General features: G+C 40.0%; 1 protein-coding gene and 1 long non-coding RNA gene across 3 annotated transcripts; one reads left to right on the forward strand and one right to left on the reverse strand.

Moving 5' to 3' along the window:
• Positions 1-30,422: 30,422 nt before the first annotated feature.
• RAB11FIP2 (RAB11 family interacting protein 2) lies at positions 30,423-74,229 on the reverse strand. 2 transcript variants are annotated; one of them, XM_061403616.1, is made up of 5 exons: positions 73,265-74,229; positions 67,271-67,713; positions 66,095-66,560; positions 41,057-41,102; positions 30,423-34,802 (listed from the first exon to the last, which is right to left on the reverse strand). In XM_061403616.1, exons 1-5 carry the CDS (start codon positions 73,615-73,617, stop codon positions 34,575-34,577), a joined length of 1,536 nt encoding a protein of 511 aa, XP_061259600.1. In that variant the 5' UTR covers positions 73,618-74,229; the 3' UTR covers positions 30,423-34,574. The 2 variants fall into 2 exon arrangements, with proteins under 2 accessions (XP_061259600.1, XP_061259602.1); XM_061403618.1 differs by lacking the exon at positions 41,057-41,102 and having other exon boundaries at positions 34,661-34,802.
• Positions 74,230-80,483: 6,254 nt separating this feature from the next.
• Positions 80,484-94,611, forward strand: LOC133239462 (uncharacterized). The gene is made up of 3 exons (XR_009733843.1): positions 80,484-80,603; positions 89,987-90,094; positions 90,890-94,611. It is a non-coding gene; the product is annotated as an uncharacterized LOC133239462 (long non-coding RNA).
• The last annotated feature ends 49,568 nt before the right edge of the window (positions 94,612-144,179 follow it).

Genomic DNA, 144,179 nt, shown 5'->3' on the forward strand with positions numbered 1-144,179 from the left:
AAACATTTTAAGGTTTCTTTTGCACAGATAACTTTGTCATTGCAAGAATATAAATACGCTCCTACAGTATGGAAACTTTCAAGACTGGCTTCTGTCATTCAGTATAACTATATGGAGATTTGTTCAGGTTATTGAGTGTTATCAGTCCATTCTTTTCATTGCTGAGCAGTGGGCCAGCATACGGATGTTCTAGCATTTTTTAACCATTCACCTGTTAAAGGACATCAGGTTGTTTCCAGTTTTGAAAATTACAAATAAAGTTGCTATGTACATTTACAGGTTTTCACGTAAATATACACTTTTATTTCCCTTATTTATTTATTCTAGAACCAAAAACTTGAGATTACCTAATTGAACCAGCTTGGGTCTTCTTCAGAACCAGTCATAAGAGGGAGAGTAGGAGATGAAAATAGGTGTGACTGACTGATGCAAAGAACTGACTCATTTGAAAACACCCTGATGCGGGGAAAGATTGCAGGCAGCAGGAGAAAGGGATGACAGAGGATGAGATGGTTGGATGGCATCACTGACTCAATGAACATGTTTGAGTAAACTCCGGGAGTTGGTGATAGACAAGGAGGACTGGCGGGCTGCAGTCCTTGGGGTCACAAAGAGTCAGACACAACTGAACTGAATTGACTTCACCTATGTCATGAGCTCCACCTTGGGGTAGGAAATTGGGATCAGCTTCCCTAGAATCATAGAAAACCTCAGACAGAAAATGGATGGTCAAGAAGGCAGCAACACGCAGAACTGACCAAGGTAGCATCTCGCAGTAAGGATTCTATGCTGAGAGTGGTTTGCTCTCCTGGTGAAGGTCTAACCTCAACGTCAGCCTTTTCTCCAGATGTATGCATGTGAAATTTGAGACCCTATGGCCACCAGTCCCTTCCTGTTCCCCTTCTCTTACTTGTTACATCTACCACCCTCAACACATACTAAAAGGTCCTTGATCCTTGGTTCCTGCTCCATGCCTTGTGTCCGGTGGTCCACGGGGGATGAACCTGCTCCCTCCCTGTCTCTTCCTGCTTCTCACCCCAGACACTTTACCCCTTTCTCCTCTGCATGGCTGCACACTCCATCATCTGCAGGGGCAGACTGCTCCAGAGGGCTGCCAGTCTCTGCCTCGTGGCTCTCAAGGTAAATTTCACTGTATGTAATTTAAGAATTTTAGAGAAGAAAGGAGCAAGAAGGAATGGGAAGAACCAAACCATCACCATTAGAAACTCTAACAAGTGTCCTGCCCATAGGATGGGCAACAGCCCATCCTGTCTTACTCTGATATGCTCTTCACGCCCCCTGCCTCCCATCAACTGTGTCCCACCCACACCAGTAGCTGACATTTACAAAGACTGCATCTCAGGCCCTCTTCAAAGTGTATCACATATATTTCATTCTCACAATGACTAATTGCTCCATTTTAAAGATGAGGAAACTGAAGCTGTGAGAAACTCAGTGACTGCTCAAGGTCTCACAGCTTAATAACCATCAGAGTCAGGAATCAAATCCATGCTGTCTAGCTAGCCCACTGTGCTGGCTTCTCCAACATTCAGAATTTCCATGGCTCATCACTTTCACTTGAATTTTGGGGGAACTACCCAACTTCCCTCAGTAATTCAATTAATGATAAAAGAAGATAATAAAGGCCGGCAGTCATGGGACACAGACTCTGTGCTAGGCTCTAAACTAAGCACATTAACTGTAAAGGTGCTCACATCACACAGAAACACTGGAGAAACAAGGTGTAGACAATGTAAGTAACAAGTTCAAGGTCATTCAACTAGTTAGTAGGGGAGTCTGGGCTTGAACCCAGGTCTTTTGATGCCAGACTCCATAACCACTGGCCGCTGGCCTGTAGTGTTGTTGCACTTCAGTCCTTTGGGCAGCCTTAGGTCCAGGGGAATCAGTTTCTCTCCCAGGAGACTCCTCATTACTCACACCCTCAGGAATTCATGACACCATAGCAGGGCACCATGTGCTCAACACTTCCCCAAATGCACACAAGTAGCTGATTTATTTGAAGTCCAGTGTGTACATGGCACCACCAAACAGACTGAATCAATTCTGAGCTAAGCTCCTTAGGAGCTTGAAAGTGAGAGTGAAAGTCACTCAGTCGTGTCCGACTCTTTGCAACCCTATGGACTATACAGTCTATGGAATTCTCCAGGCCAGAAAACTGGAGTGGGTAGCCTTACCCTTCTCCAGGGGATCTTCCCAACCCAGGGATCAAACCCAGGTCTCCCGCATTGCAGGTGGATTCTTTACCAGCTGAGCCATAAGGGAAGCCCAAGAACACTAGAGTGGGTAGCCTATCCCTTCTCCGACCCAGGGTCTCCTGCATTGCAGGTGGATTCTTTACCAACTGAACTATTAGGGAAGCACTATTCTCATTATTCATTATTTTATATTTTTATTTATTAGTTTATGCTCAATAATTACCACAGTGCCTAGCATATAATAGCAGCTCAATAAATATTCAACGGATGAATAAATGAGTATTATTTTAGCTGAAGGGTTAGCATTGCCTTTAAAAACTTCTACCCAGGTAATTCCTAGAATGTTGATGTTCACTCTTGTCATCTCCTGTTTGACCACTTCCAATTTTGGGGCTCCAAAATCACTGCAGATGGTGATCGCAGCCATGAAATTAAAAGACGCTTACTCTTTGGAAGGAAAGTTATGACCAACCTAGATAGCAGAGCATTACTTTGCCAACAAAGGTCTGTCTAGTCAAGGCTATGGTTTTTCCAGTCGTCATGTATGGATGTGAGATTTGGACTGTGAAGAAAGCTGAGCACTGAAGAATTGATGCTTTTGAACTGTGGTGTTGGAGAAGACTCTTGAGAGTCCTTTGGACTGCAAAGAGATCCAACCAGTCCATTCTAAAGGAGATCAGTCCTCGGTGTTCTTTGGAAGGAATGATGCTAAAGTTGAAACTCCAGTACTTTGGCCCCCTCATGCAAAGAGTTGACTCATTGGAAAAGACTCTGATGCTGGGAGGGATTGGGGGCAGGAGGAGAAGGGGACGACAGAGGATGAGATGGCTGGATGGCATCGCCAACTCTATGGACGTGAGTTTGAGTGAACTCCAGGAGTTGGTGATGGACAGGCAGGCCTGGCGTGCTGCAATTCATGGGGTCGCAAAGAGTTGGACATGACTGAGTGACTGAACTGAACTGAACTGAACTGAACTGAATTTGCCTTGATTCATGGACCTAACATTCCAGGTTCTTATGCAATATTGCTCTTTACAGCATCGAACCTTGCTTCTATCATCATTCCCATTCACAACTGGGTGTTGTTTTTGCTTTGGCTCCATCCCTTCATTCTTTCAGGAGTTATTTCTCCACTGATCTCCAGTAGCATATTGGGCACCTACCGACCTGGGGAGTTCATCTTTCAGTGTCCCATTATATCTACTATGGTGGGAAGGAATCCCTTAGAAGAAATGGAGTAGCCATCATAGTCAACGAGTCAGAAATGCAGTACTTGGATGCAATCTCAAAAGTGACAGAATGATCTCTGTTCGTTGCCAAGGCAAACCATTCAATATCACAGTAATCCAAGTCTATGCCCCGACCAGTAATGCTGAAGAAGCTGAAGTTGAATGGTTCTATGAAGATCTATAAGATCTTCTAGAACTAACACCCAAAAAAGATGTCCTTTTCATTATAGGGGACTGGAATGCAAAAGTAGGAAGTCAAGAAACACCTGGAGTAACAAGCAAATTTGGCCTTGGAGTACAGAATGAAGCAGGGCAAAGACTAATAGAGTTCTGCCAAGAGAACGTACTGGCAAACACCCTCTTCCAACAACACAAGAGAAGACTCTACACATGGACATCACCAGATGGTCGACACTGAAATCAGATTGATTATATTCTTTGCAGCCAAAGATGGAGAAGCTCTATACAGTCAGCAAAAACAAGACCAGGAGCTGACTGTGGCTCAGATCATGAACTCCTTATTGCCAAATTCAGACCGAAATTGAAGAAAGTGGAGAAAACCACTAGACCATTCAGGTACGATCTAAATAAAATCCCTTATGACTATACAGTGGAAGTGAGAAATAGATGTAAGGGACTAGATCTAATAGACAGAGTGCCTGACGAACTATGGATGGAGGTTCCTGACGTTGTACAGAAGACAGGAATCAAGATGATCCCCAAGAAAAAGAAATGAAAAAAAGCAAAATCGCTGTCTGGGGAGGCCTTACGAATAGCTGTGAAAAGAAGGGAAGCAAAAAGCAAAGGAGAAAAGGAAAGATATACTCATTTGAATGCAGAGTTCCAAAGAATAGCAAGGAGAGATAAGAAAGACTTCCTCAGTGATAAGTGCAAAGAAATAGAGGAAAACAATAGAATGGGAAAGACTAGAGATCTCTTCAAGAAAGTTAGAGATACCAAGGGAACATCTCATGCAAAGATGGGCTCAATAAAGGACAGAAATGATATGGACCTAACAGAAGCAGAAAATATTAAGAAGAGGTGGCAAGAATACACAGAAGAACTGTACAAAAAAGATCTTCATGACCCAGATAAGCATGATGGTGTGATCACTCACCTAGAGCCAGACATCCTGGAATGTGAAGTCAAGTGGATCTTTGAAAGCATCACTACGAACAAAGCTAGTGGAGGTGATGGAATTCCAGTTGAGCTATTTCAAATCCTGGAAGATGATGCTGTGAAAGTGCTGCACTCAATAAGCCAGCAAATTTGGAAAACTCAGCAGTGGCCACAGGACTGGAAAAGCTCAGTTTTCCAATCGCAAAGAAAGGCAATACCAAAGAATGCTCAAACTACCGCACAATTGCACTCATCTCACACACTAGTAAAGTAATGCTTAAAATTCTCCAAGCCAGCCTTCAGCAATAGGTGAACTTCCTGATGTTCAAGCTGGTTTTAGAAAAGGCAGAGGAACCAGAGATCAAATTGCCAATATTCGCTGGATCATCAAAAAAGCAAGAGAGTTCCAGAAAAACATCTATTTCTGCTTTATTGACTATGCCAAAGCCTTTGACTGTGTGCATCACAACAAACTGGAAAATTCTGAAAGAGATGGGAATACCAGACCACCTGACCTGCCTCTTGAGAAACCTGTATGCAAGTCAGGAAGGAACAGTTAGAACTGGACATGGAACAATAGACTGGTTCCAAATAGCAAAAGGAGTACGTCAAGGCTATATATTGTCACCCTGCTTATTTAACTTATATGCAGAGTACATCATGAGAAATGCTGGGCTGGAAGAAGCACAAGCTGGAATCAAGATTGCCGGGAGAAATATCAATAACCTCAGATATGCAGATGACACCACCCTTATGGCAGAAAGTGAAGAAGAACTAAAGAGGCTCTTGATGAAAGTGAAAGAGGAGAGTGAAAAATTTGGCTTAAAGCTCAACATTCAGAAAACTAAGATCATGGCATCCAGTCCCATCACTTCATGGCAAATAGATGGGGAAACAGTGGAAACAGTGGCTGACTTTATTTTTGGGGGCTCCAAAATCACTGCAGATGGTGATTGCAGCCATGAAATTAAAAGACGCTTACTCCTTGGAAGGAAAGTTATGACCAACCTAGACAGCATATTCAAAAGCAGAGACATTACTTTGCCATCAGAGATCCGTCTAGTCAAGGCTATGGTTTTGCCAGTGGTCATGTATGGATGTGAGAGTTGGACTATAAAGAAAGCTAAGTGCTGAAGGATTGATGCTTTTGAACTGTGGTGTTGGAGAAGACTCTTGAGAGTCCCTTGGACTGCAAGGAGATCCAACCAGTCCATCCTAAAGGAGATCAGTCCTTGGTGTTCATTGGAAGGACTGATGTTGAAGCTGAAACGCCAATACTTTGGCCACCTGATGGGAAGAGCTGACTCATTTGAAAAGACCCTGATGCTGGGAAAGATTGAGGGCAGGAGGAGAAGGGGACGACAGAGGATGAAATGGTTGGATGGCATCACTGACTCGATGGACATGGGTTTGGGTGGACTCTAGGAGTTGGTGATGGACAGGGAGACCTGGCGTGCTACAGTTCATGGGGTCACAAAGAGTCGGACATGACTGAGAGACTGAACTGAACTGAACTGAACTGAACCCAGTTAATATGGCAGGGTTTCACTTTGCTGAAAATACAGGTCATAGACCAAAGCAGGAGAGTGTGGAATCATAATCATTTCACTCAGTATTAGACCTTGCACGCTAAGTCACTTCAGTCGTGTCCAACTCTTTTCGACCCTATGGACTGTAGCCTACAGGTTCCTCTGTCCATGGGGGTTCTCCAGAATACCAGAGTGGTTGCCATGCCCTCCTCCAGGGGATCTTGCCAAACCAGGGAATGAACCCATGTCTCCCACATTGCAGGCAGATTCTTAGACTTGATGTTGACTAATGCTAGCACAGCCTTGATGCTTTTCCAAACAGTGAAACTGCCGAGAAAAATAAAATGAGAGGAAAACAAAGGAGAAGGAGATGCACAAAGGAAAACCCACAAGAGCAGAAAATTCAGGTCAGAAGTTCAAGAGGAAAGAGAAGTAAAGACTGATCTCAAAAAATAGAAAACACGGAGTAATCCCAGGCAAGGGGAATGAGAAGGAAGCTTGCAATGCTGGGGCCAAAGAAAAGATTACAGAGAAACTTTGGAAAAGTAGAGAGTCAGAAGAAAAGCAAAAGTCAAATAAATAATAAAACCTGCGTGAATAAAAGCCCCACTGAGACCCTGATAAATGTAACTCATCACATCCGAAGGAAAGTTCAGCAAAGGAGGGTGCTGAGAGATAAAAGAGAGAACCTGGGGAAGAGTTTTGCTTTCAGGATTTGATTTGCTTACTTATTTTTAAAAGGAAGGTGAGCACAGCTGTTCAATGACATCAATTTCCCAGGGGTGGCTGGCGCCTGTTTGCATACCTACAAATAAAAATAAAGAAAACTCGCTAAATTCCTGGCCCATTTTACTGTGGCTTTTAAGACAGAGCAAAAGATAGGCTTTCACTGGGTACTGACACCTTAGAATTTCCTATCAAATTCTTTGACATTTGTCTCTGAAATGTTCTTATCTGTTGCTGATAGATGTGAGGTTGTCAGGGTTGTCTCTGTGGTCTAGTAATGGGTTCTGTGAAACCCACCCAGGGGCCTTGCTAATGTGCACTGACGACAACTTATCTTTAAGGAGGAATTTGCCCAAGGTCACTTGGAAGGAAGGGTTCATTGCAAGATGTGGCCAGTCTTGCCCACCACCAAACAGGTTGGCAGAATCAAACCTCATGTCTTCATGGCCTTTGATGAGCCTTTGGGGTTACTTTGCTTCACTGAATAGCAACCAACAGCAGTATATTGCAGCACCATCTAAAAAAAGCATCTCTCATTTTAGGAGTGATTTTTCAAAGCAGGTGTTCCCTAGGAGGGCTTCCCTGGTGGCTCAGTGGTAAAGAATCCACCTGCCAATGCAGGACAGTCGGGTTCCATCCCTGGGTCAGGAAGGTCCCCTGGAGGAGGAAATGGCAACCCATAACAGTATTGTTGCCTGGGAAATCCCATGGACAGAGGAGCCTGGTGGGCTGCAGTCAGATGGTAGCAAAAGAGTTGGACACGACTTAGTGATTAAACAACAACAGTTCCCTAGAAAGGCATGGGGCCAAGACAAATCCACTGTCCCCTCAAACCATACCTTTCCCCTCTTCCTGCTGGGATTACCCCAATGAGATCCAGGCATGAGAAGATCAAGAATGACTTTGCGTGACAAATGCAGTAGCTGTCTTTATGAGTCTCAACCAATTGCCTTCACCCCACCCAAAGCACTGAATAAAAGGACTTGTCAAATTCTTTTTATGCCCTGAGACTTTGCATGTGCTGTTCCGTCTGCCCTTCTCCCATCAATGGCTGTCTTCCACCTTTAGGACCCACATAGAGGTCACCACCCCCAAGGGAGCCGTTCCAGATTTCTGGTCTTAAGTAGATTCTCTGACTTTATTGACTTACAGAGGTTCATTCTTTTCCTTTCCAAATGTTCTACAGCTTATAACCACGTACCCAGTTATCTGATTGTTTGCTCAATGCCAGACCCCACAGCCCCACCCTGGAAGCCCCATGAGAACAAGGACTTTGCTCTCATCTCTAGCAGTAAAACCTCAAAGTCCAATAGCATGCCTGGTCCACATAGTGGGTCTACAGACATTTGCTTCACAAATGATTGTACGATCCTAGAAATGGCTCTACTCACAAATATGGGTGGCTCTATGAAGCATTAATAAAGCTGACAAAGCAAAGTAGCTTTTGACTAAGAAAATAATAAGGTCAAAAATGTAGAAAATTATGAGCTCATTACAAAGAACAGATTCATCAAGGATTTACTCTCAAGGATCTATGACAATATTGTATGCAACCATTTCATACTTGTTTTAAAGTACTTGTAATAATTCTACAGGAAGTTCTTCAAGAGAAATGGACATATTAGAAGGAAAGTTGGGTCCTCAGGAAGAAACACAAAGCATTAAAAGTAGTAAAATTATTTTTTCTCTTCATTTCCTTAAAATACATATGAATTTAAAAAGCAGAATATAATATTGCAGTTTATAATGTATATAAATGTAAAACATGAAAATTATAGCTTGCAGGTTGGCAGTAGGAGAAACTAACAGATAAAGTCCTCTGTAAGTAAGATTTCCATATTTTATATGTAACCGCACAATAGTACGCTCAGTAGACTGTAAAAAATAAAAAAAGGATTTTGTAAGCTTTAAAGCAATCATTTAAACAATGCAGAGTTATAGCTAGAACTAATAGACTATAGTTATATAACTATACACTAGTTAATGAAAGGGAATTCTCAAAAATATTTAAGTAAATCAGAAGAAGGCAGGGAGAAACTGAAGTAAAAAAGGGGGAGGTGACAATTAGAGAACAAATAAAGGAGAAAATAGACCTAATTTCAAGCATACTGCTATTTACATTAAACTTTAATGTTTGTTTAAATATTATTTTTGTGGTTTGGTTTGCTTATTTTATTTATTTATTTATTTGTGCTGGGTCTTCACAGCTGCAAGGGATTTTCTCTAGTTGTGGCAAGTGGGGGCTGCTCTCTGGTTTCGGCACGTGGGCTTCTCATTGCAGTAGTGTCCCCTGCTGTGGAGCACAGGCTCTAGGGTGTGCAGGCTCAGTAGCTTTGGCTCGGAGGCTCTAGGGCACAGGCTCAGTAGTTGTGGTACTGGGGCTTAGTTGCTCCAAGTCACTTGGGATCTTCCCAGATCAAGGATCAAATCCATGTCTATTTCATTGGCAGGTGGGTTCTTCACCACTGAACCACCAGGGAAGCACCTAAATGTTAATGCTGTAAACATTCCACTTAAAAGAGAGACTGTCAAAACGAGACTATCAAACCGAGTTAAAAAAAGAAAGAGCCAACCATGTCCTATGCGCTTTACATGTGCTAACTCACTCAAGTCTTCTTATAACTATCAGGCTCTATGAGGCTGTGAAAGATGAAATATGCTACTGCCCAGCTCACACAGCCACTGAGGGGCAGAACTGGTTTTGAACCCAGAAGTGTGGCTCCAGGACCCACTAATCTAAAATTTACAGAATAATCCTAACTAAAACATTCAATCAGGATTTAACCTAAAATTGTGGTATACTTGTATTTTGAAGATAGGTGGAAGGGAGGGAGGAGAATGGGAGTAAGTATGAGATAATCTCATCTTGCACAGGAGAAAACTAATAGAAAAATGCCTAAAAATCATGATCCAATGGAATGCACTATATGTTTAAGGGACAGACATGGAGATACATTTCAGAAGAAAGAAATAGAAGAGGCCTCTAGCCAAAGGAGAGTTCCGCAGTGTGCAAGAAGGGCATGGAACTATTATTTTTCTTTTGTTTGGCCTGCTGCATACAGGATCTTAGTTCCCTGATCAGGGATCCAACCCATGTCCCCAGAAGTGGAAGAACCAGGGAAGTCCTGAAATTATTATTTTTAACTTTTTCCCTTATAGCTAGCAACTTTTGACATTTTAAAATTATTTGTGTTTATTTGGTCTGATTGAACCAAGCTTCTGAGAGGGCGTGGCAGGAGAGTGGACGGGGTGGGCAGCTGACGGGTGTGTCAGTCAGCACCAACTCACGGCCCCGGGCTCGAAACACAGTGGGAGCAGCAGCTGGTTTAGCACAAAACGCCAGGTAAGTGCGAGCTGAGCCTCATCCTGTCAGAGACGGGGTGGGATGAGGGCTGTGCATGCTTATTTAGATGGCGCAGCTGCCAGGCACAGCTGGGTGTTGAGACCTTCAGCCCAAGCTGGCTAGGTCTTCTAAAAGTAGTTGAAAAGCTGGATTTTTAAATCTTGACAACTAATTCAAACCATTTTGCACGTATTGCATAGGCCAAACAAAATATAACTGAGGGCCTGATTTGACCCATCTGTCACCAGCTTGCAATCGTGTGTGTGTGTGTGTGTGTGTGCGTGCATGTGTGTGTGTGCATGCGCACTATAGTTAGGGGAAGGCCAATACTTGAAATGCAATGATCTGAGTTCATCACTCTCGGTTAATAGTACACCACTACACCATACCTTATTTATTGTTCCATGCGTGACCCCTTATTTCTATTTTTAAATTACATTGTTTATTCTTTATTCCCTGCTCCCACTGTCCACCACTACGACATCCAGTCCCTCCAACTGACTCAGAAACTTTCGTTTGTACATGTTCTTGTAAAATGCATACTGTTTTGCATGTAAATACTGCTGATTTAAATAAATAGTGCTATTATATAGATCTTCCTCTGTGCCTTGCTTTTTATCAGGATGATGTTTTTCAAGTCCAGCCATGTTCCAGGGCAGACATCTGTTCTGTTATTCCCAACTACTGCATGGCATCTGTGGTCCTCCCACCCCCGTACCCCCTTTTCCCAGTTGCTTCATAGTTCCACTATGAGAAACAATGCTGCAATAAATGTCCTTGTACCAGTCTCGTGAGAAACCTGTGTGAGCATCTGCTTGGAACATACCCTGAAAGGCAGAATTGCTGAGTCATAACTAAAAAGCCTCCTGTTGAGGGTGAAAGAAGAGAGTGGAAAAGCTGGCTTAAAACTCAACATTCAAAAAACTAAGATCATGGCATCCGGTCCCATTATTTCATGGCAAATAGAAAGGGACAAAGTGGAAGCAGTGACAGATTTTATTTTCTTGGGCTCCAAAATCACTGCTGACAGTGCTTGCAGCCGTGAAATTAAAAGATGTGTGCTCCTTGGAAGGAAAGCTATGACAAACCTAGGCAGTGTATCAAAAAGCAAAGACATCACTTTGCCGACAGGGTCTGTATAGTCAAAGCTATGGTTTCCCAGTAGTCATGTACGAGAGATGGACTCTTAAGAAGGCTGAGAGCCGAAGAATCGATGCTTTCAAATTGTGGTGCTGGAGAAGACTCTTAAGAGTCCCTTGGACAGCGAGGAGATCAAATCAGTCAATCCTAAAGGAAATTAACCTTGAATATTCATTGGAAGGACTGACGCTGAAGCTGAAGCTCCAATACTTTGGCCACCTGTTGCAAAGAGATGACTCATTGGAAAAGACTCTGATGCTGGGAAAGATTGAAGGCAAAAGGAGAAGAGGGTGGCAGAAAATAAGATGACTAGAAAGCATCATCAACTCAATGGACATGAATTTGAGCAAACTCCAGGAGACAGTGAACGACAGGGAAGCCTGGTGTGTTATAGTCTATGGGGTCGCAGAGTTGGACACGATTTAGTGACTGAACAAGAACAAGATATGCAGGCTTACCATGCACTGTCCTGCCTTCCAGTCTCACAGGCAGGGTAGGAAGGTGCATGTATTCCTACATCCTCACCAACACTTGGCATCATCCAACTTTCTTCTTTCCAGCCTAATGGAAAATGAAACTTCATTGCTCTGAGTCCAGTGGGTACTTCCAGAATGAACGCAAACAATTTATCTTGGGGACCTCAACAGACTTTAAAACTCTGTGTTCATCCTCAGACCCAAAAGGTAGGTGACTCTCCCCCACTTTATAGTTGACTCACTACACAACAAAAGGCAAAGTCAAAATCTGACTGTACCTCTGCAACTGTGAATTCCACCTATGCCAAGGAGGGATGGATGAGAACTGCCTTTCTAACCATTGTATTCCCCCATCTATTCAGTTCTGTATTCCAATCACGAGAATGTACTTCTTGGGTGGGAATAAATAAGACATACTTTCTACTATGATGTTTTGTCAAATTCAAAGAATAATCAAAGTTAGATAAGTAGAAGTCCAAAGCATAGTCTCTAAAATGAACTTTTTCAAGGGACTTAAAAAAAAGTCACAGTCGCAATTTGAGATGAAATGCACTATAGTCACAGAGAAGTTACTCTAATAAGAGCATATTATTATTATCTAGTCCAGAGTCTTGACTGATGCTGTTTTGTCATTATAGAAGTTGCTTTTTTTCCCCTCCTTTTTGTGCAGCATAATATATCCCCCAAAAGTTTGGTACTTAAAAGCATTTTTCCCTAAAGCAGCAGGAGTGATTATCATGGATGATAAGTAAATTTGTCAGCATTAGCACAGCAAAGTAACTTTCATCAACCTACACGAGACTTGTCTGAAGGCTCGAGGGCTGTTGCTGACTCACAGGCTGTCAGTTCTGGAGCTGGGCTTTCGGGTGTATGCTGTGTTTTGTTTTCCATTCTGCCGTTGTGAGAATATTGTGGGTAATTTAATATTTTCTAAAATACTGAAAGTCCTTTTAATTGAATAAATTTACTGAAAAACTTAATAGATTTAAATGGTCTTATGAGTCATTTTTGAGGAAAGATTGATTTCTTTAAGAGGATCCAGCTGTAACTTGCCTGAAGCATTGTACAAATTCTTCAGGAGAACTGATGACTTTTTCCTTGTCAGCCTAGTTGAAAATGATACTCAATAGTTCTATTTATCAGTGGGGAAAACGTGTTTAAACACATTCAGAATGCTGCCCCTGTTTTTATTAAATCTAATCCTTCTGTTTTCCTTGTTAAGAAGGTTTAAATATAAACACAATCAAATTTGTTCTATGTGAGCTGTTAAAACCCAACAGTAATACAAAGAGGACCAAAATAGCTGAATCATAATTCACATTAGAAACACAACTGCCATTTACTTATTTATAGGACAGAATGATAACACCCAAAGAGATTAAAAAAAAAAAAAAGAATGAGGAAAGAACCTGGCCGCAGTTAAAACTAGTGAAATTGACTTTGGTAATCCTAGACTCTAGATTTCTCAGGACAGAGACCAAGACAGCCTTCTTTATAGACTCAGTTCCTGGAAATGAGCCTGTCTACCAGGAGGTAACTTACTGAAATTGCAGCCACCACAATAAATAACATCTTCTTCCTACCTGAGATGCACAGAAGAGTCAGACAGCTGGAGACAAAAATACCAGCTCTGTTCAAGATAAAGCTAAATTAGAGGGCATGGCAGCATTGTGAATACAGAGTGGACTTCTGAATCCTTCACCCTGAATTAGATGGAGTTGGCCACTCAGCTCCGGGCAACTGGAGGTCTCCCTACAACTGGGAGCCTGAAAGTTCACTGCCCCCTAGAAAGTCGCTGGAGCTGAGGAGGTGCGGCTCCTTTCCCAAACCCGCAATCAGGTAAGCCACATCCATTTTTTGGCAGGGGATTGGGTGGAGAGAAGCTGGAAGTTTTCCAAAGGCCTTTATCCTTCTGGAAGCAGAGTGGGAATTGTTACCCCTCTACAGAGACATACAGGCTTTCCTGGTGGCTCAGTGGTAAGGAATCGATCTGCCAAAGCAGGTGACTCAGGTTTGATCCCTGGGTCAGGAAGATCCCCTGGAGAAGAAAATGGCAACCCACTCCAGTATTCTTGCCTGGGAAATCTCATGGACGGAGGGACCTGGAGGGCTGCAGTCCATGGGGTCTCAAAAAGAGTCAAACACGACTTGGTGACTAAACAACAAATAGAGACATGCCCTGTGGAAGTGAATGCCTCGTTGTTGTTTAGTAGCTAAAGACCAGCTCTTTTTGAGACCCCACAGACCAGACCGCAGCCACGGGGATTTGTGGTTTTAAAACTATATGGGCTTCACTACTCAACTCTATTCTTGTTGTGGTAACTGGAATATGTGTTAGCAAATACCCCTCCAAATTTAAAATTCATCTCATTCTTTAGATCCATTTTTTAAATCTGCCTTCTATTTAGATTGAATCATGTTATTCAAAGGAATTGCTTGGTCATACTTTCATTTATATATTTTCATTTTACTTCGGTTCTGTATTATGACTTATTCTACTCTTTCTCTAAGCTGTTGCTAGGGAAACTCGGGAATTCTAAGCATAGCTACTTGAATCAGGACAATGTTCTTAATGACCTTAATTGGCTAGGAAGAACAATCCTTGTTATAGTGTTTTCTATTCTGTTTTGGGTTTTAGAATTTCCGGATTGTGACAAATATTAAACAAACGATCACTTTGATTTGGGATTTCCGGCTCAGATCAAAGTCACCATTGTCAAACACTTAAAGAGAGGTGATGACACCAGGGAGGGCTCTGTGGTATAGAATGCAGACATGCAGGCATGGGCATCCAAGGGCATTTTTTGCAGAGTGGCTCCCCTGAGGTTCAGATCAGTACGGAAGACACCTGGGTGTCAATGCTCTGCAGGTGTCTCCCCTACACTATGGTCTTTAATTTTCACACAGTTCCTTTTGTATCATCTTAGCCCTGGGTTCAGATCAGGATGGATTGCTCAAAACTGAGCTACTCGAATTACATCCAGCTACTCCTCTGGATGTTTAGAAGGCATTTTGTAAAAAATAGAGGCGAAGAATGTAAAACTTTAGATGTGCAGTTTTAGAGCTGGGGGATCATCAAACGTACTAGCCCTCCAACCCACATCCTCGATTTATGAAATGAGGAAACAGAAGCAATCAAGGTTAGGAACTTGAACAAAATTACGAAGCTCATCAGTGACCAGGTCAGAGCTAGAACTCAGTTTTTCAGATCCTCTGTCCATCTTTCATCATCTCTGCTTCTCAACTGTAGGGAACTTCCAGGAAGAATAGGCCAAGAGTCAAGAGAAGAAGGCAGTGTGACTGCTACCTTGTTACCTGATTCTGTGTTTAGTGCTGAAGTATTTCACCAGGGTCAGCAGTTAAGTTGTAGATTGCACATTCTGGCTGCACATTGACAGCATGGCTGTCTCTTGGTCCTCACATTTTTCAGCTTTTATTTCTCTTCACAATACACTTTATACTAAAATCCAAGCCCACTCAGAGAAGGCAATGGCACCCCACTCCAGTACCTTTGCCTGGAAAATCCCATGGATGGAGGAGCCTGGTGGGCGGCAGTCCATGGAGTCTCGAAGAGTCGGACACGACTGAGCGACTTCACTTTCACTTTTCCCTTTCATGCATTGGAGAAGGAAATGGCAACCCACTCTAGTGTTCTTGCCTGGAGAATCCCAGGGACAGGGGAGCCTGATGGGCTTCCGTTTACGGGGTCGCATAGAGTTGGACATGACTGAAGCGACTTAGCAGCAGCAGCAGCCAACCCCACTGGCCAGATCAGAACACAAATCTGTGAAATACAGGTAAGAGGTGATCCCTAAGTGTGCTTCCTTGCTTTAATGGGCCCAGAATGTAAGTCATTAAATTAGCCTTGACTATTTAAGGTTTATTTGTTTGGGGTGTTGTTTGGGGGATCCTGGGGATTCCAGCAGAATGATAGAAAAGTTTTGGTATTAAATTTCAAAGTGTGAAAGTGATAAGGTCAACACCAAGGTGAGAAAGGGTGGGAGGGCCCCCAGGGAAGAAGAGGCAAAGACACCATTTACACACACACACACACACACACACACACACACACACACACACACGTGTGCCCCAGGGATCAGACTGATTACAAACATCCACCCGGCACTCCTGTTTGAAATCTGTCTGGAAAGGCACAGGGCAGTCCCAATCGGGTCCTTCTGATTTCTGAAAAGGCCATCAGCACATTCCATCGCAGCTAAGAACTGGACACCTTGGCACAGCCACAGAGCCAACTCAGGGCAAAGGAGGGTGGGAAAGGCCAAGGATTCTGACAAGAAATTCATGACAGCCCCCGAGGGGGAAAAAGGAAAAACCCACCCAAAGAGGCCCAGGAAGGAAGGCTTGACCAGGTGGCACCGCTTCAGTTAAATTAGACAAAGGGAGGGGGAGAGGGAGGGGGAGAGGGAGGGGTCTGAAAGCAGAGACACCTGGGGAGCCAAGGGGGGTGGGGCAAAGGTTGAGAAAAACAAGCCACCTGGGACCCTGATGGAAACACTCTCCAGCGGGATGAGGTGTAAAAGAGGCAGGTCAAGGAGGCTGGCGGAAACCAGAGGGCAGAAATGGAGGACGCAGAGGGGTTGGCACTGCCCATCAGGCAGTCTGCTGTCAGTCAAGAGAGGTCAAAGGAACTAGGAAGGACAGGGATATTACTAAGAGAATGTCCTTACCTGGGAATAAGAAGGGATAAATGTCAGGTCAGGAGATGGCACAAAGTACAGGAGTCTAACCTAAAAATGTCTTTTTTCTTCTTTTTTCTCTCTCTCTCTCTTTTTTTTTTTGGCTATAACTGTTTACAAACAGTATGATTTTTTAAGAATTGAGGTATCATTCATTTACAATGTATACATTTCTACTGTACAGCAAAATGATTTAGTTTTGTATATGTAGTCGCTAAGAGTCAGGGATGACTGAGCGACTTCATTTTCACTTTTCACTTTCATGCATTGGAGAAGGAAATGGCAACCCACTCCAGTATTCTTGCCTGGAGAATCCCAGGGACAGAGGAGCCTAGTGGGCTGCTGTCTATGGGGTCGCACAGAGTCAGACATGACTGAAGTGACTTAGCAGCAGCAGCATACATATGAAAAACACTGGACTGGAAGAAGCACAAGCTGGAATCAAGATTGCCGGGAGAAATATCAATAACCTCAGATATGCAGATGACACCACCCTTATGGCAGAAAGTGAAGAGGAACTAAAAAGCCTCTTGATGAAAGTGAAAGTGGAGAGTGAAAAAGTGGGCTTAAAGCTCAACATTCAGAAAACGAAGATCATGGCATCCGGTCCCATCACTTCATGGGAAATAGATGCAGAAACAGTGGAAACAGTGTCAGACTTTATTTTTGGGGGCTCCAAAATCACTGCAGATGGTGACTGCAGCCATGAAATTAAAAGACGCTTACTCTTTGGAAGGAAAGTTATGACCAACCTAGATAGCATATTCAAAAGCAGAGACATTACTTTGCCAACAAAGGTTTGTCTAGTCAAGGCTATGGTTTTTCCTGTGGTCATGTATGAATGTGAGAGTTGGACTATGAAGAAGGCTGAGCGCTGAAGAATTGATGCTTTTGAACTGTGGTGTTGGAGAAGACTCTTGAGAGTCCCTTGGACTGCAAGGAGATCCAACCAGTCCATTCTGAAGGTGATCAGCCCTGGGATTTCTTTGGAAGGACTGATGCTGAAGCTGAAACTCCAGTACTTTGGCCACCTCATGTGAAGAGTTGACTTGTTGGAAAAGACTCTGATGCTGGGAGGGATTGGGGGCAGGAGGAGAAGGGGATGACAGAGGATGAGATGGCTGGATGGCATCACTGACTCGATGGACGTGAGTCTGGGTGAACTCCGGGAGTTGGTGATGGACAGGGAGGCTTGGTGTGCTGCGATTCATGGGTCGCAAAGAGTCGGACACGACTGAGCGACTGAACTGAACTGAACTGATACATATACATTCTTTTATGTTCTTTTCCATTATGACTTATCAAGGGATAGATTGAACACAGTTCCCTGTACTATACAGCAGGACTTTGTTGTTTATTCATTCTATATATATAATAGCTTGCATCTGCTAACCCCAAACTCGCATTCTATCCCCTCTCCTCCTGCCCTCTGCCTTGACAAACACTAGTCTGTTCTTTATGTCTGTGAATGTTTCTCATACAGTATAATTTTATGAAAGTCAAATTAGATTTTTTTTGTCTCCATTTTTTTTTTCATTGAAAAATTTCAAACTCTCTCTGAAGAGTTGAAAGAAAAATGCACTTTTTACTCATATATCCTTCACCTGGATTTACAATTGTCAGCATCTTACTACATTTACTTTTAGCTGTCTAACTGTAACCTTTTCCCTGTCATTTGAAAATAAGTTGCAAACACCAAAATGCTTCATTTTCAAATTTTGTAACATGCGTCTCCTAATAATAGGTCATAACCATCAATATACCTGGGAAAATTAACATTATTTAATATCTAGTTCATATTTAATTTTCTCAATTGTCCCTCAAATATCTTCTTTTTGGCCATTCTTTCCTAATCCAGAATCTAATATTTGGGCAGTAATATTGTCCAATACATTTAGGTTTTATTTCAGGAGCAAGTTTGTTGTTGTTGTCAGTTGTTTTCGTAACACTGAGGTTTTAAAAGATAACTGAGTAGAATAAACTATGTTGTGGATTTGTCTGACTGCTTTATCATGATCAGATTAAAATTAAATTATCTTTGGCAAGAATTCTATGCAGGAGATACTGTCTTTCCTTGAAGGAAAACACACCTTAAAAGTTTCATCTCACCATTTCTTTACAAATTACATTGATGTCGTGGTTTCACCAAAAAAACGATTTTCAATAGTTATCTTAGTCACAAGCAGATCTTTAAAGTAGTTGTTAAAAAGCCGGCTATGAATGGAACACTGATTTTGATGCTAAAATTCCAGGCAAAGAAAGCAACATGGTAAAGAAAGGCAATTCTAGAACTTCACAGTCCAACTCCTACAGAAAATTAAAAAAGAGATTCCTGGACTGAATTCTACCAGAAATGTATCATAAGAAGCATGATGAGCAGCATCTTCCTGTGGTTCTCCAGTAGAAGCAGCATCAATCTTCACGGAGAGCCAGGTCACAGGGATTCTGTGCTTTGACAGGAAGGGCCCCATGTGTTCTGGATGCCAGATGTGAGTGAGAAAGCTGGTGGCTTGGCAACTGGAGGAGTCTGACTCCTCTTCTTGACCAGATGGTGAACCACTCACTTCAGCAGGGCAGTGGTTTATCTGGGGCTCTGATACAGACTCCCAAATTATATAAGGGTGGCTAAAGTCTACAATCAGGCTAATAGTCAAATATTCCTAAATTAATCAAAAGATGTATCTTATTTAATTCTGAAAATGGCACATGCATAGAAAACTAAAACCAAAAAGGATTTGTGAGAAACTAATCTGTCTCCTATGCAAACCCAATTGTATTCTTCAGAAGTAACCACCATCTCAATATTCTTCCAGAAATGTTCGTACATATGCGTACATACCCATACGTATTTTAAAATGCAGATTACTAGTGCTCTCTATACTTTTCTGTTGCTTTTTTCTTACCACTTCACAAAGTAATCGGGTATTTTGGCACACCAGCTTATGCAAGGATCTCATGCTTTTTACTTGCTGCATAGTATTCCATTAGACACCATCATGTGTTTGACTAGCAGCCAATTTCTAGTATTTTGTCATTATCAAGAGTGTTGCAGTCAACATCCTGAAAAATTCATGTTGGTATACACTTTCAAGGATATTTGTAAGATAAATTCCTGGAATAAAATTGCTGGACATCAAAAGGGATGTGCATTTAAGATACTCATAGATATGATAAAATTGCCCTTCAAAGAGTTTGTTTCAAGTTACACCTCAAATAACCCCTTCTCTTGGCAAGCCTGTGCTTTAACACAGCTGAGTCACCTGACAGGTGAAACATGGCATCTCCCTTGTCTTTTCTAATTTGCAGATGTTCATAAGGCTATTTGGATTTTCCTTCTGCTTGCCTGCCAAGTATTTTCCGAATGGTCTTTTTCTTATGGGTATATGAAGGCTTTTTATATTATAGAAAAATCAAAACTTGTCTGTCATTTGTGCTGCCATGTATTCCCCGCCTTTTTTGCCTTCTGATTTTGTTTGTTGGATTTTTTGGTGGTGTTCAAATGTTTCAAAAGTCATCTGTGGTCAAATATATCTATCTTTTCCTTTATAGCTTTAGATATTGTGACATGAAGAGAGAGGCCATCTCCACTGTAAACCAAACAAGATAGAAAAAAATTCTCACACTGTTTTGATACATCTCATATTTTATGTTTAAAATTTTAATCCATATAGAATTAATTTTGGTATAAAGAATGAGGTATGGATTTGAGCTTGCATTTTTTTCCCAAATGGAATTCAGTTGCCTTAAGTCTATTTACTGACTGACCCACCTCTTTCCCATTACTTTGATGTCTGTTTTTCATCTTTTGAAGGTAATTATTCTCAATTAAAAGGCTAGATCAGACTCATTAGATCCTGGGTATGAAAATTTTTCAGTTAGTTTATTCAATTTAGAAGCTACTGGCAAAAAAATTCCTTTTATATACAATTCTAAATCCATTCAGCAGATGGTACTTATTTTTTCTCCAAACCAAAAATTCATGTGTCATAAATGTTGATGAAGTGTTCTTAAATGAAATTTACTCCCATTCATCTTTCATTTCTTAGCAATAAGGCTGCAGTCCAAGTGGAGAAGGAAAATGAATTCTCTGCAGTGCAGAAAAGGATAACAGACTATTTGCATCATTACCTTTAATTACACAAGAATTGGTCCGTTACTGGAGATTATGCTGTGTTTTTTTGTTTGTTCCAGTCTTGCTTGGGATACCTTCCAGGTCTCAACTACATTAAAAAAAGTTAATCTCATGGGTTAACAAAGAGAGTCATGGAAAAACTGCACGTGAGTTTATCATTAGTTCTTTATGTTACCAGATACGTCTACTGTTAACTCACTTCTAGGATCTGTATTTGTCAGATGACTTGATTTCTACCCTCACAAGAAGGTAATATTCAAGTGCAATCAGTTGGTGCTGCTAAAATAAACTTGAGAATACTTTGCAGGCTGCTTCAACTTGACTAGTCCTTAAAAAGATTCAAAAATGCTCCTTAAAAAATGGGGGCGGGGAGGGCATATGGACTTCATGAGCCCTAAGCAGACATCATTGATGGAACAGAATCCTATTTCCACTTGTCCATTTTGTTCACCTCTATGTTACCATTTAGAACAGTCCTTTGCACATAGCAGATATTCAGTTGGTTGAGTGGAAGGATGGAAGGAAGGATGGATCAATGGGTGGATGGGAGAGTCCAGATGTAGGACTCACCAACTTCCTTGACACAGCAGCAACTGTTGATGGAGCAATTAAACACTCAAGATGAAATCTATTTTCCGTACTACACTGAGGTTTTATTCTTGACTCATTTTTCCTGACTATTCAATGAAAGACATGTATGTTAAAGAAAGCACTTCAATCAGAAAAGCCTATCTTGCTTGGTGTTCTCATCGAAATGCATCATGCTCATTTTTGCATCATGATATAATAAGAAAACTGTTTTTATATCTCGAGTTTCCATAAGTCTCCTAAACAGAAGTGGATCCATGTACTCCCTGTTTCCATTAGGGACCACTCAAGGTTTCTTTCTCTCTCATTAATTACAAATATAAGCCAAATGAGAATGGGAGCTCCTCCTTTCATCAAGGACAATGGAAAGTGTTTTTATAATAGCCATGGTTGCAGTATTTTAAAGTACAGATAATTAAAATCTCAGCATGCTGCCATCCAAATCATATACAACAAAAAAGTAAAATCTTCTTACACCATATTTCAAAGCACCAGCCACTTGGCTCCGTCCTCCCCTTCCTCCTCTAACAGGCTCTTCTTACTCGGGACCTGGAGTGTGACACATGGCCTGTAAGAGGGAGCCGGCACCAAAGGTGAGCAGCCATTTGGTTCTGTTGGGCTTGCATACAGATAAGCAGGGAGTGTACACAAGCAAACAAACAGCGAGAGTGGCTGATGACAAGCTCTTACTAAAGTCAGGGAAGGACTGAAGAAGTTGCTTCTTACATTTTGGTAGACTGCCTGTAATTTAAAATGAACATTTATTTCTGCCTGTTCCCAGTTTACACTGTCAAGGTTTTGGTAGTAATCATTTCTCCTCTAGATTCAACTTCCACTGCTTGTTAAAAACCCTTGCTTTTATTCATTTCAAAGGAGTTGGCTTCCTCAGGAGATAACATCACTGTTTATAACAGATATTCATAACAACCATATGGACCTTAAAAAATCATCTGATCACTCACTCAAAAAATATTTATTGAGTACCAACTAAACACCAGGCACTGTGCTACATCAATGTCAGGGCTACAAGGGCTAGAGAGGCTATATATTCTTTGTATATATTTTTTAAATTACTAGTAGACTTAAAAACATAGACAAATAAATGCACAAGACTGCGGATTGCTGGAGGTCAGCAAAGCTCAGATAGAGCACTTTGCATGCAGTAGAAGAAATGCCAGAAAAAAAAAATCATTCATATAATGTCTCATCCCACAAGAGGTTTGAGGTGATTTACAAAGATATATGAGCTTCCCTCCTAGCTCAGCTGGTAAAGAATCCACCTGCAATGAAAAAGACCCCAGTTCGATTCCTCAGTTGGGAAGATCCCCTGGAGAAGGGGTAGACTACCCATTCCAGTGTTCTTGGGCTTCCCTGGTGGTTCAGGCAGGAAAGAATCCGCCTGCAATGCGGGAGACCTGGGTTTGATCCCTGGGATGAGAAGACCCCCTGGAGGAAGGCACGGCAACCCACTTCAGTATTCTTGCCTGGAGAATCCCCATGGACAGAGGAGCCTGGTGGGCTGCAGCCCACAGGGTTAAAAGAGTTGGACACAACTGAGCAACTAAGCACAGCACAGAGATACATACAATTCAAAACGATGAAATAAATGAGTCAGTGCAAAGTAATATGGATATTAAAATAATAAAGGTGGGAATAAATTTACCATTTAGATACACTTTCTGAAATTCATTTAGTTACTCAGGAAAGCCAACCACTAGTGATTGCAAAATGGAAGAGAAATGTAGGTGAAGCCTATTTAACATGATTTCTTCTGCAAATAGGAAGAATTTAACGCACAGACAAATAAAAGGCATTTGTAAGATGATTGACTGTACTACATAATGGTCATGCTCAGCGAGAACACATGGAAAAGGTATTGTTATTGAAAGAACTGAAAATTATGCTCTTGTAAAGAAACACTCTTTTATGTGTGAACAGTTGTATTTTCTACTGCAGGACACAACATGCTTTTTAATTAAAGCATGCATCAAACTAAAAAAAATAAATTAAATGATTAGCCAGTCTGTGGAAATCAACAGAAGGGATAGTCCCAACCTACTTTAGATGGATAATAAATAATAAATACCTAGGTGTCTGAAATCATGTTGAAAAGAGTAAGGATCAGACAAAAGGTGGAAATAAGCTAGTATCTAAAAACAGTGAGTTCTATGCCATAGTTAATCAGAAATTAAGATGTGGTTGATTGCTGTGGTCTTCTTAAGGCTTTGACAATTGTGTCTGGGGGACACCCACGAGTGAGGTCACTCCTACTACTGTGACACCAAAAGATAACAGTCACTAAACAAAGAGAAGGTTTAATTTTGAGGACATCTGGTTTAGACATTAGAACACAAGAGTTGAAAGCAGAGAAGGCAGGGCTGAAGGGTGAGCACCAGGATTAAGATTTACCATTGGCAAGGCACTCCTGTGGCCTGGGGTGGGGGACTAAATTTTGTCCCATATAGATATCATTCTAGCACATTTTTGAGGCAAGCAGCAGCATGACAGGTGTCTAGGCTAGACAGTTCATCAGGTGGTGTGACCCTTAAATAACAAGCCTCCTGGAGTGAGCGAACCTCCTTAGAACCACTCCCGGCTAACAGGTGGGTTGACTAAGAATCCAGGTATCTACAGGCAGCTGAGTGGCTGAGAAAAGCTATCAATTTTTCACAAGCTCCCTTGCTCTGGGGAGACCCACCCATGGTGCCAACCTGCCCCCATCCTTCACCAATTCAGAGGAAAGAAACAAATAGCTTCAACCGGATTAAAGTTCCCTCCAGCACCCAGCTCACTGTTTCCAAGACTACCAAATTTAACCTGATGCTCCTCCCAAACCTGTCCTCCAGGGATGACCCCAAGACACCCAGGTTGTCCTCGTCATGGTTTCCCTCTCTGGTCCACTTCACAGAGCAGCCTGCTTGTCCTGGTTCCCACACGGCTGCCGCTGGTACTCTGCAGTAACTTCTCACACTTAGTGAAGGAAGCACAGAAGCACAATTCTAATCAGTACTAATGCCAATATTTTTATTTAAAATCTATTCACTTAAAGTCGAAGTGACATCTTAATGCCATTCAGCACTGATGAAAATGCCACTCAGCATTGATTCACTTGATGAAAGTGAAAGACGAGAGTGAAAAAGCTGGCTTAAAACTCAACATTCAGAAAACTAAGATCATGCCATCCGGTCCCATCACTTCATGGCAAATAGATGGGGAAACAGTGGAAACAGAGACAGACTTTATTTTCTTGGGCTTCAAAATCACTGCAGATGGTGACTGCAGTCATGAAATTAAAACATGCTTGCTCTTTGGAAGAAAAGCTATGACCAGGCTAGACAGCATATTAAAAAGCAGAGACATGGCCAACAAAGGTCCATCTAGTTAAAGCTATGGTTTTTCCAGTAGTCATGTATGGATGTGAGAGTTGGACTATAAACAAAGCTGAGCACTGAAGAATTGATGCTTTTGAACTGTGGTGTTGGAGAAGACTCTTGAGAGTGCCTTGGATTGCAAGGAGATCCAACCAGTCAATCCTGAAGGAAATCAGTCCTGAATATTCATTAGAAGGACTGATGCTGAAGCTGAAGCTCCAATACTTTGGCCACCTGATGAAAAGAACTGACTCATTGGAAAAGCAGAGAAGGCAATGGCACCCCACTCCAGTACTCTTGCCTGGAAAATCCCATGGATGGAGGAGCCTGGTAGGCTGCAGTCTATGGGGTCGCTAGGAGTCGGACATGACTGAGCGACTTCACTTTCGCTTTTCACTTTCATGCATTGGAGAAGGAAATGGCAACCCACTCCAGTGTTCTTGCCTGGAGAATCCCAGGGATGGGAGAGCCTGGTGGGCTGTCGTCTATGGGGTCGCACAGAGTCGGACACAACTGAAGCAACTTAGCGCAGCAGCACTGGAAAAGACTGTAATGCTGGGAAAGACTGAAGGCGGGAGGAGGGGATGACAGAGAATGAGATGGTTGGATTGCATTACTGACTCGATGGACATGAGTTTGAGCAAGCTCCAGGAGTTGCTGATGGACAGGAAAGCCTGGCATCCTGCAGTCCATGGGGTCGCAAAGAGTCAGACACAACCAAGCGACTGAACTGAGAACTGAGAATGCCAGTCAGCAAAGTAATTTGCCCAGAATAAGAAAAGAGCTTCATTTTTGTAAAGACTTACTGCTAAATTTCCGACATTTTTTTAAATTAAAATACAAGGATTGTCCTCACAAACTCTTCCTGAATATTTCATGTGTTTTCTGCTTTATTTGCTGTGCATATCTTCACAGTGTGTGTATTTTTAAGTACTCCTAACAGATGGCTTCAAGTGCTACATATTATATAGCATTAAGTGAAGAGCTTGGTAAACAAATGAGTCAAGGATTAAAATATTTTACAGCTTACAAATCATGAAAGATGTTCAATAACAGTATATTAATAAAAAAAATCTTTAAATGTAAACATAAAACATTCAATACCGCTATTAGATCGGTCAACTGTTTATGACGAATTATTTCTTAAAAGTGCTAGTCCTATACAGTTTCAGATTATAACCTAAATTAACCTGAGGTTGGCAACTAGTTTTCCTATGAGCCTGGCCTACTCCTGCTTTCTCCATCCAATTCCCCAAGCTTCTCTGCCATTTCCCCCTCATTAATGCCTCCTTCCTAACTGCTGCTGCTGCTGCTGCTGCTAAGTTGCTTCAGTCGTGTCTGACTCTGTGCGACCCCATAGATGGCAGCCCACCAGGCTCCCCCATCCCTGGGATTCTCCAGGCAAGAACACTGGAGTGGGTTGCCATTTCCTTCTCCAATGCATGAAAGTGAAAAGTGAAGTCGCTCAGTCGTGTCCGACTCTTCGCGACCCCATGGACTGCAGCCCACCAGACTCCTCCATCCATGGGATTTTCCAGGCAAGAGTACTGGAGTGGGGTGCCATCGCCTTCTCCGAACTAGGAAAGGAAATGAAATTCGTAAGTCAATTTGTAACCATTTGCCCAACTTTAGCAAAATTTTGCTGAAAGAAGTTGAAAGCGCAGGTTTAAGTTGAGAATTGAGAATAATCAGCTGTGATTTTAATGGCCTATGCTCTGTAGCTCCTTTTCTGCAAGAGACTAATCTAGTGGTTGGCACTAGTTTCCACTGAGGGTTTGTGTGATGATTGAAACAAAGACCAAAAAACCAGGTAACTTTTGCCAGTGTACAGATGTCTTTGAATCCATTTTACACTCTTAACTTTCTAGCCATTATTCCATCGAGGGATAAAAACCAATGAAATATTCTGCTACTGAATGTTTCTCTCTCGTGTGAAAGAAAGTGTTAGTCGCTCAGTCTTGTCCTACTTTTGAGACCTGGTTAACTGTAGCTCCCCCCAGGCTCCTCTGTCCATGAAATTCTCCAAGCAGGAATACTGAAGTGGGTAGATATTCCCTTCTCCAGGGGATCTTCCTGACCCAAGGATGAACCTGGGTCTCCAGCATTGCTGAAGCGACTTAGCAGCAGCAGCAGCAGCTCCAGCATTGCAGGCAGATTTACCACTGAGCCACCTGGGAAGCCCTCCTCTCTCACACTACCCTTATTTTAAATTGTTATTTTCAACCTAGTACGTAATGGTCTTTTCCTAATCATCCAACGTTTTCAGAATCTGATGCAAGATCTAACAAGACTCTTACATTTCATTCTCGATTTCCGCAGACATGAGAACTCGACTCAGTTTTGATTGTGAAAAGAATGTAAGCTTTTTATGAACGATTTGACAAAATGATTATAACTAGCAAAGTTACAAAGTGCCTGTTAAATAAAACCTCTCACCTTCAGGTCACAAGTTGGCTTCACTTGCATCAAGGTTCACTGCCCAATTTCATACATACCTTCAAAAACGTTATTCTACTGCACTCCATATGTGGCTGCGTTCTGTTTCCTTTCTATGCTAATATTTTATACCTCACTTTTCCAGACGTCTGTGGGGCTGAGAAGGATGCCCTCCTGAATCAGCTTGGCCACCACATCAGAACAAAGGCAGGCACTCTGGCAGTTTCACATTAAGGCCTGTGTGCATTTTTGCCTTCCCCATCACAACAGCAAATCTTACTGCACAACAATCACTTAGAAGCATCAGCAGTATGAACTATGTATTCTGCATAATGTATTGTGCATATCTTATAAGCAGGCTATCTATGTTGTTTCGTCAGACAAGTTTCTTTAAAACACAAAATATTCACATCATCAAAAAACTAGGAAAAAAAAAACAGAAAACCAACCAAAACATGTTCATAAATAAATTCAGGACTGGCAAGGAAAGTTGCTTAAAGTTTCAAAAAAAAAAAAAATCTCTAAAATATATTAAGGAAAAAGGGAGTGGGTCTCTATCTCCGTGGTACTCAGATTTGAATATGCATTGAACCACCTGCAGTTCTTGTTAATAGAGCTTTCTGGGTCCTGTCCCCAGAGTTTCTAATGAAGTGGGTCTGGAATTGGGCCTGAGACTCTACATTCTTCCAAGTTCCCAGGTGCTGCTGCCATTGCTGCTCTGGGAACTTTGAGAACTAGTGATCTCACCAACCACCTTTCCAGATCTGGTTGGCCAACTCCTTTAAAAGTACAGTAGAATTTTAAACGGCTGATGTACAAAATCAAAGAGACTATGGAATCAAGGACCACTGTATTTCAACAGAAAAATGTGTTTTACATCCCCAAATCACATCACACACACCACACTGACTTTAGACGACTGGAAGCTGTCACATACCATATGTGGTATGACCTTAACACAGGGCAGTATTATGTGCTAAACTGACCACTGGGATACTTACAGTTTTTACCAAAAGGCAAGACCATCATAAATGACACTGAAGAGTCATAGATACCACAAAGGGGCCTGTGTCAGCTCCTAGGTTAACATTCTGGAAGGCTCTAATCACCAAAGCAGCAGTCCGTGGACTGTCAGTCAGATTACCTGTACTGCCAGGCTCAAGGGCAGGTGTACCTAAGAAAGGCTTTTTCTTTATTGCTGTAAGAACATCTCACATGAGCTCTACCCTCTTAACAGATTCTACGTGCACAATACAGTATTGTTAACTGTAGGCACCATGCTCCACAGTGGATCTCTAGAACTGACTCATCTTACGTAACTGAAACTTGACAGTCCCTGCAAGCTACCTCCCGCCTCCCGCCCAAGTCTTGAGCTGTGGTTGCACATCACACGGGCCCCGCATGCCCCTTGGCCAAGTCAGGTTTTGATTAAACACAAGATCATCTGTGCGTGAAGTAAACAAGTACACTCTGCACTGTTCTGATGATTATGATAGTGGTACATCAGAAATAGGGATGCATTGGACTTCCCCAGAGATCCAGTGGTTTAGACTCTGTGCTTCTAATGCAGGGGGCACCAGTTCAATTCCAGGTAGGGGAACTAAGATTTCACTTGTGCTGGTGCAGTTAGAAATACTTCTTAATTAAAAAATAGAGATTCACTTACGAAGAGACTGTACTAGTGGCCTGCAGTTTTTTTTTAAGAACCAGTTACTAACATTTGGACATCATATTTCACATAAGAATGTGTATTGTCAGTCACTGAGACCATCAGGTTTAGCAACCCTGGCCTCACGTTCATTTCTGTCTGGCCACCATGAGCTGGGGCTGAGCAGTTCAGTTCTCCCACACCGCCACTATTCCCAGTAACACCCCCTTCTCCTGCCCCTGGCCTGCCTTCTCCTCCACCACATCTATCCGGCTCTATAAACATTTCAGTTTACCAGCCCTGCACCAAGGTTGTGGTATAAATGAAAAAGTTTGCTGGGAACTGTAAATAACCATAATCTCTGTCTCATGCACTTTTCTGTCATTCACCAGAGCATGAGAGAATGTGACATTGTAATAGTGACCATCTTTACTCCCCTCCAGTTTTTTTTTAATCATTTCCAAACTTTGGTTCTATTATTAAAAAAGTGGACCATATCTCACACTTAACAACACACCACTGAATACCTCTGAGACAGAATTAGATTTCATGCTTCCTAGTGACTTTTTAGTATGTCTAACAGATGATGAAACCCTTGAAATTTCAAGAATAAAATTTTAGGGGTATAAGAACAGAATCAAGCACTTCTAGTTCATGTAATTATAGGTATATAAGAATGTGGCTTGTAAACATTTGTACAATCATAAAAATGTGAAAATATGACTTCTGTGTTATCATGTAAAATCATTTAGGGGGAAATGTAGAATGCTGGGCATCCTACAAGCTTATTAGTTGAAAAGCTGAACAAAAACATTTCTGAGAGGCACTGCAATAGAGCAAACCTACATGGAAAATAACCACTTCAACAGAATAACAACTCTCTACTCCCAAATTACCCCAAATATCTGTCTCAGAAGACTAAGGAAAATAAATGTGAGTGCTAGGGACAGGCAGAAAGGGGAATGACCTGGAGAAATACTAGAGGAGGTGATGAGATATATTAAATGGACCTCTAAAACTGAGGACAGCTAGGGGTGAGGAAGGTATTCTGTCTGCAGAGAACCCCCTATTCCTTACCTTCACAACGACGACGTGTGGATCACGTCTCATCTAGAATACAACCACTCAACATACTGCCACACCCAGCATCATCCCACGCCCTTCGATTCCTGCTGCCCTTGGATGGCATTCCTGCTGCCTGGGATGGACAGGTGTCGTATACCTGCACTGCAGGCTGAGAAGGCTGGAAGTGGGCAGGAGTTAGTGGTCTTTACCAGGACCTAGACTAAAAACTGGTGAGAAATGCTACGGGACGGCCAACTGTAGTCTACTGTTGCGTTCCAGAAGTAGATATTGTTAATCATCTTCGATTTCCTCTGAAAGCTTGTACAGTCCTTACCTTAGAAGGCTGTTGTGAAGAATAATGAGATAATGCATAAAGAGAAGGCACTCCGTACAGGTCTCAGATTCTATACAAACACTCAAGATGTAATTTTCCACCAAATTGTTAAGTTCTGTCCCTGTGAGGGGATGATGTATTTATCTATGAAGGGCTGCTGAACAGTGTCCACGCTGAGGTATAAGCCACTCTCTCAATGACTTTCCAAAACCATTTTCATAGTGAAACGAGTCTGCAGGTATTATAGAATCCTTGCTGCGACACATCAAATGATAAGACATCCAAGTACTGCATTTTTAGAAGACAAGGAGGTCTCATGGACAAATGCATATTCATGCTGTTCTATCTACAATAAGAAATTATGACAACCAGATCAAGATTAAACACTTTTAATCAACTATAATAAACCAGTAATCATATATATTATATAAAAGTTCTGATTCATGCATCAGATTACATAAATTACACAACTGTCACATTATGTAATGTTTACATACTTTTCAGTTTGTACCTGCAAAAATGTATACAAGTTATTAGAGCATTTTCCTTAGTAATTGTAATACTCCTCAGTTATAAATAATGCTAGTATCTTTCAAATACCTGCTAAATATATACATTTCTAGATCTGCAGCATTTTTTTGTACCTCAAAATACAAACCACCTAGAAGAGTTAAGATTATAAGCCCAATGTATCATTTGTTACAGACTTCAGTTCCATTATAAGAGTGGATTTTTTGACATGGAAAATAAATGAAATAAAATGTCAACTCTAGTTTAATGCTTGAAGAGCTTCTACACTTCTTATTAAATACATCAGAAAACCCTTCATATGCAGATTAATTAGTTAAGGTGCTACCTATTGCATATTAAATACTTCCAATGAGTGCATCTGGATTATTAAAGTTATAAATCTGTGAAAATGGGGGCTTTCGGTGTGGGCTGACAGACCCTTCCATCTACAATCATGAGCCAGCAGCACTGCGATCCTTCTCCTTTCACTTCAAAGAGATCGAGGAAATGAGCATGCTTCAAATTTCACTTACACACGCGAGGGACACCAACCGTATCTATAAGACATATGAGCACACAGACATCACAAAGTTTCACCTTGTTTTGCAAATCCAGGGTAGGCTGCTTTTTCTAAAAAGCTACAGAAGAAAATAAAAGCTCGAGGGTAACAATTAATAGATATATTAAAGGCAGCAATTTTTTTCTTTTTTTTTTTTTGAGCTCTCTTTGCTGAAGAACAAGCACTCTTACGAGGGTGGAGGAGTTGGTGAAGGATGAGAAGAAAGCAAGTCTGTGACTAACGAGCTGAGTTTTACTTTAGGTTTCCATTCATGAAACCCCTTTAAATACAGGGCAACATTTTCACAGCTGGAAAATTACAACAAAATCTTCATTTGCTGTTAAAAGCAACAGACATAGTTATGTATAATCTATGGATATACATGAATACGTGTATTCATTCATGGGAGGATGGCAGAACTAGGCTCGATGCAGAATACAGCAGCAAAAAGCAATACTTAAAATTGAGTTGTGAATGGGGGACACATTATTTTATATACAATTCTAAGATTTACTCCCTGGTATTCAATAAATGAACTTGAAGCCTAAGTGGTAGGAGTGTATGTTCAATACTTTGAAGCTGAACTTTAGAATTTGGAAGGGAGCTGGTTGTATAACTACACTATTTAAAAAATATTAGCAGAGGCATTTTTAATTACATTAACAGAACTGTGTTAGCTTAAGACAGGTTTGAGACTATTACAAACACTGCAATTAAAAAAAGAATCCTCTTTTTTGTGGAATATTTTTGAGCATGTCTTTTTTAAGCATAAAAGCAGAAGTAATCTCTGTCTATAAGTCTATTGTGCTGTGCATTAATGAGTATATATGTTTTATTTCCATGTCTAAGTTACTAAAAAAACATACCATTTTAATACTTAAAAGTTACAGTTTGGAAAAATTAACCAATGTGATCTTTTGGCCTTTTTTCTACAATGCTAGAAATTAATACTACTCCACTTGCACTTCCACTCACAAACACAGGAAACACTGGCATGTTTACTCAGGAACTCATTTTTACTTTTCGTTTTTAGTTCATTATATTGACGAATTGATTATGAAAATACAGAGTAAGTCTGACTCTAGGTCATGAATGAAAGAAAGTTCATAAACATCAGAAAAGAATATTTCAGGCAGTGATAAATGCAGATTCAGTTTTCAATACAGTTCTTGTCTCAGAAAAAAAGATAAAAATATTGCAGTTATAGCCAAATCATTCACCAAGGATAAGTCTAATCCTTAACAGTTTTCACACAGGCCAAGATTCTCTCCTTAAAAATGAATTTCCTCATTAAAAAAATAGTAGTCCCTGAATCATACTTTTTCATGAGCTTTGTTTACATAAAACATATCCCCAGTACAACATTGGTATCGTGGGTCGTTCTATAGAAAGTAAATTTGGCCAAAGCATATTAAAATATCTGCAGATAATGTCATAATACTGAAAACACATGGATTCTAATACTTTTAAAAGTGTAAGAAGAGCCTCAATTATACTAAAACTAAGAATTGTGCAACATTTAACAAATGTTAACTAAAAATGGCACCATGTTAAAAAATAAGAACTACTAAGACCTCAAATGAGAAAATAAAATTTTACACCAGACCGTGAGGTTTACTACAGAAATTTAGAAGTGAAGGAAAAAGTTGGAAAGAGCTATTTTTCCTTCTCTTTTTCCTATTAAAAATTATTTTTTGTATTAACATTTGGGATTTTTTTTTTCAGAATTTCAAAATTTGTGCTCTCATAGGAAAACTAAAGCAATTCAGAAAAATACAAATAATAAGGAATTTTAGCTTATGAATATAAACCTGGCCAAGTATTATCTGATTCAAAATATTAAAACTGAGCAACAATTACATGTGCTTTGTTATTTAACTCTCAATGAAGTCTTAGTAGAGACAAATATTAGACAAAAATGTATTTGGTAAAAGATTGGGGAATACATGTCTCCGTGTATACAGGTGAACTTTTCATTGTAAATTTCCTTTAGAAGAAACAGATTTCAGTATTACACAGTATGTATTTCAGACTTTTAAAGTTAAAAAATGAGCAGCAGATGATTAGTAAAATTTTTATATCACTGTTTTTCACTTTAAAGACTAATTTTGTACAAATATATAAAGAAAATTCATGAAAGCGGTCAACATTTTGGGGGAGCAGACTTTAAAAAAAGTTGACATACAGTTTTGTGAAACTGATTTATTTTTAAAGGGTTTTAAGTATGTGGAACAGTATAAATTGTCATCCTAGTAAAGATCTGTTCTAAGAACTCACCCCTCCTTTAGTAAATCTTACTGTGGTTCAGAACCCAAATGCAACCATCTGTTCCATTATTTATGTAACTTGAAACCAAGCCTAATTCATCATTCCTAGAATTTGCTCATTGCTCTGGGTTATCAGGCATCAGAATGATCACCTACTCCCCCCCGAATTATCTTCAGATACAACTTCCTAATATTTCCTTTGATAGTATTTTAAAGACATTCAAAATCTCAACAAAACAAATCACATTTGCTTATCTTCTGCTTAAGGCTTAAACAAAGCTCAGATATTAAGACAAAAAACTAATTAAAAAAACTCATGCTGTTGTGAAGTTAATGAAGTTTCCTAAAATACATCATTCTTTAAAAAGGGACTTTGGGTCATTACTTTGGAAAAAGAGAAAGGATCTGATGGTAGAATAATATATAGTAGCAGCTTATTTTGAAACCAAGGTTCATATAGTCAAGAGTGATTTGAAGCAGCTTCTCTATAACAAACCATTTAGAGTATTAATAGCAATGCTGATTTGTTTTGCATCGACAGAGCACACATATATTTCCAGATTAAGAAACCCTAATTGGTATCCTATAATTTTAGAGGCAACCAGTTGTTTTTAAATGTTCTAAAAACACACGTATATATGAGGTATATGCACGTATTTTACATACAAAGATACATGAACATCTAGATATTCATGTACACATATGTGTATATAAAATATGAAACCTTTTTTTTTAGTAGTGTTTATAATGATCAGTACTCCTGCAGCTAAATGTCTATAAATTGACTTCTGAGAAACCAACCACAGTTTCAATTTTGCTTTACGAGAAACCTGTTCCTGAGGAATACGTCATGTACTTCTGAAGATACTTCTAGGTCTAAGAGAGATTAGTGGGCCAGCACCAGCACCTAAGTGAATCCTAAGGAACGGCTTATTCACGAGAATCTGGCCCATTTTCACTTTAAAGGTTTAAATTATTGAGCTCACTTCAAAGGTCACTCTTGATAGTCCCTGCTAATATTTACAGGTGAAATCATTTTTCACAATGAAGGAGAGTACATAATGAAACCTGATAGCGTGGTCTCTTTTTCAGTACCAAGCTTTTCTATTTTTCGTCCTCTTTCTTCCTTCCTTTCTCCTTCCCTCCTCCCGCCCCTGCCCCCGATTATAAATGCAGTACCACTGGCTTGTTAAGTATTGGAGAATTTGCCAGCTTTCCTGGACGGCTCGTAGGGCACTCTGAGAATACTGGGCGTCTCCTCCATCACCCTGACCAGGAGGTTGTCGATGTAGTCCTCCAGCTCCCGGATGTGCGAGTCCTTCCTCCTCAGGAGCTCCTTGTGTTTCACCAGCTCCTGCAGTACCTCCTCGTAGGTCAGACTTCGATAGCCTGCAGTGGCGTCAAAGGGGTTGCTCTCCTAGAACAGGATGAAGACGGTCACTTCAACAGAGTATCAGGGGCAGATGATGAACTATTTTGAACTTCAACTTTTTTCAAACCCTCGTCCCTATCCTTGGCAAGAACCCGTGTGACAGTTCACAGCGTGTCTAGCCAGTTCTCCGGAGAAGGCAATGGTACCCACTCCAGGACTCTTGACTGGGAAATCCCATGGACGGAGGAGCCTGGTAGGTTGCAGTCCATGGGGTCTCGAAGAGTCAGACACGACTGAGCAACTTCACTTTCACTTTTCACTTTCATACACTGGGGAAGGAAATGGCAACCCACTCCAGTGTTCTTGCCTGGAGAATCCCAGGGACGGGGGAGCCTGGTGCGCTGCCGTCTATGGGGTCGCACAGAGTCGAACACGACCGAAGCGACTTATTAGCAGCCAGTTCTCAGGAAAGGACTAGAGCAGATGTACCCACGCCTTGATTACAACTCTAAATTCTTCTAAAACCATTTTTTACACTGTGTACAAATATCCTAGTGTTAATAAATGACCATATAATTTAAGATTAGATTAACAAATAAAATGTTCTATAATAAATATAATTTAAGAAGACGAAACCAAAAGATCTGTAGGAACCAACTGTAGGAAATATAAGAGGCTATTGAAAACTAGACCTTTGGACACTTAGTTCTCATGGAATTGCTTCCACCCAACTAGAGTTTAATGCTATGCCTTTGCCTCTTTATTGAAGATGGTTGTAAGAAACAGCATTATCAACTCTGCTTCAGATATTGGTTATGAAATGTGGCTGGTGTTCAGAACTACTATATACTATTATATAATGATATTATTATGTAATAATAGTATATAATAATAAATCCATGGGCAACCCTTGCAAGAAGCTCCATGGGATAACTACTATTTTAACTTATAGGCAAATAGACCTTTTCCTCCTCTGAGAAACTAGTTTATTTTTCTCCTCCCAGTACTAAAACCTGTATAATTTATTTCCCTTTTTGCCCTGGTTGTCAGGAAACTCAGAGTTCCACCCCTATCATGCTAACAAGATTAGTATATCTGCACTGTCTGCCACTTCACTTATTTTGTTTAATCTTATTCTGTTGGTGAAAATTCTTTTAACACAAAGGTAAAACATAAGCCAAAAAGGCACTGATTAATGTTTATTATAAAGCATCCTAATATTAATAGAAAGTATTTCTCAGGAATTTCATCCAAAAAGCACTGTATCATCATCTATTTAAAGTGTGTAATACTGAGATTTTTCATTATGCAAAATGTAAAGTAGCAATCTTTATGGCATTTTATATATACTTCTATCACTACATTCAATGACTGGAATTGGTGTTCATCACTTTCTTTCCAAACATTTCCTTTTGGCTTTAAAGAAAATACACTAAAATCCTGAGGAAATGGACCTTGCTCTTAAGGACTAACAGTATCTAATCTATTCAGTAGAGGACTGAGAACCAGGACCGATAAATATAGATAGGTCTTTTTTTTGTGTGTGGTCATAGAAATTAAATTTGTATTCATTTTTTAGGCTCTATTTTAATTTGCTATGCATCCAAGAGTTTTCATCAGTAAAGTCAAAGTGTAACTTTTCATCCCCTTCTCCCCCAGCCCTGTGAGTGTGCTGCACCAAAGGCATAAGCAAGAGCACAGGTGCCAGTATGTTTGTGTTAGCCAAGCACACTCCCTTCTCTAGCTAGGATAAAAGCAAAAAAATATTCTGGGCTGAAAACTTCTCCAAGCCACAAAATCCCTAAGGTGTTTTAGAGAAGACACAGCTTGCACTAGACCTTCAAAGATTCTGGAAGGTACAAATGCATATGGCAATCTCAAGCAGTGGGCTCTGCTTGTTCAAAGGAGGAAACAAAGCTCAAGGCCCAGGGGTCAATAAAGGTGATCAGCAGAGTACGGCTGGGAAAGAAGGTTCAGGGCAGGGCACAGAGACAGACAGAGGTTGAAATGGTGGGTTCCAAACAGGCCATCAAGGATGTCTAATGCTACCAGACTTAGTGCTATGGGAAACAGAGCCTACTAAAGGTTGTGGAAGAGAGGAAAGATGAGTAAAGCTAAATTCTAGCAAAATGGTATAGCAGTGGGTAAGACCATTTGGAGGGACCATGATTAGTTACAAAGTTATTTAACAGTATGTGGTACAGGCATCCTCACTTGTGTCTGATTCTTTGTGACCCCATGGACTGTAGCCCACCAGGCTCTCTGTCCATGGAATATTCCAGGTAAGAATACTGGAGTGGGTTGCCATTTTCCTAGCCCAGGGGATCTTCCCAAGCCAGGGATCAAACTCGAGTCCCCTGCATTGGCAGGTGGATAACACTGTGCCACCTAAGAAGTCCCCACTTAATAGTACAGACACAAGTTAGTAAGAGTCTCTACTAGATTAACAGAATAGAAAGGATGCTAAAAGGAAGTAAGTTTAAATTCTGTTAAACATATTAAAAACAGTGTATTTTACCATTAGAAACTGGTACAGATACAACTTTATGAGTTGTACTATTTTTGTCCCCCAAACATTTCAAAATATTGTTTTACTACAACTAAAGGACAATTCTGGAGATATGCTGGTTTACTTTGTAGTTTCTTCTCTTTCAAAGCAATTAACCTTTTGTTAGAGTAAGTACACACACATATTTATAAGTTTATCTAATTGGTCATAAGTAGTCTAGAGATATAAAAGTTATAATTTTCTAAACACATTCTTATTGACATTTATTACACTACGCATGTTTCTGAAAAAAAAAAAAAGGTAAGAAATACTGTAGAGGTAAGTATATTTAAAACATTAATTGAAAATAAGCTACTCTCTTACTTTAACCAAAGTAATTCTGTACAAATTTGAGACAGAAACCCACATAGGTCTCACTTTTCCTTCTCTCATAAATGAGACGTTCTCCAAGTTCCCTTTCAACTCTAACATCTCCTGGTCTACAAAGTGATTTTTCTGAACTGCATTAAAAAAAAAAAATAATGTCCAACTAATGTGATTTCATTTTTCTAATACAACATTTACTGAAAAATAGCAGTTCTGAGAACTGCAGGGATTAATGAAATTAAACTAAATGAGATTCATTATCAATTGATTATTTTACTTTTTTTCTTAATTTAACATAGTAATAGTGTCAGATTGAGCCTCTCTTAATCAAATTATACATTTATGAACTGATTTCTCCAAATTAATTAAGTGATAATATACACTTAGAAAATCATTTATATTGTTATATTTAACACTATACCAGCACTACCAGAGAATGTAGCTAAATTTCTCTAAAATGGGGATTAAAAATATCAGCAAATTCTTTTATTTTGACATAAGTAGCTTAAATCATGCCACGATGCAAGTCAATCTAAAATTTAATCTCTCAAAATAATCAATTATTATCCCACAATATTGTTTAATACTTTATAGCCATAATCTGAAATATACAAATCCACTAACTGGCTTATTTTTCTCTTCACAATCATCTTGGAAATACACTTCTGAGCTTTTCAATAAATTTTCCATTTGTCCTTTTATGTGAAAATTTTACCCCAAATTTCTTTATCAAGTTTCTATGCCAAAAAAACAAAAATCTTAGAAACACATGTACTATAAACTATGTTCTGGAAAATAATATAAAATAATTAAAAAGTTTTATGCCTAGCTCCAGATTTATCTTGTATTTGAAAATCATGTAAACCTAATTTTAAGCATAAGATTCTTAATTGACTAAATATACTCAATAAATACAACTATCTTTCTGTTTTTTATATAATTCCAAATAAAATAAAGATAAATGCATACAATAGGAAATAAAAAATATTTTCTAGTTTCAAAAATTATTTTGCTTAAGAACTCTCAGGCAAATATAAAAATAAATTATTTTTTCAAAAGATACCTTCAATACTATTTTTGGAAAAGCTAAAATTGAGAAATCTCCAAACTGGTAAAGACTCAAATAACTTAACACAGGCCTCCTAAGTACTCAATATTTTTCCTCTAGCACTCCATATAGATGGCACATATGTTTTTAAGATGTCTTCTTATATTGAAATTTAATGTAAATTTTTCTCCTCTATTCCTCTTTCATAACCAATCTTTTTTATTACTACCTTACCTCTGTTAAAAATTTCCATACGCAGATATAAGAAAATAGGTATTGGGTGAGAGAAAAGAATTACTACATGAAGCTTTTTAACTGGAATTTTAAATAACTGTTGTGCAAACGACTTTGAGAATTACTAGTGATCTATTTTTACTTTACTCATAGTCTAGCCTCTTAAACTAGGAAATGTATATTTTTTACAATATTTAAATTTCAACAAAAGCAAATTATCAAGACTCAAAATAACTGAAGATTTAAAGAAAGGTTGTCCTGGTAACCAAATATTGGTGGGGTACTAACTGACATCCGAAGCAACTAGAGGAGAGAGAGAGAGATAAGATGAAGGCTTGGCATTCTCTGATCATCTCATTATTGTTCTAATGAGGAACTTTGCTCTGGGAATATCATCTCAGCTACTTTCACATCTTTTGTCCTACTCCCTTCATCTCCCTTTCAGTTCTTAATTAGGCCTTAAAGAGCTCACACTGCCCTTTCAACTGGCTACTGCTCCTGTTTAAACACTGCGCTTTCACAGACAGGTGTTGGCACCAGCATGTAAGACATACAAACTTAATTACAAAATACTACGTCCAGAAGGGGGAAAAAATATAACTTAGTGCATGGCTATTATTGGAGAACTTAATGTAAATTACTTCAAACATCTTATAATCTTCAACATAAAACTTGTTCAAATACTTTTTTTCAACAACGATCAGTAGGAGGATGAGCTTTCTCCTCTTAATTGTATCTTGCAGTAAATTAACAACACCTAGTAATCCTTTAACTGTCATTTAGAATAGTTAGTATTCCAGAGAAAAATAATCACACATCAAGGATTCTTTTATCACCTTTAAATCCCTTAACTAAAACAATTTTCACATTTTATTTCTTTAAAGAATTCTAAGGATGCTTTTGCAGCAATAAATTACAAGATTTGGAAAAGTACATTTACAAGCACACAGAAGTTGTAATTAAGGTTACTTAATAAACAATAGCTGCACATTCAATCGATTTTTTGATGTTGCATTTTGTTTGAGATTAAGTAACTGCCTGATAGAATTCATTTTACTATCTGATCAAAGGCTGACTTCATATATTCTGACGTTTCTTGCCAGAGTGCCATAATATAAAGACTTGAGTATTTATGAAACATCAAAACGTACAAATCATTTACATAAAACAGTGAAAACACAGTACAAAGTCCTCTGCTTCTATAATGTTTCCTACCATTTTAAAGACAACTATGTTTAGAGTGGTTTACACAACACTATGGTTTCTTCTAGGCCTATCACATCACAGAAAATTGTGATATGTTACTGCTTTGAAAAATTCTTATTATACATCTGGATCACACACGTTAAGGACAGATGGTTCAAACAGCAACCACCAGCCGCTTGGAATAAAGGCTCTATTTCTGTTACTCAGTGAGAATGTAGTTTCCTACCAAGACATGTGCCCATATTTTAGAAAGTAACTTATTCTCTAGGTTTAATATAGTATTTAGAATTGACTGAACATGTTACTGAACCTCTGAACAGAGATGGAAAACTGAACTTGAAATAACAATGAAATGAACTTAAAATATCTGAATAATCCTTGCAAAATATGCGAGTTAATTTAGCAGGTCGATACCAAGTCTGTTAACATATTTGGTTTCATTCTGACTTAGAAGGTAAATGTCCTACAGGTTCTTTCAAACACACTTTCCTGGTTAAATGGATCTCTTGCCAGGAAGCTTTCCCTATTGTTAAATATTAACAAGCAGTTTTATTTTTCCTTCAATCTTAGTCACAACAATAACAACAAAATGCTAGTTTTCTCCACATGCTCTTATTTCATAACTATTATAATGCTGACTTTGACATATAGCTTTCTTATTCATATTTAAAGAGCCTGCAAACAAAATCTGTATATTCTAAATGAACTTCAATTTTAACTAAAACTGTTTGCTTATACTTCCATAGATCATACCTAAGTCATACCCTATGGTATATTTTGTGTTTCTTCTTTCTCTGCAGATTATTACGCTAAACCATAATCTGTAGGTAACGGAGGGATTCACGGAGATGGAGGCCTTTTTAAGAATGTGCCGCAGACAGCCAGCCAGCGTGTGGCTTGGTTTTTGGTAATTCTTAAACCCTCGACACAACTTACCGGAATCTTCCTGAGGTCCTCATGACTTGTCGGATTCACATGAAAACTGAGCAATAAAAGACAAGCATAAATGTTAAAAGCTTATCACAGTCCATGTGGGAGGAAACATGAAAGCAGAACATTTCAACCAGCACCGCAACAACAATTTCTAAACTCCTACACCACCTGGGTGACTGACATTTAATCCAGGATGTAAAAGAAAAACAAGATTTACGCAACATACTATACTTTTAAACTTTGAGGGAAAACCCTTCAGTTAATACTAGAATTGAAGAACTGTATCTTTAAATACGTAGTTTCTAAACATGTTTAAATATAAGCAAATTTACCTAGTCAGCTACTTTATAAAATTAAAGTTTGTAATATTATTATTCATTTAATACACATGCACATACCTTAGGCCTTCTGAGATAAAACTAAGGAGACTTAAATAAATTTAGGGTGGGAAGCATGTAGAATGAAAAGAGTTGAAGCCATCTTTTAAAACAATTATTCCTATAGGTGTTAGAAAAATTAACCTTTAAACATTTTCCTATCAAGGAGAGAATGAATTCAGAGCTGTGTGAACCATTTCTGTCATTAATGGATTTCTAAGTAGCTGGTCTTCAAAATTTAAATACCCAAATGGACCAAAACAAAATGGATTTCTTCCATGCAGAGGATGAAAACATCACAGCTGAATGTTATAATCATTTTCCTCTTTAACACGTGTCCATTAGGAAGGGGACTGCAACCAAAAAGAAGCTAAACTTCAAAGCCATCTGCTGAGTAAATATTTCATCGTTGCTATTCAAGTTTAATTTTTACCCAGCACTTAATGACTATTAGCCATCAGAACCTCTACAAAGCATTAATGTCCTAGGAACGTTTTTAATCCCCACAGCCCCCACAAAAAGACTTCACTGTAAAAAGTATATATATATATATTTATTTATTTATTTATTTATTTTTTCATTATCTGTGCAAGTAACTGGAATCCTTTGAAGAAACTCACTTTGAAAACTTTTGACTGCATGCATGAAAAGTCTGGGCACAGAAAAATATCTATTTTCACACGGAAAAATATCTATTTTCACAAGTATATGTCCCAAGCTGTAAATCCACAGGGCATGTGTGCATGTATGACCACCTTGAGAGAGTTTCTCATATATCCAAGGTTTCATTTGTTATGACTAAAGGTTTGTGGTAGTAGCTACCAGAACTGGTTGCTGACCTCTTCTGCCTAGAACTCCTGTGGATAAATTTGGCATCTCAGTAGAGCCTGGTGACATGGTAGGGAAGATTGAGACATGTTTTAAATACCAACGATGCACCATTTACAGGCCAGTTTGGCTGACACATTTTCTCATTCCCAGTACTTCACTATCTTTATGGTGTTCTGTGTGGTCCCAGACTGGAGTCCCTGTACCGGCAAAGCCTCAAAAGTCTGACAAAAAAGTGGCTTAGAAGAAAACAAAAACAAATCCAAAATACATCATCATGTGTACCCCTAGGCCCACAGTGGCTCGGGAGCAGCTGATAACACATGTGGTTCCCATCCTCCCCGGTTTCTGGGCCAAGGAGGTCAACATCAGGGACCTCAGGACTCTCTCTTCTTGCCCATTATCTCAGTGTGCTGTTCTCTGATATGTCAAGAAACGCATTCTGCGGTGGCTTTCTCCATTCGACTGTGATACTCTGGAGGACAAACTGATGGGCTGACAGCACACCACAGTGGTTACAGGCAGAGAGGTGGTGGTGTGAACTCAAATCCTGCTTTTTCCCTTTACACACTTGCCTTTGAGTGTGTCTGGGTTCCCTCATCTGTAAAATGGGAATGCTAACAGGAGGAATGCAACAGTCCCATGTAGGACTCTTGGGAAGATCAAATGAGATGATCCCAGGTAAAACACTCAGCACCGTGGCTAGCAGACAGCACATGTTCAGTAAATTAATTTATTGAATGAATATTTACATATCGCTTATACTGTGCCAGACATTGTGTTTAATAATAAGCACTTTAACCAAAATTAACTCATTTCATCTTCATAACCCTTAAGGTAGGTATGATCTTCATTTTCAAAAGAAGGAAATGAGTCACAGAGAGGTTAGGCAGCTTCTGGGAGGTGGTACAGGAGGTGAGTGGTGGAAGTGACACAGGCCTAGCCCTGTTTTCTGCTCATGGATCCACTTAGTGAGCACCGGCTACACCGGTGAAGCCCTGAACACACAGGGCTTGAAGCATGAGACACACAATGTTTTGAGTAAGCACACAGGAGATGTGCCCCTGCAGGCGGAAGAGAGCACTCCTGAGTTAAATTCCTGGACCCCCTAGAGGAAGGAGGCATTCTAGTGCAGCAAATTAGCCAAGGAGCATCTAAGTCCAGGAAAAAGTAGGACTTAACACTGCATGAAAGATAGGCTTGGCAAGCCAGAGAAAGAGCACAGGGAGGCCCTGTATTGTCTGCTACTGCAGGACACCAAGGAGACCAGCACACAGGCAGCAGGATGGGAGGGAGCCCGTGAAGGGTAGTCATGTAGGGGATGAGGCCCCTGGAGCTGATCCACAGAGCAGCAGGTCACTTCTGACGAATTTCATCTTTCATAAATGCTACTAGATGTTTCATAGGGGTTTCCCTGGTGGCTCAGATGTTAAACAGTCTGCCTACAATGCAGGAGACCAGGATTCGATCCCTGGGTTGGGAAGATCCCCTGGAGAAAAGAATGGCAACCCACTCCAGTATTCTTGCCTGGAGAATTCCACGGAGAGAGGAGCCTGGCGGAATACGTCGATCCCATCACATCCTTAAAGAATAAACAGTATTACAGCTGTATATATCTCATTACATGTCTCAGGAATGCATTATTAGACTAAGAAATAGAAATGCTCATATTATACTTATTGTAATAAAAGTTTTAAAGGAACAAGACATTTAGGACAAAAATTTTACCAAAATCACAAAGCTAATAGTATGTACAATCCAATGGCACTAGCCTATGGGATGAAAGTGAAACTCAGAGACAACCTGCAAATGGTCTGTGAATTGTCAAGAATGGTCACAACTGGAAGGGAAGGAGGTGTGGAGTGCAGAGAGCCCTGGTCTTCGCCATTGTACCTGTGTGTAACCTGAGCGTGCCCACACTCGCGGCCCAGGCAGCCATCTGAGGCCAGAGCTCTGGGACTTGAGGCCAAAGCTCTGGGACTGGCCATTGTCTGAAATCCAAAGGCAGAACCTGTCCCCTGTGGTCGGCTTTATATTCACAAACTGACGTGTCAAACACACGACCAACCCAGTCATTCACAGCTGCCTTTTTTGATCTGTCCTTAAGAGGGGAAAAAGAGTTAACTGAACTGGATTGAATTAGCCTGGGGAGAAATAAAATGTCTCTATTTATCGACTTGTGGCGCCGATTTGTGATACCTTTCCCCTTGCACTGCTATCCTCGTGTCAGACAAGACACTGAGGAATATAGGCTGGCTGCTCAACTGAGTTGTTGACAGGTTAAGGAAAAGGTTTTTTAAATCAGGTGTTAAAATAAACAGACATGCTCATACTGAAAAGGTCTTACACAAATTTAAACTTCACAATTCAAAAAAAATTATTTTTCAAAATCAGGACTATTAAGGTGGCAGCAGGAGATTTTAAAGTACCTTTAGACCGATAAAAACGTGTTTAAATTCATAGTTTAAAAAATGTTTTAAACTAATAAAATGCTTTACGTTAACATTCTGAGGTTTTTAAGTTTAATAAAAGCTTATTTTTTTATCTTGTGGTATTCCCAAATTTTAAAGAATTTTTAATTCACAGTACTCAAATATATTTCAAGGGATCACTACTGTCTCTTCAATAACGTCACAAAAATTTACTTTGAAGTTAGGATAAATACGGAGTAAGTAAATTAGTGAAACTTAAAACTGTCCTTCAATTTCTGCTATGGACTAGCTTCCCACAGATAAGCCAGAAAAGCAAACCAACGTTTATAAAGTGATAAAACTACAGAAATCACTAAGGCATTTGGCAGTGACCTGAGTTTTTTTCTTTATCATTCCTTTTCTCTTTTTAAAACTCCTTTTGTTGTCTTTTGGAGTGAGAATACCTAAGAAAGGGCAGATACAGTTAACAGTGAAAAAGTTTATCAAGACAAAAACAAAACAAAACCAAACCCACAGAACAAAGATCTATTAAAACTGATTAACTAGCTGCCTTGTCAGTGTAAGACAATACAAACTGTGGAAATCCCGGCTCTAGAATTTTATATCTTTCAAGGAGAAGTCATATAACAACACTTGAAGCTCTTCTGAAGGCATTTAAAAACAAGTATTATTACATCTTCCACAATACATCTTTCCAAGATGTGTTTCTCTGGAGTTACAAAGCTAAGTCCATTTTAGCCTACAACTTGACCCATTTTGTATTTAAGAAGTGAATTCAACTTATCTGCAAAATTCAGGAGGTGTCCTGCTTGTCTGGGAGGGAGGGTCAAAGAGAGGAAGGGGAGTAGAGGAGTAACTTTCTTAAAAACGCCATTTAATTCCTGACACTGTACAGGAAGTAAGTACCACTTTACTGCAGAACCCCTGACAAGAATTCTCTTCAAGGGAGGGTACCCTAATATTGATCTTCCTGTTTAGTTGAGAGAGGGGGCTCTGCAGACCTGGAGCTTCATTTGCGGGAGAGATGTAGTTCTGGGGGAGGGGTGTAAACTGAGAATTATAATACAAACCCTTTGATGAGTGTGAAAAGAGGAAAAGTAAAGTATGCCCTTTACAGAGAAGCAAGGGCAGGAAGTAATGGCACTGGTCAAGCCACAACTGGGATCACTGGACTTTAACCATGATACCAGGTACCTTGGAGAGCACGTTACACGCTACCCCACTTAATCCCTGAACATTACGGAAGAGGAAACAGGCACGGCAAAGGTAACAACAATGCTCAAGGTAACACGGTTACTAAGGGGCAGAGTCAGGATTCAGAGAAAAACAGCCAAAGGTCACCATCCGAGCTCTTAGTCACAAACTGCACCTCCCACACAGGGTTCCACTGGGAGCTGAGAGAGGCGGGTCTCAAGGCAGCCAGCACAATTCCTGAGCATTCTTCCAATCAGAATGACTGAGAAAAGTGCAAGACCCAGACATTCTTACAGACAGAACAAAGGCTGCAAATTAACAGGTACTGAACTTCTTTGTCTGTCCCCTCTGAACTCCCCCGCTCCATTCTGCCCATCTCTGCACCCAAGATGGCTGATCGCTGGAAAGTTCGTCACCTGGGCCCCTCGCCCACTGGTTTCCAGCTGTGCTTGACCACTGGGAGATACTTGCAAGAGACTGGAGGACAGAAAGAAGGGGTCTCAGCCCCATGGCACCACAGCTCTGCCAGTAGCTTCTGTACAAACAGCCACAGCTGTCCCTTCACACTGTGTGTGGCAGTCCCTTCCAGACACGGCAGGTCCCTAGTGCTACAATAGCCTTCCTTGGTGTCCCAACCCCAGCCAGCCCTCCATACGCGGTCTCTTCATTCAACTTTCTTCAATTACTCACTTTGAGTGTGTCATCTGTTTCCTGCTAGGAATTTAACTGATGTAAGAATACACAATAAACGCCATACACTGTTCACTCAATAATTTAAAATAAAAAAGAAAGAAAACCAAACTGCAGTTCTGAAATGGTATAACTGAAGTGACTGGGATTTGACTACTACTACTATACTTTATTATGGCGCCTCCCAATATATAACACATTTTCATGAACAGAACTCCTTTAAACATGTTTCCCAAGGAACAGGAATCCACACACTGGAATACAGTCTCCCACAGTAAGATCTCATAGGCGAAATCCCATCTGATCATCGCACCTTCGGATTCTCCCGCTCCCTTGCTCCTATCGGACCCGCTCTGTGGACCCCCAACATCCCAGGTGTTTCCTAATCCGTCTGCATTTACTCACCCCTCTCACCAGAGCATACTTAGCCCATCATCCCTCAGATGTTTCCTCACTTTCATTTTGCCAATCTCTAACTCCTCCCAAGCCCCTCCTGCCGTCTTTGTTACTTCACTGACTCACCTTTGTAACTAACCTGAAACACATCCTCACCACCGCTTTTATGAAGGTTAACAACAAATCACTTTTATTTACAGCAACAGCCTCATTCTCTTTAACCTCTCAGTTCTCTTTGAAGAGTATTCTCTCTTTCTAAGATCTGTGATCTGTGATGGCCTAAATTTTCTCCTATGTTTCTGATTACCTGTCATCTTCCTCATTCTGCCCTAGGTGGAAGACACTAGCTATTTCTAAAGGTTCTGCTTTCAAACTTCTTTTTCCACTCTACCTTGGTGATTTCGTATCTTCCCTCTACTTCAGCTGCCACCACTATGTGGACTGATGACGGCTGCATCTTTAATCTTCAACCACAACTGCTGTATCCTTTGTAACAATACCTCCTTTACAAAAGTCTGTTCAGTCTCAGACTGGGTATATTACTTGCGCCTCAAAGTTGTCCCTAGCCCATCATCACCTTGACTCTTCTATCAGTTCTGTCTGACTTTCCTCTTCTGGTACAAAAAGGTGAAGTCTTGCCTCAGAGGCACCCCTGACTCCAGCCTTCAGCTTGCATGCCTCATCAGCAGGCAGCCAGCTTCTCCCCACTCAGCTTCTGGACGTGGATCTCTCATTGTTTCCTTGCTACTCATTTCCAATGTTGGTTACCCTTCTGCTCATGAGACCACATGACAACCTACACTAAAACAGCCTGGACCACAGTAACAGCTTCCTCTCAGGCTCTACCACCCTCCTTCCATCCCATCTAGCTATGCAACAGGCGTGGGTAGGATATTCTAAAGCTCAAGTCTAACCTCGTCATCCTTCTTTCAAAGAACTGGCCTCCCACGTCCTCCAGGACAATAACAAAATTTCTTAGCCTGGCTTTCAAAGCCTATTGTGCTTAATTATATCTTTTCAAACTTACTGCCCACCACTCAGCACCCAGGTACAACCTATTAAATTGCTCTACATTTCGTATATAATTTATTCTTAATTAGGAAACAAAAATTTCATTACCTATTTCAAAAAATTAGGATTAAAAGAGATTTAAAATGGAACATTTTTTTAAATGACAAAGTGCTAAATCCAATGTAAAGTGTATGATCCTAGATACAGACCTTACATCCTTCATAAAAATTAACTCAAAATCAATCACAGACCCAAATGTAAAGGACAAAATTACAAAACTCCTAAAAGATAACACAAAGAAAATGTAGATGATCTTGGGTATGGTAATCATTTTTCAGATATTACACTAAAGGCATGATCCATGAAGAAAGAAAAAATTTACAAGTTGAACTTAATTAAAATTAAAAACTTCTGCTGTACAAAAAAAAAAAAAAAACTGTTAATAGAATGAAAACTCAAGTCACAGACTGCGGGAAGATATATGAAAAAGATATCTGATATAAAGGACTGTTATCAAAATATACAAAGAACTCTTAAAAGTCAACAATAATAATCCGATTTAAAAACAGGCCAAAGATTCCAAGAGATCTCATCAAAGAAGACATACAGATGGCATTAGGCATAAAAAGATGTCCAACATAAGCTACCGAGGAAAAACAGACGCAAACAACGAGATACCACCACACACCTACCGGAAAGGCCAAAACCCGCCACAGCAACAGCACTAAGGCGGACGCAGGTGTGGGGCGGCGGGAGCACTGACCACACAGGCCAGCCCCTGCGCCCGGTGTCCACCCAGAGGAGCCGAAAATCACGTCCACACAAAAGCCTGCACGCAAATGCCTGCAGAAACTTCATTCCTAACTGCCAAAACTTGGAGGCACTCAAGATGTCCTCCAGTAGCTACGTGGATAAACTGGTACGTCCAGACAGTGGAATACTACCCAGTGCTAAGAAATGAACAGATAAGCTCTCAGGTCAGGAAAAGAACGTGGAGGAACCTTAAGTGCACGTCACTAGGTGAAAGGAGCCAAGCTGAAAAGTCTACACAGACTGTACGATTCTGACTATGTGACCTTCTGGAAAAGGCAAAAACTATAGAAAGAGTAAAAAGATCAGTAGTTTCCAGGGGTCGGGGAGGAGGGACCAGTCAATAGGCAGAGCACAGAAGATTTGTACAGCAGTGGAAATACTCCATATGATACTATAAAGATGGAGGCATGTCATTACACATTTGTCAAAAGCCACAGAATATAGCACACCAAGAATGAACCCTAATGTAAACCACAGACTGTATAGTTCTGATGTGTCAATGTAGGTCCCTCAGCTTTAACAAACATTTACCACTCTAGTGGGGAATGTTCATAATGGAAGAAGCTGTATCTGTGTGATTGTAGGATGATACGGGAAATCTCTGTACCTTCTGCTCAATTCTGCTGTGATCTCAAACTGCTCTATAAACAATTGTTTTTTAAGTCTGCATTTTGGGTATTTATCTTAATCCCTGAACTCTCTATTCCTTTCTACCACAGGCTCCTTGAAGAAAGGGAACAATATCTCAATCTTTTCAGTCCAAACATCTGACACAGTACCTAGGGTATGGCAGATGCTTAACAAACGTATGTTGAATAAATTAATAGCCAGTGCTTAATAAAAATTGAGCTAATAATTGACTGAATAAATAGGTGATCAATAAAGGCTTCAACAGGAAATAATCAAGTCCCCAAAGAGCAGAGGAAATCAGTTTTCTCAATAATGAAGATCACTTTGATCTAGACCTGAGAGCGTATTACTCGGGGGGCGGTTCATTCTTTTTAAGATATAATTACTCTGATACTTAAAACTGTCAATATGAATTGAAATAAGTTTCAAACTGGTGACTTCTAATAAAATCCATTCCACTAGCCAGTTTACCAACCAGGTCTACCACTTTGGGTATTTGATCACAATACAGATTAAATTGAAAATTCTCTGGTAAATCCTGAAAACAATTTATAGAGGTTCAATGTTAAAGGAGTTCAAAGAATGTTAACAATTCCTTTTATAAAAGCCTTTAAAAATGAAGTGCTGGTAGAGAGATTCCACTAAAAAACAAAACCTTCGGCACATTTCAATTATGTCTATTACACATGCAAATAGGGCTTAAGAGTCAAGGTGCAACTCAATACTGCTTTTTTCCTTTCTTTTGAAGGGGGAGTTGGGGGAAGTGAGTACCAAATCAAATTAATGTTACTAGAGATTAAAATACTCCATTCTCTCTCCTGGGACTGGGCATGCACACTGATACCTGGATGGCAAAACAGAACCTAACACATAAATGTCCGTGGGGATTAACAGTAATTTACTTATTATTATTCTCACAGGGTATCTTTTATGAGATCTCGTAGGCAAGATAATTAAGAAATTGTGGTCAGTGACACCACAGATCATGGACAGCAAACTCAGACCTAGCTGCTTCTCTATCATGGTATAGAAATCTCTATGTTATAAACAAAGTCCTAAAACATTGAGGACTGAAGGATATCCATGAAATTAAGGCATGTTTCATCAAGAATATTATGTTTGATCAAGTTTAACTTATGGTTTTTTCCTGGTGAAAAAAGAATTAGTTATAAATAAAATGTAGTTAAACTGAATAGCAGACAACAAAATAAAAAAACAGTCGATCAATTTACGAATTTCCAAACACAAGCCCTATGAATTCTGAGAGTTTGCCATTTCTTTAAAACTAAGCTTCTCAAACTCTGTTCTCGTTAGTATTCTGCCTGATGCATGAGAATAAATGTGACAACAAGCATAGATTGCCTTGACATCTAAAATTTAACTTAAAAATTCAGGTAGATTTTTACATTTTATTCCACACCATAATCATGTTTGTCTTAACACAAAAAAATCTTTTCTCCTTAAATTTTGAGGAACCTTGTCAGTCTGGGAAATTGTGTTGTGATTATCCTGTTGCTCTGAGTAGACCGTGGCCCACTGTCTGCCATATATTCACTGGAGTCTTTTTGAGGGTATCGGGAACGGGTAGGAAGCAAGTTCTGTTTACTCTGGAAGCCCAACAGTGAAACTGGGCAGGAGTGATGAGAACAAGGCACCAGGGCCCTTCACAGGGCCAGACCCAGCACAGGCTCTCTCTGTGATCAAGACCAACCCAGCCTTGATCAGCCTTTTCCTGACAGGCTGAAGACAATCTAGGCAGCGGTAACTCTTCCATGAAAGAGGGGACAAAAGCAAGTTGGCGCACAGTGCCCCTGGCCAAAAGTACCACAAGCTGGCTCTGCACCCACGACAAAGCCAAAAACAAAGTCCAAGTATTAGCTGCTCAGTGTGACTCTTCAACTCTATGGACTGTAGCCCACCAGGATCCTCTGTCTATGGGATTACTCAAGCAAGAATACTAGAGTGGGTTGCCATTTCCTTCTCCAGGGATCAAACCTGGGGTCTCCTGCATTGCAGGCAGATTCTTGACCGTCTGAGCCACCAGGAAGCCCAAGTTCTGGAAAAGAAGCCTTGGCACCCTCTGGTCACCAGGATGGCCTCCAATGTTCAAGAACATCCTGCAAGGGGTTGTGGCCAGAAAGCACCTGCTTCCTTAAACCATCATCTCTGCAGAGCTTTCAAGACGAGGTACACGAGGCCACTGGACTTCCTGGGGCCTCTCCACAGGGTGACACAAACCCCAGGCTCGGTGTACGTATCCTCCTTGGAAGCAGAGCTGCTAGGGTGACTGGGAGATTCCTGGCTATGCTACACCTTAGGCTGAAAAGCCCAGCCTTAAGAAGTCTTGGCAAGTTAAGAGCTGGTTTTCTAGGACTCTAACATTGTGTAATTTTGCCAGAAAAAAAATTATTGTTCCATGTAAAAATACTTTCTAGCCTCTTCTTCCCAACAAGAACTTTTAAAAGAAAATAACATTTATAAGACAAGTACCCACTTACTTGGTTAGAAGGGATATACTACTACCTGTGTGAATTTCCTAAGGCAGGGAAGCCTTTTCCCAAAGCAGACTCAAAACTTTGAGGAGTTTTCCATAAGCAGCAGTTATCCTTCTTACTCTGATAGCTTTGAACAATTTAATTTGAACTCAGTCATGTGAGTTTAGAAAAACTCATCAAGCTTTAAGGTTAAGCCACAGCTTAGATATTTACCCTGCACTGTTCTTATTAGTGTTATGTAATAATTTCTGAACACGGGATTATACACTGCCTTCAAAGTCATAAATTTTCTACTTAAATAGGGAATATTTTTACTTAATTTCAATGTGGTACACAGTTTATTTCATCAAAGATTATTACTGAACATACACATTGAAAAGAATTTTTATGTCTATTTCTTTTTACCAAATGTATGTTCTTTATCAGTCAGCGAAAAATATGAACTCCTAAGTTCTTTTATGATTTATGATTTTTAAAGCTGAGAATATAGTTACTTGTAAATAATTTAACTTATTTAAAGCAATCGTTACTAGATTCTATAGATGCTTTGTAGTAAGACCACAGCAAGAGCTACCATTTCCAGCTTTACCACGTGGCAAACCTACCTTTAGCACTTTATGGTGCCTAACATCACGTAATTTCTTCCATAGCACCAAGGCTGTTATCCCATTTTACAATGAGGCTTAGAAAGGCTAAGTAAGGTCAGACAGCTATTCAAGAGACTCAAATCCAGACCTGAGTCCTAAACCTGAATTCTTGATACCTATCCTATACTTGCTTTAGGATATTCTACTATGACTATATTTATACTTTTACATAACACTGAAAAGTCCTCTGGTAGAAGTAGTTAATCAAATATATCTTATGACTCAAACATGAAGTTATATCTGGTATGATCTCCATTTTTAATTTATTTGGGAAACTTAATTTCTTTGAAAGTGAAAAAATCTACGTGAAACAATATATTGTACACCTCAAGTAAACAAAACATGTGATTAACCTGAATATCCCCATTCCCACACCAGGCTCCATAACAAAGAGGCTGTTATTCTTAACGCAGAGCTGCTGCAGGGCACTCACTAATTGGCTCCTGGTAGCCTAAAGGAGCAAACACACTTCCTCAGGAACCTACCAGGCAGGGAACGACAGACTGAGACGAGACTCCAACTAGAAAAGCAATGGTAAAATTACTAGGTAGTTAGCAGACAACTAAAGATAAAACAGTATATAGTCACTGTTATAAAACATTCTTTCAAAATGCATCTCTCAATTTTTAAAATAAGCTTCCTTGCTATGTACTAAAAACTACTCTGTCTACTCATTCCCCAAGTTGAAAAATCTCGTTCAGTGGTCAAGAACAAAAGTTCAAAGGCCTCTTCCTTGAAGAAGCACTTCCCAATCTCTAGCAAGCTCTTCCTCCCTTCTCATAACAAACCGTATTCTACACAGTTCACTCGGCCTGGATTACTGGTCACTGCTTACACGTCCCACTCCCTAGCTTAGGAGGCTACTTGTAACCTATGAATCTCATCTTCACTCATCCACCTCCAGCCCCCGTAGAGTTTTACAAACATGTTTGTTGAAATGACCTTTAAAAATTGGCAATTTGAATTAAGTTTTATTCTGGGTAAACTGACCCATGTAATTGCTATTAAGTAGTATTAGCACTTTGTCAGAAAGATATCTAAGCTTAAAATAAATATATAAAATACATAAAACATTTTTATTTGTTGTACACTATATTTAAAGTAGTTACATAATACTGTACTTTAATATTTATATTGATTTGAATACATTTACATTATAATTATTATCTGTTATATGATGTGTGTGCATGTGCGCACGCTCAGTTCACTAAGTCATGCTGGGATCTTTGCGATCCCATGGACTGCAGCCCGCCAAGCTCCTCTGTCCATGTAATTGTCCAGGCAAGAATACTAAAGTCAGTTGCCATTTCCTCCTCCAGGGGAATCTTCCCCACCCAGGATCGAACCAGCATTTCCTACATCTCCTGCATTGTCAGGCAGATTGTTTTCCATTCAGTCACCTGGGAAGCTTCTGTTATATAATACTGAATTGTATTAGTATATCAAATCAAAGATAATTTATATTTAAAATATAAGTTCAAGGAGACAAATGTCAAATGTCTGAATCCTAATATTCTTAGAAACTAGCTAAATGCATATAAGGAAGATGATTTCCAAATCAAATTAATTGCTTCCTATCAATTCCAAATCAAATTAATTAATTTCTATCACCAGCAGCTATTTAAAACACTCTGGCCACAGGTAACACTACCACCACATGTTAAATATATAGAAATAGCACCTGTATTTAAAAAATTAAAGCTTTATTGTTATGAAGGGTAACCACAGGTGATGTGGACACAGCAGTCCAAAAAGAAATGCTCTAAACATCGAAGCAGGAGGCCTACAAAAGCGGTGCACAAACAAGGGAAAAGCATAAAAGAAAGAAAAGTTATTCTTAGTGAGAAACTGACAAAAGGGATCCCAAGGGGCACGACTTGGTAAAGCCAAAGCCACTGGAGAGAAATGCATGGAGTAATAACAGTGTTAAGGTGAATACACTTTAAATGCATTAAGTCCATAAGCAGTTATAGAAATGTGCATTCCTGAGTTCAAAGAACCTGAAGTATTTTCCAGGTTTCAAAAACAAACTCTCATGAACTGTTATTAGGTTGATACTAACTTCCTTGTCTCCAATAACTCAAAATATGTAAGTCCTATTCTCTAAAAACAAAATTCTAAAATAAACAGCATCACATTAAAAACACAAAAAACTCAAACCTCTTCATCAAGACTGGAATGCCAAGTTTGATTCAAAGACTAAAGATCTGACATTGCTACAATACAGTTCTTACAGTACTGTGATTCATCAAATTTAAGACATTGATTAAAGACATATCACTTAAATGATCCTCCTCATTTTTTCTCCTTTACCAGTCCCCCAACATCCCTCCCCTACACACACACACAGGCAGAATGGTCAAATCCCATCTATGTTAGTCCAGAAATGTATCTCAGAGATGTTCCCTTCTTTCCATCCTCACTGCCAAGTGACCTCAATCAAACTCTCACCTCAACAATCATGGTAACTTCTTAACTTGTTCTCTTGCTCCAAGGCCTCCTCCCTGTTGCCACTCCTGGCCCCAGGAAATCCCCATGCTACAGAATACTGAAGATATTACTCTGATGGTATCACAACCCAATGTAAAAATCTTTCATAGTACCCCAATGCCGATACAATGCCAGTCCTTAGCATGGAATTTAGACCTAATTTTTATGTGCCTGTTTTGATGAGCTCTTAGAGCAGGATTTGTATCTTAATAACCTCTGCTATCCTTATATATAGCAAATACGAAAGTGAAAGTGTAGTTGCTCAGTCATGTCCGACTCTTTGCAACCCCATGGACTGTAGCCCGCCAGGCTCCTCCTATATTCCAGCACAAGACCTAGTTCTAGCTTATTCATCCAAAAATAATGAAAACTGAAAACATCATTTGATTATGAGATCTGAAATTCAGAAAAAGTCATTCTGATGGACTTGAGCAGACAACACAGAGGAAGCAATGGAATGAATTAGAAGACCTGCAAGGGCTTTCTTCATATTCTTAACCTTTAGAGTATAGCATGTTTTAATAAAGGCTTACAGACTGGGAGTTTTCTGAACCAGATCTCAACTCATACCCCAACAATTTCAAATTTACATAGGAAATAATTAGACCAAGTATCTGAAATTGAGACCATCTAATCTCAGACTTAAAGGTACCCTAAGAATATACGGGAGGGACCCTTACAGTATTTTGGTCACCTCATGCAAAGAGTTGACTCATTGGAAAAGACTCTGATGCTGGGAGGGATTGGGGGCAGGAGGAGAAGGGGACGACAGAGGATGAGATGGCTGGATGGCATCACTGACTCGATGGATGTGAGTCTGAGTGAACTCCGGGAGTTGGTGATGGACAGGGAGGCCTGGCGTGCTGCAATTCATGGGGTCGCAAAGAGTCGGACACGACTGAGTGACTGATCTGATCTGATCTGATCTTGCGTATTACGTAAAAGCTAAACTGATGGAAGACAGTCCTCTCTGGCCTAGATCCTGACTAATTTAAAGCTCAAAGAAAGTGGACTGCCCATTTGGAACAGGCAGTTTTAATCAACAGCCCATAGGTGAAAAATAAACAGAATAGTCTAAATTTAGAGCCTGGGGGGTTACAGTCCAGGGGGTCGCAAAAAGTCGGACACGAATGAGCGACTACGCACAGCGCAGTCTGAATCACAGAAGTTACGTCCTTCCAATGTATTGTTCTCAAAGTTCATTAATGGCAATTAATGAAGATTATTAATCTATATGTAACAAGCTTCCTTGTTTGATTTTACAAAGAAATAATTATCTCAAATTCTATCTTAAAGCAAAAAATTTACATATTGATTTATAAAAATTAGTGCATTAAGGTCACTAGAATATAATCTTGTATTTTCCTATCAGAAACTTCAAGAACACTTACATTCTACATCTTGTATTTGATCATAACAACCTGTTCTCTTTAAGTATTGGACTCGCTATGTGTTATCCTGTGTCCAGTGCCTAAGAGCTCGTTAATTACCTAAACTATATCTCCATAGGTCTTGTTAATTACCCGTCTCCTGTCTCAGAGGACCTTGTTAATAACTTGTACAGTCTCTCTAAAGAGGTCCTAACAACACATTAAAATTAAAGATGCTTTTCTTTTAGCACCTGTCAAGTGCTGTAAATTGAGAAATTTTCACATCAGTTTATTAGCCTACAGTAGTTTTTATGGATTTTTTTTTTTTTGGCTTGTTTTCTTTTCTCAACAGATTCTCTGTGTATCTCAATCTCTCAGCTCAAAATAATAACTTAGCAAAGTTTGTCCTTTTCTGTTAGGGCTTTTTTTGTTTTCAATTTTGAAGTCTATAAATATCAATTTGCAATAGTAAGTTAGCAAAAGGATAGCATGGTTGGTATCTTCAAATTAACCCACTGGGAGTTGTACCAATTAATGAGAGCTATTATAATGAGTATTAGGATGACAAAGGGTAAAAAAGTTTCAAGTCGTATCTGGGGAGTTAAGCATAAAAGTTCTAGTTAGTGTTAAGGGAACTAATCACATCACATATTTCAGGCTCCCAGTCATCCTTTCATTAGATACATTCTGTAAATCCCTGGGCACTAATGGATTAATGGCTCTAAAAATCATCTCAAAAGTTTTTGTTTTCTGTCTCATAAATGAAGCTACAAATTGTCAGCTGTGTAAAAAAGATTTATAGGCTGCCATGAATAACAGGCAGATTATCTTTAACATTAGACAAATATGGACAAAAAGTAAACACTGCTATTAAAATAAACCTTATGTGGGGTGAGGTTTATTAAACCAAAGACTGTGTTTTAAATTTAAATAGGAAAAAAAATGTAAGGAACATTATAAAAATGATGGCTTTAAAACTATGAATAAGGTCTTTTCTTTAGGATGATTTGTTTACTATAACCCTGAAAAATAAACACATGTCTATTTTTTAATGGACGTACTATACAACTTCATAGTCATTGTCACATGCTCAAAAGCCTGTGGTGATTTTCGCTGTGAAAATTAGAAACATATTTAAATATATACTCTAGGTAACTTTTTTTTTTTTTTTGCAGTCTAAGAAAGGCATGTGACAATCATCAAAGATACTGGAAAAGACCCTGATGCTGGGAAAGACTGAAGGCAGGAGGAGAAGGGGACAACAGAGGATGAGATGGTTGGATGGCATCACCGACTCAATGGACATGAATCTGAGTCAACTCCAGGAGTCGGTGATGGACAAGGAGGCCTGGCATGCTGCAGTCCATGGGGTTGCAAAGAGTTGGACACGACTGAGTGACTGAACTGAACTGATACTATTATGCAAAATTGTAAAGTACATATGATAAATATGAGATCTTGATCTCAGACACTATGCACTGACCTAAAAAATAACTGGCTTAAGTTCAGAGCTAAGATGTGGACAGATTCTTCCACAGCAAATACTGCAAAGGGAAACACAGGCATATACACTCTAATAAAGTCAAGGATACTAGGAATGGAATTATACAATATACCATTAAGTTTTCATAGCCCAACTAAGAGTTTGTTTACATGGTTTTCACAACTACAACAAGGCAGAAAATAATGAAAGGAAAGCAGGTTCTTTGTGCAGGTCTTAAAGAGGATGTTCCCAAAACAAAATTCTCTGGTAAAAATACCTCCCCATAAGGTCTTGCTCTTCAATGAGCTGCCTCTAACCTCAAACAGCATTAGCTCATCCTACAGAGTAGGCTTATGTTCTCGACTATATATATTTTTTTAAATTTCAGAATAAGACACACTACAAATTTTTTCCTTGTATGAATGACTTCCCTTAAGCAGGAGAAGTTCTTCAGTCCTAAACTGGAACCTCAGAAGAATACACATCACAAATTCGAGGTTCTCTTCAATTTCTTACAGGTAGCGTACAAACACAAGCATGTTTTTTAAATGCTGTTCATCACGACTGATGCCTAGGTGTCACCTGAATCCTAAAAAACAATCCATCCACAGATGCCATAAATACTCAACAGTCAGACATTTCTGCTTGATCTTCAATGCCGACTATAATTTAGTTGTTTCTTAGCCATTCGACCAATAAATACTCCTCTCCACATCCCTGTTTTAGTCAAGCCGATCTCCTCACTGATCCCTCTACTTACTTAGGGCCCTGCGGACAAAGCTAATATGACTGTCTCTTCAACTATGAGTTTACCAGCACAACTCCTGATTCTTGTTCATATATAAGTACTTACTGAACTTTTATGAAATAGATGATGTAATTCAGATCAGTAACTATTAAGCCTGAGAATCAGCAGGAAGTCTTTTTTTTTAACACTGACTTTTATTTCCGGGCTTACCCACTGAAGATTCTAATTTAACCTTGCAGTAGGACTCAACTAAGATTTAAGCAAAACGAAACAAAAAACCCAGGTGCCCCTGACGGTCAGCACTGAGGATGAGCAGTGATCTGGGTGCTGCGCGCACGTGCTCAGTCGTATCTGACTCTTTGCCCGCGGGCTCCTCCGTCCCTGGGGTTTTCCAGGCAAGAACACTGGAGTGGGTTACCATTTCCTTCTCCAGGGCATCTTCCCGATCCAGGGATCAAACCTGCCTCTCCTGCACTGGCAGGCGGATTCTGTACCACTGAGCCATCTGGGAAGCCCCTGGGTGCTGCAGGCACCCACAAAAGAAGATACAGCACAACTGTTCAACAGTTTACACAGGTTAGTTGGGAAAACTAAAACCGAGACAGAATAAACATTGTTCGGCAATTACGTTCTATATCAGCAGAATTCCACAGGAGGGAACACTATGTTATCAATCAAGACAGGATTAAAGAGTTTTCAACATGAAGGATAGTCTGAGGACACTCAGACGAGTAAAGAGTGCATTCCACAGCTGAGCCAAGGAACGGAACTGGCCAGGCTTAGAGACCTCAGGGTAGAGAGGTGCAATAAGGAAATGAACCCACCTGGAACAGAAAGGTGAAGTTCAGTAAAAGAAAAACTCAATAGTTAAGAAAAGCCTAAAACACAATAATCCTTGACAATCAGAAACAGAAGTTTGGATCTGGTGTTGCAAACCAGTAACGCTGAAAGTGTTTTGAATTAGGCTTCCTTAAACAGAACAAGAGGCATTATGACCTAAACTCTAAATAACGATGCTATGTGCTATAATACATAAATGCAAACATCACAGTAATTTTACATTCTGAAAATTTATTATTCACAACAAGGTTCAGCAGTTGTTGTTATGAGGTGGCCTTTCACATGCATTCAGGGATTCTATCTATGGCTCTCCAAAGACCTCCATCTAGTTAGTACAGGTTCAACAGATTAGTTAGTACAGGTTCAGCAGATTATCTGTGTAAAAGGTCAAGTAATAAATATTTTTGACTTTGTGGGTCATACAGTCTCTTTCATAACTACTCAACTCTACTATTACAGCACAAAAGCATCCATAAACAAATGGGCAAGTTGCATTTCAGTAAGACCTTATTTCCAAAAACCAGGCAGCAAGCCAGATTTGGCCTACAAGCCTAGTTTGCCAACCTTCTGTCCAGGGTATGGTGGAAGCAAGGAATATGGAGGGCTGTATAGGAGGTTTTCATGGACTAGCCCTAAAACTGGTATACATCGCCCACTGGTATCTGTAGGGTATTGGTTCTAAGACCCCAGATTACTCAACTCTCTAGATGTTTAAGCCCCTTGTATAAAAAAACCTAGTATTTGCATGTAACCTACACACATCCTTCCTGTATACTTTAAATCATCTCTAGATTACTTATAACACTCAACACAATGTAAGTGCTATATGAATAGTGGTAAATACTGTGTAAATGGCTGCCAGCAAGCAGCAAGTTCAAGTTTTACTTTCTGGAACTTTCTAGAAATTTTTCCCCCAAATATTTTTGACCCAAGATTGCTCGATTCCATGGATGCAAAGAACCCAGGGATATGGAGGACAGACCATTCTTCTCTTCCACTAAGCCTTCAGTAAGCCAGAACTTGGTCACCTGTCCCCACCTAAGAGAACAGTCTAGCTGTGACTCTCTTCTTAAAAAAAAAAAAAGCAAATCTGCTTTGGTGAACATACCTACCTATTTCCACTTTCCAGAGGGAAAATAGCCCAGTGTTGAAGAATTAATCATGAACAAATTATTGAAAATGGTATAACAAACATTCAGGAATATTGGTTTTGGGAAAGTTAAATATTGCTCATGTAAAAAAATCACTATTTTTTTTTAAATTATTTAACTGTAGGGTTAATCACGTAACATTAGCTGATACTGATGCTGCTAAATTACCTGTGATTTGTAATTAAAAACAGGAGCAGCAGCAATTTTAAAACACAAACAACTCAACACCAATAGTTAACTGATAAAACATTCTTCTGAAAACTCTAAGAATTCCAGCTACGCTTTCACATACACGTGCAGCAGGACTTCTACAGCATACCAAGTGTTAGAATGTTATCCAGACTTCTTAGAGCTGGCATCCAGGACACACACCACTGTGCACTCAAAGCCAGTGCTCTTCTCTGGGTCTGCAGCTAAACCATGCTTCCTAACTGGCTGCACTCAGGCTAGGACACGACTGAACACTGCCCAACGGAACACCGGCAGAACAAGGAATGGGTACCACTGCCAGGCCTGGCACATGAAGACATCCGCATGATCCTCCACTCTTTTTCTCTGCTGCGCAGCCTTGGGGGATGCACATTAAACAACAGTATTACAAGGAGCCTGGTTCCTGAGCAACCGTGTGGAGCCAAGAAACAGCATGGAACAAAGCACTCACGTGTCATGATAAGGAGGGATAAACTTTTACTGGAACAAGCCAATAAGATCTAAGGTTGTTTACTGCAGCTGGTAATCTATCCTATTATAATACAGAATTCTTAACAAACTTCAGAAATGTGCCAGTCAGAATGAGTATTACATTTTAGTAGTCCTTTAAGACTCATTTAGATTTCTAACCATCTTTTGTTGTTGTCGTTTAGTCACTAAGTCGTGTCTGATTCTTTTGCAACCCCATGGACTGTAGCCCACCAGGCTCCTATGTCCATGAGATGTCCCAAGCAAGAATACTGGAGTGGAATCATGTTTAGTTGTAAATAAAAATACACACATCTGCCTTTATGGATCTGTTTCTGGTCTATCAGAAAGACCTTCACAGCCCACACTGAGCTGGAAGCAGGGGGCTAAGGGAATGAGGGGATAATACTAGTATTTTAGGAAATCCATCTGCTATACCATATTCATTTATTCAAAACCTGCTTTCCAATACCTGCTACCTACCATTACGCTGGAGATTAAGGGTTAAAAGATGAATGAAAAGGAGGCTCTGTCCTCACGTTGTTCATGGAGGTGACAGGGGTAAAGTAGTCAGGTTACTGAACCGCAGGATGCCCACAGAAAGGCAGGCCTAGGGAGACCAGGCTGCAGCACAAGGAACAGTTACTTCTGTTCAGAGAAGTGGGGGTAGGTAAGAGGAAAGAGACTGAGAATTAGCAATTGCGGGGAAAGGGATTTCAAAGAGCCCTACTCTATGTTGAAGTAACCCAACAAAAACGCTAGCTCATTTCCTCTCTCAGTTTTACGTATGACTATGGGATCTATTCCAAGAACAGAAGCAAAATGCAGTAACTTTTGTGATTATAGGTGATTTCTTCAGCTCGACTTTACTTACAAACAAATAAAATCTCTAACTTTCAAGAAAGTGTTCCTTTTTTTGGCATAAGGAAAATTCTCCAGTTGTGATCACACACACTATTCAGCCAGAGAGTAACAATATGGTTCCCACGTATCTGAGATCACAGGGAACCAGTTTACTCAAAGAACAAAATTCAGTTCCACACCTACATATTTCAGCCTTCACTTTGTTCATCTTTCTCACAGACATCAGTCACAGGAGTCCCGAGGACTCTGTAAAGAGATCTATTTAGCGTTACTGGAAAAAAAATAATTCACAGCATGTGTCCTAGTGATGCAAGTCTATAGTTTCAAAAGTGCATTTGGTTTAGATGTTAAGGTAAGAAATCTAAAGTGTCCCATATAACTGAGGAATGCTACTGGAAGGAAAAATATGAACAGACCAAACTATCTTAACTATATCCTTTCTAACTCCACTTGAGACAAAGTTCTTTTCAAAAATTCAAACTGCACTATCTTCCTAGATCTATTTATAGTCAATCCTTCTATTAATTTATCTCTAAAAGATGCTTGCTCCTTGGATGACAAGCTATGACAAACCTACAGTGTATTTACAAAGAGACATCACTTTGCTGACAAAGGTCCGTACAGTCAAAACTGATTTTTCCAGTTTTGTACAGTCATGTACAATGTGACAGTTGGTCCATAAAGATGGCTGAGTGCTGAAGAATTGATGCTTTTGAATTGTGGTGCTGGAGAAGACTCTTTAGAGTCCCTTGAACTGCAAGGAGATCCAACCAGTCCACCCTAAAGGAAATCAGTCCTGAATATTCTTTGGAAGGACTGATGCTGAAGCTCCAACACTTTGGCCACCTGATGCAAAGAGCTGACTCATTGGAAAAGACCCTGATGCTGGCAAAGTTTATTGAAGCAAAAGAAGGGGGCGGCAGAGGGTGAGATGATTAGATAGCATCACCGACCCAAAGGACATGAATTTGAGTAAACTCCAGGAGTTAGCAGAGGACAGAGGAGCGTGGTGGGCTACAGTCCATGGGGTCACAAAGAACTGGAAACGACTTAGTGACGAAACAACAACAAACCCCTTTACCGCAAATGTTTTCCATTTACCACAAAGATGGTTTGTGATATAAAAAGGAAGAGTAACTTCGAAGGAATCTACAGATGTTTTTGTCTTCATAGTTGGCATCTCGTTGAGTATGAAGAAGAGAAAATTTTAAAATGAAAAAACCTATTGTTTTTTCACTACTTGCAATCATTTGATGCATATATCATCTTGCTGTCGTTCAGTTACCAGTTGTGTCCGACTCTCGCAATCCCACGGACTGCAGCATAACAGGCTTCCCCGTCCTTAACTATCTCTCAGAGTTTGTCCACTGAGTCCATGATGCCATTGAACCATCTCATCCTCTATTGCCCCTTCTTCTCCTACCCTCAATCTTTCCCAGCATCTGAGTCTTTTCCAATGAGACAGCTCTTCACATCAGGTGGCCAACGTATTGGAGGTTCCGCATCAGTCCTTATTCAGGGTTGATTTCCTTTAGGATTACAACTCTAATTTTGATAGACACAGCATTAATACTGAAGTAACCCAAAACAAAGCCTCAATTTGGCAAAACGCCACACTCACTTTTAAAACATTGATTTTTAAGTTCATGTAAATAGTCACATATAAGGCAATTAAAAATTCGAGGACACCTATTTTTCCACATACTGCCATAATTTAAAAATCATTTTCCTACCACATCCCACTGTTTTCACTTTTCTTTGACTCTACTGCTGCTAAGTCACTTCAGTCGTGTCCAACTCTATGCGACCCCATAGATGGCAGCCCACCAGGCTTCCCCGTCCCTGGGATTCTCCAGGCAAGAACACTGGAGTGGGTTGCCATTTCCTTCTCCAATGCGTGAAAGTGAAAAGTGAAAGTGAAGTCGCTCAGTCGTGTCTGACTCTTCGTGACCCCATGGACTGCAGCCCACCAGGCTCCTCCGTCCATGGGATTTTCCAGGCAAGGGTACTGGAGTGGGGTGCCATTACCTTCTCCCAGTCTCTAAGTTATCTCAGATAGTTCTTGGCAATAACTTGGTCCAAAAAAAGCTCAGTTAAGGGAAAAAAGCAACTACATGTCTATTTACCTGTGTAGCTTCTTAAGGCAATATGTGAAGTGCAGTATGTAAAATAACAAAGTGAAATATTTGGGAATAGCATATCAAAACCATGGCCTTCTCAATAAAATATTAATACCATATGATAAAAACATATTTCTTTGAAGTATAGTCTATAAAGAAAACTGAACAATACTTTCCAAAGCTACAGTGAATACCCATTTATTTTGGTAAAAGAAGACAAAAGAAATACTAGCTTTCCCCGGAAAACTCTAAATTCATGTTTTAAGAGATCAGAAGACAGGCAGGAGATCACAAGCCTAAAAGGGCAATTATTAGCACTATTTTCTGTTTATAGCGGGACAAAACAAAGCAACGTTCTTGACCAAAATATGACACGGCACTACATAAAACGTAAAAATATGTAAAACGTAAAAATATGACACGGCACTACATAAAACTAACAGCAACCGCTGTTACGGGTGCCCTATCTGGGGCCTGGGTTTACGCCACGCACTTTATCATTTATCGTCCCCCAATCCTACTGAGAACGTCTCCTTTTCCTTATTTCAAAGACAGAGATGCGGAAGTTGAGAGAGGTCACAGAGCCACTGAGGTTTCTCACTGGGGTCTGACCACCATACGTTCTTGCCCCGGGAAAGAACGTTTATGTTTCACGGCAAACAGTCTACCATGCTCCTCCATGATAGCTGCACAAGATTCCAATAGATTCATCTTATTTTTTGCTTGAGGTTTCCTTAATCAGCTATTCCACCATTCACTTCTGCAAAATGCATCATCTTACTTAAGCCATACAATTCCAACCTGTACTAAGGAACTAGAAAAGTACTATTAACTTAACTGAAAACTCCAGGATTTTGACAATCTAAACCTTATCATGATAGATTATTTCTGTAAGTCATCATTACAGATGCTCTGTGATGTATTTATAGCACTCCCAAGGTTCACTGGATTCCAATAAACATTACTCCAAACAGCCATTTAATAAGGATGTATGTATGTGCATGCTAAGTCGCTTCAGTCATGTTCAACTCTTTGTGACCCTATTGGCAGTAGCCTGCCAGGCTCCTCTGTTCATGGAATTTTCCAGGCAAGAAAGCGTGAGTGGGCTGCCCCGCCCTCCTCCAGGGTGTCTTCCAGACCCAGGGACTGAACCCACGTCTCTTCAGTCTCCTGCACTGGCAGGTGCATTCTTTACCACTAGTGCCACCGGGAAGCCCTTAGTAAGGATAGTCAACACCTGTAAAGAAAACCATGGCTTCCAAGGATACAGAAACATGACAGACTTCAAGTCCATGGAGTCACGAAAAGTTAGACATGACTGAGCAACTAACACTTTCACAAAAAACATTAATACTTAACTTAAGCCAGTATTTCTTAAAGAATAGTCCATACGCTGCTACTGGTTCACAACCAATCAATGAAAAATAGTAACATCTAGAAACCCAACTCATCACTTAGATTTCTGGCTTGAATTAGCACCCACTGGTGATTCCCTCTCACCACACCTCATCAAAAGCTACATAGTTTTCTCCCTAAGTTTCTGAGAGTTTCTGGCCAGCATTAAGTAGAAAGAAATATAATGCGGTGGGGATTAAGAATCTTTTATCCTTCTAAGATAAAAAGTTCAGTTCCAAAGATGTACACACTGCCTGGCTCCAAAATTAATTATAAAAACAAGATTAGCATTTTTCTCAAATCAAGTGAAAGGAATTTAAAAAGGATATTTGATACTTTCAAGTATAATATTTTCCAAAATAGCACAACTTCCCCACGTTTAAGCTTACCTTGAAGATGGCATTATATTTGAAGCCCTGAATTTTGTTGTAAACGGATTAGTTGACTCATAATCAAAATAGTCCTGCCGATGTTCACTAAACGCATTAGGTGATTTCAAGTCACAAGGGCTATCGGCTCCCCCGTTGTTAAGTTTATCCGATCGTCTATCTTTTTTTCCAGTCACTCTTTCAAAGAGGCTGACTTTCTCCCTTTTTTCTCTCTTGTTTTCTTTTCTTACTTCAATTGATTTTGAAAATAAATTCACGCTGCTGTCCCATGATTCACTGCTTTCTTCAAATGGATTTTTCTTCCTTGGCAGTGTTGCAAATTTTTGGGGTAATGAAGCAGTCACATTTGTAAATGGGTCATTTTGTCTTCCGAAAGCCGATTCACCTGCATCCACACTGCTGTCAGGTTGGTTCATTTTAGAAGTATCAAAGCTCAGTGTTCTTCTGTGTGGAGACTTGAGACTTCCTGCAAACAATTTTGTAGTTAGTACATAATCAGTGACACATTATATCACACTATTTGACACATCCTGTGTGCATACTGCTGCTTTTAGAATGAGAGCAATTAGCTATTTAAAGATATTAACCTTTTAAAATAATCAAGGAAAACAATCTTAAAATGCTAAGGTACAGCAGTATTGCAGGCTAATAACAATTAGTATCTTGCTAGACAATTAGTAATTTACTCAGCTCAGAATGAAACAATCACACAAATTATAATGTCAAAACTAAAGGTTCTGCTCAGCACTATAGTGCTGTATAAATTCCCACTGTTCTTTCATCAGTAGTATCAAATTCACTTTCTTACTTCTGAACAGTAAGATTCTTTTCTAGGAAAATTCTGATGAAATGGAATATTCATTTATGTTTCAGGCTTCTGAGACAGGAGAAATAAGAGTTAAAAAAAAGAAAAAGAAACCAGGCCATGAAGAGAGACCAAGACTCATTTCTATTATCTAATTCTATAAATACAGGATTGAATTCAAACCAGCTCTGTCTTTAAATTTACCAATTTTGAGTATAGTAGGTACTCAATAAATATCTGAGGACTAATTTAGAAAATGCTAGCAAGAAACCTCAATTTTTATTCTCTAACTTTAGAAGTCAAAGTTTAAAAATTAGGAAGGTAGTTCAGATCACACGGGATCAACTATAAAGAATGCATACATCACTTACCACTTTCCGGAACTGCTCCAAAGGAATCTATCTGGCGGCCAAGAAGATGCGTTTGAGCAACGGCGCCAGACTTCAGCTTCTCCGAGCATACGTGGGCCCCAGTTAAATCAGACATTGAATGCGCTGAAGAGAGTCGCTGAGGACCCAAAAGGAAAGGCTTTTTTGGTTTAGATTTCATCTGTATTTCACTACTTGAAAATTCAGTATGGGCATCAGGCATGTGAGAACTTGGAATGATTGCAGAAGATGTATCAGAAAACGTCCCATCAGTTTTTCTACCTTTCATCTTATCTTTTAATTTTGCAAAAGGAGATCTTGTTTTGTCCTTCATTGATAAGTCAAACATACTTGCTGTCATATTGTTCCTCATAAATTGAATATTGACCTTTATCTCACCCCTGTTTTTGGCTCTTTTTCCTTGTTTGGATTCTAATCTAAACCACCTTAAAGAGAAGGAAAAACTGGGTTGTAATATGTAATGAAGAGAGGATTACCGAGCTCTGTTGTATACAAATTGCTTTTTAGGTAAAGTTACTCTACATCAAGGCAATCTAAGCATTGAAGGAGAAACTGTCAGCCAGAGTGCTTCTGGTTTTATTCATGGCTTCATTTAAAAAAACAGGGAGGTCTCTGCCATGTATCACATGCAGAAGGAATCAGTCTTTTTTGAAAAGCTATTTAGACACCTTTTTCTTTCATAATTTGAAAATCACGCATCAAAATTTCTTACCAATAATAGCTATTATGTTTCCATCTAGTCCAAGTGTGGCTCATGGCTGAAGAATATTTTTTAGCATTAAAAGACACTGAGGTACAGACCCTGAAATAATTCATCAATACATACTATTTTTGGGCACCATAAAATAATAACCAAACTTTTAATAAAATATTCAGCCTCTGAGCCAAAATAGTTCTTCTGTAAAAGCTATTAAAATAATTTTGTTAACATGGGAGACTACCCCATACAGTTTGTTCATCATGAAAATTGCTTACGATGTAAATTGTGTGTGTGTGTGTGTGCGCTAAGTCACTTCAGTCATGTCCGACTCTTTGCCACGCTATGGACTGTTGCCCGACAGGCTCATCTGTCCATGGAATTCTCCAGGCAAGAATACTGGAGTGGCTTGCCATGCCCTCCTCCAGAGGATCTTCCCCACTCAGGGATCGAACCTGTGTCTCCTGCAGCTTCTACATGGCAGGTGGATTCTTTACCGCTGAACCAATGGGGAAGCCCACAATGTAATTCAGATTTATATGAAATGGGTCAAAGCCTCTTCCTGAATAAAATATGCAAAATAAGTAAAGTGCAAGAAGTGACAAATGGTAATAAATCTTGTAAAGCATTTTTAAAGAAAAAAAGAAAGCTTAAGTGCTCCCTCTTAGAATCTGTTTCAATAACTTGCTACTGTGACAATGCCAAATAAAATTTATTTTAACTGGACCCAAATCTTATGCTTTTAGTCACTTGAGTGAATTACACTGCCCATTTTCAAATGATGTGTAAAATGCAAATTTTATTTTGGTTTATTTACAGTATTTTTATCCATGAAAACTTTTCCAGTTGGTGTCATAAATGGTCAGTCTACAGGGCAAACAGCCAAAAAAACTACAAACTCCAGCAGAGATGAGAGTTCCTACAATGTTTTCACATTACTTAAACAATGAAGAATAATATCCATTTCTGCAGACAGGTCATTATTTAAATACAGCTCTGCAAGTGTTAAATTTTCTTAAATAACTCAGATCTAATTTTACAGAATACACCAGAAGAAGCTAGCATTTACTATCAAGTGGAACACTAGTTTCAAAGATCTTTCCAGGCAAAAGAAAACTGGCACATAATATGTATGTATGTATGTATGTATGTATGTGTGTGTATATACACACCAGCTACATCTTAGAAAGTAACATGCAAGTGAAATATTTTCAATTTAATCAGTTAAGATCTAGCTGCATCAAAACAAGCAATTTTTAAAAAAAACAGAAAGTCTTAAAACAGAAAGCATTAACCTGAGAGCCTAAATAGAGAAAACCCTTTATTTGAGGCAAATGGTGAAATGTGAAAACTCAGAGACTAGAAACAAAAAATGACAGCAATAAACTCTGTGGAATAGAGAACCTTCAACAACACAAAGTTGAACACTCACAAAGCCTGAAAACAAAGTAAGGTTATATACCCAATTATTAACTCACAGTTTTGGAAAACAGAGCATTTTCGGGGGCGGGGCGGGGCATGGAATTCTTCTGATGGATGACCCATAAGAAATGCTCTGTTAATATTGCAGGTTATTCAGAAAATAGGTGAGTACACTTTGCAAGAAAATGTGCCCCCCCACCCGTCAAATCCCCAAACAAAATAGAAGCAAACAAAAACACCAAGTATGTCAGATCTGTGTATGTAACACAGCATAGCAAATCTGAGGGGAAAAAAAATCAAAAACAGAATTTTAGAAATGAGACCAAATAAATCATTTAGTCCAAAATCCTTATTTCACAGTAAAGGAAACTCAGGAACAGAGAATAAGTAGCTTCTTAATGTCAGACTGGAGTCAACAAGGAAAACAGACAAAGCTGACCAGTAACAGCTGCATGAAAATAGTAGTTCTTTTGTATTTAATGACCCACATATATGTTAATTAGGTTAAACGCATACCAGCTTGTATATCACAGGACGCTGTATTTAATCAGGAGACTCAATCACAAGGGCAACACAGGTTTTGTCTTGCTGGAGTGTAAGCTTCTTGAAGGCAATTTTCCTTGCACTAAATAAATGTTTACTGAATTTTCATTTCTAGAGCTATATTCTTAAAACAACGACACTACAACTCTCTGTATGTCTGCGTGTATGTTGCACCATTTTGTTCTCTGGTGAAGAGAACTGAAGCTTAGGTAAGCTTTAATGGATAAAAGCAAGTCAGTGTTTGAATATAAACTCTAAATACAGTCTTTTCCATCCTTCTTGACCAAAAAAAGTAAAACACACACACAAAAAAACCCAAAGACCCAACTGCAAAGAACTTTAACAAATATACCAACTTAAAATATAGGCATGACAAATAACTCGAGCTGCTTTGTTTGGAAAGTGATGTAACAGGGAAGTCTTAACGAGACCTTCAAGAATCATTCCAGAGACAGCACTTGTTTTCCCTGGCTTCTAAAAAGATAAAAGGAAGACACAGCATTTGAGGCTTAGTGGAGTAATGTTGATTTTATTTTTTCACCTCTGGAGTGCTAGATTTAAACTGTATATGGCCTCTGTTCAATTTTTGAGTGGGCACAGGTCCATGTTCAAAAACCATCACACATGTGGGAACTATTCCCAAGCAATTGGTGCTGTGTGGTCAGAAATGGGACAAGATTGGCAGGAAGGGTGCCAGAGGCCAGGACGCAGGTGCACCGCAGAGCGGCACACACAAGTCCTAAAACCTGCATGTGCTTGAGTCATACCTAACCTAGGCACTCGGATGGCTATTACTGTTCATGAGCATTAAAAACAAACAAAAACATCAACATCGCTCACTTCTGCTGTTAAAAAAAGAAAAATCAATCGATACAACATAATAGCATAAATTACAATTTTACCATTCTATTTTTAAGTACTGTATTGTTTTCTTAAATCTTGTGCCCGAACCAACCCAGACGCCCATTAAAACGGGAGATACAGAAAACTTCTCTTTCCAGGTCCCACTCATGAAAGTGTTCTGGCTCAGGCCCTTTATCCCTCTCCTTGAAAGAAGGAAAAAAGCTTTTAATTTCAAGGTATAAAAATAAATCAAATGATACTTTTAGCTACCACACTTCTTTGCTTATCATGGAAGACAAGCTGTAAATCCTTGTCTTGAGTGTCAAGAGTAGAAAGTGTCACACCCAGCAGTTGCATGGGACTTCCAAATCAGCTGGTCACCTTCATCACCCATACCCATTTTCTAAAAAGCACTTGGGAATATGCTGACAAGGCTCAGCAATGTGCAGAATATTAAATATCTTTCTTGCAATACGCCAGTGGCTCAGGTCTGTCTCTTACTGGGCCAAATGTATAGTTGTGCTGCAAAAGGAAGCTATTAACTATATTAAAAAACTAGAAATATTACGAATAAAGAGGGCTCATCAAATATGTGGTCTCCATTTATCCACAAAGAAAATCTTAGGGATTTAATAACCTGAAAATCACTTTGAATGCAATAACATCACGAGCACTGTTGATAACATTTAAATGCATTTTCCTCCCCAAAAGTCCTAATCCGTTTTTTTTAGTAGCCAACAGAGAATTTCTGTAGGGAGACGACGATATTAAGAGTATTGCTTACAGCCAAATTTATTGTAACTGTGATGCTGCCAAAGATAAGGAGTAAAACAAGAAGAAACTTTAAAAGTGTATTCCATCTTCAGAATCCCTGGGTTCACAGTCGGGCCTACTTTCATTTGGAACATTTATATTTCAGAGAAGGCCTGTAGTATATCATTCATTAACATTAAAGTACTGTAAGTGCAGTATCAAATTTGAAGATGCAATAAACTTAAAAAGTTTACATTCAAAACACTTCTAATATTATTTAGTAAGGTCATCCAAAATTGGCAATTTGCAATAAATTAGTCAGTGATTATCTATTTTTCAGTTTAAATTTGATGAAGAACTCCTCAGAGATAACTGAATGCTACTTCATAGGTATCAACCAGTATTATTAAAATCACTCATATATATTCAACTTTACACTTTATTTAAACCATTTTCTCTCCTTCTAAAATATTTTCATCTCTTCAGTTTCCTGTGGCATTCCTAGTATTACTTATCTCTCTACCCTTTTACCTTACATATATTAAACCTTTAGGTCCTTAGGTAAAGACCTGATTAAAAAACATTTTTTCAATGAAAGTAAAAATTTCAATCAAGAGAAATCTGCAGGAACGTAGGTATACAAAAAACATGACATGGTTGTTTTAAAATATAAGAAAATAAGATCATCAAGAAAGTTTTTAAAAGCGTAAATAAATATCAGTTATAACAGCAAAGCTATTTTTGCAATGTGACACCCCCTTATAAATTCAACCTATATTTTTCTCCCATTAATTCCATCCAGTTTAAACATTCTTTCAGACTAGAGTAATAATAAGTTTAAGAAAGGGGTATCACTATCTCAGAAAACATACTATTTTTCAATTTAAGACATAATATCCTAGTTTTAACTTATATTATGGTTTTTTAAATTAGAATATATCTAACCTAAGTTTGGAAGTCTTATTAAAAAGCTCATGTTTTTACTGTATATGTCATTTGATCACAAGAATTTAATCATTGTTTCCAATCTGATAGCATTTAATCGGTCTAAACACACTGGCTTTGCAGAACTAACTTTGAAGTAACCATGTTCAAGAATGAGGATGTCTGTACATACTTTTAAAACTTTTTTCTTTTAATAGCTTTAGACTCCACCACGATGTACTACTGACCCTGAAATCAGAGCTAAAATAAAAGCCAACTGTGTTTACAATGCTGAAATAAAATATTGAGTTCTAAATTTGGTAATTCACCACTTGACAGCTTCAGAGTTCAGCTACAAAATAAATTAAAAAAAAAAAAAATATATATATATAGAAGAAGGCATATTGGCAGATTTACTTTTCTAATGTTCCATTTTCTGAAAATTGTAATGTTTAAAGATTGTAATAATTTAAATTGATCAACACTACGGCCCAGTCCTCTTATAAGTAGTGAAACAATGTTAATTTACTTAAAATCCTGAGCAAAATATTCAATTATTTACGAGGTTTACCTCAAACGAGAGTAATGGATCATTAAAGACTCCACTTTAAAAAAAAATGTGTCTTCACAAGGGCTATTTTTACTTCAGATTTATGCAAATATGGTGCTTAAAACTGGGTCATATTTCAGTCCAAAAACCAATGCCCCAAGTAGACAAATAATTTCCAAGAACAGAAATCCATTCAGATAATAGCTAAGCTCCCCCCCAATTCAAAATAAATTACATAACTTACTCTGTTTTCCTTCTTTGTTTGTCCTCAAAGATGTCATTGAGATTGATGGCCACCTGCCCTAAAAACTTATCCAGACCCACCAGGGACCTGTGCATAACTATGAGGAAAAGGATGTATTTCTCTGGATTCCCCTGCATTAGCAGCCCAGGTAGCTCAAAAGAGGCCTCTTCCTTCCAGACTGGCTCAAGGGTTTTCTCAGCTACAGAGGTGGAGTACTTTTCCTTTCCCAGCTGAATTATAGTGTATGTGTCATTGGTGCCACTTTTGCCTTTTGGCTTAAGATCTTTGGCTTGGAGCACGGTGACCTGCACGTGGGTCGGAAACCACTTTTGGGCTTGCTCGGAGAGCATCATTCTGTCCTTTTTCTCTGCACCAAGTTCACCAGCGCAGGAAGAGCCCCTCCCGCAGGGAGAGCCTGATGCCTTGATCACTGCATCCTAAGGGCACTTAACGGAGGCAGGCAAACTCACAGCTGCCCGACTCCCTCTAGGGCTGAGGTCCAAACGCCTGGCTGGGGCAGCCCGGGGGCACGGCTGTTCTGTGGTGCCGGTGGTGGGAAGGGGTCCCCTTTCCTCTGGAGAAGCACAGGGGCCCAGCATCACCTGGCCGCGCCGTCCAGGCCTCGCGTCCGCACCTACACGCTCCGCCGCCCCCCCGCCTCGCCCCGGGACGGGCCCTCGGCACCGGCGAGCGGCTCCCGGGCCTGCCGGGCACCGCAGGCCCGGCCGCCAAGGCCCCGGCGGAGGGCGGCGGAGGAAAGGAGTGCGCCCCCACGCCCTAATTCTCAGCCCCTGGCCTCCCGCCGGCCTCCTCGCAACCGGGCCGCCCCCCTCCCGCCTCCTCCGCGCCTCCCGCTCGCCCTGCGCTAATCCGCGCGGGCCCAGCCGGGCTCCTCCTCCCGACCCCGGTAATACGAACCGCCGCCGGCTCGCGCGGCCTCGCTCCCTCTAGCAAACCTCTCCCTCCTCCTCCCCCGCGCCTCGGCTCCTCCTCTCGGGCGGGCGTGGGGGCGGGGGCCGATCGCCCGGGGCGGGGTGTGGTGGCGGGGGCGGGAGTGGAGTGAGACCTGGGGAGGGGGGCCCCGGCTGCCTCGGCGCGAGAGGACCGCGGGGCGGCGGGCTGCGGGCGCGCGGCTCGACCTCGCCGGGCCGGCGGCTCCTAGCACCGAGCGGGCGGCGACAGCACTTCCGGGTTCGCCTTCTCCATGTTGGTCTCGAGAATGCGACGGGGCGGGGCCGGGCGGGGCCGGGCGGGGCCCCGGGGTCAAGGGTCAGCAACTCCCCGGTTGCCTTGGTGACTGGGGGCGTGCCTCGCGGGAGCCCGGGAGAGCTCAGCGCAGATACGAGCGTTCGTCCTGCTGGTTCGCGCCAGCTTGGGGTTTGGCATTGCGCTGGGTGCTGGGGACGTGGGAACCTGCAGGAGCTGGCAGTTGTGGGGCGGGGGAGGGGTGGCGGGCCTCCGGGAGACCAATCTGAGAGGAGGCAGCCAAGGCCCGGAGCCTGCCTTGGGAGAGACCCATTTTCGATCTTTGGAAGCCGTCTTTGCTGTACCCTGGATGCCCAGTATCTGGCACCGAGTGGGCATTGGATGAATGATGGTGAAATGAATCAGTCACCTTAATAGGCCGAAAACATACTTTTTCCCACCCGCCCCCCCTTATCCACTTTTCTCTTTTTGAAGAGAGAAGGCTGTTGATTGGAATGACATCCCCAACTCAAATGACGGTAGAGGCAAGCAGATAAAAGATTCCAAATTAATTCGGGGGTTAATTATACCCTGGGAGGCACTGGGCTGGAGGCCGGAGACCTGGTTCTAGTCCCATGTCTGCCACCATCAGACTGTATGACCCTGGTCAGGTCATTTCCCCTGCCTGAACCTTGGTTTCTGCACAAGCAAAACACGTCTCCATCGTCCCTGAGACTCTAAGGACTCAACGTCCAAGAACTTCCTGGGCACTCAATCTGGTAGTCTGTCTAACTTCCGAAGCCAAACCCAGAGGTGATTCTGGTCGCATTCAACGAAGTCAGCTAAGAAAAGCAAACAACCTCCTTCACCAAGGGGGGATGACAATTTCCTTACCTGCCCTGAGGGCAAGGCCTGATGGACACCAGTACAGTGTTAAGAGGGAAAAAAAAAAAAATGGAGATGTGCTAATACTGCATTTTTTCCAAAACCATTCTGACTTCGCGGGAGAAGGGCAGGTAATGACTGATGAGTCAGGAGCCTTGTTTGATGTCCTGATTGCCAGAAATTCCTGTCCAGAGCTCACGATGAGCACTTAGCTTCCTGAGACAAAGAACTTAGATTCTGGGAGCCTGGATTTCCTGGTCCATAAATTGTCCAGAAGATTGCTACTACAGAGTTAGGAGGGTATTAAGAGATAATTCATGGACATTTCCTGGCATAGTATGGAACATAATTCTCAGCTTGCCTTTGTCCCTCTATTTCTCTATTGCAGGAGATATTTATATACTACACTTATTGTATTCTTCCCTGGTGGCTCAAACAGTAAAGAATCTGCCTGCAATGCAGGAGACCCGGGTTTGGTCCCTGAGTCAAGAAGAGCCTCTGGAGAAAGGCATGGCTAACCCACTCCAGTATTCTTGCCTAGAGAATTCTGTGGACAGAGGAGCCTGGCAGGCTACAATTTATTGTATTCACTTCTATTTATGTCTTATCTTCCCAAGGAAAGTCGAATTTCTTTGGATTGCCCTGTGTATTGAGGATCATCCCTTCAGAGTGCTTAGCAGGCAATAGACCTTTGTTGAATAACCCAGTGCCTTTCTCCATTTACAAGACTAATTTGGAGAGTAAAACAGTATGCTAGAGGTGCATACATATTTCCAACTAAATGACTACAAAAGTGTAAAGTATTACGTTTATCATTTTCAGGTGAGGTTTAAAACATTCCCACTTGAGAACATTGTGTTCTCCATGTTTTTTTTTTTTTTCCCCTCAGTGACCCCATGGATAATAGCTGCAGAACTTAAAACTCTTTAAGAAACAAGGTCTTTTCATTAAATATTTTTTAAGTGGAGATTTGGGAGAGTCCGATATATTTGTGTCAGAAGAACAACCATACAGTTGAAAAACCTTCGGGGGAGAGGGGATAACATTATATATTATTTAAATCTTGCAGAAAGAAGGTATTTGCTTGAGCCTAAAGAAAGTGAAAGTGAAGTGAAAGTCACTCAGTCATGTCCCACTCTTTGTGACCCCATGGACTTTACAGTCCATGGAATTCTCCAGGTCAGAATACTAGAGAGGGTAACCTTTCCCTTCTCCAGGGGATCCTCCCAACCCAGGGATTGAACCCAGGTCTCTGGCATTGCAGGTGGATTCTTTACCAACTGAGCCACCAGGGAAGCCCTGAGCCTAAAGAACAGCACCACAAATCTCAAAGCCTATTCATGTTCTAGCACATTCTTTCAGGGACCCACTGACACTTGCTGACATCTATAGATTTCATTTATCGGAAACCATGGTTTTTTTCGGTACTGCTTATGTGCAGTGACTGGTGTGAGTTCTCCATGAAGTAGGCAATCTAAAAAGAGAGATTAATTTGTTGGTGTTTAGTCGCTAAGTTTTGTCTGACTCTTTGCAAACTCATGACCTGTGGGCTGCCAGCCTCTGCCTATGTGATTTTCCAGGCAAGAATACTTGATTGGGTTGCCATTTCCTTCTCGAGGGGATCTTCCTGACCTAAGGATCAAACCCCTGTCTCCTGCACTGGCAGGCGAATTCTTTACCACTGAGCCACCAGAGCAGCCCTAGATTAATTTACCACCAAGATATTCAGGGACCCAAACTACAGATAAATCTTGAATCATCTTGAGTCATCTAGGATGAAAAGACCTGGTATCAGGTCATTCTGCTGAAAGTTAAAATCTAAAAAAGAGGCAGAATTTTTCATCTCTGAGAGACAGTCTATGAAAAAGCCATGTGTGGAAAGCAGAACAAAATCATCATACTGTAAATATTGCATCTGGATTCGGAGTGGGCAGTTGTTAGCCTTAAAGAAAAATATTCTGAGGAATTTTTAAAGAGTGCATTGGAATAATCAAGGGTGGAATTTCAACCAGGTTGTCCAGGGAGAAATCAATTGACACCTGAAACTTACAAAAGCAAAACAAACATCATAAAAATAAATTTAAATTTAGAATTGTTATGAATTGCATTTTTAAAAGTCTTCCTCTCTATTAAAAGCTGTAATTAGGTAAGCAATAGGCAACTGATTATAATAGTGAATGTGTGTTTCTGAAGAGCTTAAATTGTTTGGTAAGCTTTATGAATGATTACAAACTTGTTTACAAATATTTCATTCATCTGAAATATAGCCATCTCTAGGGTGGAAGTTGGAGAAGGCAATGGCACCCCACTCCAGTACTCTTGCCTGGAAAATCCCATGGACGGAGGAGCCTGGTGGGCTGCTGTCTCTGGGGTCGCACAGAGTCGGACACGACTGAAGCAACTTAGCAGCAGCAGCAGGGTGGAAGTTGGCAGTTATGGTTCACAGCAATGCAGTAACACACTCTAACACAATTCAGGGAATACTCTAAAGGCAACAGCTGAACAACTGGAATTACTAACATCTCTTCCTGTTGCACCTAAGTTTCTTTTGAGTTTTCCCAAAACTTGGCCAGAGCCAAAATTGTTCAGTTTTACTGTCTGGCAAGTTCACAAATTATGACTTAATGTTCTGAGCCATAATAAGAAAATAGTTTATTTTTGCCCCAGAGGAAGCAAATAAACAAGCAAATCAAAATGAACTAGAAAGAGTCTTTAATTGCATTTGTAAAAGTGGTTTCCCATAAGAAAGATTTTTTTCTTTTTTGATTATTTGTACTAAGAGTAAAAACATGTCAGTCGGGTCAAATATATGGTTGGCTCATTGTGAAATATAATGGTAATTATGCAAGATCTGAGATAAAAGTGGTTCTACAAAAATGTTTATTATCTTACAGTTTAAAGGTTCTTTTTACTAATTGAAAAATATACATGAACCAAAGTTTAGACAGGGAAAAAGGATTGCATATGTTGTAAGGACAACATACCTTACGAATGGACGAGAGTCACTTTTTAAAGTTATCCTATGACTGATGATATGTCCTGAAATGTTTGGTGAAATTCCAAAATTAAGGGTTTGGGAAAATAACATATCATAAAAGAGGAAAACGCTGAAATTTCTAACTTAACAATACTGCTGCAATGAATAAGAACTATTTGTTCAGGAGGTACAAATAATACTCTCCAGTAGTGGAGGATTTCACAGATGAAAATATTTACTAATGCTGCAGCTTTAATAAAATCCCACAAGGAGACTTACGCTAAACTTCATCGTGAAAGATCCCTACCCCTTCTTTGGGCATCAATATCTTTAAAATTGAGACTTAAATATCTATTGTAGGACAATAATAGTGCTCTTAGTTTTTAAATAGCCCATTGTATTAATAATGGCTATAAATAGCCATTATATTAAATAGCAAATATACATTGCATAACATATACATTATGTAACAGATATTGTTTTTCATATGGAGGTTCAGAGACACAGGGCCACAAGAAGCTTTCCTGATGTATCATTATAGTCTTCAGATATATGCACATACACACATGCTGCAAATATATATAAAATTTATACACATACGAGTGCATGCTAAGTCACTTCGGTTGTATCCCACTCTTTGTGACCCTATGGACTGTAGCCTGCCAGGTTCCTCTGTCCATGGGATTCTCCAGGCAAGAACACTAGAGTGGGCTGCCATGCCCTTCTCCAAGGGATCTTCCTGACCCAGGGTTTGAACCCACTTCTCTCATGTCTCCTGTACTGGCGAGTGGGTTCTTTACCACTAGTGCCAGACATTACTTTGCTGACAAAGGTCCGTCTAGTCAAGGCTATAGTTTTTCCAGTGGTCATGTATGGATGTGAGAGTTGGACTATGAAGAAAGCTGAGTGCCGAAGAATTGATGCTTTTGAACTGTGGTGTTGGAGAAGACTCTTCAGAGTCCCTTGGACTGCAAGGAGATCCAACCAGTCCATTCTAAAGGAGATCAGTCCTGGGTGTTCATTGGAAGGACAGATGCTGAAGCTGAAACTCCAATACTTTGGCCACCTCATGGGAAGAGTTGACTCATTGGAAAAGACTTTGATGCTGGGAGGGATTGGGGGTCAGGAGGAGAAGGGGACAACAGAGGATGAGATGGCTGGATGGCATCACAGACTTGATGGACATGAGTTTGGGTGAACTCTGGGAGTTGGCGATGGACAGGGGGCCCTGGCGTGCTGCAGTTCATGGGGTCGCAAAGAGTCAGACAAGACTGAGCGACTGAACTGAACTGAACTGAGTGCCACTTGGGAAGCCCTTGTACACACACATAATACGGCAAAACTCAGAATTATGTTAGAGATTCGTACGTAGATAATCTCCACATAATCAGTTGAAAAATAACTTGCAAAACTGATTTGAAATTATAATTGTTATAAACTAGTATTGGAGTTTTTGGTGATTGTCTTGTTTTCATCACTGATTAATTTGTCTCTGGGATTGGGCAGTGTAGGACACAGTTTGTGATGCAGGAGAAGCAGTGTGGTGTGTAGTTGAAAGTGCTCTAGTCAACAGCCTGGGTCTTAATCCCAGGGCTGCCTATTACAAGTTTCATATCTTTAGGGAAGTCATTTTCCTTCTTTGGACCTCTGTTTATTCATTTGTAAAGTAAGAGTCTTTAACAGGAACCACTTAAAGCATTCTCTATCATTTAATAATTCTAAGTAGTCCATCCAGAACACAAGGAAGCAAATTGCATTATCATTGTCTAATTGAATTTGCTTGGTATACTAATGCAGATTCCCCTTTTTATGTAATTTATTAATAAAGGATCTTCTAATGCAGCAGAAAAAGATCTCTCTCTCTCCCAAATGAAAATGATTATTACAGAAAGGAAGTAAATATAACTTGTGTTTATAGACCCTGCATGAGGAAATTGACACTAACAACTCAAAATTTGAAAGAAATTACATAAAGGTGTAAGGGATTTTGAAAAGCCTTAAACTTTTCATTTATAATAATAAATAGAACTTCTATTCATAATGTGTTGGGAAGGGTAAGAATTTGTGGACCAGGATACATATTTGTATGTAAAAATGTTTTATATGGATATTTTTTAAAAATTTCCCCTTCGTAGTATCATACTATTATGTTATGCAATTTTTGTTCCCTCAACAGAGTCAACTGAGTGACACCTTCCGGTTTCCCTGGCGGCTCAAATGGTTAAGAATCAGCCTGCAACATAGGAGACCCAGGTCGGATGCATGAGTTGGGAAGAGTTTGCAAATACACAGGTATTTGTCTTCAAGTTGTGATTATCTCATTGTCATGAGCCTTGCTGAAATCTTCCAGAACACGGTTACTCTTCTGGATTTATGTGGAGGTTAACAAGGACTGGATCATATTGATTATTGCTGAAAGAAATGTTTATCAGACTAACATAAACTCATCATCCTTGTATTTTGTAAACAGCTGATGATATTTTTTTATGACCAGTTAAAATCGAAGATGGAGGACTTTAAAAAGGAAATAAAGGATTAGAATGACAATATTTCTGAAACTAACATATATGTTCCTTTGGAGAGCATTAAACAGGTGAGCAGCTGGCAAAAGCATTTGGTGGGATAATTTTCTCCCCCTGCATAAGACCCAGCGAGCACCCTTTCTCCCTTTCTACTAATTTAATCCACACAAAACAAAATAGAGGACTTTAAAAGTAGTGTTATATTTTGTGTGTTTGATATAAAACCAGTTGAAAAGTATTGCATTTTGAGGCACAGACCCAGTGCTTCTTGACCCAAGGTCAGATTTCAAACTATTTCTGCTAAGCAGTTTTCAATCAGCCTGAACAATATTTTAGTCCATCTGAATGTCTGATAATAAAGGTAGTTTGGGCTTAGAACCGGGTGCTTATCTTTTACATGGTCTGGATTAGGTCACCTTCCAAGCACTTACAGTCTATGATTCAGGGACACACGATTTTGACCCTGTATTATTTCATTTTCTCATCATTGAAATGATCACTGGTGATCTATGTAGCCAAAATTAAGCATCAGACTTAGTTTGACAGGGCTTCCCTGGTGGCTCAGACGGTAAAGAGTGAGCGAGTGAGTGAGTGAAGTCGCTCAGCCGTGTCCGACTCTTTTCGACCCCCTTGGATTATAGCCTATCAGGCTCCTCCGTCCATGGGATTCTCCAGGCAAGAATACTGGAGTGGGTTGCCATTTCCTTCTCCAGGACAGTAAAGAATCTGCCTGCAAGCCAGGAGAATTGGGTTTGATCCCTGGGTTGGATCCCCAAGATCCCCTGGAGGAGGGTCATAGCAATCCACTCCAGTGTTCTTGCCTGGGGAATCCCCATAGACAGAGGAGAGTCCACGGGTTCGCAAAGAGTCAGACACGACTAAACACAGGACAAGGTTAGTTTGGCAAAGTAGACTTGAAAGCAGTATTTGCTTCCAGAAAGTGAGGCGATAATGGAACGGGCACTGAATGAAGAGGGGCCACCTGACTCAGCCAACCAATGGTGCGTATGACCTTAAGCAACATAAATTCTTCTTTAGTAAAACGGCAGCCTGTAAGTTTCTTCTACTTCCAAACTTGGATCTCAGATTATCTAGAACTGCTTCCGATAGACTCACATCAACCTTTTGCTGTGGTTGTTGATCAGGCTTATCGAGAAGGATAAGGTATTTAGATTGTGGAATTTGTACCGATAACTATGCTCTTGTAACCTGAGGTCTTAATAAAAATTAAGGACATTTATCGGAGAAGGCAATGGCACCGCACTCCAGTACTCTTGCCTGGAAAATCCCATGGATGGAGGAGCCTGGTGGGCCGCAGTCCATGGGGTCGCTAAGAGTCAGACACGACTGAGCAACTTCACTTTCACTTTCATGCATTGGAGAAGGAAATGGCAACCCACTCCAGTGTTCTTGCCTGGAGAATCCCAGGGACGGGGGAGCCTCATGGGCTGCCGTCTATGGGGTCGCACAGAGTCGGACACGACTGAAGTGACAGCAGCAGCAGCAGCATTGAGAGAGTAGCATCGAAACATATGCATTACCATATGTAAAACAGATAGCCAATAGGAATTTGCTGTATGAGGCAAGGAGCTCAATCCAGATCTCTGTGACAACCCAGAGGAGTGGAATGGGGTGAGAGATGGGAAGGAGGTTCTAGAGGGAGGGGCCGTATATATATACCCATGGCTGATTCATGTTGATGTATGGCAGAAACCAACACAATATTGTAAAGCAGTTATCCTCCAATTAAAAATAAATTTTAAAAATAAATTAAGGAAGTTTAAAAAAAGAAACAACTCCTGTCCAAACTGTGAAGTACATTGTTTGAATTTCTAAGCTCAAGTTTTGACTAAATCATCGTGTAATTTCAAGGGTTTTTATTTCTCTTTGCTTATATACATTTGAACACAGGAAAGGAATGGGACAAACCAGCTTTGTAAACATGAAGTCTGGAGCATGAGACAGCTCAGAAATCAAGGGCTGCAACATTTTGTAAAGCAAGATTAACTCCAAAGTTCCTGGCACTCACTCAGATAGAAACATTCACTCAGCTTTCATTGAGTGCCCATCCCAGGAAAGGTTTTGTCCCCTGGAAGCTAACTACCAGTGTGACCTTTGGAAAATTATGTAAACTCTCTAAATTTAGCCTTCCTCATCTGCAAAAGAAATTGTTGGGAGGATGAAATAAGGGGTCAAGTAAAGTTCAGGGAGGAACTGGCACACAGGAAGTGCTCAAAAGATGTTCATTGCTGTTGGGTTGGTGGTATAATTCCACTTCTCTTTGAAACAATTTTCCTCATATCTGAAGGCAACAGTCAGCAGCACAGTTGTTCTGGACTATTCTTCACCAAGGAGTTAAGTATCTGGAGCAGCAGCTGGTGGCAGCCCACCAGCTGGCTCAGCGGTAAAGAATCCTCCTGCAATTCAGGAGTCTCAGGAGATGTGGGTTCGATCCCTGGGTTGGAAGATCCCCTGGAGGAGGGCATGGCAACCCACTCCAGCATTCTTGCCTGGAGAATCCCATGGACAGAGGAGCCTGGCGGGCTACAGTCCATAGGGTCTCAAAGAGTCGGACACCACTGAAGCGACTTAGCACACATACACACAGCTGCAGCGGGTGCCTCACTAGCTCAGTGGATGAGAGTCAACCAGTGGAGACTCTGAGTTACTTTAGTTTCAAGCCAAAACCAATGTTATCAGACACTTTTTCCAAATAAAAATAAAATAACTCCTTAATATTCAGACCTTCATTTAATATTGAACATTAACTTTTAAAAGTATCATTTTAACAACTTAATTAGATTTTGAGTTCCAGAAAAATAATCAAGACTCTCTAAATTATATAACTTCTTTCTCTACAAGCAGCTGAATTAGAAACTTAATAAATTATATACCAGATAGTATTTTAAAATATTAGATTTTTACTTAGAATTGTGATAAATTTAAAAACAGAAGCATCACATCCTTTGGTACACCTAGTAAGATAAACATTCAGTGACTGATCAGTGTTTTCAAACTTCCACACAGCACTCTAATTTTAAGCATGTTATCTCTATATTAGGGCCTCCTCAGTGGCCCATCAGTAAAGATTCTGCCTGTAATGTAGGAGATGCAGGTTCAACCCCTAGGTCAGGAAGATCCCCTGGAAAAAGAAATGGCAACCCACTCCAGTATTCTTGCCTGGAGAATCCCACGGACAGAGGAGCCTGGAGGGCTACAGTCCATGGAGTCACAAAAGAGTCAGACATGACTAAGTGACTAACACTTTCAATTTCTAATATTCTTGCCTAGAGAATCCCATGGGCAGAGAAACCTGGTGGGCTGAAGTCCATAGCGTTGCAAAGAGTTGGACATGACTGTGTGACTGAGCGCTCTTGGATCTCTATATTAATAATAATAATAGCCACTATTTCTGATTGCTTCAGTTCAGTTCCGTTCAGTTGCTCAGTCGTGTCTGACTCTTTGCGACCCCATGAATTGCAGCACGCCAGGCCTCCCTGCTTACCTTATGCTAAGTTCTTTAACGTCACATACTCATTTAATTTGAAAGAGATAAAGCTACAACCAACATAAACATCAATCACCATTGTTTTTTCATATCCCATCACAAAAAAGAAGGAAGGTTGGAAGGGAGATTGTCCTCTCAGGCACTGCTCACATCAGGATGACAAAGAACACTTGGAAACCAAATTCTTCATATCCTTAGAACAACTCTTGTACTTCAGTTGGCTTTAAGCATTATCATAGCATCCTTGACACAATCCCAGAGCCTAACACTGCATTAGTGAAACCTCAGAGGCAAGCAAAAGAGAATCAATCTATTTTGCAACACCTGGCATACTCTCTGAAGCAACAGCCTTTACTGTGGTGTTTGGCATCCATAAACTGCAGGAGATGAGATTGCCCTGGCAGTCCAGTGGTTAAGACTCTGCCCTTCTACTGCAGGGGATGTGGGTTTGATCTCTGATCTAGGGACTAAGATCTCCACAGCCCTTTCGGCATAGCCAAATTAAAAAAAAAAAAATGCTATGCATAAACTGCAGAGGGATTGACATGTATCAGTGAACCCATCCATTGGGGGAAAAAGTCACTTTTGACATCATTTATGCTTTCGTAACCCAATGATGGGAAATTGTTGGGTTTTCATTCAGAAAACCAAGGTTCACATACCACTTTAATCTACTAATTCTGTTTATTAGACATTTGCCAGAAAGTAAACTGCAATAGTGTATGGAAAAAGCATGCTGTAAATCATTGCAGATGGTGACTGCAGCCATGAAATTAAAAGAGGCTTACTCCTTGGAAGAAAAGTTATGACCAACCTAGACAGCATATTGAAAAGCAGAGACATTACCTTGCCAACAAAGGTCCGTCTAGTCAAGGCTATAGTTTTTCCAGTGGTCATGTATGGATGTGAGAGTTGGACTATGAAGAAAGCTGAGCACCGAAGAATTGATGCTTTTGAACTGTGGTGTTGGAGAAGACTCTTGAGAGTCCCTAGGACTCCAAGGAGATCCAACCAGTCCATTCTAAAAGAGATCAGTCCTGGGTTTTCTTTGGAAGCAATGATGCTAAAGCTGAAGCTCCAGTACTTTGGCCACCTCATGCGAAGAGTTGACTCATTGGAAAAGACTGATGCTGGGAGGGATTGGGGGCAGGAGGAAAAGGGGATGACAGAGGATGAGATGGCTGGATGGCATCACTGACTCAATGGACGTGAGTTTGAGTGAACTCCAGGAGTTGGTGATGGACAGGGAGGCCTGGCGTGCTGCGATTCATGGGGTCGCAAAGAGTCGGAAACGACTGAGCGACTGAACTGAACTGAAACTGTAAAGAATTTTATAAATATGAAATTTTATATTGGGTACCTACTAGCATTTTAGCATCAATAGTTAGATGACTTGGACAGATTGAAAAGCAAGAAATTCTACCTTACCATCATTCAAATTAAGTTCAACTCAATTTAATTTATAAAGTAATGAATAAATAATAACTTAGCTACGTAGATAAATGTATGTGATGGGTCAAATATATTGACAGAATATACTGTGTTTGGACAGACTAAATATAAATGTATTGTGGAATGAAAACCCCCATACGCTCTTGGAAAAATACACCTTAATAGACCCTTGTGGCTGTAGGGTTGATAATACATTGATAACATCTTCCATGCTTCTCATTCTTAGTTATACAGAGTCCCCTTGAGACTTTCCTCCTAGTCTGAGGCAGTAGCTAGAAGAGCCAGGCGTACAATGCCAAGGTCCAGCATCAACTTAGCCATGTCAAAGTAACCAGTAAGGGAAGAGGTAACAAAAGCCATGGTTTATGCAGTAAATAAAAAATGTTGGAAGAACGCAATTGGTGAAAGAATTAGACTGGACAAAGATTTTACTGGTCAGGGAGAAGGGGAAAAAATAAGAATACTTTCACAGAGGGTCAAGCTTGTTGGATATTTTTTAATGTCTCTGTGACATTTCTCTTCTCTCCCTTGTTGAGCATGAGTATTGGGCATATCGTTCATAAAACTTCCAGACCAAAAGTAGTTATTACTTGTATCCTGTTTTCCAGGAAGTTCCTTGAAAATGAGCCAGGTACTAGAGGCTCCCCAATCCCTTGCACCATGCTGCCTTGGAGCAGCAGCACAGCAGGAGAACATCAGGTCAGGGGAACTCTAGACAGAGAAGATCCGAGGTAATCCCCTTAGCCTCTTGTTATCAGAGAGGCACCAGAAAAATCTCTTGAGACTTTCATCTTCTCTAGAGAGGTGAGAAAATGACTAAGAAACCACTGGTAGACCTAAATGATCATCCAAGTTATGATTGGAAAGGTTTGGAGCACATGGACCAAAGACCAGGAACCGACAATGATGGTGTGCTCGGTTGCTCAGTTGTGTCCAACTCTTTGGGACCTTATGGACCGTAGCCTGTTGGGTTCCTCTGTCCATGGGATTCTCCAGGCAAGAATACTGGAGTGGGTTGCCATTTCCTCCTCCAAGGGATCGTCCCAACCCAGAGATTGAAGGGGTTGCATCTCGCCCCTTGTCTTCTCAAGGTTTTGCATCTTCCATTATTCTTTCTCCCTCCTGCATCCTCAGCTGTTTTCTTCTCTACTGGATCAAAGTCTTGGCAGTATGCATATTCTCTAATACCGCTCATATTAAAACCACAATGGCTCAGAAAGTATATTGGTATACACCAGGGGCTGGGGTGGGAGGGGGACTGGGGACAGGACAGAGTTTCAGTTTAGGAAAGTGAAAAATTCAGGAGATGGATGATGACAGTGACAAAACAATGTGAATGTACTTAGTGCCACTGAACTATACAGTTACTATGGTTAAAAGAGTATGTTTTATATTATGTGACTTTTACCACAATAAAAAACATTCGAAAAAACAACAACAAAAAAAATGAAACCACAACAATGGCTCATTTGACCTTGTGTCCCCTCCAGCTACTACCCCACTTATCTATTTCTTTTTGGAGAAAAACTTCCTGAAAGCCTTGTCACAGCTTGCTCTCTCTTTCTCCTATCTTCTTTTAAACTGTGTTCCAATCAGATTTTTGTCTTTCCCACTCCACAAGTACATGTTGCCAGGGTCAGTTTTCAGTGCTCATCTTAGGCTAATTAGTAACATTTGATACAGTTAATCACTTATAGCTTTCCTTCATTAGATAAAATTCAATGTTCAAATTTAGGAAACAAAGACATCTTAAAGGAAGACCAAGGTTCAGAACAATGGCTTACTCTGTTGTAATATTGGGTGTATTACAGGTTAATGTCATTGTGCCATACAATGATTAGTAATGAAAATATAAACCAAGTCTAATTTCCAGGACTCATTTAGTATATTTTTCATTTATATTTAAAATATATTTTATATCCACCCACAGCTCCGACCACAAAAGTTGTTAAATAGCCTTATACTAGGTGTGTCTCTGAAAAGCATGATTAGTAAGAGAACTCTTATTTGGTAGCTCTAATAGCCTGCCTCTAGAGAAACCTATATGCAGGTCAGGAAGCAACAGTTAGAACCGGACATGGAACAACAGACTGGTTCCAAATAGGAAAAGGAGTACATCAAGGCTGTATATTCACCCTGCTTATTTAACTTCTATGCAGAGTACATCATGAGAAACGCTGGGCTGGAAGAAGCACAAGCTGGGATCAAGATTGCTGGGAGAAATATCAATAACCTCAGATATGCAGATGACACCACCCTTATGGCAGAAAGTGAAGAGGAACTAAAAAGCCTCTTGATGAAAGTGAAAGAGGAGCGTGAAAAAGTTGGCTTAAAGCTCAACATTCAGAAAACTAAGATCATGGCATCTGGTCTCATCATTTCATGGGAAATAGATGGGGAAACAGTGGAAACAGTAGAAGATTTTATTTTGGGGGGCTCCAAAATTTACTGCAGATGGTGATTGCAGCCATGAAATTAAAAGACGCTTACTCCTTGGAAGCAAAGTTATGACCAACCTAGACAGCATATTGAAAAGCAGAGACGTTACTTTTCCAATAAAGGTCCGTCTAGTCAAGGCTATGGTTTTTCCAGTGGTCATGTATGGATGTGAGTGTTGGACTGTGAAGAAGGCTGAGTGCTGAAGAATTGATGCTTTTGAACTGTGGTGTTGGAGAAGACTCTTGAGAGTCCCTAGGACTCCAAGGAGATCCAACCAGTCCATTCTAAAGGAGATCAGCCCTGGGATTTGTTTGCAAGGAATGATGCTAAAGCTGAAGCTCCAGTACTTTGGCCACCTCATGGGAAGAGTTGACTCATTGGTAAAGACTCTGATGCTGGGAGGGTTTGGGGGCAGGAGGAAAAGGGGATGACAGAGGATGAGATGGCTGGATGGCATCACTGACTCGATGGATGTGAGTTTGAGTGAACTCCGGGAGTTGGTGATGGACAAGGAGGCCTGGTGTGCTGCGATTCATGGGGTCGCAAAGAATCGGACACAACTGAGCGACTGAATTGAACTGAATGGGGGACTTGGAGCTTGGACTTCAGGGATGAATATCTGTGTATGTGTGTGTGTGACTCAGTCGTGTCCATCTCTTTGGGACTCTTTGCCCGCCAGGCTCTTCTGTCCATGGAATTCTCCAGCCAAGAATACTAGAGTTGGTGGCCATTTCCTTCTCCAGGGGATCTTCCTGACCCAGGGATCAAACCCTGGTCTCATGCGTTGCAGGCAGATTCTTTACCATCTGAGCCACATGAATTATCTATATCCTTGCACTTTCTCTAGTTTGGTGATGTTAAGTGTCTCATAGACCCAAGTCAACTTTTCTTGAGGCAGGTCATATCAGAGTAGCTCTGACTCTGTCCCTGTGGCTGTGGCTTGGTGGAAGGAGAGAGCTGGTGGGCCCCACAGTCTGCATAGGATTTCCACTTTATTAGGGATAGAGGCAGAGCCAGTCCTCTTGGACTAGGCTGTTGTAGGCAGCTACAGTGAATGACATAGAAAACATTAAAATACAGACTTTAAAGACTTTTGGTGTGGTTCAAATTTCAGGGTCAAGCTTCATTTAGGAACAAAAATCATTTTACCTCTCAGTTTAAATGAAATAAAGTGTTCAAAATCACTAAATATATGCTCTTGTCATGTCAATGTTGTATGATCGAAGTACATATTATTCCAAGTATTTATTTCTATATTCTATTAATGTTTGTAGATTTTTTCTTTCAATTGTTAAAATAATAATGACTACAAATTATAATTGCTAATATTCTCTACAGTAGAAAGCTTTCAAATCACCTCCCAGCATTAATACCTTTAAAAAAAAAACTGAGTTGCATTTGGAATTTCCTGGATTCTTCTATTTGTCATGCAAATATTCAGTTCTGCTCTTTTTATGATAATATGAAATAAAGTAGTTTCTCATAGTAACATTGTAAATCATTTGCTTTCTATTACATACAGCTGGTTTTGTTACTGTAATGATTTTCTATGAGTGCACATTGCAGAATGCATAAGATGCAATGTGATATTCTTTTATTCAGAATTTATACATAATTATTATTTGCCCAGAAATAATGAGACAATTTGGAAATATAGTAATTTATTGTAATGCATTTCTTTTTAATACGTATCTATAATGAGGAAAAAAAAAACTTAATTTCTGAAAATGAGATGCCATCTCTTTTTGTTGTAGAGACCAGAGTTTTCATCTCACTGAAAATTCAGAATCAAAATCAAAAACAGCTGAGGTAGTTACTCGGGTGCCTTCCTTCAGCTTATTCAAAAGAATATAGGATGAACGGTAAGAATTAAGTAAACCACAAATTATTTTGGAGTGTCTGGTTTGCATTATAAATAAATTTTTCACTGCTGGTTGTTTTTTCAAAAATATCGCCTGTATTTTTGATATTCATTCCTGTGATCTAATGTAAACTATGTCCTACCAGTTTAATGTATTGTTTGTTCATGATTACATTTTTTATTACACTCATATGCTATAAATATTTTTCACTCTGCTCTTTTGGCTCTTCCCCAAATACCAATAGTCTTTAAGACATGTTGGGAAAAGTGTTATTAAGAGAGCTATCCTCCTTTTGTGTTGGCACATACTGATTTCACACCTTGAACAGAGTCTAACCACATCAACAAAAAAGTATTGATTTTTAAGACATGGAATTAAAGATTATTTATTAAAAGGAAACAGCAACAAAAAGTCAAAATAGAGTCACTCTGGCATAAGTCAAAATAGAGTATCAATCTGGGATCAGAATTTTCTTCCTTATTGATCTGGACAAAAATTTTTAAATACTTGATGGTAAATTTGCATTAGTTTGTACTTTGAGAAAATCAAGGTAGGTTAGTTTTTGGTTTTGAAGTCTAAATGCTTGTGAACCTTTTCTTATATACTTGAAAATGGTAAATTTATATAATATTCTCATATTTCATTCTTAATTACAAAAGTAGTATCACCCTTCACAATGCATCACATATGATAAGGAAGAAAGAAGACTTCTAGTCATTGTCTGCAGGCCACATATTTTTAAATTGTGTTTAATTTTCACTACAACGTTCTGTTTCATTCTCATTTTCTTGGTAGTTTGTGGCTCCACATGAAGAAGCAGAAAGTTTATGAGAGGGGGCAGTACACCAAGAAAGATTTTGGGAGGCAGGTACGATGGAGAAGATTGCCTTCGTGGAGAAGGACATCAGTGACGGACGGGTCAGCATGAAGTAGACTGTGCCCAGAGAAAGCCACAAGCACCATCTGCATGGGGGCCACCCTGTTGGTGGACGTAGGGACACTTGGGACCAGCCAGAGCAGCAATATGAGAAGAACCTCTCCATGCAACCAGCTAGTGACCAGATAGTCACCTTCCTCCTCCCAGCGATGTTAGTCCTTTCAAGGCAGAAGGGTCATCTGAAGCCATGTCCCCTCCCTTTCTTGCCTCACTCCCATTTAAACAGAAGAACATTAAGTAGAGTTCCCTGTGCTATATGGTAGTTTCTCATTAGATATCTATTTTATGCAAAGTATCCATAGTGTATGTGTGGCAGTCCTAATCTCCCAGTTCCTCCCCACCCCCGACCCTTTCCCCTTGGTGTCCACAAGTTTATTCTCTGTATCTGTGTCTCTATCTCAGCTTTGCAAATAAGATCATCTAAAGGAAGGCCAACCCACCTCTCACTCCCAGGTTCCTTAAGCCATGCAGCTGGGTGAGGGAAGGTTGGGTGAGTGCTTTGAAGAAGATATAAATTGGACTTTATAAACTAGATCAGATAGGCTTGTGTTTTAATTCCAGAATGGGCAGAATATTATGAGAGCTGCTGAAGTTATTCTGAAGGGATGTGCTGGCCATTAATTTCTTTAAAAGCCACCAGAAAACCTATTGATCAAGCCAAGAGAAGTTTATTAAATCTACTGCAATAAAAGAACAGACAAGAGTACTGGAGTGAGTTGCTCCAGGGGAATCTTCCCAAGCCAGGGATCGAACCTGGGTCTCCCACATTGCAGGCAGATTCTTTACTGTCTGAGCCACCAGGGAAGCCCAAGAGACAACACCACCTTGACTCAAAGGGGTGCCTCAAAGTGGGGCAGTTGGGAAAGGGCCTAAGAGTCTGGGCTGGTAACACTGGGGCAGGTGCTGCAAGGCAGGAGTAGGGCTCACTGGGTAAGGGCAGGTTGTTTGTGACATATCAGCTTTGGCTAAGGGCAAATAAAGGCTCCCGTCTTGGAATGAACCTTGTTCATAGCTAGTAGCTAGTTTTGATCAGTAAACTGTTTTGTTTACTCTTGTTTTTCAGAATAGGTTTATGGTGTTATCTTCCAAAACAAGTCTTTTCTGGACCAAACAGCCGAGTGATTTTGCTTGATCTCAATAATATTTAACACAGGGACTGGACATTTTCCCTGGCTTATTAAAGGGATAAGAAATTACAAGCTTTCCAATGAGGAAAAGAAACTTTCCCAAAGTAATGTTAAAAGCAGTGGTTGGGTTAGCATAAATCCATTTCATGTGTATGCCCTATGCCATTGAGACTTTGAAATAAATCGGTTATACTTTATCATCATCCTCATTTGCAATTATAATCTAAACTTGTCCAAGATCACAAAATGAAACACTGGAAGAGTCAGGATTCAAATCCAGGTCTGTGTAAGAACCCTCTGGCTGAGATATTTGTCCCCTCCCCTCCCACCCCCACTGATTACCTGGATTGGTACTCTGACCTTAAAAGTCTTTCTTCCCCGCCCCCCTGCCCCCCACTGTACCGTACTATCTCTAATGAAGATAAGGCTAAGTCATTTTTCTTAGCAGAGCTACATTATAACTTTTTTTTTTCCTCTAGTGCTTAAAAGAAGAATATGTCCTTGGCAGGTCACATGTTGCAACGTCCTTATATGCTCTCTTGCATAGCCCCTTATTTCTGTCTTTTCTCTTTAAAAATATTGCAGAAAGCTGAAGCTGCTTCTTTACTTCTTTGATATCTTCCAGCACTTATAGGGTGCTGAGCATAAATTGGGCTTACCAGGTGGCACTGGTGATAAAAAACCCACCTGCCAATGCAGGAGACAAAAGATACGTGAGTTCAATCCCTGAATTGGGATGATTCCCTGGAGGAGGGCATGGCAACCCACTCCAGTGTTCTTGCCTGGAGAATCCCATGGACAGAGGAGCCTGGTGGGCTATAGTCCATAGGGTCGCAAAGAGTCCAACATGACTGAAGTGACTTACCATGCACGCAAGCATAGACTAGGAACACAATGCTACGCTGAATGGACTTGAAATGTTTACCACTCCTTGGGTAATCATATCTTCACTACAAGGTTGTAGCTACTATTTAAAACACAGTTGCTCTGCCAAATATTTGTTGTGAAGAATAAGCAAATATTTCCCAAAATGTTCAGGCAAGCACATTACCACTGTAAACAGATTTTTCACTGGGAAGTTTTTCTCTTACATTCAAAATATTAAAAAAAAAAAAAAAAGTAAGACCAGAGACTATAAAACTCCTAGAGGAGAACATAGGCAAAACACTCTCCGACATACATCACAGCAGGATCCTCTATGACCCACCTCCCAGAATATTGGAAATAAAAGCACAAATAAACAAATGGGACCTAATTAACCTTAAAAGCTTCTGCACATCAAAGGAAACTATTAGCAAGGTGAAAAGACAGCCTTCAGAATGGGAGAAAATAATAGCAAATGAAGCAACGGACAAACAACTAATCTCAAAAATACACAAGCAACTCCTACAGCTCAACTCCAGAAAAATAAATGACCCAATCAAAAAATGGGCCAAAGAACTAAATAGACATTTCTCCAAAGAAGACATACAGATGGCTAACAAACACATGAAAAGATGCTCAACATCACTCATTATCAGAGAAATGCAAATCAAAACCACTATGAGGTACCATTTCACGCCAGTCAGAATGGCTGCGATCCAAAAGTCTACAAGCAGTAAATGCTGGAGAGGGTGTGGAGAAAAGGGAACTCTCTTACACTGTTGGTGGGAATGCAAACTAGTACAACCACTATGGAGAACAGTGTGGAGATTCCTTAAAAAACTGGAAATAGAACTGCCTTATGATCCAGCAATCCCACTGCTGGGCATACACACTGAGGAAACCAGAAGGGAAAGAGACACGTGTACCCCAATGTTCATCGCAGCACTGTTTATAATAGCCAGGACATGGAAGCAACCTAGATGTCCATCAGCAGATGAATGGATAAGAAAGCTGTGGTACATATAACACAATGGAGTATTACTCAGCCATTAAAAAGAACACATTTGAATCAGTTCTAATGAGGTGGATGAAACTGGAACCTATTATACAGAGTGAAGTAAGCCAGAAAGAAAAGCACCAATACAGTATACTAACACATATATATGGAATTTAGAAAGATGGTAACAATAACCCTGTGTACGAGACAGCAAAAGAGACACTGATGTATAGATCAGTCTTATGGACTCTGTGGGAGAGGGAGAGGGTGGGGAGATTTGGGAGAATAGCATTGAAACATGTATAATATCATGTATGAAACGAGTCACCAGTCCAGGTTCGATGCACGATACTGGATGCTTGGGGCTGGTGCACTGGGACAACCCAGCGGGATGGTATGGGGAGGGAGGAGGGAGGAGGGTTCAGGATGGGGAACACAGGTATACCTGTGGCGGATTCATTTCGATATTTGGCAAAACTAATACAATATTGTAAAGTTTAAAAATAAAATAAAATTTAAAAAAAAAAGTCATGGTGTCTCATCTACATCAGAAATAGATAAAACTACAGACGCATTTGTAAAACAAAGACCAACTGGCATTTCGGCTCCGAAACACAGGGTGGATTTTGTTTGCATATGTTAATCAAATACAGTCGCTTCAGCCCCTGCCCTGTGGGGCCAAGGCAGCAACTCTTGAGATGGTGGAGGTTGTCCCCCAAATATGCTAAACAAAACAAGCAAAATAAACCTTGTTATAGGACTGATGTTGAAGCTGAAACTCCAATACTTTGGCCACCTGATACGAAGAGCTGACTCATTTGAAAAGACCCTGATGCTGGGAAAGACTGAAGGGGGGAGGAGAAGGGGACGACAGAGGATGAGATGGTTGGATGGCATCACCGACTCAACGGACATGAGTTTGGGTGGACTCCAGGAGTTGGTGATGGACAGGGAGGCCTGGCATGCTGCAGTTCATGGGGTCGCAAAGAGTCGGACACGACTGAGAGACTGAACTGAACTGAACTGATAGGAAGTGGAGTGAGGATGGAAAAATGTGTGTGTGTGTGTGTGCTGGGGTGGGTGGTGATGATGGAGGTACTTCTTTCCCTAAGAACATTCTTCGGAAGCTGTAGCCTTTCAATGCTCCTCACCTGCCCTTTCTCACCTCCACAGACTACCTTCAGACCGGGCTGAGCTTCTACTGTTTAGGGTTGCCACAAAGATTCATATCAGTTGATTTTTTTTTTACCTGAATTAAAAAACATGCAATCTGGGACCTTATGCTATGTTGTTTCTGGAGGGTCACTGTCATCTAGGGGCAGCCGGAGGTCAACCATTTTCATGAAAAGCATTTGCTTTCTGTAAGATTTTGAATTGTTAAAAGATGAAGGAAACCAGCACATGAGTGCCAGAGGTCACTGAGTGCTTTTCACGGTTTATTTTGAAGTTTAGTGACACAGATTTTCCTGTCAGCATTTTAATGATGCTCACTCACTGCTTCTTCTCTGAGGAGGCAGCGAGGTAGTTAGAAGTGGTCCTTAACCTCGAGGAATGGATAGTGCGTCCACCCAGTTAAAAACTTCAAAACAAAGGGGCCATGTGCATTTCAGACTCTGAGAAACCATTTGTTCTGTTTCCAGTGAAGATCAACCAGCAGAGCAGAATGGAAAACCAGGCAATCCTTTCAGATCCAAAAGCTTTGATTTCAAATTACCTAGAAAATATATGGATTGCATTTTTGTGGCAGTGTCAACACTGAAGCAATTGTTGGAGTCATTTAGCAAACAGCTTTAATGATCTATTTTGTTAAGTGATCAGACTTAGCAACAAACATGCAGGGAATTCAGAAAAAAAAAAATCCATTCTTCCATGATGGTAATTTGATGCAGAAATAGGCTGTTTTTATCTGACAGGTGAAACATACTCCCCTGTTTTAGACAGAAAACACATTCACCCTCTCTCTCCCTGCTTCTTACTTCTTGTCTCTTCTTTGGTTTTTACATCTCTCCACCTACCCTCTACTTCCTGTACAAACTCATTGTTTTACTGCTCTGAGTTCAAAATGCTTGGAGTTATATAGACAAAACATTTCACGGTTTGATAAAGAAATTGCCCTTTTTAGACAAGGCCACGTTCAAGTTACTGCCTACAGTGTCATTATGGTTTCTTCCACATTTCCCTCTTTGGAGCCTCTCATTTCAAACGATATCCTTTTAACAAAAAAAAGAAACAAAAATGACTTGTTCTGGGTGGGCTTTGAGTAAGGGCCTTTTCTCACAAGACCCTCCATGAGGTCACATGGATGTCATAAAGGCTTTTCAGATAAGGGGACTGACACTGTCTAGATACAGAAGCTCTGCAGAGAAATTTTTCTCAAAGCATTTGTGGGCTAGGAGGGAACGAACACCTCGATCCTGAAGAATGTCACCTGTTCCCTAGCTTTTATCTCTGTTTGGTTTTCAGGGAGTTGGCCTCCGACTTGGTAACAGGTCCCACGCTTGTCCTGTGACCAGACCTTCTTGTACCTGATCCCCGTGTTTTGCCTTCTCATTGCCCACCCTCTCCTTTGTCTCCTTGCTCTGACCTTGGTTAATTAACCTCATTAGCTCAGGCCACACACACCTCTAGCAGAGGCCAGCTGTACCCTTCAGGCACACGGCTGCCCGCTCCCGATGTGGCCGCTGGGAGCCTGGGCCCAGCTAACCCAGAACAGACACCTTCGCTTGGTTAGTGTCTTCCCTCAGGGAGCCAGAGTTGAGTTCAAGCAGGTTAAAGCCTTACATTTGTAAATTTGTAAAGGATCAAGTTGTGAGAAGGAGGGCAATCTTGTTCTTTGAGACTTTATTAGCCAGTAAATGCAATATGATACATTTATAGGAGCGAAGACCCAGCTTTTCTGAACTTCACTGAGCCAGAAAGATGTGTTTTATTTCATAGAGTTTATGGAAGAACTGCAGCCCAGGTATGTTTTTACAAGAAAAGACACTGACTTGAGGTAATCATAGAGTAAAAATGGAAAATGACTACCTTCAGGTCTAAGTATAATTTATATACAAATTCACCCGATCAAGTGCAAAGACCCCAAACCAGATGTTTTTAATTTTTGCTTTAATTTTTAAGCTCTTTAGTTGCTTTCTTGATGTAAAATAAGCTGCATTAACCTTTATAAAATTATTGCTTACAAGCTGGTATCATAGTAGAATGCACTGATTATGGCAACAAACATGCATATCAGTAAAAAGTGGCATGAGGTCATGGGACAAAATAGATCAGAACACTTCACAGCTTTTTTTCATTTTGCTAAGAAAACAGAGCTACTGAACCTTCTAGATGGAGAAGCTGAACATTGGCAAGAATAGCTTTACAGATGATCCCAAACTTCTAGAGCTATGTGAGTGACACAGGTCTTTAATATTGTTATTTTTGTGTATTCTTGCTATTTTCCAATACTATTTTAGTCTTTTCATGGCTTTCGAAAACTAAATGTTCTCAGGGGGTTGTTGTTGTTCAGTCACCAAGTCATGTCTGACTCTTTGTGACCCCAAGGACTGTAGCACACCAGGCTCCCTTGTCCTTCACTATCTCCTGGAGTTTTCTTAGTTTCATGTCCATTGAATCAGTGATATTATTTAACCTTCTCATCCTCTGCTGCCTTTTTCTCCTTTTGCCTTCAGTCTTTCCCAGCATCAAGGTCTTTTCCAGTGAGTCAGTTCTTCGCATCAGGTGGCCAAAGTAGTGGAGCTTCAGCTTCAGCAACAGTCATTCCAATGAATATTCAGGGTTGATTTCCTTTAGGATTGGCTGATTTTATCTCCTTGCCATCCAAGGGACTCTCAAGAGACTTTTCAGGGGGAAAACTTACAAATTTTAGGATCAGCATATGCTAAGTTGCTCAGTCATGTCCAACTCTTTGTGATCCTATGGACTGTAGCCTACCAGCCTCCACTGTCCATGAGATTCTCCAGACAAGAATATTGGAGTGGGTTGCCATTTCATCCTCCAGGGGATCTTCCTGACCCATGGATCGAACCCGTGTCTCCTGTTGTTCCTGCCTTGCAAGCTGATTTTTTACAGTTGAGCCACTGGGGAAGTCCAGATAGATAGATGGTTACCCTTAATTTCAGATCTCTTATTTATCATTTATATGCTGGAAAATTAGCTGACTCAGCAAGAAGTTTGTAAGGAAGGGCATAAACTTAGGTACTTAGCTTAAAATGTTTAGTTATTAAAGTGCTTTTTCCGTTAAGAATGTGGTAGCACTTCATTTATTTCTTCTTTTATTGTGCATTCATAGTGCACAGGGAATAAATCAAGTGACACAAAACAAACCATGAGAGTCTCTGATCACCCCCGTACTCAAGTCCCATTCATCAAGAGTTGGATGTATGTTCCTTCAGTCCCCTTCTATGTGTTTCGTACATATATGTACATATCTCTCTATATATATATCTTGTTTATATACAAAAGATCAATACATATGACAAACTTGGAGTATTAAAAAGCAAATACATCACTTTGCCGTATAGTCCATATAGTCAAAGCTATGGTTTTTCCAGTAGTCATGTATGGATGTGAAAGTTTGTTCATAAAGAAGGCTGAGTGCTAAAGAAATGATGCTTTCAAATTGTGGTGCTGGAGAAGACTCTTGAAAGTCTTCTGGACTGCAAGGAGATCAAACCAATCCATCCTAAAAGAAATCCACCCTGAATTTTCTTTGGAATGACTGTTGCTGAAGCTGAAGCTCCAATAATTTGGCCACCTGATGCAAAGAGCCAACTCATTGGAAAAGACCCTGATGCTGGGAAATATTGAAGACAAAAAGAAAGAGGAGGCAGAGAATTAGATGGTTAGATAGCATTACTGACTCAATGGACATGAATTTGAGCAAACTCTGGAAGACAGTGAAGGAAAGGGGAGCCTGGCGTGCTACAGTCCATGGGGTGGCAAAGAGTCAGACATGACTTAGTGACTAAATAACAACAAAATATATACAAAATACCTCAGTTTTTTTTTTTTTAAATCCATATGTCATGGAGCTCTTTTTAGGCAAGTACACATAAGTCAAATTTTATAATTTTATTGGTCTCATAGGATTTCATAGTATGAATCTAGCATGAATCAGTTCTCTATTATAACATATTATTGTTATTTTCAGTATTTTACTGTTATAAAATTCTACGATGAATATCCTTGTGAATTGCTTTTGAAAAAGTGGGAGTATTTCTTTAGGAGAGTTTCCCAGAAATGAAATTGCTGGGTCAAATAGTAAGCCTTTTTAAAATTTTATAGGTTTTCTAAACAGCCTTCCAAAACCCTTATCTTTTCAATAAAATGTATGAGTGTCTGTTTTCTCACCTCCTTAAAAGCCCTTTTTTTTGTTTTTGTTTTTATCTTGCCAATTGCGTGAATGAACATTTATATTTTGTTACTGTTTTGATAATCTACTTAATTATAAGGGCAATTTAGCATTTATTTATTTATTATATGTCTTTGTGAATTGCTTATTTGTATTTTGTCCATCTTTCTTTGGGATTTTTTACTTTTCTGCAGAGATTCGTTGAAGTTTTTATGTATTTTGTATTTAATCTTCTCTCTGTTAAATTTGTTGCAAATATTTTTTACTAATATATTGCTTTTCTTTTTTTTTTTTTACTTTATTTCTGGACACTGTTGGAGCATGTACAACTATTGCTAATACTTAAACATTTCAAGATCCAGTTCCACATTAGTTATTAGTTAAATAATTTTTAAAACTTGAATTTTATTTTTCATATTCTGAGTGTGTTAAGAGTGCCTTTTAAAGTTTTTCTCTTGACCTTAACTTTTTCCCTATTAAAGACACTGTTCTGTATTATCATTTTCACCTTTTAAGGTGCTGTGCTGTGCTTAGTTGCTCAGTTGTGTCCAACTCTTTGTGGCCCCATGGACTATAGTCCACCAGGCTCCTCTGTCCATGAGGATTCTCCAGGCAAGAATACTGGAGTGGGTTGCCATGCCCTCCTCCAGGGGTTCTTCCCTACCCAGGGATCAAACTCAGGTCTCCCACATTGCAGGTAGATTCTTTACCAGGTGAGCTACCAGGGAAGCCCACCTTTTAAGGTATGTCAATGTAAAAATATGTCAAAATATGAAAAGCTTAGTTTAGCACCTGTGGCAGACAAACCCTAAGGTGACCCCCAGTGAACCCTGCCATCTGATGCTCACATTCTCGTATAATTCTCTGCCTTTGAGTGTGGGTAGGACCTGTGACTTCTAACAGAATATGGCAGGATAACAGGATGTGTTTGGATGTGGCTTCTATTGCATTGCATTATATGACTGTCTCTCTAGCTCTCAGTCTCATGCCACTCTTGAAGAATTAAGCTTCCATGTTGTGAAGCGTATAGAGTTCATGTGGCAGGTGGCATGGACAGCCTCTAGCAACTAAGGGCTTCAGTCGTACAGCACCAAGAAATGAGTTCTGTCACGCACCAGAATGAACATGGAAACAGGTTCTTCCTCTGTTGAGTCTCCAGATGAGATCACAACCTACCAGTACTTGGATTGTAGCCTTATTACACTCTTAGCAGAGGATCCAACTATGCTATGCCAGACTTCTGAACCACAGAAACTTTAAAATAACAAACATATATTTCTTTAAGTTGCTGGGTGTGTAGTAGTTTGTTGCACAGCACTAGCTAGCTCATATAGCACCCACATTTGAAATACAGCCAGATATCTTTAGGGAAAACAAGTAGTAAGGACTAGAGAATTGAATTTTCAGTTCTTTGGCACTATACATAATCATTTTAGAAAGTTATGTGGTAAAGTATAATCCTTAATGAAAGAAAATGGTTGTGTTTTCCTAGCCCTTATACTATAGTTTCAAAATTGTAATATACTGTTAATATACTAGAGGAAGCCCAGAAACTAGGGGAAACTGTTAGACTAAGTTTTAAAATTCCTGGAAATAAGTTGAATAAATTGGGTAAAATTAATGATGAGTCTGATTAGTGATAGTTTAGCTGCGTGCATGCTCAGTTGCTTCAGTTGGGTCCAACACTCTGTGACCACATGGACTGTAGCCTGCCAGGCTCCTCTGTCCATGGGATTTTCAGGCAAGAATACTGGAGTAGGTTGCCATTTCCTCCTCCAGGGGATTTTCCCAACCCAGGGATCAAACCCACGACTCCTGCATTGCAGGCAGATTCTATAACAATTGAGCCACCTGAGAAGCCCAATAGTTCACCTATGTAGACATTAAAGCCACCGCACTGGAGCTTTCAGATTCACAGATATTTATATGTTTCATGAACAAAGCTGTAAGTGACAATAAGAAGTAAGAAAACAAAACCTTGTGTTCAGTGGAGGAATTTCTAACTCTCCTCCATCGCCAGCCTTCCTCTGCTTCCTCACCAGCCCTCTCTGCTTCCTCACCAGCCCCCTACTGCTCACAGTGGTAACTTTCCTGATTTGTCTTTCCTTTCACATTTTCCTTTTCTTTCTTGCTTTTTTTCTCTACTTTCCTCATCATGTATATAAGTCCATATATTGAGATACTGTCTTTCTTTTTTAGTTTACTAGCTTTAAGGATTTAGCTTTAAAAAAAATCTAATATCAAATGATTCTGTGGTCAGACTCAATTTATTTTCAGATTTGTTGTTGTTCAGGTGCTCAGTGATGTCTGGCTCTTTGCAACCCCATGGACTGCAGCATGCCAGGCTTCCCTGTTCTTCACCATCTCCTGGAGCTTGCTCAAATTATGCCCATTGATTCATTGATGCCATCCAATCATCTCATCCTCTGTCATTTCCTTCTCCTCCTGTCTTCAATCTTTCCCAGCATCAGAGTCCTTTCCAATGACTCAGCTCTCCAAGTCAAGTGACCAAAATATTGGAACTTTAACTTCAGCATCAGTCCTTCCAGTGAATATTCAGGATTGATTTCCTTTAGGATTGACTGATGTGATCTCCTTGCAGTCCAAGGAGACTTCAGATTCAGTGTCGAAGTCTCTAAAAAAAGTGTCATTGCTAAACTGCTTCGTGTCGTGAAGTCACTCAGTCGTGTCCGACTCTTTGTGACCCCATGGACTGCAGCCCACCAGGCTCCTCCATCCATGGAATTTTCTAGGCAAGAGTACTGGAGTGGGTTGCCATTTCCTTCTCCAAAGAAGTTCCTAAGCTAAACTGCTTAAGGTACAGAAATAAATGACTTTATTTCCTTTGTGCTAGGAGGGCTCCCCTAAGACACATGTTCTGGTTCATGTCTGAGCCCCTTTAAACTTGCTCTAGTGTAGTGCATGTTTATTTCAAGTTTAACAGCCTTGCCTTTCTCCAGCCTTCACTCTTGTCAATCTTGATATGAGGCTCCCTTTCTGCCCAAAAGGTCTAGCCAACAAATTTTATGCCACTTGACATTTCAGGTCTCACCATTTTCCGCTTTGCCTGTGTTTATAGGTGTCAGAATAAACTTCCAGCTCATTTTCAAACTTTGCACAGCACTTTCGAGTTTCCACCTTGCATTATTATTATTAATATTATTATTTCTGCACCTATCTTGTCTTTGGTTTCTGAAGAACAGAATCCCATAATTCCTGTAATGATGCTTTGACAATAATAGGCAAAATAAATGACTAAGTGTATGAGTACCAATTAAATATTAAAGATACTTTAAACACATTTAATCCAGTAGTTCTTGGATGTGCGGTTTTTACAGATTGGAGAAATTAGAAGCTGGGTGACAGAATTGCCAGTTTTTATTTTGCCAAGGAGTATAAAACAATTATCTTCTATTACCATTTCATAAAACACAGTATAAAAACAAAATGGGGTTTATTAGTAATGTTCAGCAAGCACAAACAAAATTCAAAGGATAAAAGATTGGTCGTCCTCCCAAGGGGATATGTCAGCTTTAAAATGACTTGTGTACTTTACTCTCCTTGGTTTTCTCATTCAGCACCAGACAGCTGAAATTCTCATGTTGTACTAGCACGGTCTGGGTATTTTGAAATCACTGAGCTATTCTAACCTTCCACTCAATGAAAGCATCTTCTTTAAACAACTTTGGATAAGATCTGCTCATTGCACATCAGCCTTCAGATAGTTTCTTGACCCTTGATTGTGATTAGGTAGAGAAGAGGATCACATCAGGAGGTCTCCCCCAAACCTGCAGTCTACCTTAGAGAAAGTCAGACGTGTAAAAGAAATCCAGGCTTTTTATTCTGCATTGGAATATATATTAAAACAAGGTGCTATTGAAAACTGAGACTTTCCTACACTCTTTGTTCCTTCATTTTTCCATTTCAGGCAGAGGGTAAGAATGGGTATATCTTAAAGGTGGTCACTACCGGTAATGCCCACTAAACTCCAAACTCAAAACGATTATTCAGATGAGTTTAGAAATAATGCATATATATTTTTAAATTTTTATTCTGAAATAATGTAAGAATCACGAGAAGTTCCAAAAAGTGTTGGGTTCTCGTATATCTTTCACCTATATTTCCCCTAAAGATCATACCTCATATAACATTGTATATAACCATAGTAGCTCAGGAAACTGACATTGGTACAACGCTGTTAACTAAACTACAGGCCCTATTCAAATTTTATCAGTTTTCACATGTGCTTTTTTGATGTGTAGTAATGTATTGCATATATAGGTTCCTGCAACCACCAATACCATCCAATACAGAACCATTCCATCACCACAATGAAACACTCTTGGATATCCCTTTACCTTACACGTTTTAAATAATTTATCAGCACAGAGAGCTCATAACTATATTCATTTAAACTAAAGAGGTGAAGGGCAGAACTTTCTGAGAGTTGGAATTCGAGGGTGCACTTTGAGCCATAGAGAGCCAGTATAATATTGGAGTCTCTGCTCATGTGCTTACTGCCTTGCCCAACCTTAGATTTACCCAAGGCATGGATAGTGAATCAGAGTTCAGGGGAAAGGCAGTGAATGAGAGATCATGGAAAATTTTTTGAGGAGGAAATTAGCCAACCCCAGTGGCAAATCCATAAGCCAAGGAGAATTGTGCTGGAACCTTTTAGACAGGAATTGTTGGGGGTCATTCCAAGTTTTGTGGGGCTTAAACATAAATGACTTGGGTAAATAGTCATTTAGAAGGCGAATCAAGCAAATGAAGGGCCCTGAAAGTTAAATCAATTTGCCTCTGGATTAGTCTAAATGAAGAATTCTTGACTAAATAGATTCATTTATTTGTATACGTGTTTAAAAGTAAAATATCCACTCAGAAAGATTTAAGCAGACACTTACTGCTATAATGGGGTGAATTCGTTTCAGCAGTTTCTCTGGATCATTTGTCGGTTAAGGGGAGGATAAGAGTCATTTTTCAGCACCACGTTTGGAATTCTTGGGACGCTCATAGGAGACTCTGGGGCACAAAGACTGCAGTCACTGGTGACAAGAGAGAGACATATAGAAATATGGAGATGACAGGCATCTTTGCCTCTTTTACAAAAAGCTGGGCTTGTTTTCAAGAAAGCACATGGTTAAACTGCTGGACATCAGCCACTTGCACACACTAGAAACATTTGTGGAATGTTTTTGTCTAAGGTAAAGATATTCAGTGAGCAGGTCTGTCCACTAAAAATCTGATATCACAAAATCTAAAGTCAAACTTCTCATGATATGGAAAACAACACCAGCTAATGTTTAAATGAACAATAGAGTGGTTACAAAAACATTGTACATTTTTCAAAATGAAATTAAATTTAATGTATATAAAACACAAAGTCTCTCATGTAGCAGATCTTTAATAAGCAGTATGTATTATTATCATCATTTTATTTATATTATCTCCTTTGGTCCACCTGGAAACATTGGGAAGTATCCATTATTATCTCTACTTTCACAGAAGTGGAAGTAAGGTAAGAAAAAAACAAACAGTTTCCATTAGATCACAGAGCACAGTGAGATTCCATTTCAGTCTTCCAATTCTAGTTTGAAGTCCCTTTCCCTGTGGTACAGCAGTCTCCCAGATTGAGAGAATTTACCTTGTGTTTCCCTTGTTATTGTATTTCTTTACTAATTTCTTCCATCTTTCAATCTCAGATTATGTGTATTCTTTTCTATGCTATTATTTAGTACCTTTTAAGGAAATGATGAAACATGGGCAAAGGCTCACTTGGGTTTCTATCCAAGACTTCCTCTTAACTTTGGACCTATGAGCAAGAAAGGTTTCCTCACCCGTGTCTCAGGCTCGTAACCCATTTTGCATCACCTCTCTGCTCTCAATTCCCTTTCCCCAGTTTTTTATTCAATAAACCTTTATTGAACACTATTATACCCCTCTAGACTTAGATCCCTCTGGACTTAGATGAAAAGATGCAAGATGAGGTCTTTGCCTTCTATGATTTTGAGTCACAAGACAGGCACCTAGACAATTAACCGTAATGCAAGGTAAGGGAGCTGATGACATGGAATCAATGAGAAAGCGATGGATGCTCACTGGACGACTCTTACACTTATGACAGGACATATGAAGTGCTGTTTGAGCTGGTCCTTGAAAAAAAAGGAAGAATAAAGAGAAAGGTTGTTCAAGCAACAGAAATAAAGGGTGAGAATACTTAACATCACAGGCCAGCCCATCACAGGGGACCAGACCATCCCCGGAGGCAGTGAATCCAGAGACACAGGTGGGACAGAATCACAAAAGCACCTCAGCCTTAGCTTGGGTAAGCAGTCGGAGCCTGGCAAAGGATTTTAAGCAGAGATGTGATATAATCACATTTTTCCCCCTAAAAATAAAGACCATTCTGGTGTTAGTGTGGAGAATGGATTAAAAGGGTGAGAGATTGGAAGCTGGAAGATCGCTTTAAAGGCCTACTTTTACAATAGCCTCTTCCCTCTAGGAAATAAACTCATCTACCTCCTGGTGAGGTTCAAATTAGGAAGAAAAGGGTGAGTTCTTTTTTTTTTCTCTTGTGAAAAACTAAGGATGAAAGTGGAGATGCTTCACCACAACGGGTGCTTTAATTGAAATTTCTTACGGAAAGGACAGTTCTAAAAACTGCAAGTCGCTGAAATTTGATTTTTTTTCATCAGACAACTTTTTATGGGACCTCTAGAGTTCAAACACCTTCACAGGGCACTTGAGGGGAAAATGGGCAAGAAATGCTATGAGAGAATCTCGGGAAATTTGTCATTTTTTTTCAGTAAGACATAGCCCTTCACTAAAGTGCTAGAAGAATGATTATTTTTAAGCAGAGGAAACAAATTTTAGAAGTGATTCTTTAGTTTCAGCTAGAAAGCCTGACAATTGCTGTTCTACTGCTTGATGATGTTGAGGTGTTGTTTTTTTGTATTTATCTATTTCTGCCTCACGGAGCCACATTAAAACAACTATCTCGAATACCTAGCACTAACGGCTTAATTTGACAATTTGTAGATGGTATTCTTATATTACCCTTTAGGACCTTAATAATTAGTTTTTCTTTAGTGCAGTATTAAAGCATTAAAGGTCATAAATTCCACAGTCACCTGTATCCATTTATTGCTAATTTATTATGGAACATATCATAAAACTTTCCTTGACATACAGGCCTCTTCATAACTATAAATCTTTTTTCAACTGTTTAGATAACTTATGCTTAAGTTCAAGAAGAGACCTCTAGGAGCAAATATTTAAAACATCTATTTATTTCCCATTAACGGTGCTGGGTGGATAACCACGTGAAGTATTCATTTCCATTCAGTATATTTATCACTTCGAACCCTTTATAAAGATAAATTTGTTTTCAAGAGGAAAGAATGTTAAATGTCAAGTAGCTGTTTTACTAAGTGCTTTAAAATGTCCAGCTGAATAAAGCAATCTTTCTAGTTAGTACATAACATACAGAAAAATGTTTCCATTGAGATTAGATTTGTCACTAGTAACCTCTGTTAAGCTTAAAAACATTTCCAACTTGAAGGTCATCTCTTCAGATGACGAATGCATCATGTTATTTGACAGAGATGTTGTTTCCTTCTATTTCATCTATGAACATGATAAAGCAGTAAAAAACTCGAGTTACTGAATGCATTTACCTTACTGCTTAAACTTCTGTGTGGATACACATTTATGGAATGCACACATGCAGAGAGGGAGAGGAGAAAATCAACTTGCTGGAAAACCAATTTGTCAAATGAGCAATTTGCTGAAAATTAAATCATTTCCATTAACTTTGTCTAATATTATCAGTAACCATGATGCATGGTTACTGGTTGCAGTAACTTTAGGAAACATTTTTGCTTTCAAAGCTTTCATTTGGCTTTAGTTTTCATGCAACTGCAGTGGTGAGCCAAACCAGAATATCATAGGTTTTACTGTAGTAGTCTGAATTTCGGGAAGAAAAATATGTGTGTCAAATTACAAATGTAATTGTATCGACTATCTTGATGATTTATAATCAATGGGATAAGTTTTTTTTAACATATTTTCAGTCTTACCTTCTCTACTTCTTTTAATCCTCTATTCATCAGTCTGTGTGAGCATTTTACATGGGTTTTAAGCTTTTGAGAAGTACCCAAAGTTTCAAATATTAAACACAAGAAATGACCTATAACTGAGCTACACTGACAAATCCACTGCAAATGGCCAAGGAGGAAAAAAAATACAACAAAGCTAAAACTGAACTGAAGCTCAAACTTTGATAAACTTGACATTTGAGCCACATGAGAGACCGTGGGGACCACATGTCCATACACAGGAATGAAGTGAAGGTGCGAAGAGCGGGCTGCAATAGTTACTGTGATCAGAAGAACCCCAAATTTAAAGTATTAATACAGTAACCATGAACAAAGAATTACACAAGAAAGAGTAACCTGGTAACAAATCATGAAAGAATTCTAAAAGATGAAAACATATTAAGATCAAAACAAACAAATAACTAGGAGGATATGGAAACCTTCACATTGTAAATGACATTTTGGCTTCAACTTAATAAACATAACAAGTTGATGCTGCTGTGTGACAGGAAGTTAGTGAGATGATCTAAAACAGGCAAAAGTGTCCACCACAATAGAAAAAAAGAAATTTATAAAAAAATTTTAAACTTGTGTTAGTTGACTTGGACTGCCATAACACAATGCTGGCAACTGGGTGGTTTAACAGAAATTTGTTCTTTTGTAGTTCTGATGGCTAGAAGTCTAAAAATCAAGGTTCTGACGGTCTTGATTTCTTGTGAGACCTTTTTTCCTGGCTTGCAGGCGGCTGCCTTCTCAGTGACATGGCCTTTCCTCACTGTGCGAACGTTCCGGGGTCTCTTCCTTTTTTTAAAAGGACACTAGTCCTGTTATGTTCTCAAAGAGTCAAACACGACTGAGCGACTATGACTCAGTCCTGTTAGATTAGGACTCCTTCCTTATAACCTTATTTTGCCTTAATGACCTCCTTAGACATCCCATCTAAACATGGTCAAACTAGGGGTTAGGGCTTCACCCTATGAATTCGTTGGGGATACACATCAGCCCATTTAGCAGTATGAACTACAACATTTCTATATATATTAAAAGTCACCTACCTTCATTGATTCCTTTACCAATAGTACCTTCACTGATTCCTTTACCAGTAGTTGCTGAAAATTTTGGTTCCTTTTTCAAATATTAAATATATTCACAAGACTAAATCACTCTATGATCACTAGCTTTTGATAAACTTAACATTCTTGTTAAAACTAGACATCAGCCCCTCTGTTACTAGTTTATGTAAACTCTATGATAGGCAAAAATTTCAAATTTTGAATAATGTGGGTGGTGCTAAATTTTATAAATTTGTCAAATTGGTGATTCAGAGTTATTATTATTTGTAAATTATCCTTTGGTCACAGAAAAGCACGTTGGAAGAGCTGTAGTCTCACCAAGATCACATTTGGCAGCAGAATGGTCTTATGTGTGCTGGTGACTAGCTACATGACGTCTCCAGAATTCTCTGGATATCATTATAAATATCCCCAAGTGTTGTATGGTCCTAGGAATAAGAAAGAATACAAGATCTATCGGATTATATAGAAAATGCATTTATATAGCAAAGGCTCTCGTTGGATCCAGAGGTCTTTAGTATTTTGGAATATGTGTATAAACTTCATTAAGAGCCAAAGAAATGAAAATCCAGTCAAGGGCTCAACTTGGGCAAGAGTTTTGGATTTCTGTGAGTAGACAAAGAAGTAGACAGTATGAACTGAGACCAATCACTTTCACATTTAAAAACTATTTTTCAGAGCCTTTTTGATGTATAATTCCATTATGATACAATTTATTCATTTAAAACATACAATTCAGTGGTTCTTACTTTATTTGCAGATATATGTAACCATCACCACAGTCAATTTTAGAACAATTTTATCATCTCAAAAAGAAATCTTGAACCTTTAGCTATCAGCTCCCTATCCTCCCCAAAATTCTACTCCCCACCCAGCCCTAAGCAACCACTAATCTCTTTTCTGTCTCTGTAAATTTTTCCTGTTCTGGACTTTCACACGAATAGAATCATAGGATATGTGGCTCTTTGTGACTGAATTCTTTCACTTAGCGTGACGTTTTCAAGGCTCATCTATATATGTGTCAGTACCCCATTTTTCTTCTGGCTTTATGTGTTGTTTTTTTTTTTTTAATCTTTGATTTTCTGCAGTTAGAATAGGATATGCCAAGACATAGTACTTTGGGCATTTATCCTGCTTGGTATTCTCGAAGCTTCCTGGATCTGTGATTTGGTTTCTGACATTAATTTAGGGAAATCCATAGTGATTATTGCTCTCACAGTGTCTTCCGTTCCTTTCTCTCTCCTGTTTTTAGTATTCCCATTATGCATATACTGTGTTTTCTATAGTTGTTCTCCCTGTTCCACTTTTTTCAGTGTTTTTGCTCTTTGCCTTTCAGTTTTGGAAGTTTCCACTGGCATATCTTCACATAACTCTACATTTAGTCATTTGAGGAACTGCCAGGCTGTTTTTCAAAATGGTTGCACCATCTTACTTTTTCAGTTAACTGTGCATGAGGTTTCTTATTTCTACACATCCTCATCAATGCTGGTTGTTATCTAACTTTTTGATTCTGAACATAATTAAAAATACATTTTAATTGTGGTAACAGATACACAACATACAATTTAAAATAGTAACCATTTTTAAGTGTACAGTTCAATAATTTTAAGTACATTAGCATTATTAAGAAGCTAATCTACAAAACACTTTCTATCTTATAAAACTAAAACTCTCTATACCCAATAAATGTCAACTTCCTATCCACCTACACTCCCATCTCTTGGAAGCCACTATTCATACTTTCTGTCTCTATGAATTTGATTCTTCTAGGCACCTTACATAGGTAAACTCATATAATATTTGTCCTTTTTGTGACTGATTTATCTCACCTAGCATAATGTCCTCAAGTTTCATTCATGTTGAGGCATGGATCAAAATTTTCTTCCTTTTTAAAACTGAATAATATTTCATTGTATACATATACCGTTTTAAAAAATTAATTTATTTATGATAATTGGAGGCTAATTACTTTACAATATTATAGTGGTTTTTGCCATACATTTACATGAATCAGCCATGGGTGTACATGTGTCCCCCATCCTGAACCCCCCTCCCACCTCCCTCCGCATACCATCCCTCAGGGTCATCCCAGTGCACCAGCCCTGAGCGCCCTGTCTCATGCATCGAACCTGGACTGCTGATCTATTTCACACTGTTAATATACTTGTTTCAATGCTACCCTCTCAAATCATCCCACCCTCACCCTCTCCCACAGAGTCCAAAAGTCTGTTCTTTACCTCTGTGCCTCTTTTGCCATCTCGCATATAGGGTCATCGTTACCATCTTTCTAAATTCCATATATATGTGTTAATATACTGTATTGGTGTTTTTCTGACTGACTTCACTCTGTACAATAGGTACCAGTTTCAACCACCTCATTAGAACTGATTCAAATGCATTCTTTTTAATAGCTGAATAATATTCCATTGTGTATACGTACCACGGCTTTGTTATCCATTCATCTACCGACAGACATCTAGGTTGCTTCCATGTCCTAGCTGTTGTAAATAGTGCTGTGATGAACATTGGGGTACTCCTGTCTCTTATGATTCTGGTTTCCTTGATATGTATGCCCAGCAGTGGATTGCTGCATCGTATGGCAGTTCTATTCCATTGTGTACATATGCCATGTTTTATATGTCCATTCATCTGTCAATGGACACATGGGTTGCTTCTAGCTTTTGGTTATTATGAATAAGATTCCCATGAATACGAGTGTTCAAATATCTCCTGGAGACCTTGCTTTCAATTATGTATATACAAAGAAGTGAAATTGCTGCATCATGTAGTAATTCTATTTTAATTTTTTTGAGGAACTGCCATACTGTTTTCCATAGTGGCTGCGCCATTTCACATTCCTACCAACAGTGTTCAAGTGTTCCAATTTCTTCCTCATTCTTGCCAGGACTTGTGATTTTCTGTTTGTTTGGTTTGACACTAGCCACCCTAGTGGATGTAAAGTATATCTTATTGCGGTTTGTCTTTGCATTGGGTTTCCCCAATGGCTCAGCAGGAAAAGAATCTGCCTGCAAAGCAGGAGACACAGGAGATGCAGGTGCGATCCCTAGGTCGAGAAGATCCCCTGGAGGAGGAAATGGCAACCTGTTCCAGTATTCTTGTCTGGGAAATCCCATGGACAGAGGAGCCTTGTGGGCTACAGTCCATGGGGTCGCAGAGTTGGACATGACTGAGCAACTAAGCAATGATTAGTGATGTTGAACTCACTTTTATGATTTGAAGCCCATGATATTTCAACCATAAAATAAGATTCAGTGAGACTCATTAGAGTCTTAACAAAATTCCAGTCCCCATTCAGACCAAAATCTCCATTCACAAGTGACCCTGGGATGGCAGCAAGCTTCCCTCAGTGCTAAGAGTCTTTTAACTCTGGGTGGGAAGATTTAGAATTAAGTGTATAAAGGATTACAATGGTTAAAATTGAAATATTAATCTCTGTGGGCTACAAAGGGAGTTGTTCACATTTTTTATTTTATATATTTGGCCTACTTGAAATTACAGTCTTATAACTTCAATTTAAAATGGTCATTGTGACTTTTACTTAGAGTGACCAACTTGTGCTGTTTACTCAAGACTATCTCTGTTTTAAAATGAAAAATACTTCATCCTAGACACACTTCAGTTTAGAGTAATTGCTCATTTAATTTTAACTTGAGTCTTTTAAATGAAATCTTACTAAATTAATATATAATATTGTATCACTTAAGAGAACTTTAGTGTCACTGTTTCTATAATGGACTAAATATATATATCTGAATAAGTATATATTGGATTTTCTATAGTTCAGATTACTGACGTTCAGATACTTAAAATGAAAATGAAATATATTAAATGTATAAACAAAATTTTAAGTGTTTAAAGGGTTTTAACTAATAAAATCAAACATTATTCAAAACCCCTTTAAAAATTTAACATTTTCTATACTTACACAAAGAGAGATAAGAAAGCCTTCCTCAGTGATCCATGCAAAGAAATAGAGGAAAACAACAGAATGAGAAAGACTAGAGATCTCTTCAAGAAAATTAGAGATACCAAGGGAACATTTCATGCAAAGATGGGCTTGATAAATGACAGAAATAGTATGGACCTAACAGAAGCAGAAGATATTAAGAAGAGGTGGCAAGAATATACAGAAGAACTATACAAAAAAGATCTTCATGACCCAGATAATTATGATGGTGTGATAACTGACCTAGAGCCAGACATCCTGGAATGTGAAGTCAAGTGGGCCTTAAAAACCATCACTACGAAGAAAGCTAGTGGAGGTGATGGAATTCCAGTTGAGCTATTTCAAATCCTGAAAGATGATGCTGTGAAAGTGCTGCAGTCAATATGCCAGCAAATTTGGAAAACTCAGCAGTGGCCACAGGACTGGAAAAAGTCAGTTTTCATTCCAATCCCAAAGAAAGGCCACGCCAAGGAATGCTCAAACTACCACACAATTGCACTCATCACACATGCCAGTAAAGTAATGCTCAAAATTCTTCAAGCTAGGCTTTAGCAATATATGAACCATGAACTTCCAGATGTTCAAGCTGGTTTTAGAAAAGGCAGAGGAACTAGAGATCAAATTGCCAACATCCTCTGTAAAAGCAAGAGAGTTCCAGAAAAACATCTATTTCTGCTTGCTGACTATACCAAAGCCTTTGACTGTGTGGATCCCAATAAACTGTGGAAAATTCTTCAAGAGATGTGAATACCAGACCACCTGACCTGCCTCTTGAGAAACCTGTATGCAGGTCAGGAAGCAACAGTTAGAACAGGACATGGAACAACAGACTGGTTCCAAATAGGAAAAGGAGTACATCGAGGCTGTATATTGTCACCCTGCTTATTTGACTTATATGCAGAGTACATCATGAGACATGCTGGGCTGGAAGAAACACAAGCTGGGATCAAGATTGCCAAGAGAGTATATCAATAACCTCAGATATGCAGATGACACCACCCTTATGGCAGAAAGCGAAGAGGAACTAAAAAGCCTCTTGATGAAAGTGAAAGAGGAGAGTGAAGAAGTTGGCTTAAAGCTCAACATTCAGAAAACGAAGATCATGACATCTGGTCCCATCACTTCATGGGAAATAGATGGGGAAACAGTGGAAACAGTGTCAGACTTTATTTTTCTGGGCTCCAAAATTTATTGCAGGTGGTAATTGCAGCCATGAAATTAAAAGACGCTTACTCCTTGGAAGGAAAGTTATGACCAACCTAGATAGCGTATTGCAAAGCAGAGACATTACTTTGCCAACAAATGTCTGTCTAGTCAAGGCTATGGTTTTTCCAGTGGTCATGTATGGATGTGAGAGTTGGACTGTGAAGAAAGCTAAGCACCGAAGAATTGATGCTTTTGAACTACGGTGTTGGAGAAGACTCTTGAGGGTCCCTTGGACCGCAAGGAGATCCAACCAGTCCATCCTAAAGGAGATCAGTCCTGGGTGTTCATTGGAAGGACTGATGGTGAAGCTGAAACGCCAATACTTTGGCCACCTCATATGAAGAGTTGACTCACTGGAAAAGCCCCTGATGCTAGGAGGGATTGGGGGCAGGAGGAGAAGGGGACAACAGTGGATTCGATGGCTGGATGGCATCATCGACTTGATGGACATGAGTTTGGGTAAACTCTGGGAGTTGGTGATCGACAGGGAGGCCTGGCATGCTATGATTTATGAGGTTGCAAAGAGTTGGACACAACTGAGCCACTGAACTGAACTGAACTGATAGTTACACATAGACTATGGAGATTTGTGAGTCAAGCTTAAAGACTATTGATGCAGAGGAGACTAATTGATGATCTGGATGACAAAAATCTCATTTCATTCTGTGTTGCACAACCTAACCTTAACTATAAGGTTTTCCCTACTTAAATTGAACGCCAGTGGTTTACACGAAAAGTAAATGGAGAAACAGTCTTTTGAATATGCTAGAGCTGTTCTAAAGGACACCAAGAACTGACATCATAACTCAAGATTTTTTGAAAATATCTCCATTTAGGGGGTTTCAAAAGGGGTCAGTAACATGAGGTAACAGGAGGCCCATTAATAGTTGTCAAGTTAATGTGTGTGTGTGGGTGCTCAGTTCCTCGATTGTGTTCGACTCTCTGTGATCCCATGGACTGTACCCTGCCAGGCTGCTCTGTCCAAGGAATTCTCCAGGCAAGAATACTGGAGTGGGTTGTCATTTCCTCCTCCAGGGGATTTTCCCAACCCAGGGATCAAACCCACGTCTCCTGCATTGCAGGTAGATTCTTTACTGCTGAGCCACCTGGGAAGCCAAATTAATCAATAGAACATGTCAATTACCATAAATATACACACATTCAGGATGAAAACACATTCTTTTTGAGACTGAGGAGATCAATCCAAACTGGTTTTTCTTGTTGCTATTTTGAGACAGCTAAGTGTTAAGAAACCAACATCTACTAACATTTTCAGCTAAAAAATGGATTCTGCTCTCATCTTTTATTAATGTAGTGCTGCCCCTGTCATGTGATTAAAGACCAAAGAGGTCCAAAAGCTCATTTTGATCATTTGTACACATCACTACAGTTTATCATAAAATTGCATATATTTTTGACCAGGTTGGAAAGGATTAAAACTCACAATTGTTTTTTGCCCTTTCTCTGACAAAAATTATCTTCAGAAATGTAGTTTCTCCTTCCACCTTTCCCAGCATGGTAATTTCTGCAAGAAGGCTAAAAACACATGATGTCTAAAGAACCACTGAAGTGTAGCGAGCAATACTTACAGGCACTTGGATTCATGCAAGCTCTTTTCAGGCTATGACAGACTTCAAGCCAAGCCTTGAGCCTGTTATCCTATTTGGGGAAAGCTAGTATTGAATACTTGCTTGAGATATCATGACCAGATGACCAGTGACAATTACTTCCTACCTGTTTCTCTTTGTTACATACTTTCTCTGGAATGTGTTCCATCCCAAACCTGATTCATGGCTATTGACCTCTTTAAGTTGAAAAGAAGGGAAAGATAGCATTGTGTTTTCATTTGCAAACTGTGACACCATGTGTAGTTTTCCTGTTGCAGAGTTACAGAGTTGCAAAACTCAAAGCCTGCAACCCACTACCACTCTATTACTCCGGAGGACACTAACCAACAACCTGGAGGACAAAAATCTCATTTTACTCTACATTGTCAAAACCCATCCTTGAGTATTAGCTACTTCTAGGAAAAAAAAAATCATAGCATCTTAAAAGGTGTCTTATTTTATTATAAGGGACACGCTACTACATTAAAGACAATTGCAACCTTCTAATTAGTTCTTGGAGAAGGCAATGGCACCCCACTCCAGTACTTCTGCCTGGAAAATCCCATGAACAGAGGAGCCTGGTAGGCTGCAGTCCATGGGGTCGCTGAGGGTCGAACACGACTGAGCGACTTCACTTTCACTTTTCACTTTCATGCATTGGAGAAGGAAATGGCAACCCACTCCAGTGTTCTTGCCTGGAGAATCCCAGGGACGGGGAGCCTGGTGGGCTGCCGTCTATGGGGTCACACAGAGTCGGACACGACTGAAGTGACTTAGCAGCAGCAGCAGCAATTAGTTCTTAGACAGTTTAAAAGTATCATAGCAAAAGAGAAACAGCTGGGTTAATAATATGAAGACATTTTTATCAACATGTGTCTGAAATGTCTTTGAAAACCCTGCTATATAGCTTATTTAGAAGACAGACTTTCCAAAAGGTTAACCTTTATTCTTACAAAGAATGATTTCTTAAATTACAGTCTTAAAACATTAATAATTGCCAGTGGTTTCAAACAGATCTCCTTTTATCGGGGAGCTGGAATCTTTCGATTCACTAGACCTCCTTGATCTTAGTCTGTATGAATTGTTTAGTTTTATTTGGTGCCACAGTGACTCCACCAAACTTATCAGAAGCCTCCGTTTCTACAGAAAAAGAGAGGTTCAGAACATGTCAATATAATACTGTTAATGTTTTCCACGTTTATGATTCCAAGGTCAAAGTCAAACCTCTTATTGTATTAATAATAGCAAAGCAAAAATAAGCTTTGTAGTTGTGAATTCATGGTTTTAAAGAACAATTTCCCTATGTTTCCCTATGTTTTTATTAATTCAAGCCATCCATTGAACCATTTGAGGATTCCATTATGGATTCCAATGATATATCTCATATTGCATGTTGTACCTTTAATTTTGGAAGGCTGTGAGAATGGATGTGCAAGTGATTCCTTACAGCCATCAACATAAGAGATTTCCTTTGTTCAAATTTATGTCAACTTATAACATTAAAAGTGATATTTAGTAAAATAAAGGTTAAAGCTTAGTAGTGAAATAATTAAAAACCAGTTTTTCTCTACTTGTTATTTAAAATAGTAGTATTAGCACTACAGTTCATATGCTGAGGATTACCAAGGGGACCAACATTCTGGATTCTGATACTCTCTGGTCTGTAGTCAGCAAGAATCAGAATTTTAATAAAAAGCAAAAAAAAAAAAAAAAACTTCCAAGGAAAACCTGGACAGCCTCAGCTCACCAAACCCTTTCCTTCTGAGAGCATATTGACTCTTGTCCCATCCAGCAGTAAGTAATGATCAAGTCAACCAAAACTGTCCATGTGTTACAAGAGGAATTTACTTGGCCAAAGCTCTCATTTAGGACAAAGCTGGAATTGATGTTTGTCTCAGATGACTGAGCGAGAACAGGGAGTGACTTGGCAGCTTCTTCTTCTACCTGTGGAACATACTTTTCCATCGTTCCTACCTGCCACCCCTCCCTACCTTAAACTTGATCTCAGTGGCTGGGAATAGGAATTCAAAATAAGCTAAAGATGCTAGAAGCTTCTGTTCTGTGTGCCAGACCTGGACTGAGTGCCTCTCAAGGGACAAGCTCATCTCCTGTAGTCTCCTAAAAAAATTCAGGCTTACCCAGTCAAACCTACTTCTCCCACTAATGCAGATATGTGTAAACAGGAAGTGTTCTACATTCGCCTTTTTGCAGGGGGGCCCATTTAGACCCTTCTTGATGGCTGTGAGAAGGACTCTGGCGGTTGGAATGGCTCATGATTACATGGAAAAGCCCAGGTTTCAATTACTTTGAAGAACTAAACATTTCTTAGTATTTCATCATGAACTTCATGGTTTGATTAGTCATGTTGTTTTGCCAGCAATGCACTTTTGGAATAGTTCTATTTGGTTTGTATCTCATGAATAGCAATCAAAGAAGCTAAGTTTTATTTTTTAAGAAATGGCAAAGCCTATCTCACCTCCTTCCCTTGTTTGATAAACAAGTTACATATCAGGGGAAGGAGGAGAATTTAAACTTAATCCATATTCACTTCCTCCTGAAATTAGGAGAACTCTTATGATCATAACTCATTTTCCTATTTCAACATTTTTTTCTGTTTTTTTTTTTTTTCCCCCCATGCCACATGGCCTACAGAATCTTAGTTCCCTGACCAAGGATCAAACCTGTGACCCTGCATTGGGAGCACAGAATCTTAACTACTAGACTACCAGGGAAGTCCCTCCTATTACAACAATTTGACTTGTAAGGAACCAAAGAAATTTTCTGCTTCAGTGTTTGCCATGTTTTGTTCTAGACATATTGACTGGTATGCCCTAGTCACATAAGATTGGAAACATTGGGTTAAAGAAAGCTGAAGATATGTCTTTGCTGAGTCTCGGAAGGGGTAGTTCAGAGCAGTCAGGAGTCTGAACTCCGTAGCTCCTGCTGACTTTGACTCCTGACTCCACCCCTAAGTGTTAAGTCACTCAACCTCTCTGTACCTCAGTTTCTTCACCTGAAAAATAGAAGCAGAAATAGAGTCTATCTCTCAGGGCAGTTGTGAGAACCACTTGAGTTGATATATATAAAACTCTTAGAATAGATCCTGAGATAAAATAAGCACCTTACATGTATTTAGCCATTATTACTATAATTGTTACATTTTCAAAGAGGAGATAAAATAGTTTTCCCCAATCTCATTCATTCATTTATTCAGTCTGTCATTTTTTTCTGCCCAATATAAACATCCTTGAGTGAGAGAGAGTTTGAGAATTCATTGGTCAAGTTGAGGGAAAAAAAAGTGTTTCCTCATTTATTTGGGCTTTTTATTGCTACTGCCTGCTTTCCTGGATTTGCTGTTTCACTTTTTGCTGATTTCCACCGTAAAATCAGAGCACAATTTGAGGAACATTTTATAGAAAGACTGAAAAGATTACACTGTTTCTCAATTAATCCCTGCAGGTTTTCCCAAAGCCTGAGAGATAGAGGAAGAATATGGACATTTTGCGAATACAAATTCAAAAGTATATTCATCCCTTTTATTCATTCACTTATTAGTCAAATTTTGTTCAAGTGTCTATGTGTGTCAGGGACTGTTCTAGACACTGGAGATACTCTAGTGAGTAAGACAGTCAAGCATCCAACCTTTGAACTTGGATTCTGGTGGTCACCAATATGTAAACATCCAGAAACCAATAAGAGTCATAATCAAGTCACTTCTGTTTCTTTAGGCTTTTGAATACATTTTAAAAAGGAGGAAGAAATGGCAACATCAGTTTCTCTGAACTTGAGTGAATTTTAAATGATCATATATAACAAATTAATGCCTATGGCACAAAATAGAATAACTGTATATTTAATCTTGTTTAGAAATAACCTCCGAAGTGCAAATACAAGACCCTAGCTTGGATTAAGGAACTCCTACGAACCCCACCTCCGCCTTTACCCTACCCCAAGCCTATGCTACATCCATCTGCCTTTATCAGCCAAAATAATGACATTTCTTATTTCCCTCTCTGCCTTTGTTCAGGATAACCTGCTTAGACTTATAGTTTGTATTTTATGTAAACATTTTTCAGTTTAAGGAGCATATAAAATAGCATATTAACATTGAAGCCTTAAGTCAGAAAGAGACACTGTTGCAATGGTTTTTTTTTTTTTAAGTTTAAAGGGAGGCAGCCATATATATCTCCATCTCAGACTGAACTCAAACCCTGAAATAAAACATACGAGGTGGCTACAATTTAGTTCATTAATTTTTTTGTTTGCAGAACGCAATTTCGGTGACAACATTGAATAGTTATCATTTTTTATTACAGATTTTAAAATGACAATTAACTGAGTCAGTCACTGGACTTGAAATCATTTTAAGGCAGAAAATTGTGACTATACAAATATTTAATGTAGAGACCACAATTTATTAATGAATTAATAGGCACATATTTTTTCTGATGTTTCATGTTTGCTTCTTTAGTAATCTCATCAACACTAACATATAATATTTGATGTCTTTGAAAAATATAGGCGCTCAGAATTATAAACTTTAGAGCTATAAGGGAATTGGAGACCCCCTTCAATGAACCCACTCCTCTTACAAATGAGGAAACTAAGGACCTGCGTGGGTGGTCTGTTGTCTTCAGCCTGAATAAAGATTTTTGTATGAGCAGATTATTTTATTTAGGGTTTATTTAAATTACGATCATTGTATCTTACTAAAACCTCCTCTATTATGCATAAAATCATCAGTGTCAGCAAGCTTGCTAAACAAAATAAACATCAAGTTTAAAAGTGAAGTTTAAAACACTTTAAAACTGCTTGTTTTTGACATATCTTTTAGGTATAATCTTCATCATAAAAACAAATCAAAACAAAAAATTTCCCATTTTATTGTGAAGCTATTTTCTAGCTAAACTAAGAGAACTAAAGGGAATAAATGATACTCACTTTTAATTTTTCTATATTAGTATCTGAGAACTGCCATATTTCCAAGTCCATCTCTAGCTTTCTAGGTACTCAAATAAGGTGAACTGGAAGATTAATTTCCCAGTGATAAAAGATAGCTTTAATTTCTGCCGGTGCTGTTGTTAACAAGATATACTTTCTATCATTGTCTAAATGTGCCTTAATTTATTATTTCAGTGATTAATTAAAACAGAGTCCTAAGTATAACTTAAAAATATGGTTTCACGTTTCCAATGTGTTGATGGCCATGTGTAACCAACACATAATATCACAGAAGATTGGACATCCAGTAGGATTTGGGGATCCTGTTCTCAATAGTGAAACAAGATTTTGGTATAGTAGTCTGTTTACTCTCCTTTGGGAACGTGAATGTGTCATCGTTTTTTGCGGGGAAACCCAGATTATATGCAGCCTCTGTGAGGTAAGGGATAGAAGGGAAACACGGTTGTTGGTGAGAATGATGGAAAAAATCATGACAGAGGGAAAAAACAAGAAAAGGGAGCCATCAAGCCAAAAAAAAAAAAAAAGGAAGGTTTTTACGATGAAGATTATACCTAAAAGATATGTCAAAAACAAGCAGTTTTAAAGTGTTTTAAACTTCACTTTCAAACTTGATGTTTATTTTGTTTAGCAAGCTTGCTGACACTGATGATTTTATGCATAATAGAGGAGGTTTTAGTAAGATACAATGATCCTAATTTAAATAAACCCTAATCAATGAGAGGCCCCCACATGCAGGATCTCATGGGCTTCCTCACTGAAACTTTTCAACTTTTTCTTTTCAAAAGCTGCTTTCTGATAACTTGAAAACAATGTTTCCCATAGTATATGCTTTCAGATCAAAAACATTTTTCCTAGAGCATTTATATACTTAATATGTAATGTTTCAGAAAAATATATATTACATGTAAATACACTATGTACATATTATTATTAAATATTTCTAGATCATGACATATATAAAAATAGAAATATATATGTGAGTAGTGCATCAAATGAGTGATAGTGAAAGAAATCTCCCCTTAACAAAATAGATTTAAATTTTCTTTAAAAATAATCAAATTTGTTAACAAGGATCAAGTACATAACAGGGTACTTGAATATGCCAAAATTCTGAAGATCATATGCAAACGACATGTTTGAGGAAATTTATCCCTATAAAGACGCTTCCCACATGGCACTGGTGGTAAAGAACCCACCCGTGAATGCAAGAGACTCAAGAGACTTAGGTTCGATCCCTGGGTCAGGAAGATCCCCTAGAGGAGGGCATGGCAACCCACTCTAGTATTCCTGCCTGGAGAATCCCATGGACAGAGGAGCCTGGCGGGCTACAGTCCATGGGATTGCAAAGAGTCAGACATGACTGAGCAACTTCACTTTCACTTTCACTTTTCACTTTCATGCAGTGGAGAAGGAAATGGCAACCCACTCCAGTGTTCTTGCCTGGAGAATCCCAGGGAGGGGGAGCCTGGTGGGCTGCCATCTATGGGGTCACACAGAGTCGGACACGACTGAAGTGACTTAGCAGCAGCAGCAGCAGACACGACAAGCAACTTAGTATGCCCGTGTCCCTATAAAGAGTTACTGTTTGTGTGTTTATCTTTCAGTCTTTTGAAGCTTAACTGTGAAGTGGGAGTAATTCTGAAAAGTACAGGTGTATATTCTTAGCAAGCTGGCTTTTTCAAAGTTCACAAGTACCCTAGTCACCTCTCCCTCTTGAACATTCTGAACAGGTTTCATCCCTCTGCAAGTGGCATGGAGGTAGTAAAGAACGAATGAATCCTGTCTCATCCAGGTCCAGGGAAAGCAGAAAATATTAACCCCAACAAAGCACTCCCCCATACATACAATAGACACATTCCTCATCTGATGCAGGTCATTCAGTATAAGGTAGGAAAAAAGATCTTCACACACAAATGTCCACTTGGAAATAACATGTTGGGTTAGTTGATCAATTCTATAGTTTTACATTTTTTGAACAAGGGATTCCAAGGTAGAGGTCATAATATATTGAATTGGCCAAAAAAGTTCACTCGGGTTTAATCTGAACAAATATGTTGGCCAACACAATATTTTGGTCTAGTATCAATAACCTCAGATATGCAGATGACACCACCCTTATGGCAGAAAGTGAAGAGGAACTAAAAAGCCTCTTGATGAAAGTGAAAGAAGAGAGTGAAAAAGTTGGCTTAAAGCCCAACATTCAGAAAACAAAGATCATGGCATCTGGTCCCATCACTTCATGGGAAATAGATGGGGAAACAGTGGAAACAGTGTCAGACTTTATTTTTCTGGGCTCCAAAATCACTGCAGATGGTGACTGCAGCCATGAAATTAAAAGACGCTTACTCCTTGGGAGGAAAGTTATGACCAACCTAGATAACATATTCAAAAGCAGAGACATTACTTTGCCAACAAAGGTCCGTCTAGTCAAGGCTATGGTTTTTCCTGTGGTCATGTATGGATGTGAGAGTTGGACTGTGAAGAAAGCTGAGCACCAAAGAATTGATGCTTTTGAACTGTGGTGTTGGAGAAGACTCTTGGGAGTCCCTTGGACTACAGGGAGATCCAACCAGTCCATTCTAAAGGAGATCAGTCCTGTTCATTGGAAGGACTGATGCTGAAGCTGAAACTCCAGTACTTTGGCCACCTCATGCGAAGAGTTGACTCACTGGAAAAGACCCTTATGCTGGGAGGGATTGGGGGCAGGAGGAGAAGGGGACAACAGAGGATGAGATGGCTGGATGGCATCACCGACTCGATGGACATGAGTTTAAGTGAACTCTGGGAGTTGGTGATGGACAGGGAGGCCTGGCGTGCCACGATTCATGGGGTTGCAAGAGTCGGACACAACGGAGCAACTGAACTGAACTGAACTGAACTGAACATTTCAAGAAAGTAACAATGTTTTAAGAAACAGCTCCAGAGCCAAGCAGGTTCATTTTTCAGAGGAACAAAACCCTTGCGGGCATTTTTGAATGCTGCCTTCAAGATTGAGATGAATCCAAAAAGGGCTTGACAGATGTGATTGTCATTGTGAACTGGGACCGAATTCCTCTGAGTACAGAGAACCGAATGTTAAAATTTGAAAGTTCTTTCTTTTTGTGCTGTACCCTTCTCCAAATCTCTAAAGCATTTGTTTTGTAAAATCCTAAGTGGAAACACATTTTGGTGCCATAATTTCAAACAAACCATCTCTTTTTGAACTCTGCAACCTTGATGCATTAACACAATAGCATATCAAGTTCACAAAATTTCAGATAAACCACGTTCAAGCTATAAAAATGACTGAAAAAAAAAGTCCTAATTTTTCCCACATCTCATTTTGTTTCCCACACTCCTGTAAGAAAGCCCAGCTTTGGTATCTCTTTCGTAAAAGAGGTTGCTGCTGACACATAGACTGTTGCGTGCTGGCTGAATCTACTCACAATTCAATGTGAGTTACCTGACCGGCCAAGGCGAGGTCATCTTGATCACATATACCAGTTCATTGAGGCAAGGTGTAGGCCAGTGGTGAGTAACTGCATTCTCCAAGAAATAAATGACTGGGTTAAAATTGGAGTGCACTAAGTTTCACATGAGAACTCTGACCAAACTGTTTTTTACAACTCTCTTCTGAGATCGAAAGAAAAAGAAATGAAAATGTAAAAGTATCATCATCCTGAGTCTTGTATTTTGGCTAAATTAATATGTTTAAAGCAATTAAACTTTTGCCAACTTGCTTTTTAAAATCCATGTAAAATATTTTCATTCAATAAAGTTTATTGAAAATTCAAGAAGGTGAAGACAATGATGATTTGGATAAAAATGACCATTTTTGCATTAATTTGCTGAAAATGGCATCATAATAAAATAACCTGAATAAATAAAATGACCTGAAAATAGGCCAAAATAATTGCAAAGAGGAGTGAGAACCCAGGATCCTTCCTTTTCAGTCAGGTACCAATATGTTTCATTACAGCACAAATGCTTTATAAATGTATTACAGAAGTTTCAAATTTCAGAAAATATGGACATTCTTGGGGCACAAAGGTGCACATCTCTAAGAGATAGAGAGAAAAAATGATTTATTCTGTTTTTCTAGCATTGCTAGTTTCTAGGTATTCACCATTTTCTCTGGCTGCAGGCAATGATTTTCTGAAGTGGTTTCTGATGGTGTCTGACATCATTTATAGCACTCTTTTTTTTTTTTCATTTTCCTTTTTATTTTATTTTTTTTCTTTTTTTTTTTTATAGTAATGTGGAGTTATAATTAATTCACAGGAAGCTTTTTTTTTTTTTTTTTTTTTAAATTTTACTGTGCTTTGCTTTAGTGAACTTTATAGATACATGTTTTTTTTTTTTTTTCCTTGTTAATTTTCTGTTTAGTTGATCTATCCATAGGTGTGAGTGGGGTATTAAAGTCTCCCACTATTATTGTGTTATTGTTAATTTCTCCTTTCATACTTGTTAGCATTTGTCTTACATACTGCGGTGCTCCCATGTTGGGTGGATATATATTTATAATTGTTATATCTTCTTCTTGGATTGATCCTTTGATCATTATGTAGTGACCTTCTTTGTCTCTTTTCACAGCCTTTGTTTTAAAGTCTAATTTATCTGATACAGTATTGTGACTCCTGCTTTCTTTTGGTCCCTATTTGCATGGAAAATCTTTTCCAGCCCTTCACTTTCAGTCTGTATGTGTCCCTGTTTTGAGGTGGGTCTCTTGTAGACAACATATGTAGGGGTCTTGTTTTGTATCCATTCAGCCAGTCTTTGTCTTTTGGTTGGGGCATTCAACCCATTTACGTTTAAGGTAATTACTGATAAGTATGATCCCATTGCCATTTACTTTATTGTTTTGGGTTCAGTTTATACACCATTTTGTGTTTCCTGTCTAGAGAATATCCTTTAGTATTTGTTGAGAGCTGGTTTGGGGTGCAGAATTCTCTCAGCTTTTGCTTGTCTGAAAGCTTTGATTTCTCCTTCATACTTAAATGAGATCCTTGCTGGGTACAATAATCTGGGCTGTAGGTTATTTTCTTTCATCATTTTAAGTATGTCTTGCCATTCCTCTGGCTTGAAGAGTTTCTATTGAAAGATCAGCTGTTATCCTTATGGAATTCCTTGTGTGTTATTTGTTGTTTTTCCCTTGCTGCTTTTAATATTTGTTCTTTGTGTTTGATCTTTGTTAATTTGATTAATATGTGTCTTGGGGTGTTTCTCCTTGGGTTTATCCTGTTTGGGACTCTCTGGGTTTCTTGACTTGGTGATTATTTCTTCCCATCTTAGGAAGTTTTCAACTATTATCTCTCAAGTATTTTCTCATGGTCTTTCTTTTGTCTTCTTCTTCTGAACCCCTATGATTCGAATGTTGTAGCATTTAATATTGTCCTGGAGGTCTCTGAGATTGTCCTCATTTCTTTTAATTCGTTTTCTTTATCCTCTCTGATTCATTTATTTCTACCATTCTATCTTCTAATTCACTAATCCTATCTTCTGCCTCTGTTATTCTACTATTTGTTGCCTCAGAGTGTTTTTAATTTCATTTATTGCATTATTCATTATATATTGACTCTTTTTATTTCTTCTAGGTCCTTGTTAAACCTTTCTTGCATCTTCTCAATCCTTGTCTCCAGGCTATTTATCTGTGATTCATTTTAATTTCAAGATTTTGGATCAATTTCACTATCATTATTTGAATTCTTTATCAGGTAGATTCTATCTCTTCCTCTTTGTTTGGTTTGGTGGGCATTTATCCTGTTCCTTTATCTGCTGGGTATTCCTCTGTCTCTTCATCTTGTTTAAATTGCTGAGTTTGGGAGTCCTTTCTGTATTCTGGCAGTTTGTGGAATTCTCTTTATTGTGGCGTTCTCGCTGTGTGGGTATGTAGAGGTGGTTTGTCAAGGTTTCCTGGTTAGGAAGCTTGTGTCGGTGTTCTGGTGGGTGGAGCTGTATTTCTTCTCTTGTTCAGTCGCGCTGTGGGGAGGAGGGAGGATGCTGCAAACAAATGACACTGGCGTGCGCTCGCAGTGCCTCAGCCACACTGGGTCTGTCCCGCTCACAGCGCGTGTAGCCTCCCTGCCCACACTGCTCAGGCTCTAGGTTGTTCCGCCGGGAACAATCCGAGGCTGGCCCTGGGTTGCATGCACCTCCCAGGTCCAAGCCGCTCAGGTTCAGGCACTCAGGTAGTCCTCAGAGGCGGAGACTCAGTTGGGCCTGCGTTTGTGCTCTTCCCAGTCCGAGCAGCTCAGGTGATGAGGTGTTTGGCGGCGCCAATGCTGCGACTTATCGCCTCCCCGCCACTCGGTTATCTGGGTGTAAAACTGGCGCACCTTCTCAGGCAGATGTTGACCGTCCAGACCCCCAATAAGTTTTAGTTAGCAAAGAAGCCAGTTTTATAGATAATGTCTCTCTGGGGCTGCGTTGCCCCTTCCGGCTCTGGCTGCCTGTCACCGGAGGGGGAAGGTCTGCCGCCGGTTATCTCTGTTTAGTCCTTTGTTCCGTGCGCGGGCTGGCGGTGTCTTAGGTTAGGGCTGGCTTTTCGCATGGTAGATATCCCACAGTCTGGTTTGCTAGCCCAAATTATTTCGCTCAGATAGTGCTCAGGGTATTCAGGCCAGATTCTTACTCTAGCGATGCAGCCCGCGCTGCGCCTCCTGCCAGCCCCGCTTGCTAATGGCGGATGCAGGCGTCTGCGCTGCTTCTCCGCTGGGGAGTTACGTAGGCTCGCAATCTGCGAGTTTTAATTGTTTATTTATTTTTTCTCCTGTTATGTTGCCTCTGTGCTTCAAAGCTCGGCACGGATTCGGCAGTGAGAAGGTTTCTGGTGTTTGGAAACTTCTCTCTTTTAAGACTCTTCCCAGGACGGAACTCCGTCCTCCCTCTTTGTCTCTTTATTGTCTTTAATATTTTTTCCTACCTCCTTTCAAGGAGTTGGGTTGCTTTTCTGGGTGCCTGATGTCCTCTGCCGGCATTCAGAAGTTGTTTTGTGGAATTTACTCGACGTTTAAATGCGCTTTTGATGAATTTGTGGGGGAGAAAGTGTTTTCCCCGTCCTACTCCTCCGCCATCTTGGCACCTTCCCCCATTTATAGCACTCTTGAACCATCTTGTAATGTGCTTAGTTCAGTTCAGTTCAGTTCAGCCGCTCAGTCGTATCCGACTCTTGCGACCCCATGAATCGCAGCACTCCAGGCCTCCCTGTCCATCACCAACTCCCGGAGTTCACTCAGACTCACGTCCATCGAGTCAGTGATGCCATCCAGCCATCTCATCCTCTGTTGTCCCCTTCTCCTCCTGCCCCCAATCCCTCCCAGCATCAGAGTCTTTTCCAATGAGTCAGCTCTTCGCATGAGGTGGCCAAAGTACTGGAGTTTCAGCTTTAGCATCATTCCTTCCAAAGAAATCCTAGGGCTGATCTCCTTCAGAATGGACTGGTTGGATCTCCTTGCAGTCCAAGGGACTCTCAAGAGTCTTCTCCAACACCACAGTTCAAAAGCATCAATTCTTCGGCGCTCAGCCTTCTTCACAGTCCAACTCTCACATCCATACATGATGCCTAAACTACACCAGATTAAGTGGGTTAGTGGTCAAAAAAGAGTCCAATAGGCCCATGGGTATCATGAGTGTTTCACAACTTGCTGCCTCTTAAAGTCACAGCTCAGAGGGAAGAAATGAAGTTTTTTGAGTCTCTAAACCTTCAAGTGGTGAATTTGGTGGAGAGCAGAAGCAGATCTGGGACAAGTAGGAAAGGAGGATTCAATAGTCTTAAGGATGTGGGAGTTTACAAGTTGCCAGATTTTGTCCTTTATAGTCATTTGCTTATTCATTCATTCATGTCAATCACCAAATATCAGTTGAAGTACCACTCTCTGTAACATCTGGCAGTATATGTTAGGTGGGAAGTGAAGATAAAAAAGATTTGATCTTGAGCTCAGGAGTTTATAGTCAGTAAGAGAGATGGCATATTGAAATGAACTGACTTAAAGATAGAATAATGTGTTGACATTTAAAGTGATGATGTGTATGAGTTCAGAGAAAGGAGAGATTTCTTCCAGCTGGGGGAGCCAAGAAAATATTCAGTCATTTATACACTGACTGGGGCTTCCCTGGTGGCTCAATGGTAAAGAATCTGCCTGCAATGAAGGAGACCCGAGTTTGATCCCTAGGTCAGGAAGAACCCCTGGAGAGGGAAATGGCACCCTGCTCCTGGATTCTTGCTTGGGAAATCCCATGGACAGAGGAACTTGGGATCACAAAGAATCGGACACGAGTGAACAACTAACACACACACGCGCACACACACACACACACACACACACTTTGATTGATTCATACCTGTACTTAGGCAAGGACTGTTATGAGCAAGATATAGGTAAAGAAGTAGTTAAAACTCATTTATCTGATCATTAACAAATATATATTTAGGGTCTACTCTATACCAAGCCTTGTTCTAGACTCTGGTGGCTGTTTGATGAATAGGTTGTACTCTGTGGTGGCTTCAGGATGGGAAAAACTAAACAGAGAAGGGGGTATTGAATATCGAGAAGGAAAAGTAAATAATGAAGAGATCCTACGAGGCTTGGAGAGAACTCTTAGGCAGAAAGAGACTATCTCCTTCCTTGCATCTAAAGGGAAGAAGCCAAGGCTGATGGCTAAGATAGATTTAAAAGTTACACAAGGGCTTTCCTAGCGGCTCAGTGGTGAAGAATCTGCCTGCTAATGCAGCAGACACAGGTTCAATCCCTGAGCTGGGAGGATCTCACATGCTGAGAAGCAGCTAAGCTCATCCACCACAACTGTTGAACCTGTGCTCTAGAGCCCAGGAGTTGCAACTACTGAACCTACATGCTGCCACTACTGAAGCCAGCGCACCCTAGAGCCTGTGCTCTGCAACAAGAGAACCACCACCATGCGACGCCCTCACACTGCAACTGGAGAGTAGCCCCCACTTGCTGCAGCTAGAGCAAAGCTCACACAGCAGCAAAGAAAACCCAGCACAGTCAAAAATAAATACAATTCTTCTCGAAAAAAGAAAGTGACACCCCAGAAATGAACTCAGTTCTATTGTGTGACATATTTCCTAGTCTGAAATAGCAAAGAGGAGCTGAGTCTAGGCAAAGGAAGCAGGCTTTGCCTGCCATCATTCCATGAGACCTGCTCTTGTCAAGGTCATCGTGACCTTCAGTGCTGCTAAACGTCAGTTCTCATCTTACTTATTAACAGCATTTGGTACAATGGATCATTTCCTGTTCCCTGAAACACTGTCTTTTCTAGCTTGAGAAGATATACATTGTGCATTCCCTTATGCTATATGGGCTCCACTTTTAACTCTAGCCATTGCTCTGGGGACCAGAAACGTGAAGGCTTCAACCAACTTTGCAGATGTGACCATGTCTTGCCTCTCCTGCTTTCTGCCCTGGCACTACTCTGACACCATGGAATGGGACATCTTATAAGATGCAGGTAGAAATAACTCATGCGTGATCCAGAAGTGTGAGGGAGTTAACATTCCTTGGAGACATCCTTGATTAATCAGGGAGAGAAGCCACTGGATAAATGCTTTTTCCATTCTTCCCTGAGCAGACAGTGTGAAGATGCATTTCATAAGATATTTGTGAAAGTCCTATCAGATCAAGCCATGCAGAGTGGTTTTCCCCTTTGTCTACATTTTACTATGGGCTTCCCAGGTGGCTCAGTGGTAAAGAGCCTGCCTGCCAATGCAGGAGACTCAGGAGACAGAGGTTCCATCCCTGAGTTGGGAAGATCCCCTGGAGAAGGAAATGGCGACCCACTCCAGTATTCTTGACTGGGAAGTCCCATGGACAGAGGACCCTGGCAGGCTACAGTCCATGGGGTTGCACAGAGTCAGACACGACTTAGCGACTAAAACAAATGTTTTCCTATACTCCCTTAACTCCTGCTTCATGGAGTTCATATTCCAAAATAAACCACCAAGGTAGGCCTTTGTTTCAGTCTCTTCTTTAAAGGAGTCCAAGTAAGAGTCTTCTTTTTCTTTTTCTTTTCTAATGAAGATGCTCTTATTCTCATTTGACCTCAGACTGAGAAAATATCACATGAGAATATGAGAGAATTTTTGGAAAATTGAGGTGGCTTTGGGGAAAGCTTAATGAAGATTATAGAGGGTTTATCAATCAGCTGTCATTAAATTTTGCTGCAATAACAATCTCAAAATCTCTGCGGCTAACAGTCATAAAAGTATTTAAGCTGAAGTGACTTATTTGCTGGGGGTCAGGTATGGTTTTGCTCCATGAGGCTTCTTCATTGTTTTAAAATTTTATTTTATTGAAGCGTAGTTGATTTACAATGTTGTGGTAATTTCTGCCTTACAGCAAAGTGATACAGTTGTATATGTGTATGTAACTTAAGATTTTTGATATGAGGCAGGGCTATAAACGAGCTTAAATGCACAGCCAAAACAGGTACCTTTACAGCTCTTGCCCTTCACAGAAAGATTCAGGGTCTAATTTTCAACAATTTCTTCTGTGGCTGTTGTAGAAGTAGGGCTTCTTAATGTGTCCTTGAAGATTTGACTGCATGCCTTATGTTGATAGTTGGTGAGCTCATTGTTTCCCACGCTTCCCCAGATTTCTAAAAACTTTAACAAATGCCAGGCCACTCTGCAAGCCACATCATTACTATTGCCCCCAGAACATTCAAGTGCCACAGATACTTTTCGCCTGTGTCTACTTGCCAAGCATTATCACCACCCCACTTACCACTAGCAAAGGGATTCTTACTGTCATATGCTTGGTGAGTGATCCAGCTTTAAAATCCAACCCAGAGAGTCTCCTTCCTAGGGTCACGGTTGATAGTAAGAGTCTTAGCCTGGACTCCTTGAAAAATGATCCTTAAAACTGAGGTCCATATCTAGGTAGTTTATTTTGAAATGTGAACCCCAGGAATTGGATGTAAGGGACAAGGATAGTAAAACAAGAAAGGAGGGGAAAAACACTCTGGATGACTCAGTCCTGAGTCATCTCATTTCATGAGAGCACTATGAATTACATCTCTAAGCTGTTCACTCAGGAAATCAGTTAACTGTTTCAGTCTGGAAGGATGGTGGAAGATGCTTCATGAGCTCCCTGGGAACCATGGAAATCTAGACTGGCAAAAGCCCTTGGTCATCAGAGACAAGAAGGATGTGATGACTCACATGAGTTGAAAGGCTGGAGTAACAATCAGGGTGACTTGATTATACAGGAATCTGTGGCAACATGTGAAAGGTCCACTAGCCAGTTACCCAGCTGGAATAATAATTTAAAAATGTGAACTGGCAAGCAGAAAGCTGATAGCAGCCCCTGCTTTTAAATCATGGTCCCTCACCCAATTTTCAGATCTAAGTCAGTTCACAGACCCAGAGACCTTTGGTTAAAAGGAGGCTGGGTTCTCTAGATCAGTTGTTCTCAACTGGGGACTCCAAGAGACACTTGGCAACATCTAGAAACACTTTTGGTTGTCATAATGTGGCAGGGGGTGGAGGGATGGAAGAGGATGCCCCTGGTATCTAGTGGGTATAGGCGAGGTAAACTGCTAAAATAGCAAACAGTTCATTGGCATGGCAACCAGTATTCTTGCCTGGAGAATCCTATGGACAGAGGAATTGGTGGGCTACAGTCCATAGGGTTGCAAAGAGTCAGACATGACTGAAGCAACTTACCACGCACGCACACACATCAGAAGTAACTACTCCATCCCTGCAAAGACTGCAGGTCACAGCGTTAGTGGTCTCCATTATAACCCTGTGCATTTCACCTGTCTGGCAAAATATGATGGACCTCGGTGAATAAGTGGACACGGTGGATAAGGTTGGTGTTCCCCTCAGATCCCCTCAGTTCTCTTCCTCCCTCTTTTGTGCAGTCACTCTCGCATTTTAGCATGCTTTTTTCTTAGCAATGGTTAGTTGCTTCATTTAGAATAATTTGACTGGCAGAACTACTTTTTACACAGAGCTTTTGGTAAACTTGATTGTATAGCAGTTTCTCATCTGAATGCCTTCAAAGAAAAGAAGATAGAACAAAACCTGCGGATATTACATCTTGGTACATACCTAGACTATTGTTCCAGTTGCAAAAAGCAAAGATAGCAAAGCTTCCAAAATAATTCTTACCACTTTCTGACTGAAAATATGATCTAACTTAGATGACTAAATTGGACAAAGTATCCTATTAGGGGCTTCCCAGGTGGCTCAGTGGTAAAGAATCTGTCTGCCAAGGAGCAGATGTGGTTTTGATCCCAGGGTTGGGAAAATCCACTGGAGAAGGAAATGGCAACCCACTTCAGTATTCTTGCCTGGGAAATCCCATGGATGGAGGAGCCTGGCAGGCTACAGTCCATGGGGCCACAAAAAAGTCAGACACGACCAAGTGACTAAACAACAACAAATCCTACTACGAAGGGAAACCTATCATTTTCATATCTAATCATTTTCATATCTAATATCATTTCTCTAAACAGGCTATTTATTCCTTTCTCCATATTGCCTGTACTAGCAATTTCTTAAGATACTAATTGTTGAACTTTAATGAGTTTAATCAAAAAATTTAAGTTTTGAAAGTTAAAAATTGAAGGAGAAATCCAATATATAACTTAACTCTTTTCCAGAAGCCACTAATAGATGACAGATATGATAAACCATGGCCGATGTTTTTCATGACACTGTCTTCAAATGATCTACCGCCTTGAAACAAATCCGTCTTGTATTTTCACTCTGGGACAATTTTTTCATCTTTGGTATCATTAAGAAGTACTAAGTCAGGCTGCATGCCTTGCTATCAGAAATGTAACACATTGGCTCAAGATCTATCATCTGCAAAAACACAAACTATATGCCTTGCTAAGTTGGGGAGGGCTCCTTGAGACTGAAAGTTTATTGGTCCTGTTGGAGGAAAACATGATGACTTATGATGGTGATGCCTCACATAAAGGCTGTGCTTCCAAACTGCCTTCCCCCTGTCTGGTGCCTTCTCCCTACCTGACACTCCCATTTAACTCTGTAAGCCAGCTAGTCCCGGAACTCCTGGGAAAGTTAACCACATCTCCACTTCCACTGCAAGGCAAGACATACAAATAATGCTGAATCAGTTCAGTTCAGTTCAGTTCACAGCACTCCAGGCCTCCCTGTCCATTACCAACTCCCGGAGTTTACCCAAACTCACGTCCATCGAGTTGATGATGCCATCCAGACATCTCATCCTCAGTCGTCCCCTTTCCCTCCTACCCCCAATCCCTCCCAGCATCAGGGTCTTTTCCAATGAGTCAACTCTTCTCATGAGGTGGCCGAAGTATTAGAGTTTCAGCTTCAGCATCAGTCCTTCCAATGAACACCCAGGGCTGATCTCCTTTAGGATGGACTGGTTGGATCTCCTTGCAGTCCATGGGACTCTCAAGAGTCTTCTCCAACACCACAGTTCAAAAGCATCAATTCTTCGGTGCTCAGCTTTCTTCACAGTCCAACTCTCACATCCATACATGACCACTGGAAAAGCCATAACCTTGACTAGATGGACCTTTGTTGGCAAAGTAATGTCTCTGCTTTTTAATATGCTATCTAGGTTGGTCATAGCTTTTCTTCCAAGGAGTAAGCGTCTTTTAATTTCATGGCTGCAATCACCATCTGCAGTGATTTTGGAGCCCAGAAAAATAAAGTCTGACAGTGTTTCCACTGTTTGCCCATCTATTTCCCATGAAGTGATGGGACCAGATGCTATGATCTTAGTTTTCTGAATGTTGAGCTTTAAGCCGACTTTTTCACTCTCCTCTTTCACTTTCATCAGGAGGCTTTTTTTTAGTTCATCTTCACTTTCTGCCATAAGGGTGGTGTCATCTGCATATCTGAGGTTATTGATATTTCTCCCAGCAATCTTGATCCCAGCTTGTGCTTCTTCCAGCCCAGTGTTTCTCATGATGTTCTGCATATAAGTTAAATAAGCAGGGTAACAATATACAGCCTTGACGTAGTCCTTTTCCTATTTGGAACCAGTCTGTTGTTCCATGTCCAGTTCTAACTGTTGCTTCCTGACCTTCATATAGGTTTCTCAAGAGGTAGGTCAGGTAGTCTGGTATTCCCATCTCTTTCAGAATTTTCCGCTGTTTATTGGGATCCACACAGTCAAAGGCTTGGCATAGTCAATAAAGCAGAAATAGATGGTTTTTTGGAACTTTTTTGCTTTTTCTATGATCCAGCAGATGTTGGCAATTTGATCTCTGGTTCCTCTGCCTTTTCTAAAACCAGCTTGAACATCTGGAAGTTCATGGTTCACGTACTGCTGAAGCCTGGCTTGGAGAATTTTATGCATTACTTTACTAGCATGTGAGATATGTGCTATTGTGTGGTAGTTTGAGCATTCTTTGGCATTGCCTTTCTTTGGGATTTTAATGAAAACTGACCTTTTCCAGTCCTGTGGCCACTGCAGAGTTTTCCAAATTTGCTGGCATATCGAGTGCAGCACTTTCACAGCATCATCTTTCAGGATTTGAAATAGCTCAACTGGAATCCCATCACCTCCACTAGCTTTGTTCATAGTGATGCTTTCTAAGGCCCACTTGACTTCACATTCCAGGATGTTAGGCTCTAGGTGAGTGATCACATCATCGTGATTATCTGGGTCGTGAAGATCTTTTTTGTCCAGTTCTTCTGTGTATTCTTGCCACCTCTTCTTAATATCTTCTGCTTCTGTTAGGTCCATACCATTTCTGTCATTTATCAAGCCCATCTTTGCATGAGATGTTCCCTTGGTATCTCTAATTTTCTTGAAGAGATCTCTAGTCTTTCCCATTTTGTTGTTTTCCTCTATTTCTTTGCATTAATCTTTGAGGAAGGCTTTCTTCCTTCCTGACAGAATGTGGCCCAGTGGAAAAGGGAATGGCAAACCACTTCAGTATTCTTGCTTTGAGAACCCCATGAACAGTATGAAAAGACAAAATGACAGGATGCTAAAAGAGGAACTCCCCAGTTCGGTAAGTGCCCAATATGCTACTGGAGATCAGTGGAGAAACAACTCCAGACAGAATGAAGGGATGGAGCCAAAGCAAAACAATACCCAGTTGTGGATGTGACTGGTGATAGAAGCAAGGTCCGATGCTGTAGAGAGCAATATTGCATAGGAACCTGGGATGTTACGTTCATGTATCAAGGCAAATTGGAAGTGGTCAAACTGGAGATGGCAAGAGTGAACGTCGACATTCTAGGAATCAGAGAACTAAAATGGACCAGAATGGGTCAATTTAACTCAGATGACCATTATATCTACTACTGCGGGCAGGAATCCCTCAGAAGAAATGGAGTAGCCATCATGGTCAACAAAAGAGTCTGAAATGCAGTATTTGGATGCAATCTCAAAGATGACAGAATGATATCTGTTTGTTTCCAAGGCAAACGATTCAATTTCATGGTAATCCAAGCCTATGCCCCAACCAGTAACACTAAAGAAGCTGAAGTTGAATGGTTCTATGAAGACCTACAAGACCTTTTAGAATTAACACCAAAAAAAGATGTCCTTTTCTTTATAGGCGACTGGAATGCAAAAGTAGGAAGTCAAGAAACACCTGGACTAACAGGTAAATTTGGCCTTGGAATACGGAATGAAGGAGGGCAAAGGCTAATAGAGTTTTGCCAAGAGAACGCACTGGTCATAGCAAACACCCTCCTTCCAACAACACAAGAGAAGACTCTACATTTGGACATCACCAGATGGTCAACACCAAAATCATATTGATTATATTCTTTGCAGCCAAAGATGGAGAAGCTCTATACAGTCAACAAAAACAAGACCAGGAGCTGACTGTGGCTCAGATCATGAACTCCTTATTGCCAAATTCAGACTGAAATTGAAGAAAGTAGGGAAAACCACTAGACCATTCAGGTATGACCTAAATCAAATCCCTTATGATTATACAGTGGAAGTGACAAATAGATTTAAGGGACTAGATCTGATAGACAGAGTGCCTGATGAACTATGGATGGAGGTTCGTGACATTGTACAGGAGACAGGGATCAAGACCATTCCCATGGAAAAGAATGTTGAATAGAGCCTTTTAATCCCAGGGTTAATTTTTGATGTGATCCTGGCACCTTCCAATGGAAGAATCAAAATGAGGATCTTAGCAGCCTAGTTAAGTCAAAGATTATAGAAGAAGACAGACAGACCAGCAATGATGGGTAAACTTTGAACATGTCTCCAATAAGGAGCATATCTCTTCAATTTTAGGGCGTTGAATGGAAATTACTGCAGCGAGAGCAAATCTGGGCATATCACACAAGTTCTTATGTACATTTTACTTCAAAAGCAAAAATCCATGTCACTTTAATATACTTATTGGCTGGTGGGGTTCTCTTTGCTTCCTCTAAAGCTCTAAAGAACAAAGGGTCTTCCATTTGCTGCTGCTGTTGCTGCTGCTGCTAAATCACTTCAGTCGTGTCCGACTCTGTGTAACCCCATAGATGGCAGCCCACCAGGCTCCCCCGTCCCTGGGATTCTCCAGGCAAGAACACTGGAGTGGGTTGCCATTTCCTTCTCCAATGCGTGAAAGTAAAAAGTGAAAGTGAAGTCACTCAGTCATGTCCAACTCTTCGCGACCCCATGGGCTGCAGCCCACCAGGCTCCTCCATCCATGGGATTTTCCAGGCAAGAGTACTGGAGCCGGCAAACTGTTCACTATGATTGCAAAGGACCTTATGGGGGACAGACAGAAGCTCCCGCTTCTTTCTTCCAAGGCTTTCTGAATGTATTGCTCCAAGTTCTAGATCATTGAGTCAATCGAAGCTTATTTCTGGGTTCAGTTTGACTAAGAGACAGATACCTAACTTTCATTCTGCTCCTCCATTTCTGTACCTGACAGACTAGTGGCATTTCTCTGAAACAATAAATATCTGCATAGAGTTTTGTTTATCGTTCAATTGGATATATTGAAAAACATTATTGGTGACTTGCCTCCTCATTGTTAGTTGACTTTATTGTTGGAGAAAAGTCTTTAGCTGAGATTTCTGTAAAGAGGGAAATGAGAGTCTTAATCATATATATTTGGACTTCCTGGTGGTTCAGATGGTAAAGAATCCACCTGCAGTGTAGGAGACCCAGGTTTGATCCCTGGGTTGGGAAGATCCCCTGTAGAGGGAATGGCAGCTCATTCCAGTATTCTTGCTAGAAAAATTCTGTGGACAGAGAAGCCTGGCAGGCTATAGTCCATAGTGTGGCAAAGAGTCTGACATGACTGAGTGACTTTCACTCACTCATACATATATTGATATGATGATGATGATTCATGTCCATTTTAAAGCCTTAACACCAGAAGTGACATTACAGATTATTCATCTCAACCCATTTATTTTGCAAATAAAGAAACTGAATTCAATAGAATTTCCCAAAGCTATAGAACTGTTTAGTCATAAAGTCAGACTTAGGTCCCAGATCTCTTAATTCCGTCCAATACTCTTTTGCTCTTTGCTATATCATCTATATACCATCTGCTTATTGAACTTCTATGCAGAGTACATCATGAGAAACGCTGGGCTGGAAGAAGCACAAGCTGGGATCAAGACTGATGGGAGAAATATCAATAACCTCAGATATGCAGATGACACCACCCTTATGGCAGAAAGTGAAGAGGAACTAAAAAGCCTCTTGATGAAAGTGAAAGAGGAGAGTGAACAAGTTGGCTTAAAGCTCAACATTCAGAAAACTAAGATCATGGCATCTGGTCTCATCACTTCATGGGAAATAGTTGAGGAAACAGTGGAAACACTGTCAGACTTTATTTTTCTGGGCTCCAAAATCACTGCAGATGGTGATTGCAGCCATGAAATTAAAAGACGCTTACTCCTTGGGAGAAAAGCTATGACCAACCTAGACAGCATATTCAAAAGCAGAGATATTACTTTGCCAACAAAGGTCCGTCTAGTCAAGGCTATGGTTTTTCCAGTGGTCGTGTATGGATGTGAGAGTTGGACCGTGGAGAAAGCTGAGCACCGAAGAATTGATGCCTTTGAACTGTGGTGTTGGAGAAGACTCTTGAGAGTCCCTAGGACTGCAAGGAGATCCAACCAGTCCATTCTAAAGGAGATCAGTCCTGGGTGTTCATTGGAAGGACTGATGCTGAAGCTGAAACTCCAGTACTTTGGCCACCTCATGAGAAGAGCTGACTCATTGGAAAAGACCCTGATGCTGGGAGGGATTGGGGGCAGGAGGAAAAGGGGATGACAGAGGATGAGATGTCTGGATGGCATTACTGACTCGATGGAGATGAGTCTGAGTGAATTCCAGGAGTTGGTGATGGACAGGGGGGCCTGGCATGCTGCAATTCATGGGGTCACAGAGTCAGACATGACTGAGTGACTGAACTGAACTGAACTGAACTAATATCATCTCCAACCTATGGGCATTGGAAATGGAAACCTTGACCTCAGATGACTTAATTCTTTGATTAGCCTTCTTATCCCAAGAAACTATTGTATCAATAAAGATACAGATGTTTGTTCTCATAATTGCATCTGTCTGTTCATCTCTGCTTTTGGATGTATCTAAGTAAATGTTTTCTACATCCATCAAAGTTCGGCTCTGATTTCTTAAGTAATAGTGATAATAATATGCAAAGCTTAGAATTTAAGGTACATGAAGTCTGAAAAGATGTATAAGAAACTTTTGTAAGAAAAGAATAATGACTTTTGATATCTCCTAATGACAGCTCAGATGGTAAAAGCGTCTGCCTACAATGCAGGAGAGCAGGGTTCAATCCCTGGGTCAGGAAGATCCCCCTGGAGAAGGAAACGGCAAGCCACTCCAGTACTCTTGCCTGGAAAATCCCATGGATGGACAGAGGAGCCTGGTAGGCTACAGTCCATGGGGTCGCAAAGAGTTGGACACGATTGAGCGACTTCACTTTCACTTTCACTAATGACAGTTAACATGGCTCAGTTATCAAACATGATGACACCCTGCCATCTACTTAACTGCACCATCCAAGTGTTTAATTTTCTTTGCACACATAAAGCATATTTACATCCATTTTGGCCATATCAAAAGCACATCAATAATTCTGAATGCAACCAAGCTCAATTTCTCTCTGTCAGACAAAGAGTTGCTAAGTGTTTAAAAACTGAGGGATTATAGAGGAAGGAGAGGGAGGGAGGCCATCCTCAAAGCTCAGATGTAAACTAAACAGAAAGACTATTAGGATAGGTGCCCAAAAGCTAGAGGGAGTTCCTGGGTTCACAGATATAACTTTCCTTGGATAATCATCAGGTTGAACTTAATTATCAAAATTAGAAGAGGGGATTCCCTGTCAGCTAAGTGGTTAAGACTCCACGCTTTCACTGCATAGGGCTCAGACTCAATCCCTGGTTGGGGAAATAGGGATCCCCCAAACCATGCATTGTGGACAAAAAGTTAAGTGGGAGAAGAGAAGGGACATCTTAATTCCAAGAATAGTCAACTCTTTGATCCTGCCCAGGTGACACTAGAGGTAAAGAACCTGCCTGCCAGTGCAGGAGATGTAAGAGACATGGGTTTGATCCCTGGGTTGGAAAGATCCCCTGGAGAATGGCATGGCAACTCACTCCAGTATTCTTGCCTGGAGAAACCCATGGGCAGAGGAACCGGGTGAGTTACGGTCCAAAGGCTGGCAAAGAGTCACACATGACTTACACACACACACACAGACACAGTCTACTGTTTAGAAAATTCAAGTAATAGAATGTATAGTGATTATGAATTTAAACATCTAGGTGGCTATGTTCTCTGATGGTGTCCATTTTGTTCATACTAGGCTATCTCTGTGATTGCTGGGAACTTTCCAGAAAACATAGTATTTAGGAATTTCAGTAGGTTTTATCTGTATTCTCATGAAAGAGCAGATTATGGTTATTTCTTTAGGCATGTATGTAACATCCTTCTAAAAATAAACTAGAGGATTTCCTGTTATGTAAAACATATATATTAAAAAGGGAGAAAAATCCTCTCTCCAGCTAACATTTTTCCACTCATACTTTTTGTATTTTTTTCTAGGCTTACATTCCTTGATTTATATACTAATTAATCCTCCCTAAAAAGGCAGTTTACTATAAAACTACGTTCTTCTTTAGAAATAATGAAATCTATATTTTATGAAAAACAGAACTTGTATAATCAAACAAAAATATATAACAAATAAAAAAGACATATGGAGTTAGGTTTTGGAACTAGCCTTGGAGATAGTTATATCAGAAAATCTGTAATACATTTCGGCTAAGACTGTTTTTCTAGTTTTGTGAATGAGAGGCACTCTACATATTATTAATTTTTCTGAAAGACATTTCTTACCCTCTGTTTTTATGTACCTTTCCCATTTTTCCCATAGGTCAAAGACACTGACTCATTCATAATGTGAGTTCCACAAATCTGCATTTTTAAATAAGCAGCCTTAACATTCTGAAACAGGCGGGCGGGTGTTAAAGAGGATCTGTAGGAAATATTCCCATAACTCTCTTTCTCAAAAGAAAAGTAAAATAAAAATAAAACTTTGTAATGCCACTGACATTTGAAGGATTTTTCTCCTAATAGGAGAAAACAAGAACAATAAAAGTGTCGACAGTAAAGTTTATGCAGGAACAAAACAACTAATTGAAAATCAACACTTGAGAACTTTTGTCTTCATAGAGCCGGAATGCCAGTTTATTTTAATGATGTCTTCAATGATTTGAGATTTGACTTTTTCCTATAACGTTTACTGAATTGTCAATGTAGACACAGGTTCAGTTCTTTATTTGTATGTTGTGAAGACTCTCTCCTGGATCGGGCACTGTTAGATTAAATAATAAGGTCTTCTGGTGAACCAGAGTGGGTACTTAGCTGGAGAGGTTGCTTGAATTGGTCCTTTGACATCCTAATATGTCATTTGCACCTACAAAGACTTATTTATCTGAACATTAAATTGAGACTTTCTTGCCATTTTGGAGAGTTGTTTTTAAATGTTATCAATATTCCTATTTTGTAATATCTTTCTGGCGTATGCTTTAAAATCCTTCAGAAGGAGGTGAAGTGATGGACTGTGTCTTCTCGCAGTGCCTTGCCCTTACGTGCTTGGGACACCCCTGACTGCAGTCTCAGTGGCACAAAGTGGCCCTGGGGCGTGAGGTGGGAGAGGAAGTGTCTTCAGACTGGGCTCTCCACTACACTTGCTTACATTTCTTGGTTTCAGTCATGGTCCTCCTTGTCCTGTCCCTTTGAGACGTGGTAACCTAGTCCTATTCATTACCCCTCCCACTTAGAAATCCAGAAAATGTGAGCCCTGAAATTTGCTTTCAGACATCCTTGTCTGTAACCTTCCTTGGCCACTGAGGTTCCTGCAGTCTGTCCCCAGAGAGGCTAGTTAGAATGGAATAATAACACAAATGACGACAGCAGCAGCAACGCGGACCACGACAGCAGCAGCAACACGGACCACGACAGCAGCAACAGTAGGAGAAGCAGCAACAACTTCCAGCATGTTTACTACTGTCAGACATGAAGCACTTACATGTATGAACTCATTTAATTCTCACAACAACTAGATGAGGCAGAGGCTAGTATTATTCCCATTTTACAGGTGATGAAACTGATGGACAGGCAGATTACCAACCTTACCAAAAATTAAAGAAGCAGTGAAAAGCAGAGCAAAGATTTGGACCCAGAGAGTATTGCTCTGGAGTCCACCACACTGTAACCCACTTCTTCATGCTGCCATAATCTAACTAAATTAAATAAAACATAGACCGTATGTTTGTGTAGCTATAGGCATTAATTCACATGACTTCCACAAGACCTACGAAATGGCTATGACTATCACATTTTGGGGGCTTCCCAGGGGGTGCTAGTAGTAAGGGATCCTCCTGCCAATGCAGGAGATGTAAAAGACATGGGTTTGATCCCTGGGTGGGGACGATACCCTGGAGGAGGGCATGGCAACACACCCCGGTATTCTTGCCTGGAGAATCCCATGGACAGAGGAGCCTGGCGGGCTACAGTCCATAGGCTCACAAAGAGTCGGACATGACTGAAATGACTTAGCATACACGCACATCCCCCAAAACATAAAACATGTCCATTCTACAGGAGTTTAACATTCTAGGGAAGAATCTTACACTTAGGAAGATTAAACACTAACACTTATCAAGAGAATAAAATATTTAGGAGAAAAAATGATACAAAAACACCACAAAATGTTATAATTATTTTTATACAACCCTGTGGTAAGCAACCCTACAAATATTTAATTACTCATATTGATCTTCTTCCTATATCTAGGGAATTTTTATTTCCAGCTTCCAAATGTTAATTGAAATAAAGATTTTTCAATTTGTCTCCTTGATGGTATTTGATTATAGCTTTGAAATTATCTTTTAAAAGCCCTCTAAGGTAACCCAGCAGAAAGAGTAAGTCTATTCACTCAAGAAAACTGAATGCCTTCAGTTCCTTCAAAGAAATTTGAGACAGATGTGCTTTTTTCTTCTTCTTCAACAAATCCAGAGGACGGAAAATGTATTTTATTTCTTGTGAAATGCATTTTCCTGTTCATCTCAGTATGTGGGACTGTCAAAGTTTATAACTTTGGCAGTGTTCTAATGTGCCCATTCTGTTCTCCTTTAGAAATTTATTAAATCTACATTTTTATGAAAAACAGAACGTGGTAGATTTTTTTCATCTTTTGACATTTACTTGTTGGTTAGTGTTTTTAAGTCATGCAAGATCTCAAACCAGAATGCCAAACCATCCAAAACTTAAGTGTTTCCAAAGCTGATTTTGAAAGGGGAGAAGCATCGCGAGCAATGATGCTCCGCACTTCTGGACAATCTTTTAGCTGAGAATCAACAACCATTTGAGAGGTGTGAACTAATTCCTTAAGGTTGAGGTAGGTTTTTCAGAAGGGAAAACAAATGGATTACTTCTTTCTCTTACAACAATGCTACTAAGTTGCAATGTATGAGCTCCATGGAATTTTTATAAGGTTTGGTGTAGTCTAACTGAAAGGCAGGTGGGCAGACGGGGTGGGATCCACAGTTTCCTCCTGGACTTGAGATCCTAAGATATTTTTTCCCCACGTCATTTCGTAAAACTCAAGAGGCTCCATTCACCCACCAAGAACACCACCACTGAAACCATGAGAGCTCCTCCACAGGGGTCCAGTCTCCTTTGATTTGTCAGGCCTGTTCTTGCTCTAGTTTTAATATCTCATCGCCTGATACACTGGGCTTTCCTGGTGGCTCAGATAGTAAAGAACCTGCCTGTAATACAGGAGACCTGGGTTCGATCCCTGGGAAAGGAAGACCCCCTGGAAAAGATACACTAGATATTTTAAAGAGCTTCTGAGTTGGCATTAGTTGTGTCCCAGTACATCAAAGAAGTGATTCTAGCGTCTCCAAAGTATAATACAGGATGACTGAGTCTCTAAGAGGGTTCGCTGAGGTCTTAGTCTCATTCTTCTTTGATCATGATGATGTTTTCTTTTTTCATTTGCTGAAAAAGTGTTAAGTTGCTCCATTGTGCCCAACTCTTTGCGATGCCATGGACTGTAGCCCACCAGGCTCCTCTGTCCATGGGATTCTCCAGGCAAGAATACTGGAGTGGGTTGCCATTTCCTTCTCCAGGGGATCTTCTCCATCCAGGGATCGAACCTGGGTCTCCCACATTGCAGGCAGATTATTTACCATCTGATTTGCTAAGAAGCTTTCTGTAATAGAATAAACGATTGTTTAGTTTCTTTATTTTTTTGGCCACACCACACGGCATGTGAGACCTTAGTTCTATGGCTAGGGATTGAACTCATGTCCCTTGTATTGGAAGTGTGGAGTCTTAACCACTGGACCACCAGGGAAGTCCCAATAATTGTCTAATTCCTATCTTTGGCTCATTTTAACTTCTTTTTTTTGTTAAATATTCAT

The sequence above is a fragment of the Bos javanicus genome, chromosome 26 (genome assembly GCF_032452875.1).
Source record: "Bos javanicus breed banteng chromosome 26, ARS-OSU_banteng_1.0, whole genome shotgun sequence".
In the NCBI taxonomy this organism is placed as follows: Eukaryota; Metazoa; Chordata; class Mammalia; order Artiodactyla; family Bovidae; genus Bos; species Bos javanicus.

What these genes read in the sequence shown, in the direction of transcription:
- RAB11FIP2 (XM_061403616.1), bottom strand. Translation starts at nt 73,617, where the DNA reads ATGATGCTCTCCGAGCAAGCCCAAAAGTGGTTTCCGACCCACGTGCAG. An exon ending in AAACAAAGAAGGAAAACAGA is followed by an intron (nt 67,714 to 73,264) that starts GTAAGTTATGTA and finishes CTTCTCTTTAAG; the next exon opens with GTGGTTTAGATTAGAATCCA. An exon ending in AGGACCTCAGGAAGATTCCG is followed by an intron (nt 34,803 to 41,056) that starts GTAAGTTGTGTC and finishes ATCCTGTTCTAG; the next exon opens with GAGAGCAACCCCTTTGACGC.